Genomic DNA, 114,149 nt, shown 5'->3' on the forward strand with positions numbered 1-114,149 from the left:
ACAAAAAAAGGCACTAAAGCCATAATTAAAGCCCCAACGGCTAGAAACAGTGGAGCTATATATACAAGTCCACTAGGACCAAACTAGGTACAGACACATACACAACTGAATTATATTCTAGCTTACCTCATTTTGATATTTTGAGCTCTCTTATTTAATGAAAAGCTTCCATTATTGACTTTATCATTGGAGGCCCTGTAGCAAGCACCACACCGGTGACAACATAAGGAAAGCTTTCACCTCATATCTTGCAGGTTCAGTGACAAGGATTGGACGTTGTTTGGATAAACCTACTTGGCTGACGATTTTGGCATCATCAGCTTTGCGTTGTCTGTGGGAACAACATTTTCGCACTAAGGTTTGAAAATATAGTTCCAATCATTTTCTAAGTTCAGATGGAGTCCAACCAAGATCCGGTAGCATTGGCTTTGCAAATTTAAGCACTTACAACCAGTGTGGAAGAGCTCACTAGCCAAAACCAAGAGATGAGACAGCGACTCCAACAGGAAGACAATTGGTCCAGGATCAATCAGGAAGACGAAGGAGATAGTCAAAGAAGGAGTGACCGTCGAAGGCTAGCGACTCCAGATGGATCGAGCTCAGATCTTCTTCGGGAAATGAAGAAGGAGATGGACGAGCTAAGAAATGCCATTAAAGGGAAAACAGATCGAAACTTGGATAGAATGGTCAGGACGACGGATTCCCTCTTTACGGCAGTAGTTCTGGAATGCCCAGTGCCGTCAAAGTTCCGCCTGCCTCAGCTTGAACCGTTTGATGGACTTAAGGATCCCTTGGACCACCTTAACACTTTTAAGACGACACTCGGTCTCTAACAACCCCCAGACGAAATATTGTGCCGCTCGTTTCCCACTACTCTTAAAGGAGCTGCAAGGGAATGGTTCACGAAGCTACCCACATCGTCCATTGACAGCTTCGAATAGTTGAGCAGTTCCTTCCTACGCCACTTCGTCGGAGGACAGCGCCCGAGGAGGCTAGCAGACCATTTACTCACCATTAAACAGGGAGAGAAGGAGACCCTAAGGTCTTACGTGAAGCGTTTCACTTGAAAAACTTTAGAAGTAGACAAAGCTGATGACAAGGTGCAGCTAACAACCTTTAAAGCTGGATTGAAATCCAAGGAGTTTATGGTCTCTCACGAAGAATCCTCCAAAAACAATGGCAGAGATGCTTTTGAAGGCATATAAGTACATGAATGCTGAAGATGCTTTAGCCGTGACAAAAAATGTAGAGAAAACCAATGAAAAATGAAGGAAAGAGGACGACCGGAGAGGATGGAAAAGGGAACACTCAGATTATCAGATTAACAATGGGGGTAAAAGGAAAGACGAAAAAGCTCTTTGGACGGTAAAATTCACTCCTTTAGTTATGCCTGTTGACAAAATTTTGGCGCAGATTAAAGATGAGCACTACCTTAAATGGCCTAGGTCATTACATTCGTCACCCAATGTGCGTGATAAGAAGAAGTATTGTCGCTTCCACAAGGATCACAGCCATTACACAGAGGATTGTAAAAACCTGAAGGAGCAGATAGAGGAGCTCATATGAAAAGGGAAACTGTAGAGATTTGTGAAGAAGGGAGAACCTAGTAGGTCCAAGGACGATGGCAAGGACAAGCGCGAAGCCTCACCTAAGGACAAGGACTGTACATCCCAACATCTGCCAAGTGTGATTAGGGAGATAAAGACGATCATAGGTGGGCCATCCACAGGAGGGTCGTTCAAATCCCTTAAGAAGTCATATCAAAAGCAGGTGAATAGCGTCCATAGGATACCCCCCTTGAAACAGAGACGAACGAACAGGGACATGTTCTTCTCTGAAGAAGACGCTAGAGGAGTGAAGCAATCTCATGACAACCCCTTGGTCATAATGCTTATGATAGAAGGGTTCAACACTAGGAGGATCCTCGTGGATAATGGCAGCTCCGCGGACATCATTTACCTCTCCACTTTTCAACAGTTGAAACTAGATCCAAGAAGACTGCGCCCTTTTGAATCCCCCCTTGTCAGCTTCAGTGAGGACAGGGTATATCTGAAAGGCATAGTGATGTTAAAAGTCACAGTAGGATCTTATCCACGACAGTTAACTCGTCAGTTGGATTTCCTGGTGATAGATTGTCCCTCTTCATATAATGTGATCATTGGGAGGCCTACACTCAACAGCTAGAAGGTAGCCACTTCCACCTATTGCCTGAAGGTGAAATTTCCAACGAAAAATAGTGTAGGCGAAGTAAAAGGAGATCAAGTACTAGCTAGGGAGTGCTACCAAGCGCCGTTGGCAGCCAAGAAAAACCATAAGTGGATGATCGAGGAAAAAGAAGAAGAGAAGGTGGAAGCCCTAGAAACTGTGGAGCTGGTGGATGGGGAGCCAATGAAGACCACCTGAGTAGGGGTGACCATGAGTCCAGACACGAAGAAGAAGCTAGTTCAGTTCCTTAAGGAGAACTTGGACATTTTTGCCTCGAGCAACAAGGACATGCTAGGCATATCCCCGAATATTATCCAACACAAGTTAGATGTGGACCCCAAGAAAAAGCCCGTCCAGCAGAGACGAAGAGTGTTTGCTCCAGAACAGAACCAGGCGATCATGGACGAAGTAAATAAGCTACTAACAGTGGGCTTTATCCTTGAGGTCCACTACCCGGATTGGCTGGCCAATGTCGTCCTCGTGAAGAAGGCAAATGGGAAATGGAGAATATGTGTGGACTTCACAGACTTGAACAAGGCCTGGCCGAAGGACAGCTTCCCTTTGTCGAGGATAGATTAGATGGTGGATTCCACAGCAAGGCACAAGCTTTTAACTTTCACGGACACATTCTTATGGTACAACCAGATAAAATTAGCAGAGGAAGACCAGGAAAAAGCTACATTCATCACGAGCCAATGGCTCTACTACTACAAGGTGATGCCCTTTGGGCTAAAAAATACAGGAGCAACCTACCAAATGTTAGTAAACAAGATTTTTAGTAAACAGATTGGGACGAACATGAAAGTGTATGTAAACGACATGCTTGTCAAGAGTAAAGAAGAGTCTACTCACCTGGACAACCTCCAAGAGACGTTCGCGACTCTTAGACAATATCAAATGAAGTTAAACCCTAACAGGTGCGCCTTTTGAATGGCGTCAGGGAAGTTCTTAGGGTTCATGGTGTCCTAGAGGGGAATAAAAGTAAACCCAGAGTAGGTACAAGCTATACTAGAGATGGCGTCATCCAAGACCATGAAGGAAGTCCAGAAGCTCACTCGAAAGTGACGGACAAATGCTTGCTCTTTTTCAAGACCTTAAAGCAGGCCTTTGTTTGGACAGACGAATGTGAGGAAGCCTTCTAGTAACTCAAGCAGTACCTGAGCAATCCCCCCCTCTTGAATCCGTCGAAAGAGGGAGAAAACCTGTATTTATACTTAGCAGTGTCAACTATAGTGGTGAGTGCTACCTTGGTTCAAGAAGAGGACAGAAGACAGCTCCTAGTCTACTATGTCAGCCAGGCCTTCCAAAGGGCAGAAACCAAATACCCACAGATAGAGAAGATTGCATTCGCTCTGATTGTCGCCTCATGCAAGCTGCGCCTTTATTTCCAGGTGAATTCTATCTTGGTGATGACAGATCAACCTATAAATAAGGCAATGAACAAGCCCGAGGCTACAGGAAGGATGATCTAGTGGGCTATAGAGCTCAGCCAATTCGACATAGAATACCACCCCAAGACTGCTATTAAGGCACATGCACTGGCAGATTTCATCGCTGAATTTATAGTCCCTGACGAGGAGGGGGATACGGACGAGGTGGAAAGATGGACGATTCAGACTAACGGTTCATCAGTCCAAAAGAGGGGGAAAATAGGGGTCATTATCGTTTCCCCCAAAGAAGAGACGCTCAAGTACGGAGTTCAGTTAGCATTCCCTGCCACCAATAACAAAGCTGAATGTGAGGGAGTACTAACGGGTTTAAGGGTTGAGAAGGCGCTAGGAATAAAAAATTTACTCCTCCAGAGTGATTCCAAGCTCGTTGTGGGTCAGATAAAGGGGGAGTTCGAAGCAAAAGAGGAAAGGATGCAAAGGTACTTGAAGTTGATGAAGTTTCCGGCATAGGAGTTTGATCAAGCAGAGTGGACATAGATCCCCAGAAGTCAGAATAGGGGGCAGATGAGCTAGCGAAGAGTCATCGTCAGAAGCCAGGCCAATGGATACAGATTTGAAGATTGAAGTCTAGAAACATCCCAGCATCGAGAAGGTCCCTACCTTCATAATCCAGAGTAGGAACAGCTAGATAACCCTGATCCTGTCCTTCCTTCAGGACGGACGGATTCCACAAGACCTCGAAGAAGCCAGGAAAGTAAGGAAGAGGGTAGCTCGGTTCACGATCCTGAATAACACTCTGTACAAAAGAGGCTTCTCCATGCCTTACCTGTAGTGTGTCAACAAAGAGGAAGCAAAGTATATTCTAGAAAAGATCCACAAAGGAATCTGTGGAGACCATGCAGGCCCGGGGTCCCTCGCCAGCAAAATTATCCGAACGGGTTACTTTTGGCCTACCTTGCAGGAGGATGCAAATGTTGTCAAGAAGTGCGATAAATGCCAGAGGTTTGAGAATGTCCAACGCATCCCATCTAAAAGACTAACGACAATCGCCTCCCCCTAGCCATTTGTTTAGTGGAGACTTGACATCGTCGGACCATTACCCCAAAGTAAAAGATAAGTAAAATTCTTGCTAGTGGCTATTGATTATTTCATGAAATGGGTTGAAGCAAAAGCATTAGCGACCATAACGGAGGTGAAGGTCCAGAACATTGTATGGAAGAATATAATCTGCCTGTTTGGGATACCACAGATGATCATATCAGACAACGGGCAGCAGTTTGACAGTCAAGGTTTTATGGACTTCTGCTCAGGATTAGGAATCAAGAACCAATTCTCATCACCCGGTCACCCTTAAGCTAACAGACAGACTGAAGTAACGAACCAAACTTTGCTTAAGATCATTAAGACTCGGTTGGAATAGGCAAAGGGCTCATGGCCAGAAGAGTTGCCTAACGTTTTGTGGGCATACGGAACTACGACAAGAACCCAGGCGGGTGAGACCCCCTTCAGCCTCACCTATGGAACTGAAGTAGTAATCTCAGTCAAGGTAGGAGTTACCAGCTTAAGGCAAGAAGCTTTTCGAGAAGGTAGCAACGACGAAGAACTAAGAATCAACTTGGACTACTTGGACGAGTCCAGAGATGGAGCATCCTGCAAAATGGCGGAGTACCAACGGAAGATGTCCTAGTACTACAACAAGAGGGTGAAGCTCAGACGAGTAAACATAGGAGATTTCATCTTGCGCAAGGTCACACCTACTACCAAGGACCCAACCCAAGGGAAGCTTGGCCCAACCTGGGAAAGGCCTTACAGAGTCACTCATTATTCCAGGCAAGACAGCTATCACCTGGAGACACTAGACGGGAGGAGGCTACCGCGACCAAGGAATATTGAGCATTTAAAACAATACCATTAGTAAATGTAATAAGTCAATCGTATTTGTGCTCAAGCAATAAAAGAATTATTCAGCCAGTGTGATGTGTGCAAAAAAATAAAAACAAAAATTGTCCAAGTAACAAGATTCCGCCTTGACAGATGTAAGTTACTAACGAATTTAGAAGTGATAAGATCCCTTCAAAGGGTGCGTCACCAAAAATTGTTAAAGTAACAAGATTCCGCATTGACGGATGTAAGTTACAGACAAATCTAGAAGTGACAAGATCCCTTCAATGGGTGTAAGTCACCAAAAATTGTCCAAGTAACAAAATTCCGCCTTGACGGATGTAAGTTACAGATGAATCTAGAAGTGACAAGATCCCTTCAATGGGTGTAAGTCACCAAAAATTGTCCAAATAACAAAATTATGCCTTGGCAGATGTAAGTTATAAACAAATCTAGAAGTGAAAAGATTCCTTCAATGGGTGTAAGTCACCAAAAATTGTCCAAGTAACAAGATTCCGCCTTGACGGATGTAAGTTACTGACGAATCTATAAGTGACAAGATCCCTTCAATGGGTGTAAGTCACCAAAAATTTTCAAAGTAACAAAATTCTACCTTGACAAATGTAAGTTACAGACGAATTTGGAAGTGACAAGATCACTTCAATGGGTGTAAGCCACCAGAAATTGTCTTAGTAGCAAGATTCCGCTTAGATGAATGTAAGCTATTGACGCACCTAAAAGTTACAAGACCCCTTAAAGGTGAGTCACCAAAAATTGCCTAAGTAGCGAGGATCCGCTTAGACGAATGAAAGTTACCAATGTATGAAGTGGTAGCTAAAGGAAGCGACGAAGCAAACAAGGGTCACATATAGTAAAAAAAATATATGCATGACGATACAGGCAAGTAAATAGGTAAACATTGAACAATCAATTAAATAAAGCCCAAAAACACCAGGCATTGTTTTTGAAATTAAAATATTGTTCTGAAAGTAGAATAAAAAAGCACACATAAAAAAAAAAAAAAAACACTAGGCACTTGAAAAAAAAGTACATAAAAGGTAAAAGCAGGTTCAGACTGCAGTCACATCGTTAGAAGGGGGCAAGTTGGTATCTCCAGGAGTGTCATTAGCAGGAGCGGCAGATTGGGAGGCTTTTTCCACTGACATCTCCCGGTCCACCTCTTCCAAGTCCAAACCCTCCAAGTCTACTCCTGAAGGATGCTTGACCAGGTACCGACGAAGGAGCTCGAAGCCCTTGTAGTACCAACTAAAGAGCACAGTGTTGTACTCCTCAGTTTTTTGGAAAGCCTCAATGGACATTGCAGCAATGGTCTTCAACTTCTCCTTTGCGACTTGGAGTTGCTCGTCCTTTTCCAAGGTTAGCTGCTTCTCCGCTCTAAGATTGTTCCCTAGGAATTCTCCGCCTCCAAAACTTCCACCCTGGACATGGCCAATGAGATCTTGACCTCGTGGGTAAGGAACTCAGAGGCAAGGTGAAGACTCTCCCCCAGCACCTACAAAGAGGATCCAATTTTTAGAATAATGCAAAAAATAATAATGCAAATAATAATAATAAGGATGAAACTACACAGGTATGTTACCTAGACAAGCTTATGGACATGTTGGCCCATAACCTCGTTAGTAGGAGTGCTAGAGAAGGTACTCATCTCCTCGGCAGATAAGACCTCCTTAGCCCTCACCAGCGCAAGGCCAGTGTCGTCCCAAACGCTGGACGAGTGAGAGTCAGCCTTCTTTTTCCCTTTCTCGGCCACATGCCGCTTCTTCTTGATGGGAGTAATCTCCTCCATCGAGGTAGCCGGGGAAGCTGTCCTTGTTGTTTCGGTGCTAGGGGTTGTTGGAGTGACGAGGACCCCATTCTCCCCAACGCGCACTGCCCTCTTCCTGAGACTGGACAAAGGCTCATTTTTCTTTGCCCTCATTTTTGCGTACATCTCCTGGTTAAATTTGGTCATCATCCCTGCAAGAGAAGACACTTAAAAAAAAGAAAAAGAAAACGGAAGAAGGCAGAATCAGTGATGAACTAAATAGAGTACTTACTCTTCTTCTCTTCAATCTCGATGGTGCGCAAGATGTAGGTGGACGGCTCTGGGCCAAGACAGTGTAGAGCTAAAGTCCGGGGATCGACCAGATCGTCAAAATCATCTATCATTTTAGTGTACTCTATGGCCGCCTCAACACCTTGCCTATACCTTCTCTTGAGCTTGGGTTGTCTCTTAACTGCACAAAAACAAACAAGATGATTAGCCATGACAATATATGTAAATGAACAAAAGAAATACTAGCAGAAAAGACAACGTACCCAGACTCGAGGTTCTCCACCAACGAAGCAACCTAGGGAGTTCACCCCAAACCAACATAAAAAAGAACCGGGACTTCTAGTATCTGAATGACGAGGGCAGGTCCCTGACAATCCTAGTCTTTCTCTCCCAAGGCACCAGTTCATAATACCCATATTCCTTGGACTCCTTTAAACAGTACAAGTAAACGAGCTCATCCACCTTAATCATATCCCCTTCAGTGATGGCCAGCCATATTTCCATACAGCTGACCATTATCCTCCATGAGTTAGGCATAAGTTTCCCAGGAGCAATATTGAAGTGGCCCAGAAGCTCCATGATAAATGGGTGGATGGGGAGTTTGAGCTCGCTCAAGAAAGCAGCCTCGTAGAAGCATACCTCCCCGGGAAAAAAATGGTAGGCCCGTTCCTCCTCGTGGGGAAGGCGAACGCTGACCCTCTTAGGGAATTGAAATCTCTCTCTAAACCTAGACAGCATTTCAGCGTCTAGGCCACACGCCTCCCCAAAAGTGTGAAAAACCTTAATTTGCCACTAATTAGAAGCGGCGATTTCCACTTCCATCTCCACAGGATCGTCACTAGATGACAACCCTGTCTCGAGCTCACTAGATTTCACCTCTGACATCACTCCTTGCTCCCTCACTATACTCTCGAATAAATCAGCCAATGTAGCGCTTAAACCACTGCCCTCAAAGACAAAGTTTTCAAGGCAAGGGAAAACACTTAAAGATCCCCCCAAACACGCAAAAAAAAAAAAAAAAAAAAAAAACCGAAATTGAGGGGCAAGCTATTCTAACCTTAAAACCACTAATCATGGAAACCCAAAGAACCAAGGAAAAGAGGCAAAAATCCTAAAACTCCTACCCTTTATCAAAACACAAAAACCCAAAGCAACCAAAAACCCATACAATGTAGCAAAACCTAAAACAAAAAAAGAAAATCAGAAGTCTACACAACTTATCTATGCAACAAAAAGAAGAAAGGTGGGAAAAAGGACATACCTCAAAGGAAGCTACCACGGAGAGAGAAAGCTTGAGAAAATCGCAGCTTGGAGAAGAAGCACAAAGTCGCAGAAGAAGGAGCACAGAGCAATGACAGTGAAAAAGAGAGAGAAGATGAGAAAAGAAAGAAGTTTAAAAACAAGGCACAAAAAACTGGAAAAAAAAAACAGCGGGAAACTCGAGGGCACACAAGTGTGGCATTTACTCCACCAATTAGGGCATGCCACGGGGCCACAAAGTATACAACACCGCCACTACGCATTAAATGCGGAAAATAATCCCAAGAATTGTGCCTGGGCAGAAAACCTTTTACCTTCTAGTGGTCGTCCTAGCACACGCTAACAATCATAGAATTTGGAGGGGCATCTGATGGGACCGACAAACTCTCCTACCTAAACAACCTTATTAGGGAAGATCGTTCACCCTGTCTCGACATGGACGAACATAGATAAATCATTAATAAGAGGTTTTAATACCTCGATCAGTTACCGATTAGCTGTCATACTGTTGGAAGCTCATCAACACCCACATCAATGAGTCCTGAAGTGTTACAAAAAAAGGTACTAAAGCCACAATTAAAGCCCCAACAGCTAGAAACAGTGAAGCTATATATACAAGTCCATCAGGACCAAACCAGGTATAGACACATACACAATTGAATTACATTCTAGCTTACCTCATTTTGATATTCTGAGCTCTCTTATTTAATGAAAAGCTTCCATCACTGACTTTATTATCAGAGGCCCTGTGGCAGGCACCACACCGGTGACCACTTGAGGAGATCTTTCACCTCACATCTTGCAGGTTCAGTGATGAGGATTGGACGCTGTTTAGACGAACCTACACAGCTGACAATTTTCGCATCATTATATAGCATGTTAAATATTTTAAAGTAGATACAGAAGAAAAAACATAAAATAAAGAATACAAGAACACAGGGAGTTACATAGTTCAATCTGACGACTCATGTTTATGAAAAAAGGTCCGGTTAATGTGTGTCCTAAAGACACATATTAAATCATTCATTTTTAAAAACATTTTATAAAAAATTGAACAAGTTGTAAAAAATTTTCAATTCCCGATAAAATTTTTTTCAAAAATATTATACTATTTTTTACCCTTAGGACATACATTAGAAAAATCCTTCAAAATTAAGGTTTTCTCTGGTTATTGTATTTTGAAAAATAAAATATGATATGATAAATCCTTGTGGAATATATCCTCATAGTAAAGACATTTCTAAAATTTTAAGGGTCTGCAGTGTCTACTGTCTAGTCGCTCTCTCGCGGAGAGAGATGACTCAAAAAATACCCCATGGGAATTACAGTCTGGCCACAACGTGCCAATGTGGCTGTACTACTGGACTTCACTAAAGGGTTTGGCAACGACAACTCGAAAAATGGCACGAAAGTGAAGAAGTGAAAAAACTGTTTGAAATTGGAAGAGTTGGTGCAGGTCTTCATCATTCAAATCTACAGGATCCAGAAGCAGAGTTTGTCGCCACAATGAGCCAAAGCTCGCTGTAGGGGTCCGGGTATGGGAGTGTCAGTTGTCTAATGTCTCCACGTCTGATCATTGTCTATATAAAATAGCCTCAAAGCTATGGACACAAAGCTAGGCACTGAAAATCAACCTTATATACTCAGTACAAGCTTGTTTTCTTTTTTCTTTTTTGCTGTGACTATACAAGTACAATTACTGTTTCAAGGTGCATGTATATACTATATACAACTGCTGCTATGTACAACTTACTGTCGATTATAAAACAATAAAAGTACAACTTAGTGTCAAGTGTAATGTACGGATGTACTGATCAGGGTGCATGGGCTATAACACCTAAACATCCATTACCGTATTTTATTATGCCCTAACATCCATTACCGTATTTTAGTAAAACCCTTTTATTATCAGGGTTATACTAATGTGATAATAAAATTTTATAAAAAAATGTAAAAATAATTAACTGTTTTGACAACCTTGTTAATTTTTTATAAGAACTTTTTAAAAATAGATAGTTAATGCATATTCTAAAGGCACACATTAACCAGACTCTTATTATTATTACCTTTTACTATAATTTTAAAAAATCGTAACGGTTATTAAATTGGAGTCATATTAACTTCGAAGGTGGCACTAAAACGTGCTTTGACCCCCTCTTCTCGTCTAAATGCACTCCTGGATAGACTATTAGTAATGTGATTTGTAATATTTTAAGTTTGAAAGAGTCTTTTGTTTCTTAATTGTTCCTTTTGCTGGACTAGTAGGCTTTGTAACCTTGCTGCTCATAAAGCAGCGAGAATGTATTTTTCGTCTACGTCTTTGTTAGTCTTTTCTTCTTTCAATAAATATTGAACTTTATCAAAAAAAGAAAAAGAATAAGAAAATGTAACAGTCAAAGAACTGAAAATGTATTTGGTTCTTAGTTAAATTGGCAGTTTTTACAATTCAACTGTCAATTTTTACTAGACCGGTTCTTGGTTGAATCGATTCAACTAGCCAATTTAGTTCGATTTTTAAAACCGTAATTTTTACTGTAAGAGTTATTTTAGGTTATTTTAATGTATTATATGTTAAAATAGAATCTGCAAGGTAAAGTATATTGTTAAATAGTGTGTTAAAATAGCAAAAGTAAATTTTTGGTGCACTAAAATAACATTTGTTTTAGCACATTAAATGCTAATCCTTGTGATATTGTAATAATGCCATATTCCAGCCAATGATTGTTACAAGTGAAAAACAAATGAAAACAGAAGTAAAATATAAAATATAGTCCACTAATATACAAATATATAGTAACATATAAAATATAAATAATAGTCCACTAAAAAAATTAGCAATTGGCTAGCCAAAGTTTTAATAGAAACTAACCTCTCTCTCTGTCTCTGCGCGCGCATGCATGTGTGTGATGGATATTGGGGTCATTGAGCTACAAGGATCTTTGTTTGTAACAGATACCGTATTTTAGGTGTAGTATATTATATTCCTAATTAAATTCAAATGTTTGGCTGCATTGACCAAATAAAATACAAATAATATAATCTTTTTCAAGGGCAGTTTTTTTAAAAAAATCTTTTTTCAAGTCTTTCTAAAGAAAATTAATTTTAATGCAACTAGAGTTTATTGGGGAATTAATATGCTGCACCTAAGTTAGTGTTATCTATTTCTGGACAATTGCTATTTTTTATTTTTTATATAATTCTATAATATTAACATAGAAGATTATAGATTTAAACCCTAGATGTCTTTCTTAGAAACACCTGAAAGTGCCATCTAGTTGAGCTATAAGGGTCGCTGAAAGGGAAAATTTTAGTAACAAACTTGGTTGTATTACAACTTCACTCAATATCTTTTTATTAGATATGAATTTTGAGAAATTCAACTTTAAATTATATTTTCTTCTTATATGTTTCATGCTTGCAAAATTTAAAGAAGATAAAAAATCAATAATTATGTCATCAACTAAATGTTTAAATTTCATATTTTTGTAATACAAATTACAAATAAAAAATAAATTTGTAAATCGAATAATAAATAACATCCAATTAGTACGAAATTTGACATACATGTTAATAACATAAAAAACATGCAATCCAACTTGTAAAAATTGACTACAACTAAGTTTGTAGTCAAAATTTGTCATTGTTGAAACCTATATTGGTTTATTGGTTTATAATCCATTGGGATTGAGATAAGGTAGAATAGGGTATTGCACTTGATACTATTACCCACTTTTCTCTCACAATTTTTTTTTTTTAAAAATTTTTTTACTTGAATTTTTTAACTTCATTTTAATATTTTTAATTTAATGGTTGAAATTGAAAGTTTTTTTTTTATTTTTAAAACTCTCAATTTCAACGATTACAATTGCATTAATTAGGTGCAATGCAATACCAGGTATTTCAAGGGATCTCAATTCAATCCACTGAATCATAGTTTTGAAAATTTTCAGCTGCAATATCAATTTTCCTAGACCATTCACCATTCAGACTCGTGGACCATGGGCCATAAAAACTAAATTTGCTTTCGACCTACTACTTGTCTACTGGATCAATGAATGTTGCACTGGCTATGAATCTACAACACAGAATCTGGAGCATAATTGGAGGGTGATAATAATAATAATAATAATAATAATAATAGGTGAAATTAAGAGAAATTCAAATTAAAATTTCAAATTAGAGGTTCCAATTTTACACTATGTGTCATAAATTATTTATTACTTATTTCTTAATTTTAGAATCAAATGTGAGACCGTATCATAAATATTTATCCAAATGAGTTATTAAGTACAAAAATTAAAGAGTCTAGAATAAATAAATCGTAAAAAAAAAAGTGCTTCACAATAATAATAAAAATGGACAATTTACATTTTATACCTATTAATATATCCTAACAAAATTTTTTAAGGAGTTAACAAAATATAAAAATGACTATCAATAGTAGTTAAATTATATATATTAGAATTATATTATGCATCTTATTATATATCTTTAAATGTATTTATATATATGCATGAGATTGCAAGCTAGTTCCTCATAACTCAAAAGCCATCGCTTGTGGAAAGTGCTGAAAAATGACAAAACAGGTATGGATTCACGCCATCCCTACTCTAGGGTCTAAACAGACCAATCAATGCTCACTAAGAAAAAACCTTATTGAGCTCATTTCAAAATGTCGGGATAATGAGAGAACTGTGACAATTTTGTAACCAGCACGCCATTAGAGCATAGTTCAGCATTTCAATGAGCTATGGAATGGGTAAAGATTCATTGTTTGGACTCATACAATGTGAAGTTCATCAGTACACAATTAGGAGTGATTTTATATGCAACCTAGTCAAACATCTTAGAACAGTTTTAAGGTAGAAGTTGTCCATCCTATACCTCTCCTGAGGTGATATGATAAGAATCCTTCACATGGGGGTGGATCTCACACTTATGGGAACCTCGTGATTGTGTCCAGTACATTGAGCGCGACACATACTGACGTCCACAATTGAATGTGTTAGCATCTTGTAACCTATTCACTAAGCTTTGTCTTGAAATAATGAATAATGCTGGTATCACAACTTTGTCATAATTTACCCACGTATGGAGTTGTAACTTGTAAGTGGAGAAATTGTAGACTCACATAAATCACCACTTTTACTCTATCACCCACAACTTGCCACATAAGAAAATTGTGACAACTAATATTATGCTGAAATAATAAATCATTCATTATAGTTTTGAAAGCTTTGCATATTTTGTTGGCCAATTCTTTGAAAAGTTAATTCTAACTCGCACAAAAATTGAAACTTTTTCTTTGGACTTTATGCCAAAATGCAGTACTTGTCTGAAGCAAATCATTACAAGAAGAAACTAGAAAAGATCCTTTCCGTCACATTTGCAAATAAGAACCAAGAACTACTGTTGAGCATATGGTGTTGTGTTGTTATGCCTTGGACCAGATTGATATGCTATAAATCTCCACTTCAATTTGTTATTAAAAGAAAGTGTCTGACCAGGTGTTCCAAAGGTTAACTTGTAGCAGTTCTTTGTCCTCCACTTTAGCTTGCATTTGCTGGTCTATTCGGAAAGCACAGAACTCTGAGCTTTTGAGAATTTGGGCCCGATACCTGGTCTTCACTGGCTAAAGTTTTGAAAAAAAGTATAGGGCCACAAACAATTTCACACACATTTTCACAATTATCTAATGTACCTGATTGTGACCGGTGAAAAAAAAAATTTGTAGATTCATATAAAAATAATAGGCAATTAGTTACCGTCTATAACATAGGATAATTGTGAAAATAACTGTAAAATTGGTTGTGATCCTTTTCAGCATAGTACAATGATTATCAACTGGCAAAGTTAGTACCTCAACCCAACAGTCCAGCACTATAGACATTCTCAATCATGAACTGCTCCTCCTAAAGAATTGGTTTGAAGTTAATGTGTGAAACTTTCCTTTTAAAGTAGTGGTGCTGCAACCTTCAGGTGGCGTTTTTAGAGTCAATTTGAGACACTTCATAGCTGATTCAGCTTTATTTAATTCTGCAGCTGCTGGTTCATCTCTCGTAAGATACCTTTCTACCCCAAACTTTTGAATATGAAAAATGTTGTAATTGTTCAATATTGTTTAAGATAATGTGTTGTTTGTATTGTAGTAAATTTTTTCCTAACCTCACTTAAAAGTTAACATAATTTTTAAGTAAAATTTGTGTTAGAATTTCCCTTTCCTTTCTGTATGTTTGTTTCTTAAAAAAAAATAATGTTGTAATTGAATTAGACAATAATGAAGGAAATATCGAGGAAGTGTCAACTGAGCCTACCTAATTAAGTAACCAACGCTGGGTCATTGGATTTCTGTTCCAATCAGCTGGGCTGGGTTTAATTACAATGTTCTGTATGTCATGTTTTTAATTTGCCAAGATTGGAAGAGATGAAAATAGGCCCATTTGTGTTACAAGGAAGGTCCAACTGTTCAAATTATTAGCAGGACTGAGAATTGAGGTGTTGCTAATATGGAGTTTAATTTTATTTTATTTTTACTCCGAGTAATATGAAGTTAAAACGTCAAAGTGTTAGTGACCATGTTATAACTCCAAAAAGGCTTAACAACAAACGGTTCTTTTATGCACATAACTTTTGTTACAAATTATTAAAGTGATTTATTAACAACAAATGGTTCTTTTATGCACACAACTTTTGTTAGAATTTATTAAAGTGATTTATTATGAGCGATAAACAATCACTTTTATATGAACTTATCATTATTTTTTCTTTTCCTTTCACTCACTTTTATATGAACTTATATCATTATAGTACTATTTACTGTCAATCACTTCAAAAAATTGAGGAAACTCCACTTTTCTATTCATAATCTTCCTTTCGGCCTGTTCTTTTTAGAAAGTCTTCTACAACATTAAGTCTAGAGACGGGCTCTCTGATGATCATGAATTTTTGAAAGTCATCCAATTGACTACTCAGGATTGCGATAGGCAAAGTCCTAGGATTCATATCAATTCTTTCTTATTTGCATTGTTTACATCTGAATAGTTTATGGGGTGTTTCTTGTTTAACAAGGATGCAAGTTTAAAAAGAACATTTTATTTATTTATTTAAGTTTTCATTTGTATAAGAAACAACCTAGCAAGACTCTAGTTGATGTTTGCTTACGAGTTTTGTGGTTTCCAAACTAAACATCTACCCATGGGCAGCGCCATATATAGGTCAGGGGGTTCAAATGAACCCCCTGAGCTAGCAATTATATATATATAAATTTGTTTTTTTTTTATTTGACCCTTCTAAATAAAAATTTCAATACTCCGACTCTAAATTTTTATAAAACCCACTTGAAATAAGTTTTATTATGATCATCTTAACAATATTTTGATCTTTTTAAATACCAAAAAAACACTTTAACAACAATATAATTCTATCTAAAATCTAGGAGAAATAGTAAGCCCAACAACAAAATAATTTTTTTTCATCTAAAATTGTTTTAAAAAGCCCATTTAAATCTTAATAAATTTGAAATAAACTAATGAAAAATTCATAGTTTACGTTGTAGAAGTTCTACCATGTTTGACTCTGCCTCGCATCTCTTTCCGTTTTTCTCATGAATCATGATGTTATGTCAAAACCAACCTCTATGAGCCAAGTGGTCAAATCATGATGTTATGACATATCCTTCTGCTTCTAATTTTACCCACGTTCTTTCTTGGCTCTCTTTCACATCACTTTGTCTTCTTTTTCTGCTTCTAGAATTTCAGCTTCAAAGAATTCAAACCAGTTGGGGGACCTGCCTTTGCAAATAGCCCGGGTCCATATCCTGTAGGACCAAACTTGAAAAGACGTCTCTCTTGGAGAAATTTTTTTATCCCATGGTCAATTAATTTATAGAAGGCGTAATATTCTGCATTAATAACACAACAAAATATATATATATAATTTTTTTTTGTACATATACATTTTATAGCACAAGAAAATTATTGCTAAATCTATTTAAAGGCTTACTTATCAAAATAAAATAGTTTCAAGCAGGAATAATAAAATTGGAGCATTGTCATTGTCAGTTGATAGAGTAAAAAAGAATGTAAGCCAATGAGAGAACATGATTTTGAAAAATTAATTTGCTTATTTTTGGGGTTTTTTTTTTGGTGTGGAAGAAAATGTGCTAGAGTCTTAGAGTGGAAGGAAAGTTTATTTCTTGTTAAAGAAGTGTTGTATAACTTGTCTACATAGGAATAAGAATTAAAGGCTTATGAATAGACAATGTTATAAAGAATTTGATGGTTTTGGCTCAAGGGTCCTCCCTATGGGAAAAGAACAAAAATCATAGAATTGGATGTGAAACTAAGAGTAGAGGGGAAAAAAAAAAGAGGATTTTCGCTAGGAAGGTAAAGCAATGAGAGAAACAATAAGGTTTGTGTTTTCTATACAAAGGTTTTGTAAAACGCACAGATAAAGGAGAATTTGTGAAACTTTGACTAGTGTTGTGAAGTGAAGAAAAAGAAAAAGGTGTTGCCACAATATGAGCGTAGTGAAAAAGAAAAATAGTGTGTTAATAGAAAAGAAACCATAGCAAGCAAAGTGAGTGCGTGCAAGAGTTTAAAAAAAAAAAAAACAAAAACAAAAACAAAAAGGTTTTCCTTTAGCTATGAGACATGTATAAGGGAGATAAATTTGAGATTTCTTGAGAAAGATATTGTAATGGATTAATATAATAGTGGATTTATACAGTTTGTCTAGTAATTTTTTCCCTTCAAGGAGAAAAGGGATTTCCATATAAATATTTGTGTACTTATGTGTGATTGATATTTTGGCTCGATAAATTTAGTGAAGTTATTTTCGGAAATTGATTTAAAATTTTAATTGATTTTCTTAATTCACATAAGATTAGATTAGGATCCCAAATTGGTTGTACATGAAAAGGGCAGCAAAATATACTTGCCCAATCTTGAAAGCCTTAGATGAACTTGCCAACAGGTTGAATGGGAGTTGGTCTAGCAACACAGAAGTCAAAATTGGCTGCAAATATAAATTAAAGCTATGCTCCTTTTGGGTCACATCATGTTATGATCTTAGTGTCCCACATTGGTTAAGTGTATACTTAACCATGCGTTTATAAGCTCTTGAACACCCTCTCCTTGCAAGCCAGCATTTTGGTTCAGTTCGGTCCATTTAGTCCAATTAGGTTCATTTTGGTCTACTTCACTCTAGTTCGATCCACTTTGGTCATTTGATAGTTATGTCCATTTTAGTCCATTCGGTCAATTTTGATCCACTTTGGTCCAATTTGGTTCACTTCGATTCCTTCAATCCAATTCGGTCCATTTTGGACTAATTAAAAAGTATGAAATTTTATTCTATTTGGAGCAAACTCTTCAGTTTTTGGTTAAAACTAGACATTACCCTAAAAAAGTAATAAAAATGATAAATATTCAAAAGATTACCTTAAAAATTTAAGTTTCAATAATATAAACATTATACTTATATTTGGAAAGGAAAAAAAATGCTCCAATTCTAAACTAATATAATAATGGACAAAATTTGACTACAAACTTTGTTGTAGTTTAAGGCTACAACTTTTTTTTAAAAAAACATTGCTAAATATTTTGAAAATCTAATTGTTAGATTAAATGTTTTTTATGCTTTTAACACACATGTCAAATTTTATGTCAATCGGATGTTATGTACTATATAATCCATAATTAACTTATTTTTATGCATAATATTAGATTACAAAAACTTGCAATTTAAACAATTAACTAATGATATAACTATTGATTTATGATATTCAAGAAATTTTAATAGAATGAATAATACAAGAAGAAAATGTAACCAAATAACGGATTTGTTAAAATTTACATCCAATAAAAAAATTATTAGGTGAAGTTATAGCCTTTTGTAGCCAAATTTTTTCATAATTTTTTAGAATGAATAATAATTTAAACTTAATGTAATATGTGTTCTGTGGAATGCAGGGTACATTTTTCTTCTTCTTCTTTCATTTATATAAAACAATACAATAATTATTTTTTTATTATTTTTTTTTTAAAAATTATGTTTATCATATATACATAATTTATAATGCTCCCTAGCTTGTTTAAAGGTTGAAGCTTTTGAGAATCCTTTGATTTGCTTGGCCGACATTAATGGCCAAGTTTTATGCTGAAATGCAAGTCAAGACGTCTTAGACCAGAAAAATGTCGAGTAGCATGGTTGCCACATCACTAAACTCAAAGTTCTTGTCCTCTCTTACCTACCAAACTCATTTTCCTTTACCTATGGGATATGCCGGCTTGGACCAGACGTAGCTTACATTGCAATGGTTATTGGAGTGTTGGGGGGATATGATAAAACATTAGTCATGACAGTCCAGCTAGACTATTTGTGTTGGGGTGTTGGGGGGATATGCCGGCTTGGACCAGACGTAGCTTACATTGCAATGGTTATTGGAGTGTTGGGGGGATATGCCGGCTTGGACCAGACGTAGCTTACATTGCAATGGTTATTGGAGTGTTGGGGGGATATGATAAAACATTAGTCATGACAGTCCAGCTAGACTATTTGTGAAGAAGCTTTTAGTGACAAAAGGAAGGAGTGTTGGTCATTCCACCAGTTTTCTTTTAGTACATTTTAAGTTTGTTGGTCTAATTCATTCATTATAAAAGTAGGTTGAGTTCAAGCTAGAAATTGCCCAAAGATAACAAAATTTTGATACACTCCAGATGATAAGCTCAAGTTTTTTGGCCCATATATTTTGTATTGAAGTGAACGTTTGAGTGAAACTTATTTAATTGGAGCGTATATATCAAGAGCTTCAGTTTGGACACAAATAGGACCTAATTTGCATTTGAAACGAGTGAGTTATGGCCCATTGATGTTGACACAAGAATGTTGACTCTAAGACGCACTAAATTTTGATTGACTCTCATTGACTCACGATTGATCAAGACTCGAAAAACCTGTTTTATGTAAAACTCTTTCCAATTAGGTTTTGGTGTTTTATTTTAAACCCTACATAAGTCTAGGATATAGTCCTCATAAACACAATTTTTGGGAGGCTTTAAGAGGCAGAAACCTTGGGCTATGCAGAGAGAAAAGCCAAGCCTCATCTTGTGTACTAATGAGTTTGAAAGTAATATTTCTAATTAGTGGCGGTTTTAGGAATTTTTTTAGGGTGGTCACAAAGAAATTAAATTATACAAAATCTAATACAAAAGCGATAACTTGAATATTTTTCTTGGTACCATTTTTTTAAGAAAAAATAAAATTAAAGATTATTTTATTGAATAGGTTGAATGAGCTACAAATTTGAATGATTAGCAATTTTTATATTTTTTATAATAGGCTTGTTGTTGAATAATTTATTCACTTATTGTTTGGTCTTTTTTTTTTTTTTGGTTTATGTTTGTTGTTATTTGGGCTAATATTTATTGTTGTTATTTAAACATTTTTAAAGAGATTAAGAATTATGTTTGGGGACATAATTAATTTTGGAGTAATGTTACCTCCACAACATTTTTACAATGAATCTTATGCAAAAATATATTATTGATGGGTAAAAAAATAATATCATTATTGGGCCCAAATTCAGTAATAGCTTACCACATTAGATTTGTTGTGAAATATTATGAAAATATTATGAATGTAAAATTGCTCTTATTTTTGTTGAATAAAAAATTTTGTAATTTTCAAGCCAGGTTGTTTAACATTTTTATTAAGGTAGTCATAATAGGTTCGTTTAACGCGCGCGCGCGCGCCCACACACACACACACACACACACACACATATATATATATATATATATATATATTTTGGGCAAGTGTATATATACATTTTTTTTGTAAGTAGGGTGGTCTTGTGACCACCTTGGCTTGCATGTGGAGCCGTCATTGTTCCTAGTGCGTATTGATTGGTGATTAAGAAGTTGACTCCACAGATTCACTATGGTATAGCAAATCTTCAAGAGATTCTTGGAGTCAATAAGGGGTTTTAGTCATGAATAGGAGTGTGTCATTTGCAATGGCATCCATATATTAAAGAGTTTAGACATTCTAGAAGTTATGTATAAAGGTCATGTATTTTATTATATTATAAAACTTCTTTATTTCTAGTGGATTGTCTTGATAAAATATGTTATCCTTGTACTGATTTATCCTTTCAACTTTTGCTCCATATATATATATATATTTATTTATTTATTTATCGTAAAACTTCTCTATTCGTAGTGGATTGTCTTGGTAAAATATGTTTGTCTTGGTAAAACATGTTACCCTCGTGCTGCTTTATCCTTTCAACTTTTGCACAATTGGCTTTTTACTTCATCGCCACACATACACACATATATAGAGAGAGAGAGAGAGAGTTACACCTAGTGTAACGCTTTAAAGTTACACATTTTCTAAACCATTAGATTTAAGTAAATCCAACGGTCAAAAAAGACATTTATTAATGCTAATATTCTAATTATGATCTCATTAATTATCCCTTATTTATTGCATTTCATACCTATATCTAAACTTAAAAAAACACAAATTGAAGCTACTATTCAGTTAGTGTTGTCATAAAAAAAGACAGTTTTAATTTTTAATTGATTAAGCCACTTGATATAGTTTGTTTTACTGAATTCGTTAAAAACTTCCCAAATTGAAGGCTACTCCTTATAATTTTTTTTTTTTTGGGAGAGAAGTCAGCACTCAGCAGTAATTTCAATCATCGAGTGAATTTTTTTTTTCTTTGAAATACAGAACATGGTGAATTTTGAAAAATACTCGTATAATACCTGCATTGAACAACCACATTTCAATGGGAATTATTCATTAAATAACCTTTTCTTCTGTGAAGTGTGTTTGGTGAAAATGTGACATAGTGTTTAAGGATAGAAGAAAAATGGATACGTTAGCAGGGGACTGTTTGGGCTTTGCAGAGTTTCATGTAAACACAATCTTAGATTCATGGTGGAACTTGTAGTCGAACCTTAAAGGATTGTATAATGGATTAAGAAGAAAGAAATAGAATTAGAAGAAAGAAATAGAATAAGAAGGAAGAGAAATTAAGACTGATAACACGTCCTATTTAGAAGCATTAGACAACGTAATAGCAAATTCCATATAAAATTTAGAATTATCTTTAATCCTTTGTTTGTCTTTCGTCTTTCCTGCACATTACTCAACAATTCAGAAGTTTAAATTTTGAATAACAGTTTGTTTTAATGCTTTGATTATATTTCTCATCCTATAGAATTTTTTACATCTTGTAACCCTTGTGATTTCAGATACAATTGAATGAAGGGAAATTTCAATAGAGGAGAGTTGAGATGTCACTATTATAAAATGGAAATAATATTTGTTATTTGTCAATCATCATATCCTTTTTAGTGCCATATTCACCAAGATGCTTCTATCTAATCAGGCAACATATTATAACAATTAAGAAGTAAACGTAGTACAGGTCAATTTTGAACACATATTTCTCTCTATTTTTCACCATTTTCTATTGATATTAGTTTCTTTTACTCTAGATTTTCATTGTTGAGTGAGGGCTTGGTTATTGGCAGCTCATGGGAGGTTTGATATTGTGGGTCTTCAAAGATATAAGTTCAGTAGCTTTCATCAGTCTTAGAGGAAGATGATAATATGATATACATAAAAAAAAAAAAAATTCACGATGATAATATAATATACGAGTATTTACCAAAATTCACCATGTTCTGTATTTTAAAGAAAAAAAAAAAACAAATTCACTTGGTGATTGAAATTACTGCTAAGTGCTGACTTTTCTCCAAAAAAAATTTATAAGGAGTAGTCTTCAATTTGGGAAGTTTTTAAGGAATTCGATAAAACAAACTATATTATGATAGCATGATTCAATTTGTGTTTTTTTTAGGTTTAGAGATAAGTATGGAATGCAATAAATAAGAGATAATTAATGAGATCCTCATCAGAATATTAGCATTAATGTATGTCTTTTATTTTTGACCGTTAGATCTACTTATATCCAATGGTTTAAAAAAGATGTAACTCTAAAGAGTTACACTGGGTATAACTTGAACCCATCTCTCTCTCTCTCTCTCTCTCTCTCTCTCTCTCTCTCTCTCTCTCTATATATATATATATATATATATACATAAATGGGTTTAAGTTACACATTTTTTAAACTGTTGGATTTAAGTAGATCCAACGATTAAAAAAAGACCTTAATTATCACAAATATTCTTATTATGATCTCATTGATTACTCTCATTTATTACCTTCTAAACTTATCTCTAAATCCAAAAACATTTAACCTCTGACTCTCTCTCTCTCCTCCACCATTTCTTTGGCTGACTTGAAGGAATTTCTTAGTCATTGGACTATAGTGGATTGGAACATAATCTAGAGGAGTTAAAACAGCTAATTTAATATGCATATGAGTAAAAGAAGATAAGAGTAGTCAGCGGAAGGTAATGAGTAAAAGAAGAGGAACTAGGAAGATTCTGCACAAAACATAAAATTGGAATTTGGCGTTCTTTGCATTGCTCTCAAAATAATGCCTTCTAGGTACCTATTAAAAGATACGACAAGAGTTTTTTTTGGGGTCTGTTTCTGAAGAAGGATACATCTGTTCTAGCGGGTAGTGTGGTCTCCAAAGGATGCATATTCTATAGTTTGAAAGGGCTTCCAAGATATGCTTCATCCAGTGATGTAGTATTGGTATTTATCCATGTTTACTATACACACCTTATGTAAAAAGTAGTGTGTCCGCTAATGAGGTTGAGTTCAAATGATATCTCCTCTCCTTGCAAGAACAAGGTCGAGAATGAGGCCGTAAGTTCAAGACCCATAAAATTTGTGTAATTACCAATTAATAAAAAAGAAAAGGAAAAACTACACTATCAACTTTCAAACTAAATTGAATATCAATACCCTGTAATCATTACATTCCACTCAAGTTCACTAGTAATTTGGTTTTATATTATTTTGTTTGTTTTTTTGGGAGCCATTGTTGTTCGTTATTAGTATTTTGCCAATTAGGTACTGTAGACGACTAAATTTCTTAGTTCGAAATAAATCAAACAAGTAAAATAGTTTCACAAATACAAATTTGTATTGATAAATATGTGGTACAATTCTCTGTAATTACAAAAGAGTGATCCTCTGATTCGATCTCCTTGAAAGATTTATTGATTGGAATTGTGGTAATGTAATTTTGATTTGAACATAAGATATTCTTCAATTTAGCTGAGGAATAGATCGAAGATCTTTGAAACGGAATTATAATGAATCTCTGGCTATGAGCTTGTTAGAAATTCTTTGTTCTTCGTGTTCTTCGTGCGTTCTTTGTCTTTGAAGGTTTGTGGTGGAAGTTCTTCGGTGCTTTAGAGGCTTGATTCCGTAGAGCTTCGTTGATTTGTGGTTCGTTGAGGTTTCTGGAGGCTTTTGAGCTTGATTCCAGTGAACTTTAAGATTTAGGAATATGATTTGGATGACTCCTCTTTGATTGTTCTTCGTGTTTGAAGGTTTGTGGTGGAAGTTCTTCGGGGCTTTGGAGGCTTGAATCCGTAGAGCTTCACCAATTTGTGGTTTGTTGAGGTTTCTGGAGGCTTTTGAGCTTGATTCCAGTGAACTTTGAGATTTGGACGAGTAGTTTGGTTAATTTTGCTTCGAATGTTGTCTGTATTCGAGGTTGAAATTCTTGAATTTCTTGGAGGCTTTGGAGTTTGATTCCGGTAGAGCTTCTGGATTTCTGAACTCAAGATATCTTCTTCCTTTTCTCTGTTCTGTGTCCGTCTCCGTCTATGTGTCCTCCTAAATGTCTTAGGAAGGCTTCTATTTATAGGAGTTTAGGGGTAGGTGAGCGACACGTGGCGGAGTTTGATTGGTGACATTTGTCACAGCTTGATTGGTCCGCTTATGTCATCGCTTACACGTGTTGATTGCTTGTGTCATCGCTTACACGTGCTGATTGCTTGTGTCATCGCTTACACGTGCGGAGCTGCTTGTGTCATTGCTTACACCTGCTGATGCAGTTTCATGCATTTATTTCAATGACACTTGGCAAATTTCTATTGGTTTCTGAATAGTGATGGCAAAACCTAGCAGCAGTACGTGGCGCCTTGTAATTGGCTGTATTTTGTGGACTTGGTAGTATGATGTGTCAGCTTGTGATAGGTCGGGAATTTTCCCTCTCTACAGGTACGAAATAGTTTTGGCATTCTTGCTTGGTGTCACATAATTTTGAAGTTCTTATTGACTACTTGAGCTAAGGGACAGTGGGAAAAACGAGTTTCTAAGATAATAAATTTTCCTAGAAATGCTTTGGCTTCCACTATGGTTGACTGTGCCAACTGCTAATCCAGTTTTACAGTGACCATGTTGTGCAAAACAGATACTCTTCACTTTTATCATTCACAGTGACTGATATTAACAGTACAGTGACAAAATTGATAACATTGGGAGCTGAAATGGATTCCCTTCAATAATAGAGAATGTTTGTTCATCCAAATCTATTACAGCTATACATATAGTGTGTAAAATATTGGACCTGAGAATATGGCATAAAGGGTCATTTTAGGAGAGTAATTGTTCAACAGAAGGTAGTCAAATACGCTTCAAATTACCTGTCATGTAGATCGGGTATTTTGCATTAGCCATATCTCCAAGAAGTGACAACAATTCATTTTTTGATGTTTTTGGTAGCACTACAAAAAACGAGGGCTATAGTCGTGTTTGAAAAACGCAACTATAGACCCTAAAAACGTAGCTTTAGGGTTCGAGTCGCATTTCTCGTAGCCGCGTTTTCAAACGCGGCCTATCCTGTGCGACAATAGCCCCTGCGGGCCTTAAAGTTGCATTTTATAAACGCAGCTCCAAACCACCCTATAGCTGCGTTTTTCCACCCTATAGCTGCATTTTCCCACTCCCCATAGATGCGGCGCCTATAGCTGTGTTTTTAAAAAAACGTAGCTATAGACCTAGTTTGGGCTGCGTTTAAAACGTAGGTATAGGCTAAGACCTAGGGCTGTATTTTTAAAAATGCGGCTCTAGGTCCAACTTATAATCGCGTTTTACACGCAACATAAACTGGGTATATAGTCGCGTTTCTTAAAAAATGCAGCTCTAGGTGCCACATCTATGGGAGTGGGAAAACGCAACTATAGACCCCCCTATAGCTGCGTTTTTAAAAACGCGGCTATAGATTTTTTTTGTTGCAATTTTTTCTTCCTAAACATATTCCTACCCAGAACAAAACCTGTAATTCCTGTCAACACTCAGATACAACCAATTTGGAACCAACAAAACAAGTTCATTGCAAAAAGATTAATTACATAAACATATAATTACATACACAAAACAAGTTCCCAACAACAAATTTTTAAATCACAAAATGCATATCCCTCAACGATATTTCACATCACAAAAAATTTTCAGCAAGCATCATGGTACTTGATCAGTCAGTCCAATGCCCGTAGCTACAGCCAATTACCTGTGACAAATAACCAAGTATTTTGCTCAGCCAGTCTATTAACAAGGTCAACATCCCTTAAATTTTTAGAGTCATAATCATATATGAGCTTCTAAACATAGTCTTTTTGCTTGTATCCATTTCAAAGCATGGCATCTTAAAACAAGACTGAGAGTCCCTCATATACCAGCTCACTACTCATCAAATTTCAATTCTTTCAAGTTTCAACAATAAAATGTGAATTGGAAAACATGTTGAGTCTACCATATACTCTTCATTCCATATGAAGAGTATATGGTGTGTTAAGGCCCCAAAGAGGATGTCCTTTGTCGAAACTGCAGGTTGGAGTAAGATGTCTTACATTAGATTATTACCGCTATGATAACCTCACCAAGAGGGTCTCTGTGTAGTTGGTTGGTGCTGCATGTCATGTTGTAGTGAGGAACTATCAGCTACATTTGGCAAGTGTAAAAAAGCATGTGTAAAAATGTTCACTTCAAGGGTTTTGCCTGACTCAGAATACTTTCCTGTCTACATTCATGGTTGAAATTTTCTAATTTAAATTTATGTCTTAAAGTACATCTACTTCCCTACTTCTTGCTTCATATATACTGATGTGAGATCTAAAACGCAGAATAAAACCAACAAAGGCAGGAATATATCTGATTTTTATTTTTATTTTTTCCCCAATATAGTTGTATATGTTATAACGAATAGTTGTATTTGTTTTACCAGAGGATTCACAGTTTCATTCCCATGGAGAGTCTCCATCAAGCAGTGCCACCCTGAATATATTAAAGGCATTGTATTAATATCGCATAACAATGCATTGCAAAAAGTAGTGTTTTGCTAAATAACATTTGTGTGGTACTTGAGACGTATCCAAATCACTTACACCTCCGCTAAGTTGGGCAAACATTGTATTCATGCACGTCATCACTACGACCATTTGTTGTTGGTGCCTTGCTTCTACTTGGGCCATTTGTTGTTCATGCCTTGCTTCTGAGTTGGAGAGTTGTTCTTGTACTTGGGCTAATTGCTCCCTAAGGATAGAGGAGTTGTTCTCTAACTCTGAAATCCTTTGGGTTGTTCTGCTTGACAATGATGGTGTCGAGGTAAACTGTGAAGCATTTGTGACACTTCTTCCAGATGGGGTGATTCCAAATCCAACCCCACGTACACGTCCAGGGCACTCTGGAACAAACACTCGAGCATACGCATCATCTTTTGACCACATGATTCCACTACCAGGCTCTCCCTGTAGTTGCATGCCCTCTTGTCTCAAAAGGTCTTCCATCCTATTCTGTACGTTTTCGCACAAGAACCAAATAACATATTACACACCATAAACAATACAAACACAAAATACACTAAAATTTGATTTAAATTGTGCTTACCATGTTCTCTTGTGCTTGGGGAGTAACAGTAGACCCATCTCTCCTACAGTATACTTTTAGATACACATCTGCGCGCTCAACCGGAGCCCTATTAGCTTTCACCTACATGATGAACAACATTTCATACAATAAACACAATTGCACTCGGATTTGGCATGTTGTTTATCATTTGAAATGACTTAGGTGTTCATGAATTCTAAGTTTATATCTACAACCAACAAGAAAGTGAGAGTATTTTCAACATTTAGTGTGATTCAAAAGCATAAAATCAGCTTATATGATACACGAATACAGTAGCACTTGTAATGCATTTTTTACCATGTCATCAGAAATTTGTGCCAAACTTTGAGCCCCACACCTTGGTATCTCCATCTATCTACTCGACTGGCCTTGTTCTTCTCACTTAATGTCTGCAACCACATTACCGTCAAAGTATATGAAAACTAAACATCTATTGACTAAGAAATTTTACTACTTAATGTAAGTTTTTCTCTTTGCTATGCTTGTCATTGTGCATTCAAAATATATTTAAGTTTCTAATTACCCTTCTCCTTAGTGTTAAAATAGGAGTTGATACAATTTGGAAATTCCAGCATGTATATGACCATTTACTTGTTCATTGTTTGTATGCTATTAGTTTACCTAAATTGGTTATGCCCATTTATCTAGATGGTTTATTGGTGTGAGTATGTATTGTGTGCATTTAAGTAATACGTTAAGAGCTGAGTTGTGACCTTGTAAGTACCAACATGCATGTTTTTAGTATTAAAGGAAGAACAAGCATCATACCAAATTCGGAATAGGACATAAAACTTATTTTAAAATGGACTAAGGAGTATGTAAGCCTTTGCAGCCTAAGCTACATAGATTAGCCAGTGCAGTTTTTTTTTTGTGGGTTTATTTTGTTTTTTTTAATATATATTTCTTATTGAGACCCCTAGCATCAATTGTGTACTAGAATACCCTAATAGTAGTCGTAGTCCCCAAGCAATCTCTAAATAATACTAATCTTCAATTTATGTTGTTGATGGGGGCAAAACAAGTGTATCACATCTAATGGAAAGTGCTTTGAGCTAGACTAATTATATTATAAATGACTAGAAGATTTACGTTAAAATGAGGGGCTATTAGAGTGAAAGATGGCCAACATGATGTTTTTCACTAAATTACCACTAAAATAAGACAGACAAATATAGTAGCAGTACCATAGTTTTGTCATGAAACCAGTAGTTAACCATCTCCGTCCACTAGACCTCCATTACCGCCGGCGGTATCTTGGACAATACTTGTCCCTCCATCATACCAGCTTTAATGTTTTTCTTCTTCAACTTCGTGCTCTGATTTCTCCTCAAGAGCCCGAGTAGACTCATTGCCCATCCCATTTGATCGGGTGATGTGATAATAGTGGGGTTAATTATATACCATTTCTGAAATGCAAAAGTGGAGTTAGCAAAACACAAGCGGCTGTAAATGACTGTTACTTATACTTTATTTTCATATTACCTCAACCTCAATCCAACAGTCCTGTTTAAATTTGTCACCGACTCTTGGCCACCCAGCAGGGACAAGGGGGCATAATAAGCCATTCTTACAAAAAGTTTCCAACCACCGAACGAACGTTTTACCGTTCGAACCAATTGGTTGGCCTTGATCATTTAATGGCAACGGGATTTTCCAGGATCCATCCAAGGCCCATATGTTAGCTAGCTTTGTAGGACCACGTCTTTTAAGCCTATGTTCCACTGCTAGGCTTTGTTCATAATCATCTGTATATGCAAAAACCACCAATATTAGGGCTGAATTATCAAATCTCAAAGTAATGAAACATATCACACCACGAAAAGCCTAAAGTCATCTACTAACTTCATGTGATATTAAGGGTTTATAATTTCATTTAAACAAAACATCAGTACATTTACTGTCGAGAGATTTCAGGAGGCGATTTTGCTTTTAATTATTATTGTAGTGGTTTTATAGAGAAAAAAATAAATAAATAAAACTCATTATATAATCTTTCAGCCAACCCATCAAGTTAATGATATGTTTAATATTAAAGATTTAAATTAAAGTAAGATAATATATCAAGCCAATAATCTATATATATTTTTCTAAAAGAAATTAGGAATAAAAAATAAATAAGAAAAATAAAGATGCGGCGGTCAATTCTAACCATACAGTATTTGAAGTAGATATATATATCCAAATCGCACTAACTTTGTTGTTTTTACTTGATGTTTAAGATTATGTGATGCAGCATTTGGAAAAGCAATCCTTACTGAATTACAATATTGACACTACACTGATTTCCTTACTATCTCAAGTTCTACCCTTTAAGCATAAAGGGCACTTTGTTGTTTCACCATCAAACGACTATTTAGTTTGCCAAAATAGTGACGATGTTTAGTAAAACAACCCAAGATCATTACATTACCTTGATGTGACAAAGTCTAATTGGTCATGTAAAATTCTTGGGTAGTTTTGTGTGAAAGAAGCCTAAATCATCCTCGTGGGTCAAATTGTATACTATTGAATATAAATATTAGAGTGCAGCAGTAGGCAAGTATCCACATGAAACGAATAACAGTACCACATTCTGTATTTCTTTAAGGAGAATTAGCCTTCACAACAGATGTAAATACTATTTCTATGACTGAGTTTATTAGAAAATTGTTTTACTGAGTTCACTTGCTGGGAATTTTGTTTTATGCACCAGATCAGTTTATATTGTCTACACAATACTTGGGGATGTCAGCATCTACGTTGTGGGCAAGGATAACACTCGCTTGTGAGTATTTTATTACTTTCTTTTAGTTAAATATCTAGACTATTATTTAACTAAATTCAACCATTGTAAAATATTTTCACACTACACTGAACTACTAAAAGCATAGTTTACCTAGAAAAGTTAAACTAAAAGAAAAGAGAAATCAATAGGATTTTTATTCGACGACATGTTAAGTACTAGGGGCTTGTGTCTCATCATTAGAGGCAACCGGTCTTGCCTCCTGAGGTATATGGGCTTCCTCAACTTGTGTGTCCACCCTTTGTCGTCCATGTGATGATCCTTCGCCAACGTAAACAAGTATTGGTTGCTGTTTTCTCTTCCCCATACCTGCGTGCAACACCTTCACAACACAAACATAAACATAATTATAACCAACAACCAATCCCATGAAGAAATAATAATTTTAACAACATGAAGATAATATTATACTAACAACATGAACAAATAACAATTTTAACATGTATACAACAATTTTGAAAATTAAGAGGAAACTTTGCAAATTAAGAGGAAAAAATATTAGTTGCAAAAGCTAACAACCAAAAAAGAAAACAAATTTTATGCAAAAAGAAGCGACAGTAAAAAATCCATGTTTAAGAAGGTAAAGGTAGGCTTGCACACCTTTTTGGGAGAAAAAGGATTTAGTGCAGTGGGCATAGTATGGTCCACCAAACCTGTCCTATTCAAACCAAGCCCATTGAAAGGTAGTAGTAATTACTACCTTCCTTACTAGTAATTTCCATAGTTAATTCCCAAGCATGCTTATCTCCAATACTGACAGGAATACACTGAAACTAAAAAATTATCTACCTACCATAACTAACCCCAATAAAAAATTGTTTCATTAATACGAGCATTATGTCAAAAATTTCAATTACTTCAATTGGTAAAAAAATTTTGTTATTGAATAAGAAATTTGAAAGTTTGGAATCATCATGGAATAAACGCTATAAATTAAAGAACTATGAGAACTCTGCCTCTCTACATCAACATGAACATAACAAGAATCTATTTTGTAGTATATATTCTCCTTCGATTTTGCAGTTTGCTATTATTATAACAAAAATGGTTTTAAAAGGTCATAAGCTAATGATATTCTTTGTTTCTTATAGGGAAATGGTCTACTTATTAAAAAAAATCAAAAAGAGAATAAATTTAAGCTTCCTAAACACACTTATTAGCAATTAGTCTCAAAGCAAAAAGATCAATGTTAGTTAGGATAATCTACCGCAACTGCATGAAAGATTCTTGTTCCTTCAATCTTGCCCTAATTAATATATCTTATTTTTTTATATATATAAATAAATTTATAAAGGGTATTATATATAAAGATAAATTACATGTATAGCAGGAAACTACATGAAGCAGAACCCAAATTTCATACCATACCATTTCAAAAAATGGACTTTAAGCAAAGCTCATTGAAAAAGCCGGAGCATGAGATTCAAACTAATAGCTAGCAAACATAGGATATGAGAAATTGTATTATATAGATCATTAAATCTATAGGTTTAAGCTGCACATTTCTAAGGGTAAAAATAATTACCAACTGAAGGCAAAGAAAAATTGACAATTGGTGTCACATTCTACTCATCAGAAACCATCAACAAACATAGAAGTGAAATAGTTTGATCACCAAGAAAATTATAAAACAATAATAAAAACAAAGAATTTATAAAACCAACTGTTCGTCGGCCTTGTGAGAGTGTCTTGAGCTTCCTAGAGAGTTCGAGAGAGAGAGGGAGAGACCCAACGCAGCGCCGGTGATGGAGGACTGGGCTTTGTTAGCGCTGATTCGTTTTCACTGCGATTGGAAGGATCGATGAGAAGGGAATGGAGAGGAGGGAAGAGCGGAGGGAGGAAGGGGATTCGGAGATCTAAGGGATTTAGGGACCGAGAGGGATTTAGGGATTTAGGAATTGAGAGTTGAGAGTGATCTGAGGGATCAGGGATTTAGGGACCGAGAGCTAGCTTTAGGGTTTTTTTTCAATATGTGGAGTTCCCTAAATTTTTTATTTATTTATTTATACTTAAAACTAAGTCGCATTTAATAAAACGCAGTTCCAGACTGTATAAGCTGCGTTTAAGAAAACGCAGCTCTATGAATGTTGAAGCTGTGTTTATTAAACGCAGCTCCAGACACATATAAGCTGCGTTTAACTATACGCAACTCTATAAATGTTGAAGCTCCGTTTCATAAACGCAGCTCTAGATGTGTTTAAGGTGTGTTTAGCAAAACGCAGCTCTAAGCATCTTTGAGGCTGCGTTTATTAAACGCAGCTCCACAAATATTGAAAAAAAAAAAAAAAATCCCTGGATGGGTCTAGAGCTGCGTTTTCAAAAATGCGGCTTCAATTCTACCCAGCTAAACGCAGTCTCAACACTTGGAAAACGTAGTTCAAATACAACCCTGTAGCTACCTTTTTATAAAACGCAGCTCAAAAACGTGGCTACAAAACGCGTTTTTTGCAGTGAGTTGTCATCTTGTAACTTTAAACAAAATCCATGATTTTATTTTTCCATTGGAGTAGATAATTTGATCAATTAAAACTTTTTGTTTAGTTATATCTGCTAAAATTGCATTTGTCATATATGCTGCCGTGCCACCACTCCAAGTGAACAAGGAGGTTCACTGCACCAGAAAAATTGTCAAACCCAGCATTGGATTGCTGATGTGGATTTGAGAAATATTTGTAAAGTGGTGAACATATCAATGGTTGGCTTGTTTGGTGCGGAGGTGTGGTGCTTCAGCATAAAATGAACAAGGGCAATTTTTGGGTTTAGAGGTAGGTATAGAATGAAATAAATGAGAGTAATTAATGAGATTCTAATAAAAATATTTGTAATAATGTAGGTTTTCTTTTAACCGTTGGATCTACTTAAATTTAACTGTTTAAAAAAGTTTTGATACCACTTTATGGAAAATGAATAAAAATTGTCAAAACATTAATTTTTTTTCCCATAAAATCTTTCTTTAAATGGATTATTAACAAATATCTTAAAAATATTTGTTAGTATTTCCTATATATACATATATATATATATATGTTTCTTTTTTATTATTGCTTTACATATGTGATCGCTAATCCTTATTAACATTAACACATGCTAATTGATATTACCCAATTGGTTAATTTAGAAAGTTACTTAATTTCGCTATAAAATCAACTATGGGGTTAAGGCATTCCTTTCATTTTAGTTTATTTATTTATGTAGAACTTTTTCAAGCCTCATTTTTTTTGTTAGATACATTTATATTTTAACTGATTTTTAGCAAATAAGAAAATAATTTCTTAACAAAAAAGTTACATATCCAAAAGCCACTAGCTTCGAACTCTTTACGTAAGCTTAACATGCTCTCCATACATTCAGCCAGAAAAAGAAAAGAAAAAAAATACCACACAACAACATGCTCTCCATACATGATACAAAGATAAGAGTCGCATGTATGGTTTTTAGTAACAAACTAGACCTACTCTTCAACATTAACGGGAGAGAGAGAGAGAGAGAGACAGACAGACGCACTGTTTTTTTTTTTTTTTGAAGACTTATTGTTGATGATAAGCTTGATCAGCTCAACCATTGAAAATACATAGTAAAGCTGGTTGATGGGGGTGCTTCTAGTTGTAGCTAGCTAGGTAGAAGTTACTGATTCATAACAGGGTACTTCTTAGCATTCTTGACTATTTTTGTCAGAGCCGCTTGTCCAAGATCCAGCCCACAGATATCAGCAAGTTGCACTAGATAGAGCAAAACATCTGAGAGTTCCTCTTCTAAATGCTCCTTATCATCAGAACTCCAGTTGGGTAGTCCTCTTGCAACTTCTCCCTTCCATTGAAATATCTCAGATAGCTCTCCCACCTCTCCCACCTGCACAAAGCAATCCAAATATTTCATCAAAATGAAAGCAAGAATATGGGGTAAAAATTGTTTGAAATCGTCACACACTGAAGGCGTGAAATGACTATGATAATAGGGTTAAATTTGTTGCATACAAACTGTTTTACATAATCTTATACATACACTTCAAAAAATAACTGAAATCGTGATAATAGTTTGTTTGTAATAAGGGCTTACTAGTGCTAGAAGGAGATTTCTGGGACTGTGATATTGAACCCATCCTCTTACTTCAGCAAACTCAGCAAGCCTATCTCTAATTTCTTGAAGAGAAACATCCTTTGTTGTCTTTGATGAACAGCCGTAAGTGTTCTCCATCTCTCCTATAGATTCTCTTCTCTATGCTTTACCTGAGCTCATGTATTTCCAAGTCACTCCAAATTTATAGAAGAAAAGAGAGAGAGAGAGAGAGAGATTTTGATTGGCTCTTTCTTTTTCTTGGGCATTTTTTTTTTCTTAGAGTTCCATGATTCCATATCCTAACTAAAATGCATTGTTGGGTATAGTGGAGAAGCACTTGAGTGTTTCCTGATCAGAACACCAAACTGAACATGTGAGGTATGCAAAAGATGTCTTTATGTTTCCATTTTGTGACATGAAATCACTAAACACTGGTTAACCCCACCCGCAAATTCTTTTGTTGGAATATAGGTAGGAGCTACTAGCTAGGCCCCAATCCTTTACTGGAATGAGGAATCTAGCTTTTTCTTCCTCAGCAATTTGGAGTCGTCTTCATCCAATTTAAAGAAGGATAAAATCTAGAAAACTAGGATAGAGTTGATTTAGAACCATGCAAGATTTTCTTTTTGTTTGCTTATAGATTTGATAGAAATATGGACAAACAGGTATCACCCGATAAGCATGACTGAATGTATGGCCAAATTTTGCGATTCCAACGTGGACTATCTACAACAATATGTAGTGTGATCAAATCTACCAGCTCTGGAAACATCTATATATTATATCTAAAAGTTGAAGCGTAGAGTTTAGTATTACACTCCTGTTGAGTTACATCAGCATCACATTATCAACCTATTTTCAATATTTTCTCTCTCTTTAAATTATTTTTCTCTTTATTAATTTGCCACTTTACAATTACACATCCTCCAATATTTACTTACGTTTACCTTTTTATCTCTCCACTACTTTATACTTTAACTTTACAATTTCTCAACCCCTTCATCTTCCTTTTATTTTGACCATTCTTCTCTCCCTTTTTTTTTTTTTTTTTACTATAAAAATTTGTTATTTTTTCTTCCACCAAATCCATATTTTACTCACACAAAAAGGTGAATACTCTCTCTCTCTCTCTCTCTCTCTCTCTCTCTCTCTCTCTATATATATATATATATATATATATATATATATATATATATATATATCTTTCTTTCTTTCTTTCTTTCTTTCTTTCTTTTGGTGGATGTCTAATTCTTTAGATTGATGAATTTTTATGTTTAATTAACTCTACTTTAGGTTTATATGATTTGGTTATATTTTATTTTTTTTATCTTTGTTTGTTAAATGTTATCCTATGATATTACAAAATGATTTAATGTTATTCTATTACATAGCATGATTTGGATAATTTGGTATTTCTTACTATACATTTTCTTTTGAATATTCTTCTACTCATCTTTTTTTATATAATTTTGTTATTTGTCTCAAATTCTCTTCCAAAAAAAGGTGATTGGTCTCTCTCTCTCTCTCTCTCTCTCTCATTAATTCTTTCTTGCAACTCTATTTTAGATTGATGAATTTTTTTTTTGTCTCTACTTTTGGATGATACACTTTGGTGGTGTGTTTTATGAGTTATTTATCACATGTACTCTCTATCCCTCTTATAGTTTTGGATTGAGTTAATTTTTAGACATTTTAAAAGTGATATGATTATGTATTTGAATGTCTCTATAAATTATTTGAGTAATATCAATTGTAAATTTGTAATGAGGTTTGGTTATCATGATAATCTTCTTAGAATAAGAAATTCAAATAATTAATTTTGGAACTTAAAAATTTTAGTTGTAAAAAAAAAAGAAAAAAAAAATCCATAACACACTATCCAAAAGTTTGAAAAAAATAGATCACTTGAAAAAAGAATAGTATTTCTATCTTTAATCGCAAAATAAATAATGAAATAATATCAATCAAATGCACCTAAGTTTTTCAAAAAAAAAAAAAAAACTCAAAATAATAGAATGATATATTTCTAGAGATAGAGAGATGAAAAATAATTTTAAAAATAATTTCTCCAGTACGTTTTATAGAATAAATTATACATTATACCATGTTACAAATTAGTTGTATATTCCCACGTATTGTATGGGTCTGCGAATAGTATATATAAAAGCACTCCTGTCCTTGACACACACGGCATGTATTTACAAATTAGTTGTATATTCCCACATATCGTGTGGGTCTGCGAATAGTATATATAAAAGCACTCCTGTCCTTGACACACACGGCATGTATATTAACAAATAGTCGGCATATATGCTTCATATATTTTGTTGAGAAAACTTGTATGATCTCCTCTCTCTCTCTCTCTCTCTCTCTCTCATGCACATACTCCTTTCTTGGTGCTTGAAATGTCCGAGGAGATCAATGACAAGAACTAACTTAAATTTTTGAGTAAAATTTAAGGATGAAAGGTTTGTTTTAGACTCAGTTGTATGTTATATATGCAAGGGATCATTTGAGATTAGTCAATTAAGCAATTATGAATTCAATATAATTAGAGGTTAATTACCACAAGGGCATGCAAGTCACCATATGTAAAGTAACAAGCAACAATAAAAAAAGGCTGAATTTATGAACTATGTTTGGATCTGATCCTTTCACCAAGAGGTACGTAGGCAATCTCCCCTGAGATTCGGTCCACATTTTGATCCACTACATGAAGATCTGCATTCTTATCTGTATGCATCATACATTCCCCACAGTTAAATACTGATTGCAAAGTTAGGTGTCTTTTTCATACATTGACATTCGCTCTTCAAGCTCTGTCAATGAAGGGCATTCTGTTGACACCTCATTTTGCAACCCACATTTAACCTCATCTGGAAGGTAAAACGGTAATTTCGCCTTGAAAATGTGCATCTTGATTCTGGTCACTAGATCCTTAATCTCATTTCACCAAAATGATCTTGATATTGTAACAATCAAATCGACTGGTCATAAGCCCTAATCGAACCATCAGATTGAAAGTTATCATCAAATCAAGTTTTAATGGCCGAGACGCACTGTCACAAATTAAGTCCGATTATATGTGATTATGAACAATTGATTCCAATTGGTTATAATTATAATCAATTTGAGATTAATGATATGTCATAATTTGATTGATTAGGACTACATTTTATAGTAAGGTTGTACACACCTAATTAATTAGATAGTTAAACATTAATTATTCAATGAATAATTTGTGCAATTATCTTTTAATTAGAGTAAATCTGGAATCAATTAAGTTTGAAATGAGAGTGATTGGAGCCATTTAATGTTATTTGAGAGCTAATTTGGGACCTATTAATGTTAATTGTGCTGAAATTATTTTCTAACAAATGACCTCTGCTCACTATTTCATTGATATCTCTCAGAATATTTTGAATCTATGAATGAGGTTAATTTTTCCAGAAACTAGACATCTCGAGCTTCAATTTGAGTACTAGAACGAGACAATTCCGATCAGAATTGATTCAAATATGATTTTTCGAAATTGGCTCTACAGACTGTTACAGCAGTTACGGGAAAACTGAATTTTGGCTTGCTCCTCACTCCCATCAATCTCTACATTTAATGCACTAGATTTCCCCAAAGGCTAAAATGAGGTCTAGGTTCATGATTCTTTGTCAACCCTCATTAAATGGTCTTTTATTCATATTTCCTCAACCACTACTAGATAAACCCATCCTCTCCTCCATTTCAAGACACACAAAAACCCTCTCTCTTCTTCTCTCTTAAGTTCTAGGAAGTTGAGTAGTCTTGTCATATCTTGGCCTTCTTGAGACTCAAGGTATTGAGTGAGACTTACTCTTCATCTCCTAACTTTTCTTTTCTTCCACCCTTAGGACCTCCCTCAAGAGTCTCCTCATCCACCATATGGATTTTGCATGAAGATATAATCATTTTTCCTAATTGTTTTTTTGTGTTGCCATGATGAGAGTTTAAGATTAAAGCATGATAATAATCATTTAAATTCCTTTGAATATGTTTAAATGTTCTTAATTGTTCTTATATGTTCTTCACATGTTCTTGGTTATTCATCACACGTTCATGTATAACACTAGTTTCGATCTTGAATCCATATAAAAAACATGAAAAATATGTTTGTTTAATAATTCTTTTAAATTCTTGAGTCTAGGATATTACCATCCACTCACATTCACTAGAATTTATTTTTCAATCCAAATGAAATGCTTAATAAATTGAATTAGGGTTTATCACATACACACACATTAAATTCATTATGTAAATTGATTGACATATTAGATGATATGATATGAATGTTGGCCACTATAGTCTAAAAGACCGGTTTCACAGGGTAAGGTAGGTGTCTAACACCTTCTCACCTTGTAACATAGCCTCCAAACTTAGATCAAGGGTTGATAGACCAATGTTTATCCTTGTAATTTTCGATTTTTAGATTGTAACTAGGAAACAAAGTTATGTACTTTATCTTAGATTGTATCTAAGACCAAAGCCACGTAATTTTCCTATGATCAATGTAAATTCAATTGAAAATTAATAAAATGAGAAATTTTTCAATTTTGGTTTTCTTATTTATTCCAATAATTAAATAAGTATCGACTCCATTATAAAACCCTTAATTTAAAGAGGAAAATATAACTAGTCGAACCTTCATTTTGAGAGGCAATAACACGACTCCACCCATTTACGTGGGTTTGGCCCAACACTTTATAAAACAGGCCGGGGACGCGATCTCTCATACAAAAGAAAGAATTCCTATAAAACTACCAAAATTACTTTTAGAAATTCAAGTAAAACTACCAAAATTATCCTTTATATATTCTAAAGCATGGGCAGTAGTTGTCCTAGCTAGGGACGCAGGGTCATGCCTTAGGATTGTTGGATAAATATATGTGAGTGAAGTCCTACGTTGGATAATAATAAGAAAAATGAGTAACAAATATAATATAGTTGAGTTCATACTTATTGGGCCAAGGCCAGCTCAACAGTTAATGCAATTGATGCAATCATCTAAGGCCTCAAATAAAGAAGGCCCTGACTTGTAAAAAAAAATTATATATAATATATATTTTAGGAGACAAATTTATTAACTCATTCTTGAAATATGCTAAAATCAAAATTAATACCAGAAAAATTCATTAATAATACAAGGTAATTGTCTTGAAATATGCTAAAATAGAAATTATAAATTTCAAAAACAAAAGAAAAATCTCTCATCTCTCTATCTCTCTACCTCTCCATCTATATTCTTACCTTTCTTTTCTTCATCTTGATTCTTGATCTTTTTTTGTAAAGTCAATCTAGCTTGAAATCTTTCTTTGTTGATTCTCTTCGATTCACAGTAAATTCAAAATTGAAAAGGGGTAGCGTGGGCCATGGGCATACTAGAGGTAATCTTCTCCCCTTTTTATCTTTCCGAAAATTAAGATGAGGAGTCTACTATTTATTCAATTTAAATTATATATTTTTTAGTCTATTTCACTGCATGATTGATTGATAGGAGTCATAGGATAGCACGTTTTTTGCACATAGGACAGGCTGGATAGCACGTTTTCAGCATAAACATTGTTGCACACTGCACAGGTGGCACAACCCACAGCACTGTACAATGACAATGCACACAACACTGAACAGTTTGCTCACAAGCCACATCACATCACATCATAGCTGGCCGGCCACACACTAATTAATAATTCATCACATTTGTTTTAATGCATACTCTTACTTTATCAATTATTAGAAATTATCATACCAATTAATAATTTGATGTGTATCATATCAACTCATTTGTATTATAGTGACACTAATTTATTGAACCATGTAATAAATTAATTTTTATTTGTGCAAGTTTAGACTTTAAAGTGGTCACGGCTTTAGAAAAATTGCAATAACTAGGTTCTATTATTCTATACTATAAATTTTATTTTTAGTTAAATTATTATTTTAATTATAAATTGTGTTTTATCTATCTATAAATATTTTCTCATTATAAATGTCTACTAGAAAATATTTATCCGGATATGAAAAACTTCAAAAAAAAAGAGAAAAGTTTAAAAACAAATTGAATCTCAAAAAGGATCTATGGATAAATTTGTTACTAGTATTAAAAAAAAAAAAACACAATAGAAAGTTTGGGTGAAAATATTACAAATGAACAAGAAACTTATCAAAAAGAGTTGGAAGATAATGAAATTATACAACAAAAAGAGGATAATAAAAATAGTCCTAATAATGTTCAAACATCTAATGTAACAATAATTGATAATGAAAAAAAAATAATTTAGAAAAAAATGAAAAACAAAATGACTAACCTACTTACTAATAATATCAATGATACAAGTCAATGGGAAAATATTGATACAAAATTAAGAGATTTATTAGTAGAAAACGGTCCAATTAGAGACAATGATCTAAATTTTCCTATAGATAAAGATCGTAGACATTTTTCTACTACATTTATTTAAAAAAGTTATCAAATGGGGAGAAATTTGATAGAAAATAGCTAGTGTATTCAAAAGATTTGGATAAAGCATTTTGTTTTTGTTGCAAGTTGTTAATTCAACAACACATGGTAGTGGTACAAATCAACTTAGTAATGAAGGATTTAACGATTGGAGAAATATTAGCAATAAGATTAAAAATCATGAAACAAGCAAAGAGCATGTTACTAACACGAATGCTTGGATTGATTTAGAAATGAGAAAAAATTGATAAAAATTTCCAAGAACAAGTTAACAAAGACATAGATCATTGGAAAAAAGTGTTGTTAAGAATTATTGCTGTAGTAAAAAATCTTGGAAAAAATAATTTGGCCTTTCAAGGAAAAAAAATAAAAAGATCTATCAAGAAAATAATGAAAATTTTTTAAGTCTAATTGAAATGATTGCAGAATTTGATCCAGTATTGCAAGAACGTGTTCGACGTATTCAACATGGTGCAATTCATAATCATTATCTTGGACATGGTATACAAAATGAATTCATACAATTGTTAGCAAATGAAATTAAAGGTAAAATTATTAAAAAGATTAAGGAAGCAAAATATTTTTCAATTATACTTGATTGTACTCCCAATGTAAGTCATCAAGAACAAATTACTCTGGTACTACGATGTGTGGATATTTCAACTAGTCCAGTAAAAATAGATGAGCATTTTGGAGAATTTTTAAAAGTAGAGAATACTTATGGAAAAAGGACTTTTTAATGAAATTATGTGTAATAAAAAGTCTTGAGCTTGATATTAATGATGTACGTGGACAAGGATATGACAATGGGTCTAATATGAAAGGAAAAAAACAAAGGGTACAAAAAAGAATTATTGATATAAACCCTAAAGCATTTTATACAACATGTGGTTGTCATAATCTCAACCTTATGCTATGCGATGTAGCCAATTCTTGTCCTACAGCTTTTTTTTTTTTTTGAGTAGTACAACATATATATACATTGTTTTCTTCTTCCACAAAGCGATGAAAAAATTTACAAGATAATGTGTCAAGTTCATTCTCAAAAAAAAAAAAGACAATGTGTAAAGTTTAACTCTGTCACAAACACGTTGGGAAAGTTAAATTGAAAGTGTAAAAGCAATAAAATTTCAAGCTTTAGAAATAAGAGATGCTTTGTTAGAATTAGCAAAAATGAGTGAAGATCCTAAAACAAAAAGTGAAGCTAATTGTTTGGCAACATATGAGCTTGAAATTTTTTTAATTCTTGTTAGGCATGACTATTTGGTATGATATATTATTTGCCATTAACTCTGTTAGTAAAAATTTACATTCAAAAGACATGCATATTGATGTTGCCATAGATCAACTAAAGTGTCTCATATCTTCTTTTTTTTTCTTTTTTTCTTTTTTTTTTAAACATAGAGAAGATAGATTTACATCTGCTATGATTTTATCTAAAGAGATTGCAACCAAAATGGAAATAGAGCATATATTTCGTGAAAAACATATAATTCATAGAAAGAAATAATTTGATGAAAATGTCAATGATGAGATAACACAATCTGCTAAAGAATCTTTTAGAATTAATTATTATATATATATAGAGTAGATCAAGCTATTTTATCAATTGAAAGTAGGTTTGAACAATTTTAAATATATGAAGATATTTTTGGTTTTTTATTTAATTTTGAAAAACTAAAAGCACTAGATGATAATAGTTTGAAAAAATTGTTTTAATCTCGAAAGTTTTCTCAAACATGATGCTTATTATAATATTGATGGCTTAGGTTTACTGTCAAAACTAATAGTTTTAAAAGAAGTTATGCAAATAGATGAAAATACTCCAATTAATGTACTTAATTATATAAAAAGGCTAGATTCTTTTTCAAATGCATATATTGCTTATAGAATATTACTAACAATACCTGTTACGGTTGCATATGTAGAAAATAAGTTTTTCAAAATTAAAATTAATAAAATCTTATTTAAGATCTACTATGTCACAAGAAAGATTAAGTAGATTAGCTATATTATCAATTGAAAAAGAAATGTTAGAGGAATTTAAATACAAAAACTTAATTAGTAATTTTGCATCTCAAAAAGTAAGAAAAATAGATTTTAAATAAAAAATAGATATATATTATTTGATTAATATTTAAATATATAAAAGACCCCACTTAAAATTTTCACCTAAGGCCCCTAAAGTTGTTGAGCCAGCCCTGCATTGGGCTCCAATGAGCTTAGACTTTTTGAGTTAAGCGTGTTTTTATAAGTTATATTAACTATTCAAGGAGTCTCTCCAAGGTATTTATCTCTCCAACATGGGTGCCTTGGCGAGCTTCGCAGCAAGACATGGTCTATTGACTCCTCCCCCATCTTCACAACATTCACATCCAACATCATACATAATTTTTCTCTAGCTTGTAAAGCTCCACACCTCTTTAGCATATTGGCAGTGCAGCAAGACACGGTCTATTGATTCCTCTCCATCCTCACAACATTCACATCCAACATCATGCATAATTTTCCTCCTAAAAGACAGAAAAACAGAGAAGAAAGAACAGAGAAGAAAGAGTGCTTATAGGAATTGAGAGAAAGAGAAAAACTTCTAAAATTTCTCAGTAAATTTCTGTATTGAATTCATTGAATGAAACACTGTACAAAGCTTCATATATATACTAACAGAATGACCTAGAACCAATCTACCAAATTATGCGCTAAACAGTTACAGAGAAGTTATATCATAAAATAACACGTGTATCACTCACGTGTGAATATAAATAACAAAACTATCTAAAACTACAAGTCACTTAGCTCTTCTGTCTAAACTACAAACTAATCACTTCCTTATGTCGTTTTGCACTTCACTTTGAAACAGTTTGCTCCACCTTGCTAGCATTAACTGTTGCATCAGTAACCTTGCCTTCAATATCTTTACATCCCCCCTCAAGGTTAGCATCAGATCCATGTATATTGATTATGCTCATCTTGTCAAGTAAGGAAGTTAACTGGCGAGCATTAAGAGCTTTTGTAAGTAAATCTGCTAGCTGAGTATGAGTGGGAGTATAAAACAATTTGATCACTCTATCTTGCACTTTATCTCTAACCAAATGGCAATCTATCTCAATATGCTTCGTTCCTTCATGGAACACAGGATTCTCTCCTATGTATATTGCAGCCTGGTTGTCACAGAAAATCAAGGCTGGTTGTGGATGATAAACTTCAAGATCTTTCAACAATGCAAGTAACCAGGTTATCTCACACAATCGTCACGCCATTTTGCTCTATACTTGGCCTCCCAGGGTGATCCGGAAACAATGGACCGTTTTTTAGACTTCCATGAAATCGAGAATTACCTAGGAAAATGCAATAGCCGGTTGTTGATCTTCTAGTGTCCACACATGCACCGGTACTCGCACGGTATACCACTTTAAATGGAGATCAGACCTTGAAGACAATAGGATTCCTTGGCCAGACATCCCTTAACATACCTGCAACACCTTGTAGGCTGCATCCAAATGGGGTTTTCTAGGCTTAGACATAAATTGACTAAGCTTATGCACCGGATATGCCAGGTCTTGTGATAGTCAAATACAATAATCTTCCAACTAGTCTTCTATAAACTCCGTGATCGGGGCAAAGCAGCAACTGTCCTTGATATTTACTCAACTTTAGATTTTGATCCATTGGAATTTTGCAAGGCTTACAAGCTGTCATCCCTGCATCTTTAAGTATCTCAAGAGCATACTTTCTTTGACACAGTGTTATCCCTTTTTCTGATCTAGCAACTTCAAGACCAAGGAAAAATTTCAAATTTCCAAGATCTTTAAGTTTGAACTTGATCTATCTCCATACTTTTAGTTCTTCCACAGCCTTGACATCATTACTGGCTATGAGAATGTCATCAACATAAACCAATAAAGCCAAAAATGAATTGTGAGTCTTCTTAGTAAACAAGGAGTAGTCTGACTTAGATTGTTTGAAACCATTTTGCAAAATGGTGGATGAAAACTTGGAGTACCACTGTCTGGAAGCTTGCTTGAGCCCATATAATGACTTATTTAGCTTGCAAACCAGCCCCCCCTTGCAGTGAAAACCCTGTGGAAGCTGCATATATACATCCTCATGCAAGTCACCATGGAGGAAGGCATTATTGACATCAAGTTGAGTCAAATGCCAACCCCTAACAGCAGCAACAGCTAACAGAGACTTGACTGTAGTCATTTTGGCAACAGGGGAAAAAGTCTCAGTAAAGTCAAGACCCTCCTGTTGTGTGAACCCTTTAGCAACCAGATGTGCCTTATACCTCTCAACACTGCCATCTGATTTATATTTCACTCTATACACCCACTTACAACCCACTGCCTTCCTATGAGGAGGTAAAGAGGTGAGAGTCCAAGTATTGTTAGACTCCAAAGCAGCAATTTCTGCATTTATAGCTTCCTGCCACTGTGGATGTTTGACAGCCTCAAAAGTATGACTTAGGTTCAGGAATGGAAGTGATAAGTGAACAAAAATTGGCATAAGATGGGGATAGTTTAGAAGTAGACAGATAAGAAGACAAGGGGTATTTAGTACCTGAAAGTGGAGTGGATGGACCTGACCTGATGGAGGATGTGAAGTGGGCAGATTGATCACAATGAACTGAGTTGCATTTGTAAGATTGCAAATAGGCAGGGGGTTTAGAAACCCTTTGTGACCTTCTTAGAGAGGAAGCAATATCAAGAGAGGGAACAAGATCAGTAGCTGGAAAGGGAATATTAGAACTAGACACAGGAATAACCTCATGTGGAGGAGAAACAGAAGAAATAGGCACAGCTGTAAGAGAATCTTCTGTAGGTATATTATCAGAAATAGGAATAGGCACATCTGTAATAGGATCCTGTGTAGGTATAGTATTAGAATCATGATCAGAATGGGGAAAAGAAGCTAGAGGATCATGGGGTGAAGCCACTGAAGGAAACAAATGAGGTAAAGGAATATTGGAATGAGGAAAAGAAGAATATGGAGTTGAAACAAAGGGAAAAACAGTTTCATAAAAAATTACATCCCTTGAGATAAAAACCCTTTTAGTTAACAGGCTAAGAAGCTTGTAACCTTTAACCCCAAAAGGATATCCAAGAAAAACACAAGGGATAGATCTAGGATCAAACTTAGACCTATGATGAACCAAAGTTGAAGCAAAACAAACACAGCCAAAAACTTTAAGATGGTCATAAGAAGGAATTTTGCCATAGAGTTTCTCAAAAGGAGATTGATTATTCAAAATAAGGGAAGGTAATCTGTTAATGATATGTACAGCAGTTAATACACACTCACCCCAAAGATAAAGAGGAACATTTGACTGAAATTTTAAAGCCCTAGCCATGCTTAAAATATGCTGGTGTTTCCTCTCCACAACTGAATTTGTTGTGGAGTGGCTACACAAGAATGCTGGTGAATAATACCATTGGCAGAAAAGAAATCTTTTAAGAAAAACTCAGGGGCATTGTCAGTCCTAAAAACTTTGATTTTAGTGTGAAACTGAGTACATATCATGTTATAAAAGGAAACAAGGAAAGGTCTAGTATCTGATTTACTTTTCATGAGATAGACCCAAGTTGATCTAGTGGCATCATCAACAAGAGTCAAAAAATATTTGTAACCTTCTTGAGTAGGCTGAATGAAAGGACCCCAAACATCACAGTGAACAATATCAAAGGCATTATGAGAGATATGATTAAAAAATGGAAAGGGGAGCCTTTTCTGTTTAGCAATAGGACAGAGAACACAATTTTTATTGCTTTGGAATTGAATTACATCAGGATTATGATTGTGCAATACACTGAGTTTATTGTCAGAAACATGCCCTAGTCTAAGATGCCAAAGATATGGCTTAGAAACAACAGGAATGCTAGAAACAGAGTGTACAAGGGAACTAAAAACAGATTGCAAAATGGAAGAAACCCTTGATAAAGATGTGCAATTTGATGAAGCTTGCAGCTAGTAAAGACTGTTGTGCAATTTACCCACTCCAATCGTTTTCCAACATGACAGGTCCTGTATAAAACACAAGTTTGAAAGGAAAACAAGACAACAAGATAGGGATTTTGTTAATTTGCTAACAGAAATTAGATTGAATGTGAAAGAGGGAACACAAAGGACATTGTCAAGAATTAAAGTGGAGGTTACTTGAACTGTTCCTATGTGAGTGACAGTGACCTTTTCACCATTAGGCAATTGAACAAAAGTAGAAATGGAACTAGTGATCTTGGTGAATAAAGAAACAGAATGAATTATATGGTCTGTGGCCCCAGTATCAAGAACCCAAGTCTCACTATTGAAGGCAGTCATGTTCACAGGATTAACAGAAAACACAGAATGTTGCATACTTGACATATTTTCTTGGAACAAGTTACAAACATTACCTGATGCAGCAGTATGATTGATCACAGAATTTGCTGAATGAACACCTTCACACGAACCAGAGGCAAAAGCATGTGTGTTGAGCAAAGAGATCAACTGTTGACACTGCTCAGAAGAAAAGGGAAAATTGCCATTGCATAGGTCTTCAGATTGAGATTGATCACTCTCAAGACTAATCTGGTTTGCCATTGGAGCCTTTCCCTTCTGCTTGTAACCTGGTGGAAAACCAACCAGCTTGTAGCACTTCTCCTTAATGTGACCTAGTTTGCCACAATAACTACACATAGGCCTGCCTTTCCCAGTGTTGCCTCTGAAATTCTTACTAGCATTACCAGAACCGCATTTCTAACAACGAGCTAAGCCGATTCAACTGATGAGCCAAGATTGAAACCCAAGGATCTTTGCCTCTCTTCTTGAATAACCAAAGAAAAAGCCTTATCTATTGAGGGAGTAGGTTCCATCATGAGAATCTGAGTTTGCACTTGAGAATAAGCATCATTCAACCTATTGAGAAACTGCATGAGTGAATCTTGATGCTGAAGAGTAGTAATCTTGTCATTCACACCACAAGTGCATTTGCCACAAGAACAGCAAGGCAAAGGCCTGAAGTTCAGCAATTGGTCCCACGAAGCTTGAAGCCCTGTGAAATAGGTAGTAACAGTTGAATCACCTTGCATCACAGTAGAAATTTGCTTCTGTAGCTGTGAAATTCGTGGTCCATTAGCTTGAGAAAAACGATTCTTAAGTGCATTCCAAACCTCAAGAGCTGTGTCCCTATAAATCACGCTCGCAGTAATATGAGGTGAAACGCAATTCAAAATCCAAGAGGAAATCATTGAGTTACACTTAGACCATGCCTTCTTCTCCAAAGGAGTAACTGCCATTGAAGCAGTAATTGATCCATCAATAAAACCAAATTTGCTCTTAGCATCCAGAGCCATCTTCATCGCGCGAGCCCAGGTAGGATAGTTGTCCTCTGTTAATGGTTGTGGAACCAAGATTGCACCAGGTGATTCACCATGATGCAAGAAGAACGGGCTACGAGGATCCTCCATTGGTGTGAGCTCACATTGTGAGATTGAAGATGAAGTTTGTGGAGAATTGGACGCCATTGAAACAGATTCAAGCTCTGATACCATAAAAGACAGAAAAACATAGAAGAAAGAACAGAGAAGAAAGAGTACTTATAGGAATTGAGAGAAAGAGAAAAACTTCTAAAATTTCTCAGTAAATTTCTGTATTGAATTCATTGAATGAAACACTGTACAAAGCTTCATATATATACTAATAGAATGACCTAGAACCAATCTACCAAATTATGCGCTAAACAGTTACAGAGAAGTTATATCAGAAAATAGCACGTGTATCACTCACGTGTGAATATAAATAACAAAACTATCTAAAACTACAAGTCACTTAGCTCTTTTGTCTAAACTACAAACTAGTCACCTCCTTATGTCGTTTTGCACTTCACTTTGAAACAGTTTGCTCCACCTTGTTGGCATTAACTGTTGCATCAGTAACCTTGCCTCCAATATCTTTACACCTCCGGGTCAAATTAAGTTTAGTTGGTAATATGTCTCTACAAGATTGCCAAATGAAATATTTGATTTTATTACATGCCTTAACTGCCCAAATTGATTTCCAAATATGGTTACTTTGAGAATGAATTGATGATTGGCCATGAGAGGAACTCAGATGTTGAGTTCGGATCATTTTATATGCGCTTTGATCTAGAATTGACCTGTGCTTGTGTATGCCCAAAGTTTGGGTGTCTTGCCTCGCACTATCACTCAATGGGATGGACTTAGTAACCTCCATTTCATGGGGAAGAAACATATGATCAATCAAGGATACTCGCCATGATCTTGTCCAATAATTTTCTTTGTGCATTTACAGGTGTCTAGATATGAGGAACTGACTCTAGAGAAGAAGCCATATAATATAAATAATTCTGTACTTTTTGATTCGGACCATGGATTGCAATTCTAGTAGATGTTTGATATGCTTGGGATTGCAAATCTAGAAGATATTTGATATGCTTTTCTCGTTTATTTGATAGGTTACAATCGATTTCTGTGACAAGGGTAAAATTTCGCTGCCACTTGTAAATGTAAAAAATTGCTAAATGGCAACTTCGGCAATTTTTATACACAAGATTACTTTTCAGCAAAAGTGCTGCATAACATCCATATGAAAGTGTTTTTTTTTTTTTACAAGATAGAATTCTACTCTAGCCTAATTTAAGTGTATATGTGTGTGAAGTTCCCTCCTGAAGACTTGAACCCCGGTCCTTGCCCTCCACACCCCACAAGCACTTATACTTGTGGAGTGACCATCGCACCAAGGGTGTGCGGTGGTCATATGAAAGTGTTCTTTAACACTTGAATAGTGGGACTATTTTCACTTTTTGGTAGTTGAAAATTCATATTGGATTCCTTTTTTTTTTTTTTTTTGATAACAATATTGGAATCCTTACTATCCGTGTAGGCTTGCTGCACATTAGGTTTTCATAGTGAGTGGCACTATCAGTCATGGAAAAATTGGTTTACACTCATTATACATCCGTGTAAGCTTGCTGCAGATTAGGTTTTCATGGTGAGTGGCTCTATCAGTCATGGAAAAATTGGTTTACACTGTGCCATGGAAAAATTGGTTTACACTCATTATACATCTGTGTAGGCTTGCTGCACATTAGGTTTTCATGGTGAGTGGCACTATCAGTCATGGAAAAATTGGTTTACACTCATTATACATCCACCGATTACTCAATATTCATAATTCATACGCAAATATTCACATAATATCCATAATTGATGTGCAAATATTCACATTTAAAACACTTGAGTAGATGTGAGAGAATCCGTACCCACGAGTTTTTTTTTGGATGCAAAAATGCATGCGTGGCATTCTTGGCCTGTAGGTACTCTAATATGAAATATGTGCTTATGCAGTTATGCTTACATCCTACTAAAATCGAATTGCCAAAACTTGTGGCTTCCTTTAAAGAAAGCTTGCCTCCAAAAGGCCATGGAACTTCATTGCAGTCTACCAAACGACCATGAACCCATTAAAATTTACAATTTTTTGAATAATTCGCAACTCCACTAGAAAAGTCATGCACTAGCTGTGTTTATGTGGTGCAAAAATATATAGTAATTTTTTTTCTTGCTCGTCAAGCTTTGCCACCTCAGCCCTCCTGGTCTCTTCCTCTATGGCCCTCTATTCCCAGGAAAACCATGGAGTATTGAGAGATGCTTTTGGCCTTTGAGATGCATCTTAAATGAAGACTCATCTATGCACCAAATATTACACACCTTGCACCACTTTCTCTGCTTTACACACCTTCCCTTGCAAGCTCCAACTTTTGTAGCTTAGGCGTGTGCTGTTTACCTTCTAAGTGTTGCTGGAGTGCATCATCATCCATGCACCAAACATTCCAATTCTCCTACTATAGCCCTATGCTTGTTACCTCTTATGTGCGATTTATAAGTGACAGCACTTGAGCAGGGCACATGGCAGACCTTGCAAAAAAAGGGATCTGTCGGATTTTAAAGTGGATAACTAATGTAAATTGGGTGCCGCTGTTGATGTGGCAGGCATTGTTTGCTGAAAGTTGGTGCAAGCCGCTTAAATCCTGATAGACTAGGAACTGGCCGTGGCTGTTGATGTTGAAGGAATTCTTTGCTTCTAGTTGGTTCAAGCCGCTTCAATCCTGATAGACCAGGACTTGGACTTCTATTAAGCCTTGGACTTGGACTCAAACTTGAACTTGAAGCCTGTACCTGGTATGAGGAAATATTATAGGTCAGCAGATACCGATACAGAACAGAGCCAGTGAATGAAGCACTGGCAGTTGGTCCATCAATATATACAAGATTCTGAATACAAAAAAGAATGGGTGCTACATTCCAATGGCTTTGGCAATAATCTCATTACAAAAAAAAAAAAAAAAAAACACTGAAATGCTCAGAGACTATTTTCCATATGGGTGTGCGTGTCCCAAACCCAACTCAAAAGGAATACTCTAACCATCAAGGTAGTGTAGGCATTTATAAAGCCAGCATCCTTCTCACTTCTTAACAAAATGAGACTAAAGTTCACACAAGAGGGGGACGGGAGGGGGGAAAAACCCTTTTTTATTACATTTTTTTTGCTAATTAATCAATTGAGTATGAAGGCTTAAAGGTGTTATTGGTATGAATCCCAAGCCCACCTCAAAAGGACTACTATAACCCTAGCTTAGACATATATAATCATGGCCCCAAATGATAAAAGCTTTGTTGTTGTATCACAAGACAAGAATGATAAGTTTAAAGGGTGAATGTAACTACCAATAAGTATATTCAATCAATATAATCAAGATGCAAAAACAACAAGGTGCAAAAACCACAAGGGGTCAGAAGGTGAGTGTTATAAATGAAGCACTCCAAGCTAAGTATTAATCACTCAGATACTTCTCTAGTTACAATAAATAATCAGTTATATTGTGTTACCTGCCTAACAAGAAATAAGCAATTCTCTTACCTCAGCCTCTGGCTGGTTACCATTATAGTCACCCCTTTCCAGTCTATAACACATATAACCTTCCTTCTCAATGTTAACCAAACCAGAAGAAGTATCAAGACTCTCTCCACTTGGCTACAGAGCTTTGATGCTGTTCCATCAACCATCTGGCTGGTTATCACTATCACTGGCCCTGGGAATCCTGCTAACAAAAATAACTTTCCTCGTATATGTCAACCAAGAGAAAAGAACAGCATTTATTAAAACTTGTGTGTCTGCGCTTCAACTTCATTTGTCATGTCCAGAAAGTTTTTCATTAAAAAGTCACCATGGGATTAAGTGTTAGATGTAAAATATAAAAGGGAGAATGAGAGAACGTTGGATATTGATAAGAAACCCTGCCCAACATATATTTATTACTCAACTCACCTAATCCTTGAATCCAATTAAATTGGGGTTGGCTTGGCCATGGATTCTCAGCAACTAGTTCAACTACATGTATTCTTTTCCACCACTCTATTCTACTTAGAAGCATTCTCTTTGTCACCTCTGTAATTAAGATATCCTTCTTCATTACTTCTATTCATGTTATTTTAAGTCTCCCTTTACCTCTATTCACTCCTACTTGAGTAAAATTACTCTTTCTCACTAGCGTATTAAATGGACTCTGTTGCCTATGATCAAATCATCTCAAAGGACATTTCCTCATTTTTTTTTTTTTTTTTCTCTAAAGAATCCCCCTCAACTTTTGAAAAAAATTACTTAATTCCTTATCTTTCCTAGTATTTCAATTTATCTAACTTTACAATCTCATTTTAGCTTCATTAATTTTATGAACATGTTGCTTCTTAAACAACCAAAATTCTATACCATTAAGCATAGCTGATCTTATAGTAATCTACAGAATTTTACCTTTAATTTAATAGGTATTCTAAAGTCATATAGTACTCCCAATACACTTCTCCACCTTATCCACCCTACTCTTATTCTTTTAGTGATCATTATAAAATTTGTGTCATGCATCACTGACAGTAAAAGTTGATCAAAACCTGTGATGAAGATGCATGCCACACATTCCTCAGGCCTCAACTTGTCCAAGGCAAAAAGTCAGACAAACACAATTATCACATAAATAGTTTGTGGGAAGGGAATGTGAAAGTCAAATCAGAGACTTGTGAAGGTAAGTGCTATTTGAGAAATCACAGGAGCTGTCAACATATTGGTCTGACAACAAAACACACTTGGTTTTGCATGCAATCTAGTCATCAATGCTCAAACATCAGACCGCAATTAACGACACCCATTTGACAAAACTCTACTAGGCATGCACACTATGTTAATTGAATTTGTTTTATGGGATTGAAACACAATATTGGGTCACAATCAAGTTTGCAAGCAACTATTACTTATAAAAAGATTCTATGAACTGGAGGGAATACGGAATAAAACACAGAATTTCACACAAAAATATCCAAATTTAGTGAAACATGATACTAAGAACTCATTAGGCCATCATTGTTGTCATCAATTACAACATACTGCATCGATGAAAATATGACATATCCTCACCAGAAATGGATCGATACCAGTCTTCCTCTGATATGCCAGCTCCTGTTTGATCGCTAGCTCCACTGGCATTATGTCTTCACTCCTCTCATCAGCCAATTTCCCTTTTAGTTGTAACCTCTGCAATATTTGACCTGTAAGTTCCCTATTGGTGCATTCACATTATAGATTCAAACTTAGGATGGAATCCAAGTAGCACAGCTCCAAATTTGAATATGGAAAGAAAAAGAAAAACAGCAATTTAATTACCTAAATTTGATATTTAAAACCAAGCTAGAAAGTGTTTCAAATGATTATACTGTAAGATTCACTGCGTTGAAGATTGTATCAGAAAATAATGTTACTTAATCAAAAGATAATCCTAGGTACATAACTGGAAATCCTCACCAGACTACAGTTGATTGAAATCACACAATAAATCCAACTAGAAATGAGAAACTATTTATGTATCGGGTCGTCTCATAAATTAGTAAAAAGAGAGGGTACTGATTTTTTCTTCATACTGAAGTATCATTAAACTTAAGAGGGAAACAAGCATAAAACACAAAAATCATATCCTCATTGTGCACAACTTGTTCACTAGTAATTACTAACTACCACTGTACATAAACAATAACATTAAGGGTAAATTACATTTTAAACCCTATAATTTAGCGGGTGTAACAAATTAAGCCTATAGTTTCAAAAAATAACAAATTAAATCCCACCCATTTAAGTTGAATTACAAAGTGTTTGGAATATAATATGGGCTGAGAGTTTAATATGTTACTTTTTAAAACCCAGGACTCAATTTGATACTTTTGAAACTATAAGGTTTAATTTGTTACGCTCCTAAATCATAGAATTTAAAATGTAATTTTTCCTGGCATTAATATGGGAAAACACAAATTAAAACTACCCATGAGGCCATAATGTGCATTGGAATAAAACAATAAATAAATAAAGCTCTAAAAAAAAAAACAAACCATGCACAAAGCCAAAAGTTGTGTAGCCATGAAAGAATACAAAACCAAGCACAGGATAAAAAATAACACAGTAAAAAAAACACCCAAGAAAAACACAAAAGCAACTTAATAAATCTCTTACCAAAATTTATTTATTAATAAATGAGAGTTTCCAGGAAAATCAAATCCACTGGGAAGTGGGAAAATGTACAAATATGGTCATCCAGAATACATGCAGAGTGAGTGATCATTTAAAGTAAGCAAACCATAAACAACCCAAGTATTGATAAGAAGAGTACATTACGTTTTTATCAGGAAAGTTAATAATGGGAAAATGGGAAAGTAAGCAAACCATAGAAGAAAATGAATTCCCGGGGAAAAAGAGAAAGAGAGAGTAAAATATTAGAGAAAGAGAAAACGTTTACCGAGTTGATAGTTGAAAAATGAGAAGGATTAATAATCGTTTAGAGCAGCGAGGAGGTGATCAGAGTCATATTTGTTACCATTTGATTGAAGTTCAAGAGTCTGAAAGAAATCTCTCACTCTCTCAGTGAAGTGTACGCCATTGAAATAGTGGGTCCTACTTTCCCTACAAACCAAAAATGAGTTTTTATTTTTAATTTTTTTAAGTCTATAAAAGACTTTAAATAATTAAAATAAAAAAAAGGTAGTATAATAAAAATGACGTGAAATTGTTTTGGCCCGTTTAGTAATATTGTTTTAATAACGTTATTTAAATTTTTTAAAAACACGTGTAAATAAAAAGGTATTGAGAAAATACGTACTGTATTGTTTAAACAACAAAAATTATTGTTTAAATACTCCCCCCAAGCACCTCCTATTAGACAAAAGTGGGTATTTTGGGGAAATAATTATAAGTTAGTTTTTTATTTATTTTATGTACTATTTGTAAGTTTGGTATTTTTTTTTGTCTCAGTTTTATTTTAAATAATTAATATAATTTTTAGTATTTTAGTTTTTTATCTCATATTATGCAAATAAGTTACAAAAAATGAGTAATTTACAAATGGATACTAATTACGCATCACAAGTTTAATTGACACCTAACAAAAAATTTAAATAGATGGGTTGTTGATGCAGTGGTAACTTCAAGAATTTTGTTTAGGATGGTCATTAAAAAATTTAAATTAAAAAAATTAGTAAGAAGAGAATTTAAATATATCAAGTTATTGACAAAAAATAATAATAAAATATGAAATTTTACAATTTCTTTTTACAAGTTTTCAAATTTTGAATTGTTACGTGATAATTCATTATGAGTGTCTATTGTCAATGTGGGTAGCTATGGGCCTATGTCCATTTTATTTTGTTAAGTTTGCCTAACATTTTTATCTTTATGTAGTTGTTATTATCTATTTGTTTTTGTTTTTATAAAAATATTTTAAACTAAATGATTAATCTCAGTTCTCAATTCATTGGCTCCGTATTAATTATTGACACACACAACCATACTTATTCATATTACATAATATTATACACTATGTGTCTACTTAACCAATCAAATGTTTAAACAATCACTAACTTTACAATTTTTTTTTGAATTTTACTAACTTTATAAAAAAAAGCTATTATAATATGATAACAATACACAAACATGTAAAAAAAAATCTCTATTTCCTAATTATTAAATTCTATGAAGTTATATTATATATTTATGCTATACACACAAACATCTACACACATCATAATTCACTCAAATAGCATTATAATAAAAAGTAATGTATTTGACGCACTCACACACATATAATATAAATTTACAATAAAGAGTAACGCTTACTGTGAGGTTCCGAGGACCCAAGAACCCGAAGACCCGAGGAAAGGAAGGCCGACATGCATTAAGCAAGATGAAGTAAAGGAGTAAGGGAAGTTACCTGGAAATACCCGAAGATGAAGTGGCATAGGCGCTGCTGACATAAGGGTTACAAATATCCGAAGGTGGCAGGCTAATTTAGAAGGTTGCATTAAATGCCCGGCAACAACCATTCTGGCCGCATTAATTAGAAGATACCAACTCAATCTGTTGCATTAATGTAGATATGACCTGAACAGTGCTGAACGCAAAGTTAGAACTCTGCTCCATTACCGACAGACAGGTGTCAGGGGGAAAAACATAGTAGATTGCGAAGTGTAGGGCCACGATGAAAGGAACAAATGATATAAATAAGAGTCAGGACACTACGGAGAGGGGGCTTTTGTTGTTGAACCCTCTCTACCAAATGTATTGTATGCGGACCTTTAGTGAATAAAGAAACAGCAAAGTCTCTAAGCTGATTTTTATGCGTTTTTGGTCCTTACACTTACAATTCACAAACACTTAAGAGTCTAAAATACTTATAATAAGGGTGTACAAGATTTAAGTCAAGTTGTGAAAAAAAATATTTTTAAGAATAAATTAAAGTATTAAACTAAAAAAAAAAATATTTTGTATAATATATATATATATATATATATTGAAGTCAAGGGGTTCATTCGAACCCCTTCAATGACCTATAGTGCCGCCCATGTGTTGATGTAAATGAAATATATCTTCTGGAGTGAAATTCAAATTCTAAAACTTGAATGTATAAAATTCAAATAAGAAATAACCCTAAATTACATTATTTTACTTGCTTATCAAAATATATGCATTAGCATATAGACTTGTTGAGACTACCCTAACTTTAATTTTACAAGTCAAATTGTCACTCTCATAGTCTCATGTTGGTCACATTTAGCGTATTCTATTGTGTTTTTTATTAGGGCACACTTCTTGGGCGAAATAGGTCAGAATGAACTTTTTTTTTCCTCAAATCCCCCCCCCCTTTTTATGTTAAGAATCAGCATTTTGTAACTCAGTTTTAAACCCACTAAAGTTTAAAAAAAGAAAAAAATAAATAAGTATACCAGATTTCAGCCTTTTGGAATCACAAGTATAAAAAGAAAAAATTCATTGTTATTACATTATTCTATTTCTATGTTGAAAAGCTCTCTTTATTATTCTATTTTCCTCTACTCTTATCTCAAATAACAACTCTCTTTTGTCATTTTCTATCCAGCTTCTCCCTGTAAATTTTTCCCCCTCTACTCTGTAATGGAAAATTATTATTTTATTGATAAGTTCTACTCTCTAATGGTCTCTCTGTTTCTTTTTTCACCTCTACTCTTCTTTCTATTTATCTTTTTTTTTTGGGGGGCTCTATTGGAATTCAAACCAAAATCTGGTTTATAGACCTATTCTTATCTATAGTGAACAAAGTAAGAAAGGCCTGATTATTACTTTTAATACACTAATACAAGGTCTTATTCTCCCTTGGAAACTGATTGAGAGATCACACTTCTTGGATGTAAAGTGGAATTGGAGTGATGATTAAAAGTGTTCTCAAGTGCTTCTAATCTTTTGTTTTGAATTTCACCATACCAAGGTACGCTATCTTGTTCTTAAATTCTAAAATTTACATAGTGCATATTATCAATCATGAATGAAATAAATCATTGTTTGTTGCTTCTGCTGTATGTTTTATATGAGATACAAAACCAGTATTTTCTAACAATTGGTATTAGAGCTAGGTTTTAATCTCATGCTTGTATAACATGTGATTGAGTTTTAGAATTTAAGAAAACCGTTATCTTTGTGTTTCAAATTTTTGCATAAAATTAATGTTTCATAAACTCTGTGTGCATTGATCAATATATGTGATATATTGTTTTGCATGGTTCCAAGAGGATACGGCTGTAACTTTTGTTTTGTGCCGTATGTTTTTGGCGTTTGTATTCATCAAGGACACCATCTACACATCTTTTAAATGGGTTTATTGAAGTGGTTTATAGACATGATGATATCAATTTCACACCAAGGATATATAGTTATTCAATAACTGCCATTTGCGTGAATAAACTGATTGCACCGCTTGACTTTAAAAGATCATTTTATAGTTATTGGCTTGATGGCCATCTTGTATATGCGGAATCTTTATGGCCAAGGATATATATTACTTGGATATAGTTATTGACTATTGAATGTAACAATCCTGTGCGTGAATGATGTTTTGCACCTCTTGGATGTTATTGCATCACTTGGATTCTTTTTTGCACCACATGGCTTGGAGTGCATGTTCTTAATGGCTATTTTATAAGAATGTATTGCCTTGGTAGTATCCAATCTGTATATTATTTTGGAAATTTAGATTTAAGAACGTGGGACGGAGAGATTTAGAGAAGAAAGGGACTGATAAAATCCCATCTTCAAACCTATGCTGCGTATTTCTTCTCTGCTTAATGTTGCTCTCTCTGTTCGTGCCTTTTTTTTTTTTTTTCTCTATGTCTTTGTCATGTGTGTACTTGCTCTCTTTTTTGTGTATCTTCCTTCCCTTTTTTTATCCTTGTGCGTGACTCCCTCTATTTATAGAGAAATTTCCAAAGAAGTTGTTCCCTTATTTTCTCAACTGATCTGTTCATGGAGTAGTTTTCGTCCATTTTTTCTCCACAACTCCTAATTTCATGATCAGCCGTGACCCACTTTTCAGCTTTTTTTTTCTCTCTCTTTTTATTTGTTCTATTGCCCTCTTTTTAGCTTGTGACACCCCCCTTTTTAGCTTTTCCAATTTTATTATTATTATATTTTCTCCTGCCATGGCTATCTTTTCACTCTTTAGAGCATTCTTATCAAGCCTTTTATATGCTAAAAGATGCTTTTTTTTTTATAGTATTTTTGACCCAAAAGCTTGCTCCATCAAATGTTTTAAATGGTATAATTTTTGCAATTGATGAACAGTGCAATCTCATATTTGAGACCGCACTGTTCACCAAATGTAAAACTTATATTATTTTTTTATTCAATGGGGCCCACTTTCTTTTCTTCTTTCTCTTTCTCATTTTCGTTTCTTCCCTGTTTCACCATTTCTCTGTTCTCTCTCTCTCCCTCTACGCGATGTCTCTGCCTCCCTCTCCAACAAAACCCAGGCCGGAGCATTAAGCCAAGCCGATTTTTTTTTTAATTCACTCAACACTCTCTCTATGCTCTATCTTTCTCTTTCCTCTCTCACTTCTTTCTTCTCTCTTCTCTCTCTGTGCTTCGTCGATGTGGTTTGCTAATGAGTGAGCTCCACCGATGATTGTGCTCCGGCAATTTTGGGATGCCGATGGCTGTGGTCCGATGATTATGGTCATGGATCGTGGGTACGATAGCTATGGTCCGATGGTGGCGATGGAAATTTCTCTCTCTCTCTCTCTCTCTCTCTCTCTGGTTCTACGTAGTTCTTCTTGGGTCTGATTAGGCTCCGATCGTGCGAGACCGACACAAAACAACATGCTATCAAATCTTTGATTTGATTTTGGGTCTTGATTTGGTTGGGGTGGGTCTTGATTTGATTTACAGGTGCGAAGGAGGATGTCAAGCCACACCGTGGAAGAAGATGACGACGGGGAGGGAAGTGGTGTCCGTGTCCTGTGGGTTTTGGTTTGGCGTGATGGGTTTGCTGGTGGTGGCGATGGTGGAGGTTTCTTTTCTTTCTTTCTTTCTTTTTTCTATTGTGGTTGGTGGTGGTGAGTGGATGTGGTGGTTGTGGATGGATGTGAATGTGGATGTGGAGGTGTCTTTCTGCTGTGATTTTCTTTTTTCTTTTTTTGTTAGTGGTGGTTGTGGTATGGGTGGTGAGTTTTTGGTGGGTGGGTGGTTGGTAGTGTGGTGCCGACGGTGCTGTGAGAAAGAGAGAGAAACAGAGGAGAGAGATGAAGAATAATAAATTATTGAAAAATAATAAAGAAACATTATTTAAATGAAATGGTAAAAAAAAAAAAAATAGAAGTTTTGATATAGGTGGTATTGTAAAGTGGTGTGTTATATGTTATAAAATTGGGTTTTGAGATGCTAAATGCTATATTTTTTGACATGTTTGATAATAATGCTCTTATATCCCTTTTTTTAGTGACAATGGTAGACTTGCTTTTTGATAATGCTATGGCCACCTTTCCTTTAGATCTTATGTTTCTCACTCTAATCCTTTCTTATAGGTAATGGAAGACTAGCAGACTATGTAGCCTTTCACCTCATGTGGACCCCTTTATATATTTATTTATTTATATCACCTTTTTGTAGACCACCACACATTTGCTCTCATCCTATTATCTAGTCCACAAGCCGTGGAGTGACACTTTAGTCCAAACTTTAGTCCACAAGCCATAAATTGACATTTTTTTAATGACACAATTTTTTAGTTTCAACACAGGCGTTGAGTTTTCATAAATTCATTTCACTTAATTTTGGGAAATAATATATTTATCTTGTAAATATACTATTGGCGAATTGTAACTGGTGAAGGAATTGTTGTGGGCCATGTGAGGACACACCTTCACCAATTACAACTGACCACGTGGCGAGTTGTGGCACAAAGTGGTGTCATTTTTTATGGTCCCAACATTTTTCCATATTTGAGGCTTTGGCTGACCAACTTGTCCTTCGGAGCAGCTTTCAAATTGTTAGTCTTCACATGGAGTGATTATTTTATTTGTTACGCGTAATCAATCCTGATTTTGTTTAGGACCACTTCAACAACTTCTTAGTATTTCAAACTCAACTACTGGTTTCCATCCAAAAACCAGTTGAACTACTACTTTATGTTCTCTTGTGATCTAATCTATCTTTCAGTGTTTTCTTTTACTCACCAAGAAGAAATGGCTGAAGCACTCGCATTTGTTCTTGCATGGAAGATCATCAAAAGTTTGGGCTCAATGGCTTTCAAAGAATTTAGATCCATGTGGGGTGTCGAAGATGAGTTTGAAAAATTGAAGGATACTGTTTTCGCTGTTCACGCTGTACTTCCGAATGCTGAGGAGCAGCAAGACAAGAGCCATTGAGTCAAGCACTGGATTAAGAAGCTCAGAGATGCAGTCTATGATGCGGATGACTTGCTGACCGAATTCTACACTGAAGATTTGCGACAAAGGGTGATGGATGGTGATAAAATGGTAAAGAAGGTACGTACTTTATGTTCGAGTTCAAACCAACTTTCTTTTCGTCATGATATGGCTAAAAAAATAATAGTGATGAGGGAGAGATTTGATGCAATAGCAAATGATATGAATAAGTTCCAGTTGGTAGTACATCCTTTGCAAAATAGGGCTTTGACTAGGGAGAGGGACCAAACTTACTCATTTGTATGTAAAGAAGAAGTTGTTGGGAGAGAAAAGGATAAGAAGGCCATCATAGATCTATTATTGAACTTTGATATGGAAGAGAATGTCTCATTCATGTCTATAGTGGGAATTGGAGGGATGGGGAAGACCACACTTGCTTAATATGTATACAATGATAAGAAAGTGAAGAAATATTTTGAGTTGCACATGTGGGTGTGTGTCTCTGATGTCTTTGATGTAAAAACAATTGCTGAAAAGATAATTAGATGTGCAACTAGTTCAAAGCTTGAAAACCTTGACATGGAGCAAGTACAAAATGAACTTCGTAAAACACTCAACCAAAAGAAGTACTTACTTATGTTGGGTGATGTGTGGAATGAGGATGTGGAAAGGTGGTGTAACTTGAAAAGACTTTTGATAGGTGGCTCAAAGGGAAGTAAGGTGGTGATAACTACACGAACTAAATTGGTTGCAGAGATTACTAGCACAATCTCACCGTATTATCTACAAGGCCTCTTGAAAAACCAATCTTGGTCTTTATTTAAGCAAATGGCATTTAAAAAAGGGCAAGAGACAGATAATCCTAATCTTGAAGAGATTGGTATGGTTATTGTACAAAAATGTTATGGAGTGCCTCTTGTTATAAAGGCAATAGAGAGAATATTATACTTCAAAAAGACAGAGGATGAATGGTTATGTATCAAGAATAAAGAACTTACAAATGTAACTCAAGAAGAAAATAATAGTGGTATTTTACCGATTCTAAAATTGAGTTATGATCATCTCCCATCACATTTAAAGTGTTGTTTCACTTAATGTTCATTGTTTCCTAAAGATTGTGAGATTTCAAAATTGACATTGATAAATCTATGGATAGCACAAGGATTTATCTAGTCATCAAATGAAGAGCCACAAATGGAGGATGTTGCTAATGAGTACTGTAAGGACCTACTTTGGAGGTCCTTCTTCCAAGAAGCTAGAGAAGATAGTTTTGGGAATATAATTAGTTTTAAAATGCATGATTTAATCCATGATTTTGAACAATCAATCTCAAGAATAGAGTGCACATGTATTGATTCAAATATAGAAAATGTCAATGAGAATGTTCGTCACCTATCAAATGCATCTCACAATGTTCTGAAGAAGGATTTAATCTCATTATTCAAAGCAAAGAAGATGCGCACGTTGATTTTAAGAATTGATCTTATGGCTTTTAAAATGTATCAAGCTAGAGATCTAGGTGAGGAAGAATCAAGTTGTCAAAAATCAACTCTGGAAAAACTTTTTTCTAGTTTAAGATGCTTGCGTGCGCTAGACTTACGTGGCTTAGATATTATGACGGTGCCAAATTCTATAGAAAAGTTAACATTTTTAAAGTACCTTGATCTTTCTGGGAATAACATTAAAGTTCTCCCTAATTCCATTACTAGATTGTTAAATCTGCAAACACTAAATCTCATTATAAGCTTAAAGAACTACCGGGAAACACTCAAAATTTGTTCAACCTCCGAAATCTTGAGTTAATAGGTTGTTACAATTTGACTCACATGCCACCTGGAATAGGGCAGTTGACTTCTCTACAAGTACTGCCGTTGTTTATTGTAAACAAGGAACTTACTTGCGCTGGTCTTCCGGAATTGAACAAGCTAAATAAGTTGAGAGGAGAATTAATGTTCTGTTTGGATAGAACTTATTACTGAAAACTGAAAATACGATAGCAAAATAATTTTTAAATGTGTGAATAGTATTGTAGAACTCATTTTTAATAAAAAAATAACTGAAAATAAAATTGGTGAGTATGTAAATAGTAGCTGAGAGTGGTGAGAAGTCAAGTCAGAAATATACTGCTACTGTTTATGAACAGTAGCCGTTTGTCCCTGAAAAGCGTGCTACAGCAAAAAGAAAAAAGAAAAAAGAAAAAAGAAAAAAGAAAAAAGAAAAAAGAAAAAAGAAAAGAGCAAAACGCTGAAGGATAAACACAAACGCCAAAACGTTGAATCCAAACGCATTCTAAGGGGGCGTTTGGATTCCACTTAAATTTTTCACGTTTTGCGTTTTGTTTTTTTTGTTTTCTTCTGCTGCAGGGGGACAAGTGAGCAGCGTGCACTGTGCGCATACTGTGCACATACTGTGCACATACTGTGCGTGCACTATTCATGTACTTTTTTATCAATTTTTTATTAAAAATGGGCCTCGTATCATTATTTATACATTTAAAAATTATTTCGTTACAGTGTTTTCAGTTTGAAGGACAAGCAGCATCTTAGAATATTGGAATTAATATGGGATGTGTTGGGTAACGTAGGTGTTTGTAGGTGTTTGTGAAGATGAAAATTTAATGGAAAGCCTGTGTCACACCAGAATTTAAAAATTTTGAATGTGAAAGGGTACCGGGGTGTGAGATTTCCGAGTTGGCTGACTGGTCTTGTGATATTAGAAATATCAAACTCGATCTATCGCCAATGTACCAACTCCCAAATCTATCTATAATAGATATGCATGGTCTGGAATACATATCAGACTGGGAAATCAGTGAAGAGATCTCTGCTTCATCAACGTTTTTCCCATCCCCAGAGTCACTCAATTTGCTGATTTGCCCCAATCTCAAATCACTTCCCGAAGGAATTGGCAGCCTTACTGCACTTCAAATACTTAAAATCCGCGACTGCAAATTTCTCAGATCACTCCCCGAAGGGATTGGAAGTCTCACATCACTGAAAAGATTTGAAGTCCGTTCATGTCCCAATCTGACATCACTTCCATCAGGAATGCATCGGCTCTCCTCTTTACAAACCCTGATAAGCATTAACTGTCCCCACTTGAAAGAAAGATACCAGAAGGGAATTGGCGAGATTGCTCATGTCCCAGATTTTCAATGTCGTGATTCTTATTATTAAGAATTGAATTCTTGTACTATTTCGAGTAAGAACTACAACTTGTACTATTTCTTTTTCTTTTTGTGCCGACTTCTTTATCTTCTTCCAATTTATTTGCAATTTAATATGCAGATTTATTCAAACCACTGTACAATTGCCAAGGAAACATGGGACGATTGCCTAAAATTGCTCACTGATGAACCCAATGGGAAACCCAATTCTTGGTATGCCCAAAAACATTTGCATTTATTTCTTATGTTGATTTTTTGTTTTTTTTTTTGGCTATGAGAACTATGAAGTAATTAAACCCACCACCAGGAAGGGGGTGGATGCCACGGCCCACGGGTACCACTGCTCTCATATGCAAAAGCAATTGAATTATAGAAAAAGTCTCAATGTTGTACTTTTTTTTGTTTGTTTAAAAACTTTTGGGCACTGCAATTGTGCAAAAAGTCAACAACTAGGAGGTGAGTACCTTCTTTTTCTTTTATCATTTGAGATAATGACCTCTTGCCATACCAGTAGGGGAAAAGAAGAAATTAAGGCATATATATAAACCCAAGTATTCTCTATTGTATCTCAAAATATATGTTGTTAAGGTGATATACTTGATTTTTTTTTTTATTGATTTAGGTGCATAAAAAGATTGGAAAGTACCACTTGCTGATGTTGGATTGATATTAATTTGCTAGTGGTACCACTTGCAGATTTAGTTAATCAAAATACAAATCCTCAGTTTGTACGCAAGATACTATGGATGTTAGTTTCATCTTCTACCAATACCTTTTTGAGGATAGCCTCAGTTTTAGGCAATTGCCAATTGCTACTTGGGATGTTCTACGCCTACCCTATGGAGCATCAGTTTTTTTTGTTCATTCAGAATTTTGCAAGGGTATTTACTTCACTTTTTCCTTCCTATATATTTTTTTGCTAGTGAAAACTGTAAAATATGTTGCCTATGAGAGTCAATATGATGGATTACTTCTATAACTCTCTTCTACCTATGCAAATAACAATATTCATAAAGCCTATGTTTGAATTTATTAGTTACAACAACTATTCAGAAAACAAAATTTTATCCAGTTTAAACAGGTGACTTTATAATATTAACAAGTTGTGAAGTTGATTTATATTTTCTGTACGTTTGGTTTTTTGTATAATCTATAAAAATATTTTTTTCGATAAGTAACTACAAATAAAAATAAAATGTATATTCTATAAAAATATGGGTGCATATTAGTTTGTAAACAAAGCCATCAAGTTGATGGATTAAAAGTGTGATTCGTTGATTCAACAAACTAGGAAGAATAAATGGATTAATATTAATCTTATGTTTCATAGACTGAGTAGCTGTTGTCCTGCACAAATATTCTGTTTAGATGGATATCAAAAGTTGAGACATCATAAGAGCTTTGTATAGAAAGTGGTTTTGCACTTACATAACATGGATTGCCTTTCAACTTTGATTTTCAAAGCACTATACAAACAACTGAAAGGGAGCAAAGGAATCATGGGAGGATTGCCTATAATTGCTCACGTGGATGAACCCAATTCTTCAAATTTTCAGGTATGAGTAATCCCAATTCTTCCTTTTCTTTGGGTCTTTCTACTAAAAGACATTTGCATTAATATATAAGGAATTAAACCCGACAGGAATGGGGGCATGCTACTGGTACCACTTCCCTCATATGCAAAAGCAATTGAATCATTAAAAATATTCCAATGTTGTACTTTTGCTTGTTTAAAACTTTTGGGCTCTGTAATTGTGCGAATAGTCAACAACTATGTGTGTTGGTACCTTCTTTTTCCTTTATTTACTTCTCTCATAAAAATTTTCCTGAAAGTGTTGTACATAAATCTATCTTTTGCTTCTTCATCCAAATAATTTCTATTGAATCTCATAAATAAGTTGTTAAGGTGATATTATACTTGGCTTATTGATTTAGGTGCATAAACAGACTGAAAAGTTCTGATATTGGAGTGATATGTTGTCGAAGATCAACTTAGATAACTAATCCAGCACCAATATTTAGTTGCTGAAATTTTAAGATATTTAGTTGCTGAAATTATTAATGCACCTAAATTTTAAGATATTTAGTACCAGTATTTAGGTGCAATAATTTCTACCATGCCATCTTTTGCTCAAATTTTTAGATATTTTAACACAGAGATCTCTATGCTTTCTTGAATTATTGTTGTGTTACTTGTGTAGTGAGATTGGATTACAAGCACAGATTCAAATTTAGAGCTTAGAAATGCACTAGATTTCAGATAGATTCTACTTTATGCATTTTGTTACCCAAAAAAAAAAATGAATGAAGTGAAATACTAAATTTTGAATTATTTATTTTTGAAATTGGAGGCCAAACACAAGTGATTCAAACAAATAAACATGAGTGTTTTTCTGTAGGCCAGCATAAAACATAGCGTCAAAAACTTTCTAGTATTTTCTTCTCCTTACTTGTCAGCTTGATGCTAGTTGGAAAAGGTGGGAACTGCTCCAACAATGCTCAATTATCCTTGAGATTGGAATTGAGTTTTGAAGGATCATACAATCCACTATTTCTAAAGGTTCATAATCATACATCTCCTTTAAGATTCAGTCCTTTTGTGTAAATGAAATACCCAACTTTCTCCTGTTTTCTTTTGTTTAATTTCAGTTAAGGTCCTCAATTATTTGATTCTGTATGCAGATGTGAGACAAGGTTGGAATTCTAAACCAGCTAGAGTTGATTTTTCCTTAAAAAGGGCTGGTACTGCATATGCATCTACAAGCAAGAACTTGAGTCTTAATTATCTCAATCCTTATCTTGTAATAGCTTTCGTAAAAGTCAGGATTAGGAATCCTTATCTTGTTTTCTTTCCATTGGCAGATTTAGTTAATAAAAATACAAATCTTTTTGAGGATAGCTTCAGTTTTAGAAAACTGCTACTTGGGATGTTCTAACACTACCTAATGGAGCATCAGGTGTTTTATTAAAATCAGAATATAACATAGGTAATCACTTCAATCTTTCCTATGAGCTGGAAGGGAGAGCAGGGAACAACATGTAAGGCATGCCTATGAGCTGTTTGAGATGGATGTCAACAAGGCAATTATGTTTGAACTTGCCTTTTTATTCTCGTCAGTTTCAAATGGAAAATTTTGATTCAGTTGTTTAGGCACACATTCATTAACTAATAATGGTTCTATGGTTATGCATTCCTCATGGCATCTCTTGATGACTTGGTTGATATAATGGTTTTTAGAAATTCTTTTGCTAGGATTTTGGGTTAGTCTTTAATTGACATACTTGGAAGTACTTTTAATTTTCCTGGCTTCAGGTAATATGAACAAAAACAAAGGATCTTTTGTGATGTCACTATGTCAAGAGTAAAACATGAATTGTGATAACTGTGTCATACCCACTAATCGCAAGATGTTAAAGTTGGCTTGTTGAACTGATTTTTTTTTTTGGGCAAATTTGTATCTTTTTTTATCAAAAAAAAAAAAAAATTATTCCCTTTGTGTATCAAGAGTCTTCAGCTAGTTAAGCATAGTCCCAAATCTGCCACAGAAATGGTATTTTAATCAGAAATTATTTGTAAAAAGTACACAACTCTCTCCTTTATTGTTGAAGTATTAACCATATAGTTTAAATATTGCCATTCCCTTAAGCATATATTTGTTTCTATTTTTCACTTGCTTTTTAATGTCTGAAACTCTGAAGATAAATCTTTAACAATAGGTATACATTTAAACATAAATTATTTTCAAATTATTGGTATCTGCATTCTAATTCATAGTATCTTGTCAGTCATACACTCAAAATATGAATTCAACATAAACCCCTCCAAAAGAAGGGCTTGTCTTCTTTAAATCTATCCTGCAGTGTCACTCTTCAACAATCCCACACATTGACAAACTCCATCTGCCTATACTAATTTATGCAGAACTTCAACTTCTCAATTCTATTATATTCCCTAAATGGAAAAAAGCCTCCTCTCATCTCTGTCAACTGCCCTCCTTAAATTTCTAATCATCATTTATCACTGCACATAAAGTATCTCAAAATCAAGGTGGTAAAGTGATATTCTTGGTATGTTTATCAATTTAGGTACTTAAACAGATCGGAAAGTCTCCCTTGCTGATATTGGAGTAACACTGTGTTGTGAGATCATTTAAAAAGTAATCAGGTAATTCGTTGATAAATTATTATTATTTTTATTTATTTATATATATTTTTTGTATAAGTTTCTTCCATCTTTTGCTTGATTTGTATCAACTTTCTTGAATGATTGTTCTGTAGCTTCATTGGATTAAAAGCACAGCTTGAAAAATAGAGTTTAGAAAAGTGCTCGATAATAGATGGATTACACAGTATGCATATAATTATATAAAATGGATGAATTGAAATATATACTTTTAAATAACTGGAATTGTAGATACCAAAATTATTGAGTTTTTTTTTTTTTTTTTTTCTTTTCTATAAACTGCCTTATAACATGGCATTGGAAACTTTGTCGTATGTTCTTTTCCTTACTCTTTAAAGTGATGCCAGTTGGAAATAGGTTGGGACTGCTCTAATCCTTGAGGTTTGAATTGATTTTTGGAGGATCATACAGTCCAGGATTTTGAAATGATCATACAACTCCTTTAAGATTCAATCCTTTTCTGTTAAGTAAACACCCAACTTTCTCTTGTTTTCTTTGTTTAAATTTGGTTAAGTTTCTCAATGATTTGATTCTGTATGCAGAAGTGAGACAAGGTCAGAATTCTAAATCAGACAAGAGCGGTGTTTCTTTGGAAAAAACAAATCTGGTACTACTTATGCATCTACAAAGGAAAAAATTGACTTAACTTCTCTCAATCCTTATATTGTAAATCTTCCTAAAAGTCAGATTAAGAATCCTTTTTGTTCTTTCTCCATTGGCATATTTTGTTTAATACAAGAAATATTCAATTTATGTGCAAGATGCTACGAATGTAACAAGTTTCATCATCTACCAGTACCTTTTTGAGGATATCTTCAGCTTTAGGGCAACTGGACAATAGCTACTTGGGATGTTCTACCAGTATCTTCTGATGCATCAGTATTTCATTCATATCAGAATATTGAAAGTTAGTAACTTCACACTTTCTCCCTAATGTTGCTTTGCTAGTGAAACAGATTGCCGATGAGAATTCAGTTTGATACATTTTCTCTATAATTCTTTTATCTATGAAAATAACAATATTCATAATGCCTATATATGTTTGGAATTTCTTATTCACGATAACTATTAGGAAAAATGTTTATCCAGTAGGTGTCTTATTGTATAACAGGTTGTAAAGTAAAATTATATTTTCTGTCGCTTTGGCTTTTTGTATATTCAAGAAAAATATGGATGCATATTTATATACAAAAGCATAGGTTGTTGATTCAACATACTAGGGATAATAAATGGATTATTACCAATTTTATGTTTCATATACTGAGGAGCTGTAGTCCTGGGCAAAATTTTGGTTGTTTTATTATGATGGATATTTAAATTTAAGACATCATTAAAGCCTTGTATGGGAGTTGGAAAGTGGTTTTGAACTTACATGACATGAATTTGCCTTCATCTTTGATGTGGTCTTGGAATTATTATGGTGCTTAACATATCATAAAGACATAGAGGTATAATCCAGCCTTTGTTTGAGATAATTTAAATCATTTAAATTTGGAATTTTGTAGGTGCTGGTCCAGGAATCACGTAATAAAAAAGGTTTTTGAATTGAATGCTTGTTGGTAACAAATTAGATAACAATGGCTAGCAGTCAAGCAAGAAACAAATGGTTATAAGGAAATATGAGGCATTAGTTCATTTCTATTGAAATCAAGTTCCTTTGATTTCTACTATTGTCTTATTTTGAAATCTGCTATTGCTAGGATCAAGTGCCCCTAAGTAGAGACTATTGTTACATTGAGGAAATAATTTGGCAAGGAAGATGATACAAATCCATGGATCGAACTCGCCCTTGAGAACTGGCTTGCAAGTGGAGGCTGCCCAGGAGTTTATATTACACATGTATAAGTTTATACTTAATCCATGTGAGATACTAGGATCATAACAAAAGAACTACGCACCAAAGCTTTCTCACAACAATGTTCTTTAGAAGAAGTCATCTAGAATTCAGCAAAAGATGAGCTTTTGAGTTCAAACAGATTGTGACATTTCAATTTTGCTATCAGGATTTGAAATCGGTCTCCATTGGTTAATTAGACCATCGGTAAAAAGCTTAAGTTTTATTCTTTTTCCCAAGCGTGTTCCATTGATTAACCTACTTAATTTGTATAATTAAAATCTTTGATTCAGTTTTTTTACATACTTCTCATTGGGTCTGGAATCAAAGTTCATATGGATGTTTGAGAATATTTATGTTCACCCATCTGAATTTTGAAATGTATCTTAAGTAAATTATGGTAAAAATTATGTTAAAATTCTATTTGATGTGCTTTTTATGTAGCTTTGGTTCTTGTTTCTTTGTTTTGGATGCCCCATAATCCCGTTGCTTAAATGTTTCTTTTCTACAAATGATGAAATATGTGATAATTTTGAAGAATATCTTCAGCAGTACACACGCCCATCGGCTGGTTATGAATTTCAATAGGTCTGGGCTAGGACAAAGCTAATTCTTTAATTTCACAACTGGAAATGCTTTTGCTTATTTGGTATTCAGTCTCTGAAGGCAAATGCCAAAATGAAAATGAATTGGGTGATTCCTTTAATGGACATGTTTATCTCGTTGCCCAAGTCAATGAGCTTTGGGGTTGATTTCATCAAACTGTGGGCCAGTTTAATGGCCTTTGAAATTAAATCTGTGGGCCCATCTTAAATTGCTCCCAAATGTTTTTTGGGTCAGCCACATAGAAAATCTCAAGTGCTAAGTCGAAACCATACGGACCAAGTCTATGTGAGTGTTTTGGATGGGCTACAGGCTTAAATGACATTTGTGGGCCTTGGGGACTAATTGTGATTTGCTGCCCAAAAATATTGTGATTCTTGTGAGCATCATCCACATAGTGCTTGGTTTGATGTTATGCTCTGATCATGGTGCGGACCACAAGCTCCCAATTATACGCATGTATAGGAAGAAGAGCAAAAAGAAGACGGCCTAACTTGTGGCCTTATGGATGGAGCCTGTTAGTTATTGGACTTGAAATTAAGCAAGCCCAAGCATTTAATAATTAGGGTTTTTTTATACATTTTATTGTAACTATTTAAGCACTTTTCTGATTATTGTAAGATAATTTTTTAGAATTATAAAATTATTGTTTCTTTCACACTAGTGTCGACTTCGGTTTGCTTGGTGTTAATTCCAAGCAGCTCTTAGATACTGACTCCTAAGGTTTATTTTGTGGTTTATTTGTTCCTTTGAAAACAATGTGGTTGTCCTACATCAGTTTTGGTATCAGAGCCCAACCCGATCACTCCTTTCAACAATCCAAATTCACGACAGGCAACCCACAGCCATACTGACCATCAGAAAACAAATTAGCCACCAAACATGCCATTACTCAAATACTTACCCCACGAGATTTGCAAACCACAGCAACCCAATTTCTTACCTCAAGAGATCTGCAAACCAGAACCTGAACCAATCCGTACCATATACCCCCTTTGGCCACATGAGTTTTTCACCCCCAAACCAATAGAGAAGCCAGCGGCCCCTTCCTAGCCAGTGACGCCCATCTGTCCTTGCCTTTGATCACAGAACCCCCAAGCCACCACAAAAAAAAAAGAAAAAAAAGAAAAGACAGAGCGACCCACGCAAGCCCATTAGCCACCAGGCCAGAGATAGAGGAGTTTGAAAGCCAACGAGAGCCGCCGATGTCAATACTGGATTCGTGCCGCCGAGAATCACCTATGCCGACTCGCTGTCAACACCACTCCACCGTGCAGCTTCATGCTTCGCCGGTTCCATCACCGCGATCTGACGAGCGAGCTCCGATCTGCACCATTGAGCACCGTTGATCGTGACGCCGATGAGCCCAGGCCACATCTCCGCCGTTGACTCCAGCGCCGCTTCATGCTTGCTCCGCTGCCCCTTTTCTTTTTAGTTTTTGTTGTCTTTCCTTTTTAAGTTTGTGGTTTGGTTTCTTTTTGATTTGAGTATGTCGTATGAATTCCTTTTAAAGTCTGTAGTGCCTTAAGTCCAACGCACAGTGTATTTTTTTTTTTTATTTTGCAAAAAAAACAAAAAAACAAAAAAAAAATCAAAAGAAAGGAAAAGAAAGAATATATTGTTGCTGTGATAACCCATTACATTTATTGGGCCTTGAATTGTTCTCCACAAGTCCACTCTGTCCAAGTCAGATCCACTCACTTGAGGAGCCAAGCCCGTGACTATCTAGTGCAATAAGTTGGCCACTGACCAGCGTACAACTCTTACTTTCTTTTTGGTGGGTTCAATTTTGTCTCATTAAAAAAAAAATCATCTTTATATTTTTGATGTGCATATCCCACCATACCCCACTGGCCTACCCATTTTGTGCTCAAATCAGCTATTTTATTATGTGTGCTTTCTTTCAGTACCCACTCTAAAATTCCAAAAAAGAAAAGAAAAGACATAACCCAATTTCTTTGAAATATCTGATTCTCATTATTAATTGTGGAGCTTATTGGAATTTGACTTTTATTTGGGCTATTTATCTATATTGTGAACACTGTCACTACTTGACTGCAATTTATTCCTTTGATTCATTGATCTAGTCTCTACTTGTACTCTTGTTTAATCTTAATTTTACATTGAGAATTGGATACTTGAATTTTTGGGAATCTCAACTGCATTCATAAATATAGTGTTGCATGCATCTACGTAGTGGTCGCATCATGTCAAATCCTGAACAACAATCCACTTCTGAGTCTAGGCCTTCCTTAGAGCTAACCATAGGAGACCTAGCAAAAAGTGTCCAAGTTTTCCTGGATAGGGTAGAGTGAATTGAAGCATCTCAAAGAGAGACTATTAACCACGAAGGAGATAACATGCTTAGGCAAAATAATCACGGTTACTTTAATAGGGCTCCAAACTTTGAACATGATCACTATAATCACAATGGCCCTAAGGATTATGATGATAGGATATCTAAGGAAAAGATAGAAGCACCCACCTTTGATGGCTGCTTAGACCCATGGGTTTTCATTGACTGGTTATGTTAAATGGAGAAATTATTTGACTATTACCATTGGGCTGAGAATAAGAAAGTGAGGTATGCTAGGATGAAGTTAATTGGAAGAGTTGATCTTTCCTGGAAGGACCTTGAGGAAACCCTTAGGTGACGACGTGAGCCCCCCATTACTGATTGGCTTGAGATGAAAGATGCACTCTCGAGGAATTATCTTCCTCCAACTTATAAGAGCTCCCTCCTTGAGGAATGGGATCGCCTAAAACAAGGCACTGCTCCTGTGATTGAATACATAGAGAAATTCAAGGAATTCAAGAGGCGAATTTGAATAGTTGAGGAAGAGGTCGTCATACTCAATAGGTGCAAGAAGGATTTAAATGCTAACCTATTAGGCAAGATTATCACCTGAGGAGTCACTACCTTAGGAGAAGCATATGACCTTGCTAGGAATTATGAATTAGCATCCAAATCCATCTTTTTGGCAACGTTCTAAGCTCCGGAGTGTTCCTACCAACCCTCAACCTTTTGGTAGCAAATCTAGACTTGCCTTACCCCCTAAGGTCAACCCTAATAGCATCCCAATAGAAAAAGAGGATAAGGGAAAATGTATGATCAATGAGCCCTCAAGATTAGGCTCTCACCTCCAATACTTCAAATGCAATGAGGTTGGACATATTGCAGCTAGATGTCCCTCTAGGACCCTTGTCATTCAAGAGGATAATGAAAAGGTAGAAGATGTTGAGGAGCTGGTGTATGATCCAAATGTTGAAGAAATCCAAGATGTTGAGGCAGAATGGGAAGATGATCCTAGCTATCTCGCGTGCATTAGAGCCATCTATACCCAGGTTGATGATTCTAGGTAGTCTTTGGTGCCCCTCGAGTAAATGTGGTAAGGTGTGCTTTGGTAGAACAGATAGACACTTATGATTGGCGAAGAAGTGCCATCTTCCAAAATAATTTTGTAACACTCTAACTTAAATTAATGTCTGTAATTGTATTGTGCTTTAGCCTTTAAAAACACATATATTAATATTACACATGAAAAAAATAAGGAATTAATAATTAAAACATTTGAAAACAAAATTAAGCTAAAATCCCAATTTATTAATGAAAAACAATCCAAATTTCTAAACTTTTTATAAATAAAAAAGAAAAAGAAAATGGAGTTAAGTAAATATAAACTTACATAGGAATTTGGATTGATGGATATAATAACATTTTTAAATTCTTCTTTTTCCCTTGTATCCAATTTCATGTTGACAGCAAATTGCTTTTAAAGAAGATAGATTACATGGATCAAAGCACCAAACAAAAACTACAACAAATTAAATCCACAATCAAATATTGATGTCAACAACAAATAATCATGGGTTGAGAAACTAAATGGTACAATATATTGCTTGCTATATTGACATCTAAAAAAAACACTAAAAGGTGCAATGACTATGAGATTAAGAAAGACAGAAGTTTATATTTTCAACATAATCCGTAACAAAAACATAGAATTTCAGCATATCAATAAAACTTGTTGATAAAAATCATATAGTATATAATAAAAAAGCAACAAATACACAAAATCTATTCATTTTTTATAAATAAAAAAAAAATACCTGCAAGGTTGTAGGTAGGGTAGGGAGAAGAAGGGAAGAAGATAGCAAATAATTGCAATTTAGGTAGAAGAAAAAATAATACACATGGTTGTCAAAATCAAGATCTGGATTGTAGAATTGCATGATTTTACGATCTCTCCTTATCAAAACTTGTAGGATCATGCTAGGATTGTAAAAATGGTAGGATCGTGTAGGATTGTATGGGATCCTACCGATCCTACCAAAAACATAAAATTTTTGGTTTATTTATTTATTTATGGGATAAATTTTTTGTTTTGATGAAGTTTTAAGGGTTTTTATTTTTTCATGTTGTGATGGTATGACTTTTTATTTTTATTTTATAAAATTATATTAACTTAAGCAAATGTTTTCTAGTTTCTAGTTCACTTGTAATCATAATGAAGGAATGTTTCATCATTTCTAAATGAAAATTTTGATGTTGGCTTTACTGCCTTTTAAGTTATAATGTTGTTAAATCTGTCTAGTCAATATACTAATTTGTGTTCTAATATTACTAAAATATTTTTTTATTTATAATTTTATCAGTTATGCTTCTATTCGTATATTGATTGATTGATTTTTTTGAGCATGCTCTTTAATTGTTGCTGAGTAGTATAACTTGAATAATGGAATATGAAATTGTATCTTAATGTCTTTTGCAGCTCTAGTATACAAATATATAATGTCTACATAGATGATGAAATAGAATATAATGATTAGGAATTTAGGACAGTGGTTATAGGAACCTTAGAATGAGAATAATTAAATGTTTACTTCACCTTAATATTCATCTTGCTTTTAGATTTCATATTGTAGTTGGTTAGTTTCCATTTACTAACTTATTTTGGATTTCAAACTTGGAACTTAGAACTTGGAAAATATGTCCATATTTTTTGATAAATATTTTGGTATTTGGTTGCTAATTAATTATCTATTAAACTTTTTAGATATATTGAGTCAAAACTTAAATATATTTGTTTCGTTAGTAAAAACTTAACGATGTGTGACATGCAAATTACATCATATGATGCAAATCTAAGTTTTTTTATAAATGAATTTATGATTTACGTGATTATTCAATATAAAAAGCCATTATCAATGTGTTTTTTGCTTTAAATTTGAAAATATGTAAGATTTTATGATTCACAATTCAATCCTATGATCTACGATCCCACTTACTTTCAACGATCTTATGTAGGATCCTGATTTTGACAACCTTGATAATACACCAAAAAACTGTGTATATATAAATAGAATTTTAAGTTGTGAAGAAGATGATATGAACAAAAAGAAGGAGTTTAGGTGAAAATCAAATACTTTTTTTTTAAAACTTTATTATTAGGATAAAGTTGACATAAGATGCAAATTCATCTACACAAAAAAGAAAAGAAAAAGAAATGTAGAAAAAAAAACCATAAACGTAGTTCAATTCTATCTTTAATTAAAAAAAAATTATATCTTATTTGCTTTTACGTATTTTTTATCTTTTTTTTTTAATTTAAATTCTATCCTATTGATTTTAAGCTTTGTTGATAACATTTTAGATAGACACAATTGTAGCTGTAGTTGTAAATCAAATACTTTTTTTTTTTTTTTAATTTCTTGATTATTAGGAAAAAGATGACATAAAATGCTTTGAGGACAAAGGGTCCAAGGCATGTTCTTGGGCCTTGGGCCTAATCCGAGGGTATTTACTTGTCCGAGGAGGGTTTAGTGGTAGTAATGATACCGAACTTAAAAGCCCACAAGCAAACTGTTGCAAAAGAGGCTGATGAAAATGGTCCGAGGAGGGACATCTCCTCAGCTAAATGAAGTGAAGATCATATGATACGCCATGATGTTTAGAAAGAGATTTTAGAAGGTTTGGTGGATGAAGATGTGTCCCACAAGGGCACAGAGAGAAAGAACGAATGAGAAATATTTTAGAGAAAGCTGCTACCACCACATTAAAGAATCTGCACCTACCTCTTTGGCTGCATTAATGAGGAAATGACATCTGAATAGTGGTGATCAACTTTACAGCTATTATTTGAAGACTTCAAGAGGGCGGTGGATGAGACAAGTATCTTGATCGGTGATCTGATCCATACGTGGAGGATGGAGGAAAGAAGGAGGATGATATAAAAGGAAAAGAAAGGCATTCAAGGAAGGAGATGGGGAAGAAAGAGAAAAAACACTATACACACCACCATCCTTAATTATAATCTATCTTTAGAAGAGGAAAAAGCAATACAAATCGTCCTCGGCTTACGTCCGAGGAGAATTTCTGTTACATAAATAGTTCATTGCATGTGAATTGGGATCTAGTCCAACATCTTCGTTATCCAATATCCATAGAACCTAGATTTCAAGCCTATTCTCTACAAATTTCATTGTATTGGGTTTTTTGGGTCTGTTCCCTTCATACTGTTGGGTTTGGGCACAAATTGTGACCTTACAAATGCATATTAAAAAAAAAATTTGTAGCAAAAAAATTAACAAAAATGTAGGTTGATACACAATAGTATTCAATTCTATCTTTTTTTTTTTTAATTCAATCTCATTTACTTTTACTTTTTTTTTTTTAATTGAAATTCTATCTTCTTCTTTTTTTCTTTTTTTTTTATAGGTAATTCTATCCTTTTTATTATTGAAATTCTATCTTTCTTTTTCTTTTTCTTTTTTTTTGCTTTTACGTCTTTCTTTTATAGGTAATTTTATCCAATTAATTTTAGGCTTTGTTGTTAATATATTAGATAGACACAATTGTAGGTTGTTGACTTGTAGTTGTATGTTACCAACTAACTAAGTTTAATCTCTTTTTGAAATTTTAGAAAACACTTATTGTAGATTGCATATTTTAATAAAACACTTATTGTTATTTTATTCAAAAAATTAATAAGAACAAATAAAATTTTGTTTAAATCTAAAAATTACTGCAATTTGGTGCAACCATTTGGCGCAACCACGACTTCTAAGTCCAACTTTTATTATACAGTATATGATATGATATGCTATTAATATTGATATTGATTTGTGTATTAGATATGATAGAGCAGTTGACTTCTCTTCAAGTATAATTTTATTTTATAAAATTATTTTTATTTGATATTGTTCAACCACTACTGCTTTCTGCTCTCTTGTGATCTAATGTATCTTTCAGTGTTTTCTTTCACTTACCAAGAAGAAATGGTCAAAGCAATTGCAATCCCACTTGGCATTGCGCAGACGATCATTGAAAATTTGGGCTCTTTGGCTTTTGAAAAGATTGGATCCATGTGGGGTGTCAAAGATGAGTTTGAAAAATTGAAGGATACTATTTCCGCTATTCATGCTGTACTTCTGGATGCTGAGGAGCAGCAGGACAAGAGCCATCGAGTCAAGCACTGGATTAAGAAGCTCAGAGATGCAGTCTATGAGATGACTTGCTGACCGAATTCTATACTGAAGATATACGTCAAAGGGTGATGGGTGGTGATGAAATGACAAAGAGGGTATGTACTTCTTTAACTACTTTTATTAAGAGTTCATCGAACCAACTTGATTTTTGTCATAATATGGCTAAAAAAATAACAGCAGTGAGGGAGAGATTTGATGCAATAGCAAATGATATGAATAAGTTCCAGTTGGTAGTACATCCTTTACAAACTAGGGTTTTGACTAGAGAGAGGGACCAAACTTACTCATTTGTATGTGAAGAAGAAGTTATTGGGAGAGAAAATGATAAGAAGGCCATCATAGATCTATTATTGAACTTTGATATGGAAGAGAATGTCTCATTCATGTCTATAGTGGGAATTGGAGGGCTGGGGAAGACCTCACTTGCTGAATATGTATATAATGATGAGAAAGTGAAGAATTATTTTGAGTTGCACTTGTGGGTGTGTGTCTCTGATGTCTTTGATGTAAAAACAATTGCTGAAAAGATAATTAGATGTGCAACTGGTTCGAAACTTGAAAACCTTGACATTGAGCAAGTACAAAATGAACTTCGTAAAACACTCAACCAAAAGAAGTACTTACTTGTGTTGGATGATGTGTGGAATGAGGATGCGGAAAGGTGGTGTAACTTGAAAAGACTTTTGATAGGTGACTCAAAGGGAAGTAAGGTGGTGATAACTACACGGACTAAATTGGTTGTAGAGACTATTGACACAATCTCACCGTATTATCTACAAGGCCTCTCGAAAAACCAATCTTGGTCTTTATTTAAGCAAATGGCATTTAAAAAAGGGCAAGAGACGATTAATCCTAATCTTGAAGAAATTGGTATGGATATTGTACAAAAAGGTTATGGAGTGCCTCTTGTTATAAAGGCAATAGGGAGAAAATTATACTTCAAAAAGACAGAGGATGAATGGTTATATATCAAGAATAAAGAACTACAAATATAACTCAAGAAGAAAATAATAGTGGTATTTTACCGATTCTAAAATTAAGTTATGATCATCTCCCATCAAGTGTTGTTTCGCTTATTGTTCATTGTTTCCTAAAGATTGTGAGATTTCAAAGTTGACATTGATAAATCTATGGATAGTACAAGGATTTATCTAGTCATCAAATGAAAAGCTACAAATGGAGGATGTTGCTAATGAGTATTGTAAGGACTTACTTTGGAGGTCCTTCTTCCAAGAAGCTAGAGAAGATAGTTTTGGAAATATAATTAGCTTTGAAATGCATGATTTAATCCATGATCTTGCACAATCAATCTCAAGAGTTGAGTGCACATATATTGATTCAAATATAGAAAATGTCAATGAGAATGTTCGTCACCTATCAAATGCATCTCACAATGTTCTTAAGAAGGATTTGAGCTCATTATTCAAAGCAAAGAAGATACGCACATTCATATTAAGAATTGATCTTATGGCTTTTAAAATGTATCAAGCTAGAGATCTAGGTGAGGAAGAATCAAGTTGCCAAAAATCAACTCTTGAAATACTTTTTTCTAGTTTAAGATGTTTGCGTGCATTAGACCTACATGGCTCAAATATTATGACGGTGCCAAATTCTATAGAAAAGTTGACATTTTTAAAGTACCTTGATCTTTCCGGGAATAACATTAAAGTTCTCCCTAGTTCTATTACTAGATTGTTGAATCTGCAAACATTAAATCTCAGTTATTGTTATAAGCTTAAAGAACTACCAAGAAACATTCAAAATTTGTTCAACCTCCGAAATCTTGAGTTAATAGGTTGTTACAATTTGACTCACATGCCACCTGGAATAGGGCAGTTGACTTTTATCTACAAGTACTACCGTTGTTTATTGTAAACAAGGAACTTACTTGCGCTGGTCTTCCGGAATTGAACAAGCTAAATAAGTTGAGAGGAGAACTAAGTATTAAAATTAAGGTACGGGTGAAAGATGCCACCTCTAAAGCCAAGGCTGCGAATTTGAAGGACAAGCAGCATCGTAGAAAGTTGGAATTAATATGGGATGTGCTAGGTAACGTAGGTGTTTGTGAAGATGAAAATTTAATGGAAAGCCTGTGTCCACACCAGAATTTAAAAAATTTGAATGTGAAAGGGTTCCGGGGTGTGAGATTTCCGAGTTGGCTTCCTTCCCTAACTGGTCTTGTGATATTAGAAATATCAAAATCGATGTGCCAACATCTATATATTGCCAATGTATCACCTCCCAAATCTCCGAAATCTATCTCTAGAAGATATGCATGGTCTAATCACTGAAGGGATCTCTGCTTCATCAACATTTTTCCCATCCCTAGAGTCACTCAATTTACTGATTTGCCCTAATCTTTTCCTCGGCTTTTACATTTGGAAATTTGTTATTGCGAAGACCTGACTTGCCATTTTCCTTTTTAGTTGTAACCTCTGCACTATTTGACCTGTAAGTTCCCTATTGGTGCACTCACATTATAGATTCAAACCTAGGATGGTGTCCAAGTAGCACAGCTCCAAATTTGAATATGGAAAAAAAAAAAAAAAAAAAAAGAAGAGCAATTTAGTTACCTAATTTTGATATTTAAAACCAAGCTAGGAAGTGTTTCAAATGATTATACTGTAAGATTCACTGAGTTGAAGATTGTATCAGAAAATAATGTTACTTAATCAAAAGATAATCCTAGGTACATAACTGGAAATCCTCACCAGACTACAGTTGATTGAAATCACACAACAAATCCAACTAGAAATGAGAAATTATCTACGTATCGTCGTCTCATAAATTAGTAAACAGAGAGGGTACTAATTTGTTCTTCATACTGAAGTATCATTAAACTTAAGAGGGAAACAAGCATGACACACAAAGATCATATCCTCATTGTGCACAACTTGTTCACTAGTAATTACTAACTACCACTGTACATAAACAATAACATTAACGGTAAATTACATTTTAAACCCTATAATTTAGTGGGTGTAACAAATTAAATCCTATAGTTAATTTCAAAAAGTAACAAATTAAATCCCACCCATTTAAGTTGAATTACAAAGTGATTGGAATTCAATATGGGCTGAGAGTTTTGAAACTATAAGGTTTAATTTGTTACACTCCTAAATCATAGAATTTAAAATGTAATTTTTCCTGGCATTAATATGGGAAAACACAAATTAAAACTACCCATAAGGCCATAATGTGCATTGGAATAAAAAAATAAAAAAATAAAGCTCTCAAAAAAAACAAACCATGCACAAAGCCAAAAGTTGTGTAGCCATGAAAGAATACAAAACCAAGCACAGGATAAAAAATAACACAGTAAAAAAACACCCAAGAAAATCACAAAAGCAACTTAATAAATCTCTTACTAAAATTTATTTATTAATAAATGAGAGTTTCCAGGAAATCAAATCCACTGAAAAGTGGGAAAATGTAAAAATATGGTCATCCATAATACATGCAGAGTGAGTGATCATTTAAAGTAAGCAAACCATAAACAACCCAAGTATTGATAAGAAGAGTACAGTACGTTTTTATCAGGAAAGTTAATAATGGCAAAATGAGAAAGTAAGCAAACCATAGAAGAAAATGAATTCCTGGGGAAAAAGAGAAAGAGAGTAAAATATTAGAGAAAGAGAAAACGTTTACCGAGTTGATAGTTGAGAAATGAGAAGGATTAATAATTGTTTAGAGCAGGGAGGAGGTGATCAGAGTCACATTTGTTACCATTTGATTGAAATTCAAGAGTCTGAAGGAAATCTCTCACTCTTTCAGTGAAGTGTAAGCCATTGAAATAGTGGGTCCTACTTACCCTACAAACCAAAAATGAGTTTTAATTTTTTAATTTTTTTAAGTCTATAAAAGACTTTAAATAATTAAAATAAAAATGAGGTAGTATAATAAAAATGACATGAAATTGTTTTGGGTCCGTTTGGTAATATTGTTCTAATAATGTTGTTTAAGTTTTTTAAAAATAAGTGTGAATAAAAAAGTATTGTGAAATGACAAAAACTATTGTTTAAATATCCCTACAAAGCACCCCCTATTAGACAAATGTGGGTATTTTGGGGAAATAATTATAAGCTAGTTTTTTTATTTATTTTATGTACTATTTATAAGTCTAATATTTTTTTTGTCTCAGTTTTATTTTAAATAATTAATATAATTTTTGGCATTTTATCTTTTTATCTCAAATTATGCAAATAAGTTATAAAAAATAAGTAATTTACAAACAGATACTAAACACGCATCACAAGTTTACATGACACTTAATGAAAAATATGAACGGATGGGTTGCTGATGCAATGGTGGCTCCAAGAATTTTGTTTAGGATGGTCATTAAGAAACTTAAATTAAAAAATTTTAATAAAAAGATAATTTGAATATATCAAGTTATTGACAAAATCATAATAATAAAATATGAAGTTTTACAATTTCTTATTCCAAGTTTTCAAATTTTGAATTGTTATGTGATAGTTCATTATGAGTGTCTATTGCCAATGTGAGTTGCTATGAGTCTATGACCATTTTATTTTGTTAAGTTTTCCTAACATTTTTATCTTTATGCAGTTGTTCATTATTTATTTTTTTGTTTTTATAAAAATATTTTAAACTAAATGACTAATCTCAATTCTCAATTCATTGGCTCCGTATTAATTATTGACACACACAACCATACTTATTCATATTACATAATATTATACACCAAGTGTCTACTTAACCAATCAAATGTTTAAACAATCATTAACTTTACAATTTTTTTCTTGAATTTTACTAATTTTATTATAAAAAAAAGTTATTATAATATGATAACAATATACTAACATGAAAAAAAAAAAACTCTCTCTATTTCCTAATTATTAAATTTTATAAAGTTATATCATATATTTATACTATAAACACAAACATCTACGCACACCATAATTCACACAAATAGCATTATAATAAAAAGTAATGTATTTGACACACTCACACACATATAATATAAATTTATAATAAATAGTGACACTTACAATTCACAAACACCTACAACTAAAATACTTATAATAAGGGTGTACAAAATTTAAGTCAAGGTGTGAAAAAAAATATCTTTAAGAATAAATTAAAGTATTAAATTAAAAAAAAATATTTTGTATAATATATATATATATATATATATATATATATATATATATATATATATAAATTGAAGTCAGGGGGTTCATTTGAACCCCTTGAATAACCTGTAGCGCCGCCCTTGTGCTGATGTAAATGAAATATATCTTCTAGAGTGAAATTCAAAGGGGGTTCATTTGAACCCCTTGAATAACCTGTAGCGCTGCCCTTGTGCTGATGTAAATGAAATATATTGTCTAGAGTGAATTTCAAATTTTGAAACTTGAATGTATAAAATTCAAATAAGAAATAACCCTAAATTACATGGTTTTATTTGCTTATCAAAATATATGCATTAGCATGTAGACTTTTTGAGACTACCCTAACTTTAATTTTACAAGTCAAATTGTCACTCTCATAGTCTCATGTTGGTCACATCTAGCGTATTCTGTTGTGTTTTTGATTAATTGACTTCTCTCATTTGAACTCAATTTATTTCACCTTGGTGGAAACTTTTTCAGCCCAAAAGTAATTTGCCTCAACTCAAAACCTTTGTTTGTCAGTGCTTTCCTTCACTGTTTTTATTAAAATGTTTTCCTTTACTTTAGACCATACAACAACCACAAACTTGAACCAAGCACCCAAAAAAAAAATGCATCTTTTTAGGTTATCTAACTTAATGAGATTGCATCTTTGCTTGGAACTACAAACTGATCATATATTTGTCTAGAGACATATAAACCTTGTTTAATGAGCTTGTATTTCCCTAATCCACTTTACAATATGTCTGTCACTCACCATCTTCTTCTTCACCAACTTTTGATGCTTGATCTTGGCTTCCTTCCCTTCTATACCTTCATTCTTTCTCTTTACCTGCAGTCTTAAGTTCTTCATCCTCTTCACTTTTTACTTCTAATCCACAACTCATTTCAACTTCTCCTTCTACTACTCAACCAATCCCTACTCCAATAATACCTCAAACTTAGCCACAACATTCTCCTAACATTCATGCTATGTCAAGTAGGTCTAAGAGTGGTATGTTTAAGCCAAAGCAATGCCTTATATCTCACATTGATTGCACTTTAAATGGAACTACTTTAATTTAAGATTTCCTGTCAGCAGTTTCCACAGTGGTGCCAGGCCATGTCAGATGAATACTCAGCTTTACAAAGACAACATACATGAACTCTTGTACTTTCACTAGTTGATTGAAAATATTGTGGTATAAAAATGGGTTTATAAGCTTAAACATAATAGTGATGGATCCATAGCTAGGTACAAGGCCAGTTTGATAGCAAAGGGATTCTATGAACAAGAAGGCATAGACTTTGAAGACACAATCAATCCAATTGTTAAAGCCCCAACAATTCGACTAATTCTACCTTGGCAGTTTAATTCATTGGCCTATCAAATAGTTGTATATTAGTAATGCTTTCCTGAATGGATTGGTTTGAGAAGATGTTTACATTGCATAACCTCCAACTTATGTTGATCCTCAATTCCCTCACCATGTCTACAAATTACAAAAATAATCTATGACCTTAAACAGGCCCGCGGCAGAGCCTAGTTTGAAAGGTTTACGCTTGTTAAGCAAGCTCTCATGCAAAACAGCATATGCAGGTCAACTTAAGTGTTGTTTTCTATCGGGATCACACACGGCAGGTTGTATTGTCAAAAGCCTCTGAACTACAGTCATGGTCTTAGCACTGTAATATACTATTAATGAAACAGTGTGTTTTGAAGATAAGTTGGTGGAGTCAATTAGAGCAGTTTATTAGTAGAATTACTTATGCAATGGCTAGCAGTTGCAATAGACTATTACTCTGCTGAGTCTGATCTCCTATAAAAGAAACATAGCTCGTTTTGTAATGATAATGAAGCAATTCATTCTTGATATTCATTAAAGATTTCTTCGCTCACTTTCTTTCATTCCCTTGCGTTTCTTACAAATCCAGCCACCAAATTTGACTAGTTAATTACAAATTAAAAACCTTAACTTGTCTAAGAGACCGGGTTTAAAAAGCATGGGTGAAATTCTGCAATGCCTATATCCATCTCAACCATAGAAACAAGCAAGTCTTGTTCTATTCTAAAACTTTAATTTCCAGCATTAGTTTAAAATGATTTATTAGTTGCTTGAAAGGTATTTTGGAATAAATGGGTATTACCATGATGACTCCAAGATGCTATTGTCTTAGCTCTCCCAACATGTTCTGAAAAAAAGCAATTCAAGTAGCCCTTGCTGCAATACTGAATGCTACAAGTTTCAAAATATTTGCTCATATATAGGAAGTTTTAGGAATGCAGGGTTAGTTTTGTCTATAAGATGTATAAGGCATAACACAAATACTAGTTAATCACAAAATATACATATTGGTTCAAAATTACTTTTTTTCACAGTGAATTTTTTTTGATAAATCGATATTTACAATGGGGAGGAGGGATTTGAATTTTAAATATCTCTGTTGGACACGCCAAAAATATTAGTTGAACTACAATGCTCTTGGTTTCTTTTCTTTGTATATATAGTTGCCTATATATGAGGAAAGGGAGAAACTAACTCTAGAGACTAGGAGTCATATGCACTAAGTTCAAACGGATTTTCACTGTTTTCTTGGCAAGAATAAAATTATCCGTCATGACTTTAGCCAATCTCAATTATCTGTTTGGCCCTCTTTTCCTTCTGAAAAGCATGTAGCTGAACTATATGCTTTTGACCTTCAAGGTGCTCCTTGAAATTATGATCACCCATGCACCAAATTTTACACAATCCACACCACTTTGGTTGGTTTGGGATTTCTTCTCCATGTTGTAACGATTCCAGTTGTTGTAGTTTCTCCTTGTGCTTTTTTCCTTGTAAATGTAGCTTCAACAAAGTTTCATTCATGCACGTTACTTTACACAATTCACAAAATTGAAGCTGGTTTGCTTTCTCTCCTCCATAGTTCCTATTAAGTTCCAACTCTTCTACTTTCGCCTTGTGTTTTCTTCCTCTTAAGTGTTGCTCGAGATTAAAGGCACTTGAGCACTGAACTTGGCAAATCTTGCAAAATAAGTTATCTATCTGATCCTTAAGCATGACACTACCATGAGATAGCCCGGGCTGTTCAGGTTGCAGATATTGAAGGCAGTTGGTCAGCTCTTTTCGCTTTATCCCTGAAAGATTTGTGCTTGGAACCGGACTTGGACTTGAATTTGGCCCTTCCAATGGTCTTGGGCTGTGGCTGGGACTTGAAAGTGATGATAGCACTGAATGATTTGTGTTTGGAATCGGACTTGGACTTGCACTTGCACTAGGCCGTTCCAATGTTCATGGGCTGTGAATGGGACTTGAATGTGAAGATAGCACCTGAAAAAGGGGGGGGGGGGGGGTGTTGAAGTTCCCAATATTACAAACAACTTAGCTGAAGTTATACCCTAGCAATGCATCTACCGAAGAAACCTATCGTGTAAAAATCAAAAACTTTGAAGAGACTAGACAACTTTGAGTAATTTACACCATTACATCATCGCAAAATGTGCTCGAAAACGAAATTACTGATAACCAGATCAATTGTATGCACACGAAATTTTCACTAAGCATATTGCTTCGCTAGGTTCCGAAACTCAATTTTGACTCTACCACAAAAATTTTATATGCACTTCATAATTTATATTTTCATTGTGAAATATCTCTGCTTCTTATGTGATGGGTGCCATTTTAAGATAGAACAATTGCACATCTGGTCATTCTTCAATGAAGACCCATAAACATATGACAGCATCTAATAATCCGGGCCACAAGAAACATTATAATTAACAGAGATATTAATTTTTAGTGCCTAATAAACCTTCTTTCAAATTCTCATGCATTCTCTGACAAAGCAGACTAATTAAACTTTCCATGTGGGAGAGAAGAAAAAGAAAATGTAAGTTGGGTTCTACATCAATTAGATATGGACTGTATCTTCAAATCCAACTACAGGCCTTGATTTATATGCAAGTCATTTATGCTTTTGAACAAAAGTTGCATTTGAATAAGAAAAAAAAGATATTCACAGCAGAGCCTCAAAAGTAACTTGGTAAAAGTTTAGGGTGTCTGAAAGAAAGGCTATAAAAAAAACGTTAGTTGAAGCAAAGGGATATAAATCATTGCCAGTGAGAAAAACTCAAGCAATCTTCTTTTTGAATCCTCATCTGCAAAGGCATAAGATCTTTCAAATCTTCATCTAATGTGAACTGCAACATAGCTACCTTCCTCCTATATGCTAGTTCTCTTTGGATTGCTAGCTCCACGGGCATAATGTTCTCCCTTCTCTCCCCTACCATGTTATATTCAGTTGTCCTCCGCAACATGTTGTTTACAATTTGTTCATCAATATACTCAGTCAGTCAGTCAGTCCTTATACCCTATCCAGAAGATTGGCCAAAGAGCCATTATAATTAACACCATAGTAATCATAGAAAACTCTGATATGCAGTAGCTCAAAATTTGCCCATTAAAATTTCTATAAAGAGGAAAGCAACAAACATGTGACATTATTCTTAGTGCAATGAATGAGAAAAATATAAGACAAATCTTAAAAAATGAAACAGTAAAAAATCATGATACTAAAGCCATTGCATTGCCATCAAGGGCTATAAGATTGTGAATTTGTGATCCTCATCCATCATATAGATGAGAAACCCAAGCATACCCATTAACAAGTTACAGTCCACAAAACAAGCAAGGCCACTTTTTTACTCACAATTTCAAATCAAACTCCTTGGAGAGAGAGAGAGAGAGAGAGAGAGAGATTTGCTATTTTCTCTTAATAGCTATAAATACTGCACAAATGCCAATATAAGGGGAAAGCAAACTCTGAATCTTAATCTCCTATATCTAACCAAAATCTATATAAAAGTCATTGAAAGAACACAAATGGAACATAACCCATCAATTATTTCATCTAGATAGTGTGTATAATCACATTCAACAGTAAAAAGACAGCTCATTTTTTTCAGGAAACAAATACCCAGTAAATTTGGAAAAAAATAAAAATAAACAGGAAGACACATTAGGCAAAACTAATAGAGTTTTCACTAGAATGCACAAATCAAACAACTAGACAAGAGTTGAAAATTGAAGCCCATTTTCTTGGAAAACAATTTCCTGGGAAAAAACTGGAAAGGAGAAAGGAAATGTCATCTGGGGTTGGGAGTTACTAACTCTGTTGAGGATGATAGAGAAATTAGACTCACCAAGCTACAATTTTGGGCCACTTTAGATTTTTCTCCTTCTTTGCTTTCATGTTTTGGATAACATTGTTGCACAGAGTTGGAAGCTAAAAAAAATGGGTGAAATTTTTCATTGAAGAGAGAGAGAGAGAGAGAGAGTATGGTATGAAAGAGCAGGGAAAGTACATGCAATGCAATGGCCAAATGGTGGTTGGGAAAGCTAGCAGGATACTAATTTTGGGAAATTCTAAGGAGAGATTAGTCATTAGGAAGTGAGTAAGCAGGGGTATTATGGTCACTTATGTGAACAAATAATGAAACTTTGGGTCCAGGTCCTTTTTCAGGTGAAAATAATGTGATTCTTTAATACCCAAGTGCACTCCTTTATTTGCTCAAAAAATAAAAAAGGTACACTCCTTCACTACTGACAAGGGATTGTAAAAAAGCAACAAAAAAAAACAAAAAAAAAAAAAAGCAAAAAAAGGCAAGGGATTGTGGAATTATAGAATTAAAAAAAAAAAAAACTACTTGCAACAAAAATGTGCACAATTTTTGCTATAAATTTTTATGTGTTTAATTGTAATTTGTGGAAAAAATGATAAATGAATGTGAAAGTCAATTACAATCTATCACGACAAGAGTATTGTGACAAAAATTGTGAGTTTGTTTGTGATTTTAGAAGATTTCTTCTAGAATTTGATATGTTTTTCTTGTTTATTTGTGAAGTGCAATTTAATTTTTAGGAGAAATTACACTTTACCACCCTAAACTATGTTCTAGATTACACTTTGCATCTTAAACTTTTCAAATGCACGTTTTGAACCCTAAACTATGACCATTATTACACTTTGCACCCTAATGTTAAATTTGCTGTTATGTTAGATGGAAAGCACAATCACATGCCTCCCACGTGACGTTTGCTTAAGTGTCACCAAGGCAAAAGATCCAAATACCCCTCTTCCAACTCCAGTAGCAAACACACCTCTCTCTATTGGGACGGAGCCACCGGGAGCAGAGGGAAGAAGGAGATCAATTGGGATGGAGCCACCGTGAAAGTCCTTGAGAATCATCGTGTTTCTACTCACTTTCTTCATCGACATTTTCCTCTTTCCCTTTCTCTTTCTCTTTCTCTTTTTCTTTCTATTTCACATACCATTCCTATCAAAAAAAAAAAAAAAAAACCCACATACCATCGCAAAGCCACCAATTTTCGAGCATGAGATCCTTTGTCAAAAACCAAATCACAACACAAATTCACAGAATATAAAATCACAAACACAAATTCAGACCAACTAAGATCCACAAACACAAATCCACACTTTCTGATCAACACATTCAGAAATTTAGATCACAAACACAACTCTCAACCAATCCATCGCCAAGATTTGTAGTGAAAGTGAGAGAGAAGAGATGAATCGTGCCCAGCCGATTTTGAGATCACGGATGCCACTGTGAGCTCTTGGAGTTGACCATACTAGTTCTGAATCATGACCAAAACAAAACCCAAATCGGACTCAGCTACCATCGGCACCACCATCTGCGACCAGCCACCATCGCCACTTAGCCACCGTCATTCACTACCCTCTATCTCTACTGATCTGTGTGGATCGGTGCATGGAGAGACCCAAAAAATCAAATCGTGAGTGAGAGGGAAGGACTGATACTGAGGATCTGTGTAATGCCTTTTGGGTCTTGGAAGAGGGCATTTGGGTCTTTTGCCTTTGTGACACTTAAGCAAATGTCACGTGGGAGGCATGTGATTGTGCTTTCCATCTAACATAACAGCAAATTTAACATTAGGGTGCAAAGTGTAACAATGGTCATAGTTTAGGGTGCAAAATGTGCATTCGAAAAGTTTAGGATGCAAAGTATAATCTGGGGCATAGTTTAGGGTGATAAAGTGTAATTTCTCCTAATTTTTGTGATTGGATCAAGCTTTTGGGTTGTTTAAACCCAGTCTCAACTCAAGGCTAATTCTATCCCAAGCTGGATTGGACTATTTATTGCAACTATGTTAGGGATTTTTTTTTTTTTAAGATGCAGCTATATTAGATAATTGTATAACTTCAATTGTTGGTCCATATTTGTTATTTGGAGAGGTGCAAAACTTTGTTGCTCACCACTTAGCTATATGGTAGACCTGTCTACAATAGGTACATGTCAAATTGAGTATAAATTAGAAACTTATTGAATTAAAATAAGTTGTTATTCCTCTACCTTTTACTTGATTTTTTGATAGGTTAGGTCAACTTGGTATGACTTGATTTTTTTTTTTCAAGTTCCTTTAACATACTTTCTAAATTTATTATTATTATTATTATTATTATTATTATTATTATTATTATTATTATTATTTCTTTCAATAAAGATAAAAAACAAAGAAATACATAAAAAGGAAGTTATACATAAATCCTTGAGTTTGTATTTCGACAATCAATTTTATTAGAGCATTCACACCCGCTATTTTCAAACTATTTTATTTTACCATCTCAAAAAGTTATTTTATTAATTATCCCATACCATTTTACAATATACTCAACATATCAACTTTTATTTTCCTATTCTACTCATTAAAATAATATATTTATATATTAAAATAATATAATGTTGCTACGGTACCATCATATATTTTTAAAAAGTAGCTACAATACCATTAAAATAATAATTTGTAATATAAAAGAGTTGCTACAGTGTTATCCTATATTTGCTATGGCACTGTAGCACTATGCCAAAAAAATTTAGAATATCCCATGTTTACCAGTCTGGCTATGGGCTGCTTTTGGACTAAATTGTAAATTGGAGCTTACATTTGGTATATTCAAGTGCTAGTGCAAATGCTCTTAGTCTACTAGGCCAATAGTTTCACAAAAGAAGAAAACAAATCATGTGTACATTTTATATAAGAAAATGAAATAAAATTGAATTATCTATAAAAGTAACTACGTATGCATTTGGTTTAGTGTTTTACTAAAATCTTATTTGTTTATTTGCCCAAAGTTGGCAAAAGTACAGTGGTATGTTAAAAATAATTGAGGCTTTGAAAAGTTATACACAAGAAAATAACCTTAAAAAAACTAAAAGAAAAAAATTAATTCAAACTCACACATATATAAAGTTTTAAGAATAAAATATAACATGTTACGTAAAGGAAAAGAAAATATATAATTAGGAAGAATATATATAATGAACTTATAAAAAAAAACTACCAAATGTTTATAATAGATTTGACACTGAAAATATTTATATTTGAGAATTGCGTGTCATGTTAACAAATAGAGTCATTAGTATTTTCATTTACAATATAGAAAAACTGATATACCTTTAATCTACAAATGTACATTAAAAATGAGTCAATAAAATAAATAAATAAATAAATAAATAAAAACTTTAAAGTTTGTAGATAAACATGTCATGTCTGGTTAGAGTTCAACCAGACCGGATAAAGTCAAAAGCAGGTTAGACAAAAACATATTGACATATTACCCATACTAGTTTTTTTTTTTTTTTTTTGGATCCAATTTTACAAGGTCTACTAATTAGACATCTTGGTCTAACAAATTTGGTTCTTCTCCCCCCACAGATTGCCATATAACTCATTCTTTTTTTCTTTTATTTTTTGGGCAAGTTAACGGGTCCAATTTTACAAGGTCTACTAATTAGACATCTCGGTCTAACAAATTTTTTTCTTCTCCCCCTCCTCCCGCCCCTTCCCGATAGTTACAATAATAGAAAAGGAAGATTTGAACTTTTGTTCTCCTAATAAAGGAAAGCACGTTGTACCACACCGAGTGACAAAACTCTTGAAAACAAAACTGATTCTTTCAACTTCTCTTATTTTCTTAGAAATGTTGTTTTTGGGAAGGGCAAAGAAATTCAAGACTTAGTTTTTTTTGTTGACACTAAAATCATATTCATTCAGGAAAAGAAGTGGGGAAAACTTTTTGCTTAGCATAAATACTTCAACTATGAGAGCTTTTTTTTTATATAGAAATAATTCATATTGGCCTCCCTTTCCACTCTGTGTAGGTTTCTTGAACATTATGTTTTAATTGTGATTTGCACTATTAGTCATTTTCAAATGGACAGATGACAATGCGTGTGGTGCCATTTTTTGGGCTGCCAAATATTGATTGGCACCTATTGTTGGTGCTGGAAAAGCATCCATTCTATGATGTTGAAAATTGGCCCTTTTGTGGCGAATCAACACAAGTTCTCCCAATAAAATAAAAGGAACAAAGTTACTGTAATATGAAGTACACCCGTATGCTTAATTCCTACTTCAATCAAATGTCAAAAACTTGTGGCTTCCTTTAAAGAACGCATTGCCTCCAATAACTCCTTGGAGTTTCTGTGCAGTCCACCAAACGATCATGAACCATTAAGAATTATTACATTTTATAATGAGTGATAATAATATATAAATGCTTGAATGGTTAGTCACTCCACTAGAAAATTCATGCACCAGCTGCATTCTTAGATGGATTAGACGACTTTGTGTTTATTTGGTGCAGAAAAATATAAATGAAAATGCATTCTCAAGCACTGTGGTCACTCGAAAAGTTGCTAGGGAGTAGAACATAATCTTTTGCTCAAATGAAGATTATTATAACTAGCATTTGCCCTTGAACTGCTTTGAGGAGTCACATAACAAAATTGAGAAACCTTTCTTTGACATAATGAATGATGAATGATTTGTGTACAAGAAGAATTGCATCAGTAAAAACTGTGTATTATATGTGTGAAAACTATGTAACATCCTAAGACTATGGACATTTTTCTCAAAACTTCAAAAACTTATGAAGGAGGAGAGTGGCCATAATTGAACTCCCCTCTAATGCAGGAAATCTTTATTAGCATAGCTAGCACTTCCTTCATGTTTGGTCTAGCTTGTGGTGACTCAGCTGTGCACTTCACCCCAACCCGGAGAAGCTCACTCATTTCCTCTGCCCCCTCAGCCAGCCCGGACCCCAAAAGCACAACCGGTATGACTGATTTGCTCAATCCTTGCCTCCCATTTCCCATCACCCGTTTTGCCCATTCCACTAAACACTCTTCCCCTCCATCCAAAGCTCTCCTCCCAGTTGCTAGTTCCATTGTCAATACCCCAAAACTATACACATCCCCTTTTGTAGTAGCATGCCATGTTTGCCCATATTCAGGAGCAACATAACCAATTGTCCCTGCCACCACTGTACTAACATGACTATCCCCAGCATCAACAACTCTAGCTAGACCAAAATCAGTAACCCGTGCTTTCCCATCCTTATCAAGTAGGACATTGCTAGCCTTCACATCACGATGCACAATGGCAGGGTAGCATTCATGGTGTAGAAACATTAATGCACGAGCTACATCAAGTGCCACATCAATTCTTCTCCTCCATGTAAGCTTTATTCTGTCTGATATGAGGTCCTCCAAGCTTCCACCTTCCATGTACTCATAAACTAGAATTTTCTGTGTGCCATCCAAGCACCAACCATAAAGTGTTACAAGGTTTGGATGTGGCCAACCAAATCCATTGCCACTTAGAACCTCCATTTCAGCTCGGAATTCCCTTTCACCCTCTATTCCTTCTCTTTGAAGCTTTTTAACTGCCACTTCTCTCCCATCAGGCAATACTCCTCGGTAGACTGTGCCAAATCCCCCCTTTCCAATAATCCTCTCCTCTGAAAAGTTACCAGTCGCTTTTAAAATGTCTGCATGTGTGAAAGCTGTTTTGTCCAAACGAATGACCTTAATCGTATCTGACAACCATGGTGATGAATAGCTAGAACTTGATGCAAGATCATGCCGGTACTTTATATCCTGTAGTAGATACCCTGGTGATTCTGATGGGCTCTTCACCATCATGCAGACTATGAGTGACAATACCCCAAATATTAAGAAAATCAGTGTCAAAGTTAGGAACACCAAGAACGCAGCAAATCTAGGACGCCTGTTTGTCTTCCTATCATGATCGGCACCATGTGGAAACTTATTTGTGGTGTTGTCAATGAAATTTGGAAGTTCCAAAAGGGGGTCACCGAGATAGGATGACTTCTCAAACGTTGAAAATTGCCCGGTTGGAATTTCACCAGAGATCTGTGGATTGTATGAGATATTGAACTTGCTTAGCTCACTCAGGTTGCTAAAGCTTGCTGGGAACATGCCAGAAAAATTGTTGCAGGACAAGTCCAGATTCTGCAGGCACTTAATGTTACCAATTTCCCCAGGAATTTCACCAGAAAACTTGTTATTGGAAATGTTTAGGACTACAAGTGGCATTTCTCCAATTTGAGGAGGGAGTTTCCCATAGAATTCATTGAAGCCCAAATGCAACATACTGAAATTCTGCATCTTACCAATATCTGGAGGGACCTCACCTGAAAGCCGATTCCCACTTAGTTGAACATAACCGGAGATTTGAGAGGTCCTGACTGATGAACCAGCTGCACATATTGGGAAAATACTATTTCCTTGAAGTAGCCTATCCCATATGCTTCTACAACTCTTCCTTGTGAGGATGTCATACGCAAAACTGAAAGGAGGGTAGTTTGCAGGAATCCACCTCTGCATCGCCAAACACTCCCCTGAGCCAGCAATAATCCGGTCATTTTCCCGGCGATTAGACTCGAAAGTTGCCAAGGCATTTGTACCAATATTTGTCAATTGAGGTGGGATTTTCCCAGAAAGTTGGTTGTTGGCAAGGTTCAACCACAACAAGCTTGTGCAATTTCCCAAATCCGGTGGAATCTTCCCCGATAGGAAATTATTTGCAAGCATCAACCATAAGAGTGACGTCAAATTTCCAAAGGTGGGAGGTATTGATCCAGTTAGCCTGTTAAAAGAGAGGTCAAGTGCTTGCAGGCGGGACAGGTTTCCATATTCTGATGGTATAGTTCCAGAAAATTCATTGTAAGCAAGGATCAAGAACTTCAAACTTGGCATTTCAGAGATTTCAACTGGAAGTGGACCTGAAAAGTTGTTGAAGCTCAGGTCTAATCTAGAAATGTTAGGAAGCTTGAGAATTCCCGATGTATTTATCCCACCGGTATACAAATTGCTGTGCAATACAAGAAACTTAACCTTAGTGAATTTCCCAAAAATCCCTTGTATATCTCCTCCAAAATTGTTCCTGCTCAAATCCAAGAAGGTTAAGTTATTCAAGCTGAGAAGTGAATCAGGAATGTCATTGGAAAAGCTGTTGTTCCCCAAGTACAAAGCTTGAAGACTAGAAATTGATCCCATCTCTGCTGGTATTTTTCCTGTAAAATTATTACTCGACAGATTTAAAATAACCAAACTTCGACAATTTGATATATTCCCTGGAACCTGATCAGTAAAATTATTTTCAGACAGGTCTAAAACTTGCAAGCTACAGTTAGTACCAAACATTGACGACGAAATAGGCCCGTTGAAATTGTTTTCTGAGGCAGAAAACTCAAGCAGCCTTTCAAAACCATTCCATAATTCCCCACTTAACTTGTTTGTGCTCAAATCCAAGAACTGCAAATTCTGGCATGTATCAAAACCGCCATTGATCACGCCCGTGAAGTTATTCGCCGATATATTCAACACAACCAACTTGTCACAAATTGTTGGGAGGCTCAACTGGACCTCCCCACATATTCTATTGACAGAAATATCAAGCTTCTCAAGCTTATTCAACCCTGTCAAGTTCAGGTGGCCGCCAAGCATGTTATGTGAGAGATTGAGATGCGCAAGGTTTTGGCACCGGTTTAAGTCCTCAGGAATCACTCCACTGAGAGTGTTCTTGGAGAGGTCGAGGAAAGAGAGCTCGGTTAGCAACGAGAAGTTTCCGAATAACTTGCCGGAGATTTGGTTGTCTGAGAGGTTGATGCTGGTGACTCTTGCTGTTCTGGTAGCAGTACTGCAATTTATTCCAGGCCATTCACACGGGTTATCGCTCTGCTTGTTCCACTGTGAGTATTTTCCTCTGTTTATTTGATTGTTTCCTTCAAAGAATACTTTCAGATTTAGCAGGACTTCTTTGTCTCTGGCCAGAGAATCTCCAGCAACAAACGTACCTGCAGAATTCAATGATTTATTAGATTCTCATAATTAAAAACATGTTTGAGACAGAATCATCGTCGAACAACTAACACATGTTCTGGTTTTATTAAACAAGAAAACATCCTTGGTAAACGTGAGAATTCTATTATTTAATGTTAACAGAAAAATACCCATTAAACTTTTTGGAAGTTTGAATGTATTTTGAAACATATTAAGGTTCTGGGTGCCATGAAAGATGAACTTGGGCAAGACATATAGTATTGGAAAAGCTGAATTCAGAGTAAAAAACCAAAAGAATAAAGATTTGACAAAGAAAAATACAGGTTCAATCAGTACCTGTGATCAAGATTAAGAAAACAAATAAAGCAACCGGCCATGAATCAGTTTCCTCGTCTGACATGCTAGTTCTAATATGAGCTTCTTTATCTTCTTCTTCTTCTTCTTCTTAGTCTTTTGTCTTCGTTTTCTTTGTAGAATTTTGAGATTAAAGAATAGCTTCCTATAATTCCATGAATAAAATCAAAGAACCAAAAATTTGAAGTGTGTTATGGATTTTCTCAATATCAGAATGTTATTCCAATGTCGTTGAAGGACACTGCCAGCAGATAGACCAAACCAAACTTGCAACTAATGCTTTCAAAACTTGTTTTTTTTTTTAATATTAAAAACCTTTTACAATAAAATATTACGACCCTTTTGGTCCAAAATAAATATTGTGTCTCTATTAATATCACTTAAGGACAATGCCTTAATAGAATCAATCGGTCTTTTTTTATTAAAAAAAATAGAAACAATAAGATAAGTCTTTTAGAAAGATAATTGAGAATTAACTTCTCACTTTTTTTTTTATAATATATTGATTCTTTTACAGAAAAAAAAAAAAAAGTTATTTCAATTTACATGAACTTTATAGGGCTCCCAAGTATGATTCTTCATTAGATAAGTGTGTTGTTATAGTCACACTTAGACAGGGTTTCTTGAAGGAAAAAAATAAAAAAAAATAAAAAATTTTATTATATATAAAATAAAATTATTAGTGTAATATTTAAAAAAAAATTAGGAAGAAGAATTTTACAAAATTAAGCTATGTAAGAAGGTGCATCATCCTTCTAGAAAAGACGGAGATTACAAGCTAGGAGCTGGTGAGCCGCCCATGTTGACCAAACTTCGGCTCCGGGTTTGACTAGGACTCCATATATGCACTCACGTTGACGTTGATTGTAGAATATTTTTTTAAAATAAGACAAAGCTTTGAATATGAACAAATAAACCAAACTGCACGATCAATAAAAACGAAAAATACCCGCTCAAAAAAAAAAAATCGAAAAATAAAAAGCACTATAAATGAACCAAGATATTTATGAGCAAAATGAGCTCAAATCGGAAAGGACTTGTTGAGATTCAATATGATCTAAGTTTAAAAATAAATAATGTGTTTGTAAACAAGTTTATGAGCATAAGACTATTTTTTTTTTTTAAGTCTACATAATATTATATATTTATAAGTTATATGTATATTTTTGAAAAAATATACTTAATTAAATAAGCTTGAAATTTAATGATATATCTGTATAAATGGGTCTATTTGATATCAAATTATTATTTTTAGTTCATTAATAATCATAATTCAACAGTATCTGTAGTAAAAATTTGTAGATTCTTGAAGGGTGTAAAAGATTTCAACCATTATTTTACCATATATGGAGAAAAATACTATAAAAGCAAAATTGAACATGTAATTTTATTTTTGATAATAAACTTGAGTTCGGTTTGTGTTCAAAATAGAATTAAATGAGAAAGTTTGAACTTTCATTACTAGGCTCATTTATAGTCCTGCCAGTTTGTGGGTCCGTAAGTTGCTCTACTAATTTATTTTTCTAACCTGGTAATTTTTTTTTTTAAATATACATCTCCATTAAAAATAATAGGAGGTGTCATTTGAGCTACATAGCTCTCGAGTTTAAAGTGGTATGTTGCTTTAATCATTTGTGTGAATTTATGTAATAATAATACTATGGCATAGTATTATTATTACATAAATTCACACAAATTACATTTAATTTTAGGATCAAATTACATTTATTGTAAATATTATTAATATTAAAATTTTTTATAGTATATAATCAATATTTTGAATCTCACCAAAAAAAGAATTAATATTTTGAAGATGACATCATTTGACACTCTCTCTTTTATTTTAAGACGTACATCAAATTTTGTATTAGTTGAATATTATTTAATATCAGAGTACATAATAAGTATTTGAAATATAAATATTTTATAGATAAAATATTTATATCTATTCATATTCATAATTTAACTGTATATTTGTTATAAAAAAAAAAAAAAAAAACATGTTTACAGAAGTTATTTCACCTCCATCTTGAACCAAACCCCTTTACCAAGTAAGGAAATATAAACAAAGGGTTAGGAAGTTGGAGAAGGAAACCCATGGTATTAGAATTCGCTATCATAAGTTTCTGGACACCCATCATTCTATCGGTGCTCAATAAAATTAATAAAAATATAAAACTAAGTTGACCCACTTTCAATTAAGTAATTAACTATTGTTATTTAAATTGTTTGCATTAGAAACTTCTTTATTTAGTCTCTTAACAACAAGTTTGCTGCCAAATGCCGAATTGCCAATTACCTTTTTTTTTTTAACCCCTAAAGATTTGAAATGTAATACCTATCACAATCTCTCTCAGGATTTATTTTGATTGTCCATTATTTCTTTGCCTTTTTTTAAAAATATTTTTTTGTTTTATTGGAAGAGAAATTTTCATTGTTTGCAAGCAATGAGTTTTCATGATCTTCATAATTTGCCTCCAAGGCTTCAAAGCATGTGGAAAGTGTGAGATATTGCAAATCCCTCGCGTGCCAAGAATCACATAGAAAGCTTGGAAGTGAGGGTAAGAATTGGTTGAGAAAATTATTACATTTTTGGTTATGGTGGGGACTTGCCTAAGGAAAACCATTAAAATCCAAAAATATAAAATGGACTAGCAATTTCAAATTTCAATGGGTTTGGTGGGACTAGGATATCCAAAATCTTTATTCAATTGCCAATTCTGTTTCATGAGCTCTTTTAAGGCAATGGATAGTGGATACTAGCAATACAATCCGATATATATGATTATTATAGATTCTGTGTTGAGAATGTGATTTGGTCTTTTTGGTCAATACCAACTAGTATGAATCAAATCTATAATTAGGATGCGGTTTCAATCTTTCAATTAGTTCAACTGATAAAGACTTTTGTCGTTAAATAAGAGATCTGAGGTTAGAAGCATGTTTACACCAGTAATCAATTGGTGTCTTGCGGCAAGATGATATAGAGCAATCATCATGGAGTAGATATCGTATGTTTGAAATTCATTATAACAATAATAAAGTAAATAAATAAATAAAAACCTAAAATTAGGGAGTGTGCATAAATCGGGTTATATTTTCATGAATTGTGCTTAAATGTTTCATCTCTTGTAAAAAATTGTATTTTCTTTCATCAAGTATTTAAACATTTTTTCAATAAAATACAATTCATATAATATTCTTAAATTATATATATTCCAAAATTTTCTAAACTAATTCTCAAACTCCCAAACTGAATCAAACTAAAAAAATTAAATTGAGGGTAATTAAATAAACTTATATATATCAAGGGAGTCAATTTCGTACCGGAGGCTGTATTGGTTTGACAAATGGAACGATATATTTTGGTACCGGTCAATACCAGTGTACCATTTTGTGTTTACTGTTTTTTTATATTTATAAATATATATATATATATATATATTATAATAAATATAAAAGTTTACCATAAAACATTACCCTAATTTAGAATAAATCATTCATGACTTTAGACTTTAGCATCAATAAAAAGAAAAGAAAAAAAACACAATATAAAAAACAGAAAGCTTAATTGTTCATTGCATACTAAAAAAACAAATAATACTAATAAGTTAATGCAAATAAGTTACCATTATATTCTTACAAAAATTCAAAAATTACAAAATTAGAAGAAAAAAAAAACTTTTTTTTTTCAGTACCAGCCGGTATGCCCGGTACCGGCTGATAATACCCAAAATTAGCCGGTATTTAAACCAGTACAAAACGTTAGTATTTCAATACCGGTATACGTACCGGTATGGTATCGACCACCTTGATATATATATATATATATAGTGGGTTGGGTTGGGTCAAATGAATTAAAAAAAATTATCAACCTAAATCCGACCCAACTGAAGGATCAAAATAAAATTATAACTCAAACCAACTCATGAAAACCAACCCAATGTGTCAAGTTAGGTTTGGTTAATTAGGACAGTTTTGTCTAGTTGGTGGTTTAGATGCACATCCCTATCCACGAGGACTACAACCCTTCTTCCTTATTGATGTCATGGCTAATAAATTTGGCCACTATAGGAGAAAATATTCCGTACATTGGTGCATTGCATCTTTATGTGAAAGGAAAGTATAATACTAACAATTTGACATTGGAATCTTGGATTCCATCTTAATTATGACTATGGACAGGGGCGGCGCTAGTCTATATTCAAGGGGTTCAAATGAACCCCCTGATTTCAAAATATAATATATATATATATATATATATATATAATATTTTTTTTGTCAGTTTAATTCTTTAATTTATTTTTAAAAATATTTTTGCATACCCTGAATTAAATTTTGTACATCTTTATTACAAGTATTTCAAACTCTAAGAGTAAAGAGTAAATGTTTGTGAATTGTAAGTATCACTCTTTTTTATAAATTTATATTATGTGTGTGAGTATATCTAATATTGATTGTGTGCATTACTTTTTATTATAATGCTATTTGTGTGAATTATGATGTGTGTGGACGTTTGTGTGTACAATATAAATATTAGATAAATTTATATAATTTATAATTAGGAAATAGAAATGGTTTGTTACATGTATGTGTATTGTTATCATGTTATAATAACTTTTTGTTATAAAGCTAGTAAAATTTAAGGAAAAAAATTGTAAAGTTAATATTTGTCCAAACATTTGATTGGTTAAGTAGACACGTAGTATATAATTTTATGTATGAATGAGTATGGTTGTGTGCGTCAATAATTAATACAAAGCTAATGAGTTTAGTTTAGTCATTTAGTTTAAAATATTTTTATAAAAAAATAACAAATTGATAATAACAATTGCATAAAAATAAAAATGTTAGATTAACTTAACAAAATAAAATAGTTATAGGCTCATAGCTACCCACATTAGTAATAGATACTTATAATGAACTATCATATAACAATTAAAATTTTAAGAATTTGTAGAAGAAAATTGTAAAACTTCATGTATTAATTTTTTTTGTCGATAACTCGATATATTCAAGTTCTTTTTTTATTAAATTTTTTTAATGATTCTCCTAAACAAAATTCATGGAGCCACCACTGACTATGGAGGTCTATAAGTAAAGAGAAAGCTATTGCTCGAGTAAATTTTGTTAGAGCTTGAAAAGTGATCTCAATTTAGATCGGGACTTTTAGCTAACCTGTCAATATTATTGTAAAAGCAAAACCCAAAATCATGTCATACTCACACATTTCCAGCAATCGGCATCATCTCCGGATTCGTGATCAAGCCAATTTTGTCATAATCAGAATCTCATGCAGCCCCTAAAATGGTGAAAAATCAAAGTTTACTGTTTTTTTACCCCTATATTTTAGAATAGAATATTTGCATATTCAAGTTTTGAAAAGTAAGAAAAGTAAAGTACAAATGTTTTACAATTCAACACCACATTTTTGTCATGTGTAACTGATTTATATAATGTGCTGATGGTTTGCTATGCCAAATCTCAATAAATAAAAAATTAAAATTAGATCAACTAGTAAAGTTGTTTATAGTTGAATAAGAGATTTATAGTTCAACTTCCACCTATACAAAAAAACAATTAATAAGCGAAAGTTATAAGTTAGAATTTTATTATATCTATTCTAAAGAAGAAAAAAAAAACCTCAATCAAAATTAAAAATCATAGATTAAATACAAAATTAAGGAAACAAGCTAACTCTTTGCACATCCAAGCACCAAGGTGGTGAACATAGGTCTCTAATAGGATTTGTTGGGACCTCATTTACAAGTAGGAAAATGTTTCTATTCAAACTAGTTTGGAGAGGAACTTTTCAAACTCTTTATATATCTTTTTATTAAATGTGAATATTGAAAATATAACCGTTAAATTGTATGTTTTTATTATATTATTCATGCTTGCAAAATTTTAAGAAGGTCAAAGATCAATAACTATGTTATCGATCAAATATTTAAATTTCAGGCTTTCATAGTCTAAAATTATGCATAAAAAATAAGTTTATTGATCGAATAGTAAATAACATCTAATTTAAACAAAATTTCACATACGATTAAAAACATAAAAAATATGTAATCCAGCGATTGGAGTAGTTTAAAGGGTTTCTCTTTAAACTAATTTAGATAGAAACATTGTCCTCACATGCATGCTTTAAAGAAAGTGATGAAAAAATAATATAAATTTATGATTAAGACTTTATAACAAACCAATATATATTTATACGTTTTCCCAACATTTTTTATCAAGTGGGGTCTGCCTATCTTAGATGGAGCAAATGAGCTTGCACGTGTGCTCATATCTAAGATTTTCTTTTTTCTTTTCTGGGAAAATAAAACCCAGGAGACACTGTGGTTTTGGGGATTTGGCAAATTAAGTCAAAAGATGTTATGATTCACCCAATTAGAGAGATTAGGATGACAACATCCTACTCAGCAGGTGATCGAAACTTCATTTTACTAATAATAAATTCCCTATCTTTGGTTTCATCATTCAAAGACGAAGCTTCCTTTTCTTGATTTCCCTTTTTCTTATCAATTTCCTTCAAAATTTTTCTTCTGCAAGTTTCAATGGTCCTATTTGTACCATTGCCTTAAACAAAACTCAAGCGTGGGTCCATATGTTTTTTTTTTTTTTTTTCTGTTTGAAATAATGAGAGAATATTTACTTTTGTCGTGTTGTTATATATATATAACAGATGTTTCTCCTAGGAGGGTTTTGGATGAAACCAATTAGGTAGATTTTTAGGGTTTCACGTACGCATGCACTTAAATTAATATTATTTATAGAATTAGAAAAATAAAAAGAACACAACATTGGGTATCACTCAACTAATTAACACTGTTTGGGAGTCTTTTTCTTAAAAATGGAATGGAGTGAAACACATGATGTATTTTCTCTAGAGTGTTTGGAAGTTTATACCAAAAGGAATGGAAAGGAAATAATATATAATTTTGCTATTATACCATTCATTCACCTTCTACCCTTTTTCCCTTCTTAGAAAAGGAATAAGCGTTCCTCCACTTTTTGAAGGAATGCTCACCTTCCCTCATAGTAATTGCATTTCTTACTATTAAACTTCCAAAAAATTTCTTCCAAATAGGGGAATATGGAATATACTTTAGAAAAAAAAAACATTATAATACATTCCATTCATTTTCCCCTCCCAAAAAAACTATAATAGTATAGCAAGTAACACTCAATTCATAATTATATTACCTATGTGTAAAAAAATCTTGGATGAAAAAGATTCTCAAAAAAAGAAAAAAGAAATCTATCAATATTTATGCAAGTACACAGCAATGGCCCCAAAATATCATTGTGAATCAAAACGAACTAGTCAATATCACATATCTTGTTTGTTCATATATTAGTAACTTATGTGGCCTTAGCATAATACAAGTAGCACCATAATAAAACAAGGCAAAAGTACCTAACAAAAGTTAACACAAAGTTTAGTAAGAAAAAGACATGCTAAATAGAATTTATCATGTCTATTAATTATTTTTATGTAATTAAAATCCTCTAATGGTCAAAGGAAAATGATGCTTTCCTCCAAGAGTTGTTGCACTCATTTTCTCCTATTGTTTATCGTCTAAGACAAGATAGGGAATCTCTAGCTAAATTGATCTTCTTTCCTAATAGCCTTTGTGAAAAATGTTGAGCAAAGACAAATAGGGTTTGTTGAGTTTAAACACACGTGTCTTCCATCAAGTCTCATTCTTGGATTTTTCTTCACGGCAAAGGTAGCTTAGTCCATCACACGCACGAGGTTGTCACACTCAAATGTGTAATAGTCATGTTTTTAGAACAAATCAAAGTCTGTTTCAAAAAAAAAAAAGAACAAATCAAAGTCAAAATGAAGGACTATATACTCTCCAATTCTACATGTCAACTATTGTGTAATAGTATCTGATTTAATGGGTGAGCTAGCCTAGTTCTTGTTGGGGTGTTGTTTTCACTGCTCCTAACACCTTCATAAGATTAATCCAACTAATCAAAGTGGTTTCTGTTAAATCATCATGCTAATATAATAAGCATCCAAATTAAGAGGATCTGGACTACAATAAACTTCTAGAGGAAGAGAGTCAAATATGTTAATAAATTTTATAACAAAAAAGAAAAAAATAGTAGAAAAAGAAGAAGAAGAAGAAGATATACATATAATGACATATATCAAAATGTACATCGTGAATGAATCATTTTTTGTAAATACAAAGAGTGGTGTTCGAGCAACGCCCATTAAAACCAAGTGCAACTAACTTGTTGCTCAATCTTGAAAACCAAGCTCAAGGAACTTGATTTGAAAAATGAAGGAAAATATTTTATGAGATCTCTCTTTCACAACATATAAGACACACATATGTGAAACTCATATAATTATAAGATTGTCTCATAAAATAATTTTTCTTATATTCTTAATTCTAGGACTTCATTTGATAAAGTGCCATGTAAGAAGGTATTTTGTATGTTCATTTGCCTAATTGATGAACTAGCAAAAATGGTAATACAGAGCGGTATTACATGCAGTGCGATATTACATGTATCCATTTCTTCACAAGTGTGGAGTTCATCCCAATATGAGAGGGTAGATACACATGTATCCGATGCATAATAGATTTTCTCGGTATATGTAACTAGCCTTCTCACAACATGCATTGGACTCCACACATTAGTGAGAAGCACATGTTGTGAAAGATTCATTGCATATAGTGAATACAGGAGATACCTTCACATGCAGTGCACAATATAGCAATATGCACCTTGGTGGATTTGATTACTAGGTAAAACACTCAGGGTTTGATAACTTTGATTACCGGTCTATAAGTTTCGCAGTAGTCCACACCATGGTGGACAAGATATTATCAATATCCTTAAGTTTATTTATTTATTTATTATTATACATATACATATAAATATGGCTTAATAAATCAGGAATTTTAATATCAAGTTCTTAAGTTTTTTTTTTTTTTTTTTGAATATGATTTAAATCAGGAATTTTATAAAAAAAATTATTTATTATAATTATTATTACATGAATGAACCTTCTCTAAAAAGTGAAAACAGAGGACTTTCAGAGTAATTTCCCTAATATGTTCATATTCCTACAAAATTCTCACAACTTTTAGCTAACTCTCATAAAAGTCATAAAGGAGGATACACAGCATTAATTTTTTAAACTTAAATTCAAGACTCACTAGAGGTTTAAGCCATTTAGTCAAAGCCTAAGTCTGAACAATTAAAGAAATTGAGTAGGCAATGACTATGTGCCTAACCCGATTTTAACATGAGATCCACGATCTTATAAGCTGTGGCCCATCCTCGACCTTTTCAGGTTTATGTAATCAAAACTTAATTAAGGGATTAAAGGAAAAAAAAAGGTTATGTTGGTTAATTGGTTAATACTATACTCTTAAAATATAGAACTATTTTGAGTTTTCTTTTGTGACACTTACCTATCTTTTGGTTAATGGGTTAATTTCGTGAGACATTTCTATTAACTTTAAAGGAATTTGATAATGTGCAAATGTCAATATCACTTAAAAAAGCCACTTTATTTTTCAATCCTTATCTGGATTTAAGGAGGTAAGTGTCACAAAAATAAAGCATACTATAGCTTCATATTCTAAAAATATAATGATATCTACTATCTATGAATTACAATCCCCAAAAAATAATAAAGAAATAAACCTTACTACGAATTTATGATTCACATGTTTATTTATTTAAGTGCCGTGTTCAAGAATGTCTTCTAAGACTTTTTTCAGTCAAACTTTTTTTTTTTTTTTAATTTATTTAAGGATAAGTTAGTGCCTTAATTGAACTTTGTTAACAGTTTTTGTCTGCATAACCACTTCTGCCACATCATCAATGTGAACAAATTTTAGAATCTAGACCATTGTGATTTATAATATGTAATTATAATGTTGTAAATTCATACTTGAAAGTTGAAACTGGACCTTGAATTCCAATTACGTGTGGGTATTCTTCACATTGTGAGTGTTCACTGAACAATAGTTTTTTTTTTTTTTTTTGATAATCGAACATTAGTTAATAAAAGCATCTATGTTCACACACACAGAGACAGAGCTCTTTATGTTTCTTTTGTTAAAAAATTAAAATTTTTAATAGTTTGATTACCTAAAAAATATGAATTGGCTCCTCCTAAAAAAACACTAATATTTTATGGAACTTAACAAAGGCGACAAAATTATAGTATCTCATCAAAATAACAAAATTATAAATAACTTATACAAGTGGTATAAAAAACCCCACTCAAATTCATTATTTTTATGAAAATAATACATGACTATTTATTGTCAAATCTAAAATAAAATACCAATTAGGTATGAGTAATAAAATATTGTCTATAAGAGGTTTAAGTTTTGTTAACATAGTTCCAATAATTCACTTTTTGGACTATTTAATATGCTTAGTTATTTGTTTTTATTTTTTTTCTTCAACTTATTTTTTTTCCTTTTTTTTAGTAATTAATTTTTTTATCTTAGGAATAAGAAAGAGAGTAAAGTTACATGAGATGTCAATTGTGAAGAAAATCGAGTTGTTTGAGAAATTGGTTGGAATGATAGTTTCCTAAAATGATTCTTGATTGATGTATCGCTTTGTTATTTATAGTTCAAATGGTTTTTATATATGCTAAGCATCTAGTGTATTCCACAAATTTGTTAGTATTATGAGTGATAAGTAATATTATTTTTTGAAGTAAAAATTCAAATGTTTAAAATTTTAAAAGTTTCACGAAAACAACAAGTATCTCATAATGCATGAATAAAACTAAAAATATATTACAAATACAACGTAAATGCTCAATTTAAATTCATTTATATATATATATATATATAAAACTTATAGACCTTTCAACTACTTGAAAACATGTGACTTATTCATTTTATATGAAAGAAATTAGTATATAAATAAAATTTATGGTGTTAAAACATCTAAATTAGAAAGAATAATGTTAGAGACATAAATTATTTTATAAAAAAATTTACAAACTGTTGATGTGGTGAGTGAGTATTGGTAAATGAAAAAAGTGATCAATGATGGGCTTAAATAAAAACCAATAAAAAGTTGACCACATCAACGTTTTGTAAAAATATTGTAAAATAATTTGTAACTGTAGCATTACTCAATTAGAAATTCAAAACTTTTTTCCTATTCTTTAGTTTAGTTCTCTCACAAAACATAAAAAGTTTTGCTCACCTTTTCAAGTAAAATAACAAGAGCATACATTACTACCTATTAGCATGTGTGTGTAAATACAAATATTTTCATTATGTGATATGAGTTTATACAGTATCATTTTGGTTCTGAGGTCGGCTCCAAAATAAGATTTCTGGCTCTGTCACAAGTCTCTGTTACTTTAATCGTGTCCATGATCTCAAAGTCACACCAATGTCCAAATGGCCATTTAGTTTTCCTTTAATAGGCAAGCACGCTCAATTACCCTCAACTGTTTTTGATGCTCATATCCTAATAAATGACGTTTCCTACATCCTACTATACTCCAAAGTTTACTATACTCCAAAGTTGATAGTACAATTATGCTCCTTATTCTTTGTTAAATTCCCAAGACAAGACAGGGGAACTTACAATTACTTTTTCTCTTTTCGCTAAAGAGCTTTATGAGTGGTCAACATTTGTCTTTAGCAATTAATTTTTTGATCTTTGGAATAAGAACGAGTGCAAAGTCACATGAGATGTCAATTGTAAAGAAAATTGAGCTATTTGAGAAATAGGTTGAAATGATAGTTTCCTAAAATGATCTGGATTGATGTATTGCTTTGTTATTTGTAAGTCAAATTATTGTTATATGCTACTCATTTAGTGTATTTCACAAATTTGTTAATATTGTGAGTGAAAAATAAAATTAGTTTTTGAAGTAAAAATTCAAATGTTTAAAATTTTAAAATTTTCACTAAAGTAACAAGTATCTCATAATACATGAATAAAACTAAAAATAAACAACAAATACAAAGTAAGTGCTCAATTTATATTTCATTTTGTTATACATATAAAACTAATAAACTACTTGAAATCATGTGCCTTATTTATTTTATACAAAAGAAATTAGTATATAAACAAAACTTATGAGCATGTGTGTGTAAATACACATTTTCATTATGTGATATGGGTTTATACAATATCATTTTGGTCTTGAGGTCGGCTCCCAAAAAATATTTTCTGGCTCTGTTTCATGTCGTGTTACTTTAACCATGTCCATGATCTAAAAGTCACACCAATGTTATCTCCAATCGGCCATTTAGTTTTCCTTTAATAGGCAAGCACACTCAATTACCATCATTTGTTTTTGATGGCCATATCCTAAAAGACGTTTTCTACATCCTACTATACTCAAAGTTGATAGCACATTTATGCTCCTTATTCCTTGTTAAATTCCTAAGACAAGACAGGGGAACTTACAAGTACTTTGTCTCTTTTGCAAAAGAGCTTTATGAATGGTCAATTTTGTTATACACCTTAGTTTAGACCAAGGCCCAAAATGCCATACATGCCGGCCATCAGTCACATCCTTGGATTTTAGCTTCATGGCAAATTAAGTAGTACTATTCCACCACCCGTGTGGTTGTCACCTTCAAATGTAGTAATCATGTTTTAAGATAATCATACCCAAAATGGAGGACTCTGTTTGTCAACTTTTGTGCAATAAGATTTTATGGGTGTGTTATAGCGAAGCTTTCTAGTAGGTATGTTGTTATCTGCTTTACAAAAAAAAATGACACCACCAATCAAATTAGAGTATTTTTATTTTACATTTGAACCTCTAAGAAGTAAGAAGCCTTCAATCTAATAGGCTGTGGCCAAAACAGAAACTTTCAAGCAAAAGAGGGTCAAATGGATAATAAATTTATTAGAAACATGAAAAGGATGTTGCTTGTTGTTTCCATATAAATCTCTTTGTTAATAAACCTAGAAAATATTATAAAGTATAGGCATATCATCAAGCAGGCTTAGCCGAGATTTGAAACAAGGTGCCATTTTAATGAGTAAAGACACTATTGAAAACACGATTTCAAAGGAGCGTGTGCAACAATGAATTTGTAACAAGGTTTAACCTTCAATAAATCACTCACTGAATCATTTAGTAAATGATAGTTTCTTGTTAAAGGTGTTCTCATTCTTTCCAGTTATTGGCGTGTGATTGGTTTCTATAGGTTTTCCCTTTGTTCATCTCTATAGGATAAGCTATTTTACACCAGAAATTTTGTATTTTAATTGTCACTTCCTAATATTTTCAACGAAGACATTTAGTACCCCAACTGTCAAAATATCAAAAAATAGGATAAACCTTCTCTGAAACTCACATGCCTGCAAAGGCTTTATCGCGAAGAGATAATATGTGACATGTCATTAGACCCAAAACAATCGGCTTACTAATTTATCAACATATAATAAAATCTTAGTCTTCTTTTTTTGTTTTGGTAAACAAATCTTAGTCTTCATTTCTTCTTTTTATGTAACTTATTCATTTTTAATTAGCCGGCCAACTGTAATCTAGAACATGTTTTTTGACTGAAGGCTCAAATTGGCAACTATTTAAGCTGACTAGCTGATTACTCATGCAGAGCAGAAGTGACAAATTTGTCATCCATCTAATCCCTAGCTATGCATTGCTTCTTGCAATAAAATTTTCTAAAATTACCCGTAGACTTGGACTAAATAAACGAAATTGAATAAGAACCAAAAAAAGACAAAATTTAAAGCAATTCATAGTTACTTTTTGACTTAAATCACACATTATTTCCGTGATTTTTTTTTTGTTTGTCCCTTTTGTAGATAAAACTGCATCACACTCTCATTGTTGATCTCAGTGACACCCCATTCTTATGCTATTTTTAAAAGAACTATAATACAAATTTGATACATCTTTGTGATTCAGTTCACAATACCCGTAGAAGATTTTCTGCCATATTATGAGCAAATTTGATACATCTTAGGCCATTGATCGTTTCTCAAGAAAATAGAACAGTTAAGTTGTTGAGCTAACAAGTATAGTTAATCATGACCTACAGACCTAGAGCTATGAGCAATAATTAGATATATTATTCCTTTTTCCACAAGCTAACATGCACACTGTTAACATAGTTTTTGTGGAGCAATAATTAGATAATCACCATAGCCCATTGTAATAAAAACCTGTTTAGACTTTAGAGTTTAGCTAGAGTACGTGATTGACATGTTAGATGACCCAAAAAAACAATATTCACATGTCTGGAATTGGGGCTCGTGATGCATGAGGTGCATCTGATTGAACACTCTTGGTCAAATTTCACGTTTAATTATTATATCAAATTTTTCTTCTTCATTAATTTCTTTCTTTAAAAAATAAGTAAAAAAATGTGTTCTTAATGGTTAGCTTGGAGGCTTCTCTTGTCTCCAACCTACACACGTGTACAAATTTAAAACATCATAGTCTTCTTGTATTTTAGCAAGAAGACCATTCAAGTCTTCGAAATGCACGTATATATAAAACTAGTCAGTAAGTCTCACTAATTAATGGAAGGCATTTATATATGTGATGTTTTCAAATGAATACACATCATTGACTAAAACTCATTGCACGTATATTGTTGGTTCTTAATATTTTATTATTTATTATTTTACATTTTTTTAGAGTTTCATCATGTTTTAGTTTGTCACTAATTTGGCCTGAGGATTTTTTAGAGCTGGCTTTATTATGTAATTGCCATTAAGAGAAGGCATATGTATATGTTAAGCATGTTCAGTGACGGAGCTAGAAAATCCTTTCAAAGGGCCAAGCTATATATATTATTTATATGTTTGTGTGTGTGTTATTCTTTGGAATGTTTATTTATTGCTTTTACATAGAATGTTTGTGATTTTGATTTAACATACGGTATTTTTTTTTACGTAAACAAAAATATTTACATCAAATAAGTATTTACATCTTTGTAAAAAAAAGGGTAAGTCTTGACATGTCTAAAAATATACAAGTTAATTTAATAAAAATAAAATATAATTAAATTACATATAGTATGTGTGGGGGCAGAAGGGTTAAAATATGTTTTTGGGCCTTGGGTCTGATTCAAGGGTATTAATTTTTCCGATGATGGTTTATTGGAAGTAATGGTACCAAACTTAAAAGCCCACAGGCAAACTGTGGCGGGAAAGGCTGAGGCAAATAGTCCGAGGAGGGGCAACTCCTCGGCTAAGTGAAGTGAAGGCCAAAAGGTACACATGGTGATAAGGGTGACATTCTAAGAGGTCTCGTAGATAAAGATGTATTCTACAAGGGCATAGAGAGGAAGAACAAATGAGAAATATCTTATAGAAAGCTACTACCACCGCATTTAAGACTCTGCACCTACCTCTCTGGCCGCATTAATGGGGAAATGACATCTGAACAGTGGTGATTAGCCTTACAGCTATTATTTGAAGACTTCAAGAGGGCGGTGGATGGGACAAGTATCTGGAGGATGGATCTGATCCATACGTGGAAGACAGAGGGAAGAAGGAGAATGATATAAAAGGAAAAGAAAGGCATTCGAGAGGGGGGGGGGGAGAAAGAAAACTCTGGACACATCACACTAAATTGTAATCGATCCTTAGAACAAAGAAAAGAAATACAAATCGTTCTCGGCATACATCTGAGAAGACTTTCTGCTACGTAAACGTCTTGTTGCATGTGAATAGCAGATCTAACCTATCATTTATGTTATCCTATATCCATAGAACCTAGGTTTTAAGCTCACTTTCTTTAAATTTCATTGTATAGGACTCTTTGGGCCGGTTCCTTTCACATTGTTGGGTCCGGGTGCAAATTGAGAGCCTACAGTATGCATTAAATACACTTTAATTTAATGAGCTATGTATAACATAAGAGTAATTTAGAGGAAATAACAAATGCATTAGTCAACTACATAAATACATTACATGTTTTTAGTAAAAATCTAAAGGGGTCATTATTGAAATTTATGTCAAAAATTATTTCTTTTGCCAAAAATACAAGAGGAAGGGGGGATTTTTGAAAAGTCAAGTAGCCCCTCCTCCCTCTGCCTCTCTGGGCATGATAGGATATTTTTAGGGGAAAAATGACCTCTCAAATACCTACAAGCATGGTTTTAAAAATCAAAACAGTTTATAACCGAAAAATAGACTAGTTTTCGGTTTTTACTAATTCTTAACCGTTTTTTCCTAGTTTTGACCAAGTTCCGATTTCCAATTGAGCTGGTTTAATCGGTCGGTTTGGTTTTTAAAACTTTGCTTACAAGCAACCATTTTCCTAAAAATATCCCATAATACCTAACATCAAATTGGTTTGAAGTAAACATCTTTTAGATTAAACTAAACTAACAATGGGGAACTTGAATCAAAGTTCAATAAACTTATACAAACAAGGTTAATAAGTACAAGATTACAATGAAGCACTTACAAGTATGAACACCTTCTAAAACCCCATGAAACTATGAGATAATCTCTTAAGGAACAAAATATTACAAGTGAAATATGCAAATTTGACAATAGTGAACTAACATAGAATTTTTGTCATTTTAGTTATTTTGAGTGTGTTGGTTTTTTTTTTTTTTTTTGTCATTTTCTTTTTACAGAGGTATTTGAGAGAGAGAGAGAGAGATTTTGGTTTTGTAGTTTGAATAAATATATACACAATAATTGGATAAATGGTTGGGTTGTGTTTTACTTTAAAAATAATTGAGTTGGGTTGGGTATGAGAAATATTTATTTTTTTAAATGAGTAATAAAGAAATGAATGAGTATTTAAAGCACCCCATCCATTCATTACCCACACACATCAACCTCTTTGGCACCCCTAATTTTAACAACATGTGAAATATTATATATATATATATATATTGCTTTTTTTTTCATTGCTTATTTTCAATTATTTTGTCTTAAATCTCAAAATTTCTAGAGCCAAGCTTACTCAAAAATTATTTATTATACACTACATGATGCTTATAGTATTAAATTTAAA

At 33.8% G+C, this 114,149-nt stretch overlaps 3 protein-coding genes, 2 long non-coding RNA genes and 3 pseudogenes across 17 annotated transcripts; 3 read left to right on the forward strand and 5 right to left on the reverse strand.

The window, feature by feature from the left end:
• Window positions 1-33,759: 33,759 nt before the first annotated feature.
• LOC142632145 (uncharacterized) lies at window positions 33,760-34,753 on the reverse strand. The gene is made up of 2 exons (XM_075806561.1): window positions 34,487-34,753; window positions 33,760-34,279 (listed from the first exon to the last, which is right to left on the reverse strand). Exons 1-2 carry the CDS (start codon window positions 34,622-34,624, stop codon window positions 34,055-34,057), a joined length of 363 nt encoding a protein of 120 aa, XP_075662676.1. The 5' UTR covers window positions 34,625-34,753; the 3' UTR covers window positions 33,760-34,054.
• Window positions 34,754-47,716: 12,963 nt separating this feature from the next.
• On the reverse strand, window positions 47,717-48,472 carry LOC142632790 (uncharacterized). The gene has a single exon (XM_075807129.1). The coding sequence runs from the start codon at window positions 48,470-48,472 to the stop codon at window positions 47,717-47,719; it is 756 nt and encodes a 251-aa protein (XP_075663244.1).
• A 2,077-nt stretch (window positions 48,473-50,549) lies between these two features.
• Window positions 50,550-54,917, reverse strand: LOC142630946 (uncharacterized). The gene is made up of 4 exons (XR_012843471.1): window positions 54,802-54,917; window positions 53,436-53,577; window positions 51,888-52,071; window positions 50,550-51,145 (listed from the first exon to the last, which is right to left on the reverse strand). It is a non-coding gene; the product is annotated as an uncharacterized LOC142630946 (long non-coding RNA).
• A 6,128-nt stretch (window positions 54,918-61,045) lies between these two features.
• On the forward strand, window positions 61,046-63,207 carry LOC142632791 (putative disease resistance protein RGA4; annotated as a pseudogene).
• A 659-nt stretch (window positions 63,208-63,866) lies between these two features.
• Window positions 63,867-70,807, forward strand: LOC142630684 (uncharacterized). Of its 13 annotated transcripts, none has more exons than XR_012843406.1 (9): window positions 63,867-64,429; window positions 64,516-64,607; window positions 65,091-65,275; window positions 65,725-65,950; window positions 66,794-68,559; window positions 68,925-69,044; window positions 69,120-69,243; window positions 69,339-69,484; window positions 70,278-70,807. It is a non-coding gene; the product is annotated as an uncharacterized LOC142630684 (long non-coding RNA). The 13 variants fall into 13 exon arrangements; XR_012843409.1 differs by having other exon boundaries at window positions 66,799-68,559; XR_012843411.1 differs by having other exon boundaries at window positions 68,481-68,559.
• A 7,427-nt stretch (window positions 70,808-78,234) lies between these two features.
• On the forward strand, window positions 78,235-80,908 carry LOC142632792 (disease resistance protein RGA2-like; annotated as a pseudogene).
• A 5,018-nt stretch (window positions 80,909-85,926) lies between these two features.
• Window positions 85,927-89,022, reverse strand: LOC142630888 (uncharacterized; annotated as a pseudogene).
• A 4,352-nt stretch (window positions 89,023-93,374) lies between these two features.
• On the reverse strand, window positions 93,375-97,726 carry LOC142631826 (putative LRR receptor-like serine/threonine-protein kinase At1g74360). Its single transcript, XM_075806147.1, has 2 exons — window positions 97,142-97,726; window positions 93,375-96,819 (listed from the first exon to the last, which is right to left on the reverse strand). The coding sequence occupies exons 1-2, from the start codon at window positions 97,203-97,205 to the stop codon at window positions 93,587-93,589; spliced, it is 3,297 nt and encodes a 1,098-aa protein (XP_075662262.1). The 5' UTR covers window positions 97,206-97,726; the 3' UTR covers window positions 93,375-93,586.
• Between the last annotated feature and the right edge of the window lie 16,423 nt (window positions 97,727-114,149).

The sequence above is a fragment of the Castanea sativa genome, chromosome 4 (assembly GCF_040712315.1).
Source record: "Castanea sativa cultivar Marrone di Chiusa Pesio chromosome 4, ASM4071231v1".
Taxonomy (NCBI): domain Eukaryota; kingdom Viridiplantae; phylum Streptophyta; class Magnoliopsida; order Fagales; family Fagaceae; genus Castanea; species Castanea sativa.

Coding starts and splice junctions, on each gene's coding strand:
- LOC142632145 (XM_075806561.1), bottom strand. CDS start 34,624: ATGGAGAACACTTACGGCTGTTCATCAAAGACAACAAAGGATGTTTCT. Junction 34,280..34,486: donor GAAATCTCCTTCTAGCACTA/GTAAGCCCTTAT, acceptor TGCTTTGTGCAG/GTGGGAGAGGTGGGAGAGCT.
- LOC142632790 (XM_075807129.1), bottom strand. CDS start 48,472: ATGGCGTCCAATTCTCCACAAACTTCATCTTCAATCTCACAATGTGAG.
- LOC142631826 (XM_075806147.1), bottom strand. CDS start 97,205: ATGTCAGACGAGGAAACTGATTCATGGCCGGTTGCTTTATTTGTTTTC. Junction 96,820..97,141: donor TTTCTTAATCTTGATCACAG/GTACTGATTGAA, acceptor TGAATTCTGCAG/GTACGTTTGTTGCTGGAGAT.